This window comes from Paroedura picta, chromosome 18, assembly GCF_049243985.1.
Source record: "Paroedura picta isolate Pp20150507F chromosome 18, Ppicta_v3.0, whole genome shotgun sequence".
NCBI lineage: Eukaryota > Metazoa > Chordata > Lepidosauria > Squamata > Gekkonidae > Paroedura > Paroedura picta.
Genome location: NC_135386.1, coordinates 10,722,624 through 10,851,288, shown reverse-complemented (window position 1 = coordinate 10,851,288; position 128,665 = coordinate 10,722,624). Strand labels below are relative to the sequence as shown.

Here is a 128,665-nt window from a genome sequence, read left to right as displayed (position 1 = left end):
CATGGAGTACAGGATGAGTATATCAAAGTAGTCAGACAGTTATAGGTTGATGCCAACCCTGCAAAAATAGTACATGGATATCTGCTAATTAAAAAGAATTTGCAATTTTGAAATAATGCAGTTCAATCTACCACAAAATACAAAGGGCTGCAAAAGATGTCTCATTCCAATAGTATACATAAGTTATTAAATAATGATCTCATTTAAAATATAAATGAATGCTTAAGTCTCTTCCACATGCAGTATTATTCATTATTAAAGAAACATGTAAAAAGGCCATTGGTTTGCTTTGTTAACCACGGTAGAAAATGCCAAATTTCTGGTCACATACTCCACTACTAGTGTGTTCTGATATACACCAGGTCAATAGCAGGCATCCCCTTCTCTCCGGGGCAACTTAGGCGAGCACTTTGTGATGTCATTTCATAGGTCTCCAGTTTCTAGATGGGGGTTTTCTTACACTCTGACTACTAGTGTGTTGTGATATATCCCCCGCCAATAGGAGGTATGTGGTTCTCTCCAGGGCAATATAGATTAGCGCTTTCTGATGTCATTTCAGCAGGTTCCCAGTTTCTAGATGGAGGTTATCTTACTCTAAGACTACTAGTTTGTTCTGATATATCCCCAGCCCATAGCAGGAATCCCCTCCTCTCCTAGGCAACTTAGGCGAGCGCTTTGTGACGTCATTTCAGCAGGTCCCCAGTTTCTAGATGGAGGTTTTATTACACTCTGACTACTAGTGTGTTTTGATATCCCCCAGCCATTAGCAGGCATCCCCTTCTCTCCAGGGCAACTTAGGCAAGCGCTTTGTGATGTCATTTCATAGGTTTCCAGTTTCTACCTGGAGGTTAGCTTACTCTGTGACTACTAGTGTGTTATGATATACCCCCAGCACATAGCAGGCATCCCCTTCTCTCCAGGGCAACGTAGGCGAGCGCTTTGTGATGTCATTTCAGCAGGTCCCCTGTTTCTTGCTGCAGGTTAGCGTACTCTATGACTACTAGTGTGCTCTTTTTTTTTTTTTTAAGAGGTACTAAATGTGAATATTTAATGAAGATAGAGCAGCTTAAAGGAAGCAGCACATGGTAAAGTCACAGTAAGTAAGCTACCCCCAGCACATAGCAGGCATCCCCTTCTCTCCGGGGCAACTTAGGCGAGCGCTTTGTGATGTCATTTCAGCAGGTCCCCAGTTTTTAGCTGGAGGTTTTCTTACACTCTGACTACTAGTGTGTTCTGATATCCCCCAGCCCATAGCAGGCATCCCCTTCTCTCCAGGGCAATGTAGGAGAGCACTTTGTGATGTCATTTCAGCAGGTCCACAGTTGATGTGTGGAGGTTAGTTTACTCTATGACTACTAGTGTGTTCTGATATACACCCAGTAAATAGCAGGAATCCCCTTCTCTCCAGGGCAACTTAGGCGAGCGCTTTGTGATGGCATTTCAGCAGGTCCCCAGTTTCTAGCTGGAGGTTAGCTTACTCTGTGACTACTAGTGTGTTCTGATATACCTCCTGCCCATAGCAGGAATCGCCTTCTCTCCAAGGCAACGTAGGCAAGCGCTTTGTGATGTCATTCCAGCAGGTCCCCTGTTTCTTGCTGCAGGTTAGTTTACTCTATGACTACTTGTGTGTTTTGATATCCCCCTAGCCAATAGCAGGCATCCGCTTCTCTCCAGGGAAACGTAGACGAGCACTTTGTGATGTCATTTCAGCAGGTCCACAGTTGATAGCTGCAGGTCAGCTTACTCTATGACTACAAGTTTGTTCTGACATAGCCCCAGCCCATAGCAGGAATCCCCTTCTCTCCAGGGCAACGTAGGCGAGCGCTTTGTGATGTCATTTCAGCAGGTCCACAGTTGATGGCTGGAAGTTAGCTTACTCTATGACTACTAGTGTGTTCTGATATACCCCCAGCCCATAGCAGGAATCCCCTTCTCCTCGGTTCAACTTAGGCGAGTGCTTTGTGACGTCATTTCAGCAGGTCCCCTGTTTCTTGCTGCAGGTTAGCTTACTCTATGACTACTAGTGTGTTCTTTTTTTTTTCAAGAGGTACTAAATGTGAATATTTAATGAAGATAGAGCAGCTTAAAGGAAGCAGCACGTGGTAAAGTCACAGTAAGCAAGCTATTTAGACATATGTAGTTTTGACAGATCATCTTACAATTCCAAGCGGTAGGGTACAGATTACAATGTACATACTAAATTATCCAGATTATGGTCATGTGCAACAGATAGCTCCTTCCCCTGTACAGTCCCAGATCTTTATAATCCACCTTATTCAAGACAATTAAAGCATGCAGTATTTTCTAAAACTATTGCTCTTAAAGTTTGTGTCAGATGATTAGTGACATATTCCCACTATTTTGATGTTTGAACTGTGTTCATTCGTCTCTGGACCGGTGATAAGAAATTAAAATCTGCACATGTTAAGTTAGAATGTTGTACATGCTGACTTAGCTGAAAACTCTACTATTACTTGTTATTTCCCACATCATAAATATATCCATTTAACCAAAAAGGAATACATTTGTGATTAGCTTGACTGTTCTAATACTGACAATTCTCGGTTCAGTTTTCACATTTTCCCCCTTTGAAAAATATTATACACTTGGCGGCAGCTGTTGAAATGTTTCCTAATGAAAAATGCAAAGTGGATTTAAACAAGGCTTACACAAAAGACATGATTTTTTTTATCAATTTCAGTGGCCAACAAAATGAACTACGGCAAAGTTACTTTCACTTCATTCCAGCTTTGTACAGGATAAGGGTGAATACATTTTAGTGAAGCAAAATATAAGGACAGGTTTTGTTCAGTGATTATCAGATGGAGGAAGCCAAATTCATCAGACTGGATTTCTTTGCAGTGTAGAAAACTGGAGAAGTTGAAAAATTCAGGCACATCAAACTTCTGCTAATAGAAACAAGTGTAGCAGCAATTCACAGCATTCCAATTACCATTTTGGGGAGTGTGGGTTAGCCTAAGTGTTATATAGACCAATATTTGCCAGAAGAGTTTCAAAAAGGTATGCAGGCTTGAGAGCAAGCAGAGAATATGAACTTGGAATATAATGGGAGGGGGAGAAATGAGCTGGTAGACAAATTTGTATCTTTTCACCAGTGGTTATTCACTTCACAATCACCAACAAGAATAATGCACATATTTCTGCACCTGCACGTGTAAAAGCAGATAAAATATTTAATATGTAATTTACGATTTATTTTACCAGCATGGAGTACAGGATGAGTATATCAAAGTAGTCAGACAGTTATAGGTTGATGCCAACCCTGCAAAAATAGTACATGGATATCTGCTAATTAAAAAGAATTTGCAACTTTGAAATAATGCAGTTCAATCTACCACAAAATACAAAGGGCTGCAAAAGATGTCTCATTCCAATAGTATACATAAGTTATTAAATAACTAGTAATAAAGCCCGCTGTATGCCGAATACAGCGGGCGCTAGAAACTGACCTTGTCGGGCGGCGGCTCTCTGCCTAAGTAGGCAGCCCTGGCTAACAACTGAAATCATTGTGCACTCTGAAATCTGTGCACTCTGTAATGCAGTGGTCCCCAACCTTTCTGAGGCTGGGGACCGGCCCGGGCTGTGCCCGGGCCGCGCCCGCGCAGGAATATATTGCTGTAGCATGCCAAGTAGCCAAGGCAGGTGGGTAAAGACATGTGCAGATGTTCTCTAATTCAGCAACTTTATTTCCACAAGGCACAAACCCAGGGTATTACAAAAACAGCTCTAGGTGCACTAAGCAAAGTAAACCAAATCCATGGTCTTTGTTAGCTATATGATGTCCTCCCCTATACACACATCATTAGCATCATTCTCCTCTGTCATCCTTCATAGCAAAACACAGAGAAGAGACAAACTCCAAAACAATCCCCAGACAAAGGACAGTTCCCCTTTTCCAGTAATAAAGGTGGCAAGGGCGATCTGTGGGTAGGGAGTCAGAGGCAGTGGCCCTCACCAGAAGTTCTAGTCCTGGCCATTGCTTCACCAGTGTGGTGTGGTGGTTAAGGGTGGTGGGTTTGATTCTTACTCCTCCCCATGCAGCCAGCTGGGTCAGCCCCACCTCCCTCATAAGGTACCAGTTGTGGTGAGAAAGGAAGGGGATTGTAAGCTCCTCTGAGATTTGTTCAGGTAGAAAAAAGTGGGGAACAAAAACAAACTCTTCTTTTTCTTAGAGTATGCTGGCACCAGCCCTGCCACACATACATATTTGTATAAGGGTGTTTCTGAACTTGGTGTTCAAATGAAATTCTACAGTTGAGAGTTTCAGTGAAGTTCAGTTCAACAGAGTGAAGGACTGAGAAGAATCATGAATTAGGGAAATGGAACTAATAGTACTTTCTTTAGGGAAATAGATAGGGAAATAGAGGGATGACCTCTACCAAGGGTTTAAGAAGGAAAATTGGAATTTGTGTGTATGTCCCTGCCTTAAAAGCCTTACATAATTTTGAGACAATTAAGTTATGCCTGTTTATTTAAGCAGTGGCAGCCAAGAAATCTTTCTCAACAGTAGAACAAATAAGTCCTGTGACACACATGGCCTCACCGGTCACCACTGGCCAGTGGATTGCAGCCGTGGGGGGCAGAAGAAGAGCCGCGCCCGCGCCCGCGAGCCGCGCCCGGGCCGCGCCCGCGCCTTGCCGCGCCCGCGAGCCGCGCCCGGGCCGCGCCCGCGAGCCGCGCCCGCGGGCCGCGCCCGCGAACCGCGCCCGGGCCGCGCCCGCGAGCCGCGCCCGGGCCGCGCCCGCGAGCCACGCCTGCACATCGGGCCGCTGGCTGGCAGGGCCGCTGGTGGACTGTTTCTTCGGGGGCGCTGCAGAAGCCGGGGCAGGAAGCGAGCCGGGAGCGGCTGCGAGGACATGGCGGAGACCATTGTAAGTTGGGGGCGAGGGGGTGGTGCGCGGGGGCTGCGGCCTGCGTGGGAAGATCGGGGCCTCTTTCTCCGCTTTGCCGTGCGAGTTTGCGGTCCCTCCTGAGCTTCGCCGTGCCCCGAATCCTCCCCACTCCTTGGAGGTTTCTGGATTGTGAAGTCCGCAGCCCAGTTTTGTTTTTCTTTCTGCGACGGTTCGAGCGGGCTTTAGGCGGAGAGGCTGTTTGCCTTTCGCCCCCCTCTCCCCCCCCCCAATTTTAAAATGCTTTAATGCCTTACAGTCGGCAATGTGAGGAATGTTGCCGGAAAACACAGAGGACATCGCTTGCATCTCTTTTGGCTCTCTTTTGGCTCTTGCGATGGCTCTCTCGGGCAGGGAGCCCCGGGAAGCTGCAGTCTGCTGAGGTTCCCTCGGAGGTTCCCTCGGGCGTCAGGCCAGGAGCAACTGCGAGCCGCGCTGCGCGCGGCTCGCAGTTGCTGGGGCTGGGAATCAGAGGGACCAATCGGCAGGCGCTTCGCGCCTGCCGATTGTTCCCTCCGATTGTCTGTCATGAGGAAGGGTCCAATGCGGACCCTTCCTCATCCCGGACACATCCCGCCCCAGAACGCCTTACTCTTTTATTTAGTCCGTGGCGCCCTTGGCGCCACGGGCGGTGTTCAGATGATCTCATTTAAAATATAAATGAACTAGTAATAAAGCCCATTTATAAAAATGGGCAAAAACCGGGAAGCAGCGAGAGGGAGCAAGGAATCGGTAGGGAGGGGTGGGTGGAGGGCGCTGTGTGGGGGCAGGGCGGGCTTACGTGGCTCAGCGGGTGTCTCACCGGTGCAGGTGGCGTCTCGGAGGTCGGGCTGATGGGTCTGGCTGGTGTATCGGAGCGGGAGTGGGACGGGCGGTAGGGGTTGGGAGTAGCTTCAGGATGAGGCGGAGGGGAACGGCGGCGGGCCGGAAGTCCTGTTGTTATGGGTGGGGGTAGTGTCAGGGAGGGAAGGGACGCATGCGTGGAAGGCCGCGCATGTGTAGTTCAGTTTGTTAGCATCGCGGCAGCCGTGCGGGTCGGACAGGCTAGCCGCAGCGCTCAGCGTGCCGGGGGAGAACGGGGAGATGGCAGAGAGGGGGCGACGGCGATGAGCGAGACGGGTCAATGGCGATGGGCGAGACGGTCAGTAGAGGGGCGGCGGAGGGTGGCTGGGGGGGTGGCAAGGTAAAGTGCCGTGTTCGGGGGGAGTGTTTGTTGGGGGAAGCGCGGCACAGTCGTGGGAGCGTGTTGGGGGCCGTTTGCGCGATCGGCAAAGGAGGAGGGGTCGAGGGTCGGGATGGGCGGCTGTAGTTAGTTGGCGGCGGGTGCGGGGAAGCAGGCGGGAAGCGGAAGATGTATGGGGGGGGTGAAGAAGTGCAGGGGGGTATCGGCGTGTGGCGGCTGACCTGGGTCGGACGGCAGCGGCGTTGGGGTCGCGGAGTTGGGTGGCGGTGGCGTGCTGGTGGCGGGAAGGCTAAATGGGACTCACGGGATTCCTTCCCTGCTCCCCGGCGAAGTTGGGAGGGCGTGCAGCTGGAAAGGAGCAGGGCTGCCGCATCCTTGACGCGGCGTCCCTGCTCCTTTCCCCGCACTGAGGCGCAGTCCACGATGGGCAAGTAGGTAATGGTGAGGCGCGCTTTGCAAAATTTTAAAGGCAAGCCGATTTCTAAACATCCTCATATCATACGTTTTCTCAAAGGGGCTACCCAGATTCAGGGCCCAATTGCCCATAGATTCCATACTTGGAATCTGAATAAAGTTTTAACAGGAATGACGAGACACCCCTTTGAGCCAATAATGGACATTTCATTGAAACATCTGAGGATGAAGACATTCTTCCTTACAGCGGTGACTTCAGCCAGAAGGATATCAGAACTGGCAGCTCTATCGGTCAGAAAAGAACTCTGCATCCTTCACAAGGATAAAGTGGTACTAAGAACAGATCCAGCCTTCAAACCAAAGGTTCTGTCCAACTTCCATCTTAACCAAGATTTGGTCTTACCATCTTTCTGTCCAAAACCAGTCCACCCGAAAGAGATAACTTGGCACACTCTTGATGTACGGCGCTCTCTAAAAGCTTATATTATCAGAACAGAGAGCCTTAGAAGGTCTGATTCACTATTTGTATCTATTGCAGCCCCAAACAAGGGCTCGAAGCTGTCCAGCAGGGCTATAGGTAGTTGTCTCAGAGCAGCCATTGCTGAAGCATACTTGGCTCAGAAGTTGACACCGCCAACTGGCATTACGGCTCATTCAGTAAGGAGTAAAGCAACGTCAGCAGCCTTGTTTGGCAGAGCATCGATTCACGAAATTTGCAGAGCAGCAACGTGGTCCAGTGCCTCAACATTCATTCGCCATTACAAGATAGACGCATACAGCTCGGTGGAAGCAGCATTTGGGCTACAAAACATAATCAATACAGATGACGATGGCCCACCATAAATACAGACTGCTATGGGAGGTCCCAACAAGATGTCCTCGCCCCAGGAGGAGAATGACCATTGAATACATACCGAGAAGGGCCCTTCTCTCGTGGGGTATAAGAGGACATCTTGATCCCTCCCTTCCATTGTCAAGAAGGTCAAGAAAGATACTTAGCCGTAGAGCAACTGGAAGTTTAACCCAGAGCAGAGTTTATCTTCATGGCATCATATGTGTTCCTTTGTTGTTGAATGTTATGTTTCTCTAGTTCTTCTTCTGTTAGGAGGTTCCTAGGTGAAAGTTATGGTTATGAAACCTGATATAAGAACGGCTGTGGCAGTGGCCGAACTGAAGGGGCTGGGTGAGCGCCACCTAGGGACCGGAACAAGAACTGTTAAGTTCCTGCCTCCCTTGATCCGACGGTGGAATCTCACCCAACAAGATGTCCTCTTATACCCCAGGAGAGAAGGACCCCTCTCGGTATATATTCAATGGTCATTCTCTCCAGGGCAACTTAGGCGAGTACTTTGTGAAGCTATTTCAGCAGGTCTCCAGTTTCTAGCTGGAGGTTTTCTTACACTCTGACTACTATTGTGTTCTGATATACCCCCAGCCAATAGCAGGCATCCCCTTCTCTCCAGGGCAACCTAGGCAAGCACTTTGTGATGTCACTTAAGCAGGTCCACAGTTGATAGCTGGAGGTTAGCTTACTCTCTGACTACTAGTGTGTTCTGATATACCCCCAGCCCATAGCAGGCATCCCCTTCTCTCCGGGGCAACGTAGGCGAGCGCTTTGTGATGTCATTTCAGCAGGTCCGCTGTTTCTTGCTGCAGGTTAGCTTACTGTATGACTACTAGTGTGTTCTGATATACCCCAGCCCATAGCAAGCATCCCCTTCTATCCAGGGTAACTTAGGCGAGCGATTTGTGATGTCATTTCAGCAGGTTCCCTGTTTCTTCCTGCAGTTTAGCTTACTCCCTAACTACTAGTGTGTTCTGATATACACCCAGTCAATAGCAGGCATCCCTTTCTCCCCGGGGCAACTTAGGAAAGGGGTTTGTGATGTCTTTTCAGCAGGCCTACAGTTTCTAGCTGGAGGTAAGCTTAATCTATGACTACTAGTGTGTTCTGATATACCCCCAGCCCATAGCAGGCATCCCCTTCTCTCTGGGGCAACTTAGGAAAGGGGTTTGTGATGACATTTCAGCAGGCCTCCAGTTTCTAGCTGGAGGGTTTCTTACTCTCTGACTGCTAATGTGTTCTAATATACCCCCAGCCAATAGCAGGCGTCCCCTTCTATACAGGGCAACATAGACGAGCGCTTTATGATATCATTTCATAGGTTTCCAGTTTCTACCTGGAGGTTTTCTTATAATCTGCCTACTAGTGTGTTCTGATATCCCCCCAGCCCATAGCAGGAATCCCCTTCTCTCCAGGGCAACTTAGTGGAACACTTTGTGATGTCATTTCAGCAGGTTGCAAATTTCTAGCTGGAAGTTAGCTTACTCTGTGACAACTAGTGTGTTCTGATATACCCCCAGCCCATAGCAGGCATCCCTTTATCCCTGGGGCAACTTAGGAAAGGCGTTTGTGATGTCTTTTCAGCAGGCCTCCAGTTTCTAGCTGGAGGTAAGCTTACTTTATGACTACTAGTGTGTTCTGATATACCCCCAGCCCATAGCAGGCATCCCCTTCTCTCCGGGGCAAATTAGGAAAGCACTTTGTGATGTCATTTCATAGGTCTCCAGTGTCTAGCATTAGGTTTTTTTACAATCTGACTTTCCAGTTTCTACCTGCAGGTTTCCAGTTTCTACCTGCAGTTTAGCTTACTCTGTGACTTCTAGTGTGTTCTGATATACCCCAAGCCCATAGCAGGCATCCCCTTCTCTCCGGGGCAACTTAGGCGAGCGCTTTGTGATGTCATTTCATAGGTCTCCAGTTTCTAGCTGGAGGTTAGCTTACTCTGTGACTACTAGTGTGTTCTTTTTTATAGAAGTTTTTTTTATTTTCATAAAGATAGAAATATAGAATACAGTATGAGTTATTAATACAAAGAATAGTAAAATATAGTCATCATTTGAAAATGTATGACCCCACATTAACTACACAATGATATAAACTCTTGCCCAAAGCTTATAAACTTATTCACGTTTGAGTCTAAGAGCCATCCACATTTCCACAACATTTAAGAAAAGAGGCCTATTTAGTTATACAAAAGAAAAGTTGTTAATACAAGAAATGATAGTCTTCATTGGTTACATTTACATTTACACCTCCTCCGTTAGGTGCCTCCTTTTAGTTAAGCTTTAAATTTAAACTGGGAGTCACTACAGAGATATATTTGATATTCAGCTTGCGTAGGAAATCAAAGACCCCGCACTAACTACATAATAGTATAAACTTAGCATGAACAGTAAAATATTAGGCTAGAGGGCACTACAGAGATATATTTAATAATCAACTTACATAAGAGATCGTAGACCTCACGTTAACTGCTTAACACAATCTAAGAGCTGTCCTGACAGATATTTCTAGGTTTAAATTAAATGCTTAACATCAAACATTTCTTGTAGAACAGTATGAGCTTTGGCCCTGTATCAATACCCTAATGAAAAGAAAAGAAAGTAGGGCTTTGCCTTAAAGGTGGACAAAAAAAATTACAAGAGGATTTCATAGCTTCTCCTTACCCTTAATACAGATACATCTATAAAACAGTTTATACATGACCCATTCTAAGAGCCATCCTAACAGGTATATTTTCAGATTTAAGTTGAAAGCTTAACATTAACAATTATATTACCTAAATGCCTACAGAAGAAAAGAAAAAAGAGAGAAAGAAACACTGCTTCCCCCTTTTCATAAAAACAGAAATATAGAATACAGTATAAGTTATTAATACAGAGAATAGTAAAGTTTCCAAGTTTATATTAAATGCTTAACATTAAACATTTCTTGTAGAACAATATGAGCTTTGGCCCTGTATCAATACCCTAATGAGAAGAAAAGAAAGTAGGGCATTACGTTAAAAATGTACAAGAGAATTACAAGCGGATTTCATAGCTTCTCCTTACCCTTAATACAGATTTGGCTTACATAGAAAATCTGAGGCCCCATGTTAACTACACAATGGTATAGACTTTTGCCCCAAACTTATAAGCTTATTCACATTTCGGCCATATATAGGGGGGGGGGAAGCCTACTTTATTACCACTTTTATCATAGTTTTTAGTAATTTTTACAATCACTTTTAAGAGCCTCTTGTGGCGCAGAGTGGTAAGGCAGTCGTCTGAAAGCTTTGCCCATGAGGCTGGGAGTTCAATCCCAGCAGCCGGCTCAAGGTTGACTCAGCCTTCCATCCTTCCGAGGTTGGTAAAATGAGTACCCAGCTTGCTGGGGGGTAAACGGTCATGACTGGGGAAGGCACTGGCAAACCACCCCGTATTGAGTCTGCCATGAAAACGCTAGAGGGCGTCACCTCAAGGGTCAGACATGACTCGGTGCTTGCACAGGGAATACCTTACAATCACTTTTAGTGTCGCATACATCTATAAAACAATTTATACTTGACACATTCTAAGAGCCATCCTGACAGATATATTTTCAGATTTAAGTCGAGAGCTTAACATTAAACATTTTCTGCAGACCAGTATGAGCTTTAGCCCTATAGCAATACACTAGTAAAGAAAGAATAAAGGGGGGAAACCCCCGTTTTATATTTCTGATACTAACGATTATATTGCCTATATGCCTACAGAAGAAAAGAAAAAAGAGAGAAAGAACCACTGCTTCCCCTTTCCCTTCCCCGGTCTTCTTAAGGGGGTCTCATTTCGAGGCTTGCTACATCTTGTCGTTCCCGTAGACTTATATTCTGTCCCGTTGGCCTTTGGCGTAGAAAGTGCAGTTGTACTCTTTCCCGCAGAATATGCATCGATAAATCTTGAGGCAATTGCACCTCCTGGGCTCCAGTATCAATACAATTTTTCCCCCGAAGAGCTCCTTTAAATCGATTACTTTCACAGCAGATCCAAATATCTTTTGATTGATTCTTGTGCACTGTTGCTTTAAAATGGCTGTATGTCTTTTTAAGAAGGGTGTCCTTATCTAGGCTGCAGGACTCCGACATCCCCTTTTCCATCTCCAAAATTTCAGATTTCTCTTCTACTGTTGGTTTTCCACCTTGTTTAGAGCTATCATCAGCCACTGTTATTGATCCATCATTCCTGTTAGAGACTTCTTCCTTGCCGTCTTGGATCCCCTTGAAAATATTTTTGAGCAATCCTTCTGTAAATGCTTTCAAATCTTGGGTTTGTTTCTCTATTAAATGAGCCAATCTTTTTAGCATAGACATGTTTTTGGCTTGAGAATCAACAACCAGCCTCAGACGATTTTACAAGTGGCCAGTAGAGGTCCTCTGTTTTGTCCTCTGACGTTCCTGGCACTGGCATGTGACGTATTGAAGTCAGTAAAGCAGATATTCTCGTACTGGAACAGAATTCTCGTGAGATCTTCCCATTCACAGCTCTTATCTCTTATCTCCGAAAACCAAAACAATTGCAGTAAGAGCTTTTGCCAATAATTTGTTGATTTAAGTCATTCTTCTGCTTAGAAAGGAGAATTAGCCTGCCTCATAACGAGGTGGCTTCGGGTAGAGCAGAGCAAAAGGAGGGGGGAAACAGAGGGCTTTGATGCAGGAAGAGGGACGGAAAAAAAAGACCGAGAGATACTTGCAGTAAATGATGTTTTGGAACTCAGCAAATGTCCTCCCCTCAGTTCACAGCGTTCATTTGCAGTAAATCGTTGTATAGGGTCGAAGCAGATTCTTTAAGATTAAAGAGAGAAAAGAAAAGTCCGTGATAGAATATGGCGGTCGTCCTCTTGACCCGAAGCGCTGACAGCCTATAATCCAGGGAGATATACTCCCTAAAGTATTGGAGACGGCCCCAAGAACTTCCAGGGTAGAAAGGTGAGGTGGGGTTTGCGTACTCCTCTTCTTTTCTGCCAATTGCTTCCACAATTGACCCCTGTCAGGCTTCAGTGATTGCACTGCAAAATGCACTGCAATCCTCTCAGAACGACATCTTTAGCCACCTAGTGTGTTCTGATATCCCCCCAGCCCATAGCAGGCATCCCCTTCTCCCTTGACATTCAGGAGGACGCCTCGGTGGGTGTTTCCCGCCACTTTAACTGGGAGGCAGGACTAATTTTCAACTTCCTGTCCTCCGTGGTGGGAGGCACCCTGCTCCAGTCGTCTTCCTGCCTATCCTGGGAGTAGCAGGTCTGACTGGTCTCTCCCCAATTATTAATGTGTAGTGTTAAAATTGATTGTTAATTCAAATTAATAAGTCAGTAGTTGTTAGTACTAAAGTGTTTAGAGTGTTAGAATTGTTTTTTCTTAAGATTAAAACGGTTACAGTTTAAATTCTTTTACAGTTGGGCTCATGCCCTTAAGGCACCCCCCTTAACAGAGCCATAGCTCTTAAGGTTTAAAGCCTTTAAAAAGTTGTTTTTTCCTGTTGGAAGTTTTTAGTACGCACTTTTTAGGCAGTCGCCTAAAGAAGCCTCCGTTTTTTACATTGAAAACGTTTGGATCACAGCAATCCTATGGCTGCAAAGTGGGCTCATTCTGAGGGTTTCTCCTCAGACGACGATCCTCCGGCCCCCATGATGACATCCTCCGCGGTCCGTTTCGGGCTGCCGTTGCCGCCGGGGCTGTGAGTGACAATGAGCACTCGAAAGTGCTGCCCGCCAAAAAGCCGTGTGGTGCGAACCCGGCTATTACGGCAGCCCAGGAGCAGCCATCTTCCCCAACTGTTCCTGTCGGCAGCCATTTTGAGGGGCAGTCTCTTCATCGAAGCAGATAAGTAACCCCTCCCTATCCTCCCCAGATTATGCAGCAGGGAGTTCTCTATGTTCCTTTCCTCCAGAATTTTTTAACATGTTAAAGGCTGCTATGATTGAACAAATTGAGGAGTATGAAAGAGAGAGAAGTTCCAGAAGTCTCCTCAGGCACCATAGGGAAGGTAGCCAAAACTGGCCCACTAAGGCTGCTCAAAAGAGATTGAGGGTCAGCCCAAACTGATATGATTCTTCTTCTGATGAGGAGGATTTAGAATCTCTCAGATCCAAGGATGACAGCTTTTCTCTCAGATGAGAAAGAGATTGAACCTATTAATGTGTCAGCTCAATCAGAACGATTTGTCAAGAGTGAGGACACCCACTATATGCTGACAAAAGTCCTTGGGGCCTTGGCACTGAATGATGCCATACCCGAGGATGAGCAATTGGACACAAAAAAGAGGTAAAGGTAAAGGTAAAGGTATCCCCTGTGCAAGCAACGGGTCATGTCTGACCCTTGGGGTGACGCCCTCCAGCGTTTTCATGGCAGACTCAATACGGGGTGGTTTACCAGTGCCTTCCCCAGTCATTACCGTTTACCCCCCAGCAAGCTGGGTACTCATTTTACCGACCTCGGAAGGATGGAAGGCTGAGTCAACCCTGAGCCAGCTGCTGGGATTGAACTCCCAGCCTCATGGGCAGAGCTTTCAGCCTGCGTGTCTGCTGCCTTACCACTCTGCGCCACAAGAAGCTCTTAGAGGTATCGTGGGCCAAAGGACAAGGCAGAATATTAACCCAAATTGGGTCCCTCTCAACATAATTTTGCTCTTTCAGAGGTTTTTGAAAAAAAGATCAGAGCCGAAGGGCAAAGGCCCCTAGTAAACAAACAAGTACCTTCATTTATAAAGCAGCTCTATGCTATGCCTTACTATGGAGAATCCATCCTACAAATTCTCCTGATAGATGCTCCCATCACAGCTCTTCAATCTGGTGCCCTCATCTCTGGGGATGGAGAGGGTTTCCTTAGAGATGCTATGGACAAAAAGGCAGAAACTGCCCTGCGACGCACTCATGAGGCAGTGGCCATGGCAATCAAGGCTTCTTCAGCCGCATCTATCATGAACAGGGAAGGGATTGCCTGGTGTAGAAACCTATTGGAGCTAATTCCTGAAAAGGATAAGAGAGTAGTGGAAGGTGTGTGCAGAGTTCTAAAAGCAGTGTCTTTTTCTGCAGATGCTACCTTGGACACAATGGCGTTTTTTTGCAGTAAGGTCCTTAGCCTCCAACACAGTGGCCAGATGTTTGCCTTGGCTACAAGCATGGTCAGCAGACTACCAATCAAGGGCATGCGTAACAGCATACCCCTACGTAGGTGAAAAATTGTTTGGGGATCATCTTGACAAATATTCTTATTGAAACTAAGGATAAGAAAAAAGCTATGCCCAAAAGAGTACGTAAGGAAAATGCCTTCTTTAGATCCCAACACACCCTTCCCAGTTACTGATCAAATTATAGGAGGGGAAACTGGAGTAATAACAATAACAACAATTTTTGTCCCTCAGGGCGCAGAGGAGGCTTTAGATCAAACAAGCCTTCTAACAGGAGTGACAGGTCACAGAATGACCAAAAACCACCTAAAGCATGACTCAGAGTGCATTCCAGTAGGGGGCAGGTTGCAAGAATTTGCTCAGGCTTGGCAGCTTCATCACATAGACACATGGGCAAAAGGTACAGTCACAAACGAATACAAATTGGAACTGCATCATATTTCTCCAGAAAGATTTTTGCTTTCCCCCAGGTTAAAAGATCCAGCCAAGAGACGGAGGACTCTAACGGCAATAAAACACCTTTTAGCCATTCGAGCCATAGAACCGGTTTCACACTCAGAGCAGGGACACAGAATCTACTCAATATTTTGTACAGTTCCAAAACGCACAGGAGCCTGGAGGGGGCCATCTTGGACCTCAAGTTCTTAAACAAATTCATAAAACTGTGTCATTTCCGCATGGAGACCCTGAGATCCATAGCAGAAGCCTTGCAACAAGGAGAGTTCCTAACTTCGCTGGACCTCCAGGAGGCCTACATACACATACCAATATTTCCACCCCATGGAATATTCCTCAGATTCTGTGTGCAGGGAGTACACTATTAGTACAGGGTTCTCCCTATCCGACTCTCATCTGCACCCAGGGTCGTCACAAAAATCCTAGTAAATGTCCTAACAGGTCTAAGGATGGAGGGCATATTAATCCATCCTTATTTAGACAACCTCCTCCTTCGAGAGCCCTCTATGCATTTAGTGGAACTGCATATGAACAAAGTCATAACCAATCTTCAAAACTTTGGCTTTTTAGTAAATTTTGCCAAAAGTTTCTTAACTCCAGCACAAAGATTGGAACACTTAGGAGTCATCATAGATTCTCGACAAAACAAAATGTTTATGACCCCTCCAAAAATGACCAAGACAAAACAGATTACCAGCACAGTCATTCTGGCAAGCCACACCAACCTCCTTCAGTTGGCAAGTCTGATGGGTCTGCTCATTTCCAATATGGAAGCAGTGCAATGGGGGAGGTTCCATGCCAGGGCCCTACAGATGCTTCTCAGACCCTACCAGTTCAGGATGTCCAAAAAAGTGGATATGTCAGTGAAGGTTCCTCTAGACTCCAAAATGGCCTTACATTGGTGGACACTCCCCAAAAATCTGAGCCAGGGTCGAACATATTTAATCTTGAGGGAGGAACAAAAATTTTACAGATGCCAGTCTTCTAGGCTGGGGAGCAATTTGGAACAACCAAAATATACAGGGTCAGTGGTCCATAGAGGAGTCCAGACAGCCAATCAATTGGTTAGAACTGAGAGCAGTTCGATTGGCACTCGGACACTTTGCAGATCAGATCCATCAGTGCCACATACTGATAAGGACAGACAACGTGGCAACAAAGGCCTACCTAAATTATCAGGGAGGTTTCAAATCACCTAGACTTCAAAGGGAAGCTCAAAGAATAGTCATATGGGCAGAAAGTCACCTAGCCTCTCTCAGAGCAGAACACGTGAGAGGTGTATTAAACATACAGGCAGACTTCCTAAGCCATCAGATAGTGGCAGACACAGAATGAATGCTGAAAAGAGAGGTATTTCAACTACTAACCGAGAGACTAAGCAAGCCAATATTGGACTTATTTGCATCCAGCACCAATGCACAGACCATCAAGTTTTGCACCAAATTCCACCACCCAAGGGTGGAATTCTCAGATGCCCTAACATCCCAGTGGCCGGAGAGTCGGCTTTATGCCTTCCCTCCACTCCCACTTCTACCATGGCTCCTAAGAAAAATAGAATCCTCAAAAAAAATGAGATCATTCTAATAGCCCTTGATCGGCCAAGACGCCCATGGTTCTCAGAAATAGTGAAGATGGCAGTGTCTCCCCCCCTTTACTCTCCCAATTTCCAGAGATCATCTCCAGCAAGGTCCAATCTTCCATCCGAAACTGGAGTGGTGGTCTTTGACCACATAGAAGTTGAGAGGAAACAGCTCACCTACTTAGCTTATTCTTCAGGAGTCACAGAAACAATCCTGGACTCCAGGAGGAGTTCCACTAATAGAATTTACTCTTGTTCATGGAAGTCCTTCGTGAGGTGGGCCAAGAGGAAGAAAAGGAATTTTCTCAAGCCTTCTGTGGCCAGTATTCTAGATTTTCTACAGGAGAGCAAAATCCGAGGCCTTAGATCAACCACCCTCAGACGCCAGGTGGCAGAACTAAGCCTTGGTCATACCATCCATTGAAGGTACTATACTCTCAAAACACCCACACATTGTTAGATTCCTAAAAGGAACAAAGAACCCCAGTGGTTCATCGTTTTCCTTCATGGAGGCTAAATTTGTTTCTAACAGCCCTAACCAAGGTCCCATTTGAACCAGTTCAGTCACTTGACTTAAAATTCCTCAGAATGAATCTTTTATTCTTAGTTGCTGTCACGTCAGCAAGGAAAGTTTCTGAATTAGGAGCTCTCTCAGTTAAGAAAGAATTTTGTCACTTCCTTAAGGACAGTGTTATTTTGAAGACAGATCCAACATTTAAACCCAAGATTGACTCTCAATTCTATATTTCCCAAGAGATCATTCTACCAAATTTTTACCCTGATCCAGCCAATCAGAAAGAGCGCCTCCAGCACAATTTAGATGTTAGACACGCCCTGAAGGCTTATCTTATTTGCATTGAAAAGTTCAGGGTATCTGATTCTTTATTTATCAATATTGCACCACCTAGACTAGGTCTAAGGCATCAATCAGTAGAATGCTAAAACATGCATCATAAAGGTAAAGGTATCCCCTGTGCAAGCACCGGGTCATGTCTGACCCTTGGGGTGACGCCCTCCAGCGTTTTCATGGCAGACTCAATACGGGGTGGTTTGCCAGTGCCTTCCCCAGTCATTACCGTTTACCCCCCAGCAAGCTGGGTACTCATTTTACCGACCTCGGAAGGATGGAAGGCTGAGTCAACCTTGAGCCGGCTGCTGGGATCGAACTCCCAACCTCATGGGCAAAGCTTTCAGACGGCTGCCTTACCACTCTGCGCCACAAGAGGCTCATTACATGCATCATAGAGGCTTACAGAACCCAGGGATTTCCTATTCCTGAGGACACAACTGTGTACTCAGTTAGAAGCTCTGCTACAAATGCAGCAATATCCAAGGGAGTCTCATCTGGTCAAATTTGCAGGGACTGGTCAAATATATATCCACCTTTATAAGGCACTACAAGTTGCATACCTTAGATGCAGTGGAGACAGCTTTTGGCAAAAGTGTGCTCCAACATGTGGTTCCTTAGGTTCTCAGAAGCACCCACCCTGTTTACTGGGGACTGCTTGTTAAATCCCACCGAGGCGTCCTCCTGAATGTCAAGGGAGAGCAACCATTGAATCACTTACCATGAATGGTCCTTCTCCTTGAAATCAGTAGGGCGCCTCGTCACTCCGCTTGCTTCTACCTGAACCACATGATTCCCAAATTTATTAAAATAAATAAAAAAATAAAAATCTTTTTCTATCTATTCACATTAGTTTACTCATATTAGGCGAGAGACCAAAAGACGTCAGTATAGTTTTTAATAGTTTTGATATGTTTAAAGAATTGTTTATTTGGAGAGGCTTGTCATCCAGACTGGAGCAGGGTGCCTCCCACCACGCAGGACAGGAAGTTGAAAATTAGTCCTGCCTCCCAGTTAAAGTGGCGGGAAACACCCACCGAGGCATCCTCCTGACTTCAAGGAGAAGGACCATTCACAGAAAGTGATTCAATGGTCGCTCTCCAGGGCAACGTAGGCGAGCGCTTTGTGATGTCATTTCAGCAGGTTCCATATTTCTAGCTGGAAGTTAGCTTACTCTCTGAATACTACTGTGTTCTGATATACCCCCAGCCCATAGCAGGCATCCCCTTCTCTCCGGGGCAACTTAGGCGAGCACTTTGTGATGTCATTTCATAGGTCTCCAGGTTCTAGCTGGATGTTAGCTTACTCTCTGACTACTAATGTGTTCTGATATACCCCCCGCCCATAGCAGGAATCCCCTTCTCTCCAGTGCAACGTAGGCGAGAGCATTGTCATGTAATTTCATACTTCTCCAGGTTCTTGCTGGAGGTTATCTTTCAGGCACATCCTCGGCAGAAGACCACACTCCCCCGGGCTGCCGTAACCCAAAAGCCTTTCTGCAGAATCTTTCTGCACATCAGTTGACCTCTCCTGCTGCACCTCATGCCTTAAGGAGAGCAAACTCTTCTTTAAATCCAGTTCATGTTTTTGGCAACCCATAAAATCAGAGTCATTCTAAAGAGCCAGTGGCTGATTGTTTGCCATGTCCCAGCCCAGACACACGAACAGACAGATCTCCAGCAGGGAATTATGCCAGAAACCCCATCCTCCCAAAGAGCCGTTTTCTGGAGATCCTTTGTAATTTGGGGATTTGCTGGCATGGAGGAGCAGACAGTTGTGTCTTGATCTCTCTCTATCTGTGTGTGTGTGTATGCGGGTAATTGGCACTCTGGAAAATTAGCATGGTGATAAACGTTTGCAAGAACCAAACTTTGTGAACCATAAGCAGGAATGTTTATGAAAATGAAATTGTAAAGCTGAAGTATCCAGCCTCTTTCATGTCAGCCTTTCCTTGTTTTTGCTCTGACTGTTGAATCACTGCCTCACATGGGCTGCCTGGGCCTAATCCTAATCCGATCCAGTCAGAAGAGCTTGATCAGGAGCCTCAAAGAGGCCTTCCATTTCGCCTTCCGTTCCCCTCGCCACAACAGGGAGGGTCAGGCTGAGAGAGCCCTGAATGGGGAATCAAACCTGGTGGCCTCTGGTCTGGAGAGCCAGGGTTAATTCCTCACTCTTTCTCCCCCTCCCCATGTAGCCAGCTGTGCGACCTTGGTCAGTCACAGTTCTCTTAGAGCTCTCTCAGCCCCACCTAACTGAGCCATGCTGGCTCTCACTGCTCGGTGGGTCTGATCAGGGTTGAGACCTCTTGACATTTTTCAATTGCCTTTAGATGGTGGTGGTATTTCCATGGCAGCCCCCCCCCCACAGCAGCAGCCGTAGGGTTGGGGGCCCCCATCTCTCTTTCCCTGCCCTTCCTCTTGCTCTCCTTCTCTGGCAGCAGCGTGGCTGGCCCCCAAGCATTTTAGGCTGGATGGGGAAATGCCTCTCGTCGTGCCACAGAGAAGCAGGGGAAGCCCTGAGCGGGTGACGGGCCCCTGCTGCCAAGGGAGTGCGCAGAGGGTGGAGATCTGCACCCCATGAAGATCTGGATCCCAACCCTGTGCAGGGCCCTTCAAGAGTCAGGGCCCATCAGAGTCTCTCATGGCAGGCTGATGGGGCTGGGGAAGATGCCCCACTTGGCCTCCTGTGTGGAAAGGACAGGGGACAGCGGGGGGGGGAGGATATGTTAAGGAAATATGTCATTGATCTTCATTCTCAAATTATATTAACTAGTGAATACTTTTGGTATTTTCTTAAGGCAAGTTATTCTTATGCTGTGACAGGGCGACACCTTGTGGACAAGCAACTTTTTGTAGTTTATATTCTTGTGCCTAGTGTCTTTTTGTGTAATTTGATGAAACAAAGTTCTTCTGAAGGACGGAAAGGGAGGTTGAATTTTCGTGACAGACGAGAGGTCTGGAGCCTAAATACTCCCACGCGAGTATTAGGCGAGCGCTTTGTGATGTCATTTCAGCAAGTTCCATATTTCTAGCTGGAAGTTAGCTTACTCTATGACTACTATTGTGTTCTGATATACCCCCAGCCAATAGCAGGCATCCCCTTCTCTCCAGGGCAACTTAGGCAAGTGCTTTGTGATGTCATTTCATAGGTCTCCAGTTTCTAGCTGGAGATTAGCATATTCTCTACTATTGTGTTCTGATATACCCCCAGCCAATAGCAGGCATCCGCTTCTCTCCAGGGAAACGTAGACGAGCGCTTTGTGATGTCGTTTCAGCAGGTCCCCAGTTGATAGCTGCAGGTTAGCTTACTCTATGACTACTAGTTTGTTCTGACATACCCCCAGCCCATAGCAGGAATTCCCTTCTCTCCGGGGCAACTTAGGCGAGCGCTTTGTGATGTCATTTCATAGGTCCCCAGTTTATAGCTGGAGGTTACCTTACTCTCTGACTACTAGTGTGTTCTGATATCCCTCAAGCCCATTGCAGGAATCCGCCTCTCTCCGTGGCAACTTAGGCGAGCGCTTTGTAATGTCATTTCATAGGTCTCCAGTTTCTTGCTGGGGGTTTTCTTACACTCTGACTTCTAGTGTGTTTTCATATGAATGATGTTACCTGTACTATTTTGTTGTTTCATGTAAACCAACCTGAGCCCTCGGGGAGGGCGGTATATAAATTTAATATAAATATAAATAAAATAAAAAATATAAAAATATCCCCCCCATCCAATAGCAGGCATCTCTTTCTCTCTGGGGCAAATTAGGCGAGCGCTTTGTGATGTCATTTCATAGGTCTGCAGTTTCTAGCTGGAGGTTAGCATATTCTCTAACTACTAGTGTGTTCTGATATACCCCTAGCCAATAGCAGGCATCCCCTTCTCTCCGGGGCAACCTAGGCGAGCACTAGGCAACCCATAAAATCAGAGTTATTCTAAAGAGCCAGTGGCTGATTGTTTGCCATGTCCCAGCCCAGACACACGAACAGACAGATCTCCAGCAGGGAATTATGCCAGAAACCCCATCCTCCCAAAGAGCCGTTTTCTGGAGATCCTTTGTAATTTGGGGACTTGCTGGCATGGAGGAGCAGACAGTTGTGTCTTGATCTCTCTCTATCTGTGTGTGTGTGTATGCGGGTAATTGGCACTCTGGAAAATTAGCATGGTTATAAACGTTTGCAAGAACCAAACTTTGTGAACCATAAGCAGGAATGTTTATGAAAATGAAATTGTAAAGCTGAAGTATCCAGCCTCTTTCATGTCAGCCTTTCCTTGTTTTTGCTCTGACTGTTGAATCACTGCCTCACATGGGCAGTCTGGGCCTAATCCTAATCCGATCCAGTCAGAAGAGCTTGATCAGGAGCCTCAAAGAGGCCTTCCATTTCGCCTTCCGTTCCCCTCGCCACAACAGGGAGGGGAGGCTGAGAGAGCCCTGAATGGGGAATCAAACCTGGTGGCCTCTGGTCTGGAGAGCCAGGGTTAATTCCTCACTCTTTCTCCCGCTCCCCATGTAGCCAGCTGTGCGACCTTGGTCAGTCACAGTTCTCTTAGAGCTCTCTCAGCCCCACCTAACTGAGCCATGCTGGCTCTCACTGCTCGGTGGATCTGATCAGGGTTGAGACCTCTTGACATTTTTCAATTGCCTTTAGATGGTGGTGGTATTTCCATGGCAGCCCCCCCCCCCCACAGCAGCAGCCGTAGGGTTGGGGGCCCCCATCTCTCTTTCCCTGCCCTTCCTCTTGCTCTCCTTCTCTGGCAGCAGCGTGGCTGGCCCCCAAGCATTTTAGGCTGGATGGGGAAATGCCTCTCGTCGTGCCACAGAGAAGCAGGGGAAGCCCTGAGCGGGTGACGGGCCCCTGCTGCCAAGGGAGTGCGCAGAGGGTGGAGATCTGCACCCCATGAAGATCTGGATCCCAACCCTGTGCAGGGCCCTTCAAGAGTCAGGGCCCGTCAGAGTCTCTCATGGCAGGCTGATGGGGCTGGGGAAGATGCCCCACTTGGCCTCCTGTGTGGAAAGGACAGGGGACAGCGGGGGGGGGGGGGAGAGGATATGTTAAGGAAATATGTCATTGATCTTCATTCTCAAATTATATTAACTAGTGAATACTTTTGGTATTTTCTTAAGGCAAGTTATTCTTATGCTGTGACAGGGCGACACCTTGTGGACAAACAACTTTTTGTAGTTTATATTCTTGTGCCTAGTGTCTTTTTGTGTAATTTGATGAAACAAAGTTCTTCTGAAGGACGGAAAGGGAGGTTGAATTTTCGTGACAGACGGGAGGTCTGGAGCCTAAATACTCCCACGCGAGTATTAGGCGAGCGCTTTGTGATGTCATTTCAGCAAGTTCCATATTTCTAGCTGGAAGTTAGCTTACTCTATGACTACTATTGTGTTCTGATATACCCCCAGCCAATAGCAGGCATCCCCTCCTCTCCGGGGCAACTTAGGCAAGTGCTTTGTGATGTCATTTCATAGGTCTCCAGTTTCTAGCTGGAGATTAGCATATTCTATACTATTGTGTTCTGATATACCCCCAGCCAATAGCTGGCATCCCCTCCTCTCCGGGGCAACTTAGGCAAGTGCTTTGTGATGTCGTTTCATAGGTCTCCAGTTTCTAGCTGGAGATTAGCATATTCTCTACTATTGTGTTCTGATATACCCCCAGCCAATAGCAGGCATCCCCTCCTCTCCGGGGCAACTTAGGCAAGTGCTTTGTGATGTCATTTCATAGGTCTCCAGTTTCTAGCTGGAGATTAGCATATTCTCTACTATTGTGTTCTGATATACCCCCAGCCAATAGCAGGCATCCCCTCCTCTCCGGGGCAACTTAGGCAAGTGCTTTGTGATGTCATTTCATAGGTCTCCAGTTTCTAGCTGGAGATTAGCATATTCTCTACTATTGTGTTCTGATATACCCCCAGCCAATAGCAGGCATCCGCTTCTCTCCAGGGAAACGTAGACGAGCGCTTTGTGATGTCGTTTCAGCAGGTCCCCAGTTGATAGCTGCAGGTTAGCTTACTCTATGACTACTAGTTTGTTCTGACATACCCCCAGCCCATAGCAGGAATTCCCTTCTCTCCGGGGCAACTTAGGCGAGCGCTTTGTGATGTCATTTCATAGGTCCCCAGTTTATAGCTGGAGGTTACCTTACTCTCTGACTACTAGTGTGTTCTGATATCCCTCAAGCCCATTGCAGGAATCCGCTTCTCTCCGTGGCAACTTAGGCGAGCGCTTTGTAATGTCATTTCATAGGTCTCCAGTTTCTTGCTGGGGGTTTTCTTACAATCTGACTTCTAGTGTGTTTTCATATGAATGATGTTACCTGTACTATTTTGTTGTTTCATGTAAACCAACCTGAGCCCTCGGGGAGGGCGGTATATAAATTTAATATAAATATAAATAAAATAAAAAATATAAAAATATCCCCCCCATCCAATAGCAGGCATCTCTTTCTCTCTGGGGCAAATTAGGCGAGCGCTTTGTGATGTCATTTCATAGGTCTGCAGTTTCTAGCTGGAGGTTAGCATATTCTCTAACTACTAGTGTGTTCTGATATACCCCTAGCCAATAGCAGGCATCCCCTTCTCTCCGGGGCAACCTAGGCGAGCACTAGGCAACCCATAAAATCAGAGTTATTCTAAAGAGCCAGTGGCTGATTGTTTGCCATGTCCCAGCCCAGACACACGAACAGACAGATCTCCAGCAGGGAATTATGCCAGAAACCCCATCCTCCCAAAGAGCCGTTTTCTGGAGATCCTTTGTAATTTGGGGACTTGCTGGCATGGAGGAGCAGACAGTTGTGTCTTGATCTCTCTCTATCTGTGTGTGTGTGTATGCGGGTAATTGGCACTCTGGAAAATTAGCATGGTTATAAACGTTTGCAAGAACCAAACTTTGTGAACCATAAGCAGGAATGTTTATGAAAATGAAATTGTAAAACTGAAGTATCCAGCCTCTTTCATGTCAGCCTTTCCTTGTTTTTGCTCTGACTGTTGAATCACTGCCTCACATGGGCTGCCTGGGCCTAATCCTAATCCGATCCAGTCAGAAGAGCTTGATCAGGAGCCTCAAAGAGGCCTTCCATTTCGCCTTCCGTTCCCCTCGCCACAACAGGGAGGGTCAGGCTGAGAGAGCCCTGAATGGGGAATCAAACCTGGTGGCCTCTGGTCTGGAGAGCCAGGGTTAATTCCTCACTCTTTCTCCCGCTCCCCATGTAGCCAGCTGTGCGACCTTGGTCAGTCACAGTTCTCTTAGAGCTCTCTCAGCCCTACCTAACTGAGCCATGCTGGCTCTCACTGCTCGGTGGGTCTGATCAGGGTTGAGACCTCTTGACATTTTTCAATTGCCTTTAGATGGTGGTGGTATTTCCATGGCAGCCCCCCCCCCCAGCAGCAGCCGTAGGGTTGGGGGCCCCCATCTCTCTTTCCCTGCCCTTCCTCTTGCTCTCCTTCTCTGGCAGCAGCATGGCTGGCCCCCAAGCATTTTAGGCTGGATGGGGAAATGCCTCTCGTCGTGCCACAGAGAAGCAGGGGAAGCCCTGAGCGGGTGACGGGCCCCTGCTGCCAAGGGAGTGCGCAGAGGGTGGAGATCTGCACCCCATGAAGATCTGGATCCCAACCCTGTGCAGGGCCCTTCAAGAGTCAGGGCCCGTCAGAGTCTCTCATGGCAGGCTGATGGGGCTGGGGAAGATGCCCCACTTGGCCTCCTGTGTGGAAAGGACAGGGGACAGCGGGGGGGGGGGGAGGATATGTTAAGGAAATATGTCACTGATCTTCATTCTCAAATTATATTAACTAGTGAATACTTTTGGTATTTTCTTAAGGCAAGTTATTCTTATGCTATGACAGGGCGACACCTTGTGGACAAGCAACTTTTTGTAGTTTATATTCTTGTGCCTAGTGTCTTTTAGAGCCTCTTGTGGCGCAGAGTGGTAAGGCAGCTGTCTGAAAGCTTTGCCCATGAGGCTGGGAGTTCGATCCCAGCAGCCGGCTCAAGGTTGACTCAGCCTTCCATCCTTCCGAGGTCGGTAAAATGAGTACCCAGCTTGCTGGGGGGTAAACGGTAATGACTGGGGAAGGCACTGGCAAACCACCCCGTATTGAGTCTGCCATGAAAATGCTGGAGGGCGTCACCCCAAGGGTCAGACATGACCCGGTGCTTGCACAGGGGATACCTTTACCTTTCCCTAGTGTCTTTTTGTGTAATTTGATGAAACAAAGTTCTTCTGAAGGACGGAAAGGGAGGTTGAATTTTCGTGACAGACGGGAGGTCTGGAGCCTAAATACTCCCACGCGAGTATTAAGCGAGCGCTTTGTGATGTCATTTCAGCAAGTTCCATATTTCTAGCTGGATGTTAGCTTACTCTATGACTACTATTGTGTTCTGATATACCCCCAGCCAATAGCAGGCATCCCCTCCTCTCCGGGGCAACTTAGGCAAGTGCTTTGTGATGTCGTTTCATAGGTCTCCAGTTTCTAGCTGGAGATTAGCATATTCTCTACTATTGTGTTCTGATATACCCCCAGCCAATAGCAGGCATCCCCTCCTCTCCGGGGCAACTTAGGCAAGTGCTTTGTGATGTCGTTTCATAGGTCTCCAGTTTCTAGCTGGAGATTAGCATATTCTCTACTATTGTGTTCTGATATACCCCCAGCCAATAGCTGGCATCCCCTCCTCTCCGGGGCAACTTAGGCAAGTGCTTTGTGATGTCGTTTCATAGGTCTCCAGTTTCTAGCTGGAGATTAGCATATTCTCTACTATTGTGTTCTGATATACCCCCAGCCAATAGCAGGCATCCCCTCCTCTCCGGGGCAACTTAGGCAAGTGCTTTGTGATGTCGTTTCATAGGTCTCCAGTTTCTAGCTGGAGATTAGCATATTCTCTACTATTGTGTTCTGATATACCCCCAGCCAATAGCAGGCATCCCCTCCTCTCCGGGGCAACATAGGCAAGTGCTTTGTGATGTCATTTCATAGGTCTCCAGTTTCTAGCTGGAGATTAGCATATTCTCTACTATTGTGTTCTGATATACCCCCAGCCAATAGCAGGCATCCCCTCCTCTCCGGGGCAACTTAGGCAAGTGCTTTGTGATGTCGTTTCATAGGTCTCCAGTTTCTAGCTGGAGATTAGCATATTCTCTACTATTGTGTTCTGATATACCCCCAGCCAATAGCAGGCATCCCCTCCTCTCCGGGGCAACTTAGGCAAGTGCTTTGTGATGTCATTTCATAGGTCTCCAGTTTCTAGCTGGAGATTAGCATATTCTCTACTATTGTGTTCTGATATACCCCCAGCCAATAGCAGGCATCCCCTCCTCTCCGGGGCAACTTAGGCAAGTGCTTTGTGATGTCATTTCATAGGTCTCCAGTTTCTAGCTGGAGATTAGCATATTCTCTACTATTGTGTTCTGATATACCCCCAGCCAATAGCAGGCATCCCCTCCTCTCCGGGGCAACATAGGCAAGTGCTTTGTGATGTCATTTCATAGGTCTCCAGTTTCTAGCTGGAGATTAGCATATTCTCTACTATTGTGTTCTGATATACCCCCAGCCAATAGCAGGCATCCCCTCCTCTCCGGGGCAACTTAGGCAAGTGCTTTGTGATGTCGTTTCATAGGTCTCCAGTTTCTAGCTGGAGATTAGCATATTCTCTACTATTGTGTTCTGATATACCCCCAGCCAATAGCAGGCATCCCCTCCTCTCCGGGGCAACTTAGGCAAGTGCTTTGTGATGTCGTTTCATAGGTCTCCAGTTTCTAGCTGGAGATTAGCATATTCTCTACTATTGTGTTCTGATATACCCCCAGCCAATAGCAGGCATCCCTTCCTCTCCGGGGCAACTTAGGCAAGTGCTTTGTGATGTCGTTTCATAGGTCTCCAGTTTCTAGCTGGAGATTAGCATATTCTCTACTATTGTGTTCTGATATACCCCCAGCCAATAGCAGGCATCCCCTCCTCTCCGGGGCAACTTAGGCAAGTGCTTTGTGATGTCATTTCATAGGTCTCCAGTTTCTAGCTGGAGATTAGCATATTCTCTACTATTGTGTTCTGATATACCCCCAGCCAATAGCAGGCATCCCCTCCTCTCCGGGGCAACTTAGGCAAGTGCTTTGTGATGTCGTTTCATAGGTCTCCAGTTTCTAGCTGGAGATTAGCATATTCTCTACTATTGTGTTCTGATATACCCCCAGCCAATAGCAGGCATCCCTTCCTCTCCGGGGCAACTTAGGCAAGTGCTTTGTGATGTCGTTTCATAGGTCTCCAGTTTCTAGCTGGAGATTAGCATATTCTCTACTATTGTGTTCTGATATACCCCCAGCCAATAGCAGGCATCCCCTCCTCTCCGGGGCAACTTAGGCAAGTGCTTTGTGATGTCATTTCATAGGTCTCCAGTTTCTAGCTGGAGATTAGCATATTCTCTACTATTGTGTTCTGATATACCCCCAGCCAATAGCAGGCATCCCCTCCTCTCCGGGGCAACTTAGGCAAGTGCTTTGTGATGTCATTTCATAGGTCTCCAGTTTCTAGCTGGAGATTAGAATATTCTCTACTATTGTGTTCTGATATACCCCCAGCCAATAGCAGGCATCCGCTTCTCTCCAGGGAAACGTAGACGAGCGCTTTGTGATGTCGTTTCAGCAGGTCCCCAGTTGATAGCTGCAGGTTAGCTTACTCTATGACTACTAGTTTGTTCTGACATACCCCCAGCCCATAGCAGGAATTCCCTTCTCTCCGGGGCAACTTAGGCGAGCGCTTTGTGATGTCATTTCATAGGTCCCCAGTTTATAGCTGGAGGTTACCTTACTCTCTGACTACTAGTGTGTTCTGATATCCCTCAAGCCCATTGCAGGAATCCGCTTCTCTCCGTGGCAACTTAGGCGAGCGCTTTGTAATGTCATTTCATAGGTCTCCAGTTTCTTGCTGGGGGTTTTCTTACAATCTGACTTCTAGTGTGTTTTCATATGAATGATGTTACCTGTACTATTTTGTTGTTTCATTTAAACCAACCTGAGACCTCGGGGAGGGCGGTATATAAATTTAATATAAATATAAATAAAATAAAAAATATAAAAATATCCCCCCCATCCAATAGCAGGCATCTCTTTCTCTCTGGGGCAAATTAGGCGAGCGCTTTGTGATGTCATTTCATAGGTCTGCAGTTTCTAGCTGGAGGTTAGCATATTCTCTGACTACTAGTGTGTTCTGATATACCCCTAGCCAATAGCAGGCATCCCCTTCTCTCCGGGGCAACCTAGGCGAGCACTAGGCAACCCATAAAATCAGAGTTATTCTAAAGAGCCAGTGGCTGATTGTTTGCCATGTCCCAGCCCAGACACACGAACAGACAGATCTCCAGCAGGGAATTATGCCAGAAACCCCATCCTCCCAAAGAGCCGTTTTCTGGAGATCCTTTGTAATTTGGGGACTTGCTGGCATGGAGGAGCAGACAGTTGTGTCTTGATCTCTCTCTATCTGTGTGTGTGTGTATGCGGGTAATTGGCACTCTGGAAAATTAGCATGGTTATAAACGTTTGCAAGAACCAAACTTTGTGAACCATAAGCAGGAATGTTTATGAAAATGAAATTGTAAAGCTGAAGTATCCAGCCTCTTTCATGTCAGCCTTTCCTTGTTTTTGCTCTGACTTTTGAATCACTGCCTCACATGGGCTGCCTGGGTCTAATCCTGATCCAATCCAGTCAGAAGAGCTCGATCAGGAGCCTCAGAGAAGCTTCCCTTTCGCCTTCCCTTCCTCTCGCCACAACAGGGAGGGGAGGCTGAGAGAGCCCTGAGATGACTGAAGAAGAAGAGTTGGTTCTTATATGCTTCTTTCCTCTACCCAGAGGAGTCCCAAAGCAGCTTCCCATTGCACTCCCTTCCTGCCCCCACAACAGACACCCTGTGAGGGTAGTAGAAGTAATAGTATTTTATTTTTATACCCTTCCCTTCCCTGCTGGATCAGAAAGGATGGGCTGAGAGAGATCAGAGAGAACTGTGCCTGGCCAGGTTACCCAGCTGGCTGCATGTGAAGGAGGAATGGGGAATCAAACCTGGTGGCCTCTGGTCTGGAGAGCCAGGGTTAATTCCTCACTCTTTCTCCCCCTCCCCATGTAGCCAGCTGTGCGACCTTGGTCAGTCACAGTTCTCTTAGAGCTCTCTCAGCCCCACCTACCTGAGCCATGCTGGCTCTCACTGCTCTGTGGGTCTGATCAGGGTTGAGACCTCTTGACATTTTTCAATCGGTTTAAGATGGTGTCTCCATGGCAGCCCCCCCCCCCATCTCCTTCCCTGCCCTTCCTCTTGCACTCCTTCTCTGGCAGCAGCATGGCTGGCCCCCGAGCACTCCTGATGGGAATTTTAGGCTGGATGGGGAAATGCTTCTCGTCGTGCCACAGAGAAGCAGGGGAAGCCCTGCCTGGCAGCATTGCCCTGAGTGGGTGACGGGCCCCTGCTGCCAAGGGAGTGTGCAGAGGGTGGAGATCTGCACCCCATGAAGATCTGGATCCCAACCCTGTGCAGGGCCCTTCAAGAGTCAGGGCCTGTCAGAGTCTCTCATGGCAGGCTGATGGGGCTGGAGAAGATGCCCCACTTGGCCTCCTGTGTGGAAAGGACAGGGGCAGCGGGGGTGTGGAAGGATATGTTAAGGAAATATGTCATTGATCTTCATTCTCAAATTATATTAACTAGTGAATACCTTTGGTATATTAGAGCCTCTTGTGGCGCAGAGTGGTAAAGCAGCCGTCTGAAAGCTTTGCCCATGAGGCTGGGAGTTCTATCCCTGCAGCCGGCTCAAGGTCAACTCAGACTTCCATCCTTCCAGGGTCGGTAAAATGAGGACCCAGCTTGCTGGGGGGTAAACGGTAATGACTGGGGAAGGCACTGGCAAACCACCCTGTATTGAGTCTGCCATGAAAACACTAGAGGGCGTCACCCCAAGGGTCAGACATGACCCAGTGCTTGCACAGGGGATACCTTTACCTTTACCTTTACTTTTGGTATTTTCTTAAGGCAAGTTATTCTTATGCTGTGACAGGGTGACACCTTGTGGACAAGCAGATTTTTGTAGTTTATATTCTTGTGCCTAGTGTCTTTTTGATGAAACAAAGATTTTGAAAGTGAAAGTGAATATATTAACTAACTAGGTTTTTCGTGACAGGGTAGAGATTGTGAGCTCTCGGACTAATTGGTTCCTGAGACAGAACTAGGCGGGTTAGGGTTAGGTTAAATAGAGCTGTTTAGAGACAAAGACTTGGGAATCCGCTTGGATTGGACTATCATTCCCCGTGATCTGCAGATTATTACTTATAATAAAACGTTTTGTTGCCTTCACCAGTTATCTTTGTCCGACGTTCTTCCGAACGACGGAAAGGGAGGTTGAATTTTCGCGACAGACGGGAGGTCTGGCGCCTAAATACTCCCGGGAGGTCTGGCGCCTAAATACTCCCAGGCTTCTCCCCCGGAGAAGCCTGACTCCTCCATTCCCATTGGGGCAGGTGACCCTCTCCCTTCCCTGAGCCTCCTGGGAAGTGTAGGCAATCACAGCCTCTCTACCCCCTGGCAGCCATTTTAACATGCAGGCCCAGGGCAGCCATTTTAGGGCACCAACCCCCCTCCAGGCCTCATTTTGCCACAACTGTAGTTCATTTAGCCTGAGGAAGCGTGCCTGCACTCCAAAGCCCACTCCTTGAAGGAATCCTTGCTGGTCTTCAAGGGGCCTGACTGGACTCCATTTTTGCCCAGAATGGTGGTTGTTACGCAACAGACCCACGTTTGGGCCTTCTGTGTTAGACTGAAGGAAAGGAGTTTCTTCTTCTCCCTTCTTGGGAGCCAGACTGTCCATTTCTCTCCCTGGAGTCTTCTGCCAATGTTGGTATTGGAAATAGACAGCTGGTTCTCCTTTGGTCTGGCCGAGTGGGGCTGCTCCTCCGTTCTTCTCTGCCCTCTTCTTCCAGGTTCCCACCTGCCCTTGGCCTTTCGGTTCCTCCGGGCCGCCGGCTCTCCCCAACCCCCGGAGGGGGACCCCAACCTCCAAAAGGTTGGGGACCGCTGCTGTACTGGATGTCCCGAGATCAGCGGGTGCAAGGTGAAGAAGGGCCATGGTTGGCTCACGTCCTTCCCTGAGAGCAAGTGTCGTGGTTAAGAGCAGCGGACTCTAATCTGGAGAGCCACATTTGGTTTCCCGTTCCTCCACTTGCAGGTAGCCTAGTCACTGTTCTCTTATGGCCGCTCTTGCAGAGCAGTTTTCCCAGAGTCAGCCCCACCTACCTCACGGGGTGTCTGCTGTGGGAGAAGAAGGGAAGGAGACTCCTTTGGGTAGTGAAAACAAGGGTGCAAAATCCAGCCCTCCTTCCTTCTTTGGGGCGTGCTGTGCTCCATTTCTGTGCTCCTGAGTGGAGGCAGGCCAAGAGCAGGAACTCATGCTGAGACACAACTGGAGGCTGGTAATTCTGCAGTCTGCCCTGGAGAGACTCCTGGAGGAGTAGAGGAAAGGGGCATCTACCTGGGGCTAGGGATCCTGCCTTGCTGATTTATGGGTGCTGGATTATTGCACATTTGGGAGGGGGAGCTTGGCCTTCAGCATGATGCTGTTACGGAAGATGTCTTTGTTGCTTTGCTTCTCTTTCACTTCCAGATAACTGGGCATTTCTCTACGCCCAGCGTCTGGCCTTGAAGCAGGCTCTCCCGGCTGCACGGCTGCTTCTGCCTGGTGCCCAAGTTCCTGGACGCCACTAGCCGCCATTTCGGCTTCCTGCTCAGAGGCCTGAAGGAAGTAGCTGAGGTAGGGGTGCATGGGAGCACCTTTTGGGGGTCAGCAGGAAGGAAGGATAGGCTTCTTTGGGGGTGTGGAAAATCTGCAGGTTTCCAGTCCCGTTGAATTTGGGGATGGCTCCTGTGTGAGGCAGAAGCCTGGACTGGAGGGGCCCTCCCTGGTGTGACCCAGCAGGGCTCTTCTGAGGTCCTTCTCAGGGGAAGGCCTCTGTCCCTTCGTAACAAAATCATGTCTTCCTTTTCCTGCTTTCCAGGAGTGCCAGGATCTAAGCATCCCCTTCCACCTACACACCGGGGCCGCCAAAGATCTCCTGCCCTCCTTTGTGGCCAGGCACAGCATTGGTGGTGTAGTGACCGATTTTGCTCCTCTCCGTGTTCCCAGGCAGTAGCTGCAAGATGTCCACGAGAGGCTCCCAACAGATGTGCCCTTGGTTCAGGTAGGAGAAGGAGAAGACCTGGCTTTTTATACCCTGCTTTTCTCTACCCGAAGGAGTCTCAAAGCGGCTTGCAAGCCCCTTTCCCTGCCTCTCCCTGCAACAGACACCTTGTAAGGGAGGTGGGGCTGAGAGAGCCCTGGGAGAACAGTGACTAGCCCAGCTCGCTGCAGAACAGAACTGGCACAGTGAGATTGCCACTGTATGACCATTTTGTTAAATTGTTTGTCTTGCCACCCATTGTTCATAGCTGTGCATATATATCACCTGACGTGTCCACTCTGTGATTCATGCATCTAAAGAACCCTGTAAGACTCGCTACCACATTAAATATTCTAGCCTGGTATGTGTTTGGTAGCACCACGGACACAGCGGCATTAAAGAGGTAGCTGTGTGCACAAAGAGCCCAGATCTAGAGCCGTAAAACATCAAAGCATGGGAATGATTGCTGGAGACGATGAAAACTGCTTCCCTTGGGGCCTAAAATGCCAAGGAACAGGTGCCAAGTGAGCATGCAGCTGATGAGGGGCCACCCCAAAGGAAGCCCTGGCTTTTCCACCCACCCTTCTTGCCTTTGAAGAGAAGTTGGTTTGCACAGTTGGAATGGATCACGGAGGCAAAGTTGATTTTTGAGGTCTTGAGGAATCACATTTAGCCCTTCAGAAACACAGGTATCTGAGGAACTGAGCCATGACTCACGGAAGGTCTGCCTCTGCCACAGATTTGGTTAGCCTTCAGGGTGCTGCTGGACTCGTGTTTTCTGCTGACTCAGACTTAACACAGTGACATCTTGATGTATGGAGAGATTTTTTAAAAAGCTTGGGATGGGGAGGGTGGTGGGCAGTTCAGTAACCTGGTCCGTCCTTCCTTCCTTCCTTCCTTCCTTCCTTCCTTCCTTCCTTCCTTCCTTCCTTCCTTCCTTCCTTCCTTCCTTCCTTCCTTCCTTCCTTCCTTCCTTCCTTCCTTCCTTCCTTCCTTCCTTCCTTCCTTCCTTCCTTCCTTCCTTCCACTCCCAAAAAGACTCGTGGCAGATTACGATATACATAAAATCCCCAATAAAATTAACCCCTAAAGCTAGAAAATGCACCACAACCCAACACAAATCCAAAAATATACCGCAGTGAAAAAATCGACTGAAAGCCTACTGGCTATCACCTCCGGGGGTGGACAAAAGGGCGTTATTGATCTTACTCCGCCAACAGAGTGACTGAGGAGCTGTCTCAGAGCTGTGCCCTTGAAACCTTCCAGAGAAGGTCACAGGATCTGTCTCCCAATCACCTTCCCAGGTTGACGTGCACAACATTGCCCCTTGCTGGGTGGTGTCTGACAAGCAGGAGTACGGCACCCGGACTATTCGGTGGAGGTTCTGAGCAAATTCCTACCAGTCATGAAACACCCGCATCCCAGCACCGACTGAGCAGAGGTAACCGCCACCTCTGGGTCTGGGAAATGTGTGGGTTGTGTGTAATTACTGCTGTTCTTCGCTGCCCGGTCATGGCCAACTCACGCCGACCCTGCAGGGTTTTCAAGGCACAAAATGAACCAAGGGGGTTGGCCCTTGTCTGCCACTGGACTTCCTTGGTGGCCTCCCTCCCAAGTGGTGCTGATCCTGTGGACTTAGGCAGATGGGGAGGGGATGGGCAGAAGGGATTGTGTCTGAGCTTGACTCTCGTGGCCCTTTCTTGCATGCCCAGGGAAATGCTGATCGCCACTTTGGGGTCGAGAGGTGGATATCCTCTGGGCCATGGAATTCTGTTTTTTTGCTGGGGAGTGGGGGGGGGCGTATCATGTAACTGGGGTCATTGAGGGTGGACAGGTAGTTGTGAGTTCTGTGCAATCTGCAGGGGGTTGGACTAGATGACCCCAGAGGTCCCTTCCAACTCCATAATTCTACCAACCAGGGGCAATCCTAGTATGCAGAGGGCCACATGGCCTAATAGTAGCATGCTGCCAAGTTACGGCAAAGCCGGGAACGGCCGCTGGCCTCGCCGTGCTGGAAGAGTTCCTGGAGAAGCGGCTGAAGTTCTTTGGTACAGAAAGGAACGATCCAAACAAGCAATATCTCGCCCTGGTTCCACTTTGGTGAGTCAGGCAGAAAGAGGGCCGCAAATCTGGCACGTCCGCCCTTGGGGTCCTGGGACAGGCCACAAACCTTTTGAGCCTGTGGGCTACTTCTGAATCCTGACACAACGTGGTAGGGGTTGTTGGGTTGACAGCCTCCCGCCCAGCTCCAGGTTGGAAAACTCTAGGATTTTGGGGGTGGTACAATGCCATAGAGACCACCCTGCAAAGCAGCCATTTTCTCCAGGGGAAATGCTCTTTAGTCTGGAGATGCGCTGGAATTCCAGGGGATTTCCAGGCCCCACCTGGAGGCTGGCATCCCCAAACCACACCCTCCAAAGCAGCCATTTTCTCCAGGGGAACTGATCTTTGCAGTCTGGAGGAGCTTTCGTGAGTCACCGCTCTCTTCTTCCGATATGGTGGGAACGAGGACCCTCAGAATTTGCTTTTTTCACTTGCCCTTCGGTGGGGGAGAGGGCGATCCGGGCGCCGTGCAAATGTGCAGGATCGGCAGTTGCGTGCATGCACGCTTGCACGGACCTGCCACACATGCGTGTTTGCGGCTCCTGGTGGGGCCGCAAACGCGCACGTGCGGCACCTCCGTGCACGTGCGAATTACCACATGTGCGAGTTTGCGGCCCCACCGAGCGCAAATGTGCATGTGCAGAACTGCCGCGCATGTGCGTTTGCACCGCCGGCATGCCAGCGGCTGCACTTCCGTCTCCCCCCCCCCCTCCCGCAGAAAGAAGCTTGCCAGGCCGCAAGCTAATCGGCTGCTTTGGCGGCCGATTTGCTCGCCGCCTGGCAAGTTTCTCGGTGCGGGGGGGGGGGAGAGGGAGCTGCGGCCCGGTGCTGTGCTGGGCCGCAGCCTGGTGGTTGAAGAAGAAGAAGAAGAAGAAGAAGAAGAAGAAGAATAGTTGGTTCTTATATGCCGCTTTTCCCTACCCGAAGGAGGCTCAAAGCGGCTTACAGTCACCTTCCCATTCCTCTCCCCACAACAGACACCCTGTGGGGTAGGTGAGGCTGAGAGAGCTCTGATATCACTGCCCGGTCAGAACAGTTTTATCAGTGCCGTGGCGAGCCCAAGGTCACCCAGCTGGTTGCATGTGGGGGAGCGCAGATTCGAACCCGGCATGCCAGATTAGAAGTCTGCACTCCTAACCACTACACCAAGCTGGCTCTCTTGGGGACCACTGATGTAGAGGATGGAGCAGAGTTATTCTCCCTTGCGCTGGAGGGACGGGCCAGAACCAATGGGATGAAATTAATGCAAAATAAATTCCATCTAAACACCGTTTTCCTTCCATACAATCCCTATGTTGAACGTCTCCTTCCCCTTGTGGCTTCTGTTTAAAGCTCTCCTGATGAATCTCCCCAGGTTCCTGCCAAACACATTCTTCCCCAACTTCGATAAGTGCAGTCCATCAGGTGCTCAAGAAAGCCTATCCCATGGTCCCAGAAACCAAATCTCTCCTGCCGGCACCAACTATGCAGCCACTGATTCACCTCCATTATCTTCCTCTCCCGACGCATTCCTATTCCCTTGACAGGCAAGATTGAAGAGAATACCACTTGTGCCCCCATTTGCTTGAGCTTCCTCCCTAGATCTTGATAGTCTGATTTAATAGGAGCGATGGTATTCACGGACATGTCGTTCATTCCCACATGGACCATCACAAATGGATAAACGCTGGCAAGAGCTCATGGGAATTGTAGTCCATGGACATCTGGAGGGCTGCAGTTTGACTACCCCTGCCATAGGGGGAGGGGTTTCAAAGGGGACCTCTGGATTCCACCTTACTCTACAGCTGTTTTCTCCAGGGGAAATGTCCTCTGCCATCTAGGGCCCAGTTGTCCTTCCTGGAGATCTCCCAAAGTATCCCTTGCCTGGTTTAGGTCCCCCAGCTCCTCCCAGTATACCCAGGCAGACTGCTTCTAAACATGGAAGTGCCATTCCTGTCATGACGTATGGCCTTTGTTTGAATGGCTCGCATCCCACACATGACCTCCAGTGGGAGGAAGAGAGAAAACATTCACCAATCCCCATTTCCCCCTGCAGGTTTGAGAGGGCTTCAATGAAACCAGCATAGACAGCTGGAGCACAGTAAGATTTCCGTGGGTTGTATGTTGGGCAGATCCCCAGAGGCACAGTTGGGTTAATGGGTCAGAGGGACGGAGAGGACTCCAAGGTGGGCAGCCAGAACTTGCCGGGTTCTGGAAAGGGTTCACTGAGAATGGAGACAAAACAGAAGTGGCCTACAACAATGTGGAAGTACACCCAGGAGCATGTCAGAAAGACTCCTTTGGGGGCCTTTCTTTTCCCAGGAAGTGGAGGTCCTCAGAACAAATGTCACAGAGATTCCTTGCGGAAGAGCAAGGGGCATAATGTCCCAAGCGCAGGATGACCGAAATGGCAAACTGGCTTTCTGCAGGAGACCCCATAGACCTTTGCCCAGTGCACCGTCCAAGTGCACGATCCCATATTCTCCTTTCCTCTGACTGGCAGCAGCTCCCTGGGGTCTGGGTCAGAGGGTCTTTTTGGGGTGGTCACCTGAAAGGAACCTTCTGTGCCCCACCAGCGAATAAGGGGACCTTCTTGAAATGTATTATGCTTTCTAGAGTCACCTGCTTGGCCTGACTCAAGCTTTAGCTTAGATTCACGTTAGACACAGGAATAGGGATGTAAGATAACCTTAGTAGGGAAAAACTGCAGGAAGGGTCAACAATAAGGGCAGCAACTTCACCTACTCTCCTTGCCAAAGTGATAGAGAACAAGAAGGCTGTCCTCATGGTCAAAAAACCTAATGCAACCGAGCGTAAAGGTTCAAAGGGAGGGAGAATTAATGATGAGAAACCAGGGACACAGACCATTGAGGGGTCACCTTCGGAGAAGGGGGAAAACACGTTAATCAACCCCTTCAAAAAACGCTGAGAAAGTTTATGTGAAAAAAGGGAATAACCCTGAAACTGGTCATGAAAAGCTGAAAGGGCAGCCAAGTGAGTATGAATGGAAGAAGGCAAAGGGGTGAAGTCAAAGAGGTGGCAGGTTACAGGAGATGAGCAATTATTCTACTAGAATTTAAGCCCCCTGTGGCTGTCAGACAGCGGGCACTAGACGTTTTATGTGAGTTGGAAGCAAATTAAACCCCCCAAAGTTGTATTGCTGGGCGGGGAATTGTCGGGGAGGGGGACGGGCATGGGAGCATTCCCCTGGTCCGGGAAGCACGGCCGCTGCATCAGTGACGTGTCCGGTGTGCTCCCCGGGGCCACAGGAGGGCGGGGGATCGTCGAGGAGGGGGACGGACATGGGAGGGTTCCCCTGGCCCAGGAAGCACAGCCACCGCATCAGCGATGCGTCTGGTGTGCTCCCTGGGGCTGCAGGAGGGCGGGGGAACATCGGGGAGGGAGACAGGCACTGGAGGATTTCCCCGGGCCAGGAAGCACGGCTCCACATCAGTGATGTGGCAGGTGTGGTCCAAGGGCCGTGGGAAGGGTCCCGGGGCCGGCCCCCTCGCTGGCGCATCCGCACGCGCGTCGGAGGGCCGAGTGCCGATTAGAAGGCTCCCCTGGCCAGCCTGCGACCTACCTTGTAGGCGGGCAGCCGTGTAATGGTGGTAGGTGCCCGAAGGTGGCTGTCAGTTTGGGGGCAAGGGGCCAATGGGCCCCCTTGCGCATCACGGACACGGCTCACCCCTACCTCCCTTACCATTTTATTTATACCGCTCCTGTGGAGTGGTTACAGATGATTCTATGAAGAGACTGCCAGGCCCTGTTGGGCCAAAGACAACAAATACTCCAACACCTTGGGGAGTGAACAAGGGGCAGAGGTATCTCAGACCCATTCCTTGAACCAAGACCATTTTAGATTATATGAATATCTAGTGGAGGGGCACCTGGCTTGCAGGAGAACCTCCTTCACATCTTGAGAAAGCATGTCTGTACTCAGTGAAGCAGCCAAGCCGTCAGGTGCAGCCTCTTGATTGGGAAAAACGGAGGGGAGAGGAAGGAGAGCAAACTGGGGTTTGATGGAAAGGGAATTTGCCAGCCTCCTAAGAGCTGAAGGAGGATCGGGAACCGACATCGACAAGGCCAACGTGGAACCTAGCTGGCCCTCCAGGGGTTCCGTGATAAAGAGTGGACCATAGCCCGTATAGAATGGAAACAGTCAAGGGGTAGAAAGGCATGCACCTGACATGAATCCAGGCTGGAACCAATAAAATCAACCCATTGAGAAGGAGTCAAATGTGACTTTTAAAGTTAACCTTTAGACCCAGATATGAGTAGAGGTTTAGAACCACTGAAATCTGACAAGATAGGGGCTCCTCAGAGGAGGCTACTATCAGCCAGTCATGTAAATAAGGGGAAATTGTGATACCCTGGGTCCATAGGTAAGATATTACCACCGCTATACACTTAGTGAACACTCTTGGAGTCGTGTCTAAGCCAAAGGGGAGAACTTTATATTGGAAAATTTGGGAACTCCTGCAAAAAGTGCAAGAAGTGTCTATCCTTAGGATGAATTGAAATATAAAAATAGGCATCCTTGAGATCAAGGACTGCAAGCCAGTCTCCTCATGAGATAAATTCAAAAAAAGCATGCGGAAATGAGAAACGAATTAACATTTATTCAAACCGTGTAAGTCCAGAATAGAACGAAAACCTCCATCTCACTTCTTGACCAAGAAAAGGGAACAATTAAACCCCCCCTTTGGTGGAGACCATCAGGGACCCCTTCGACAGCGCCTGTCTCCAAGAGCTCGAGAATTTGAGTGCCCTATTCTAGAAAGGTATTAACATGAGTCTGAGAAACCAGGCAGCAAGGCGGTAAGGAGGAAAATTCTAAACAGTATACATTATAAACAATGGATAAAACCCAGGAGTCCTGGCTTACGGGGAACCAACTAGAGGAGAATTGAGCCAAATGATTACCAGACTGCAACCCGTAGGCAGCAGAACATGTTAAGTGTCACAATCTAGGTTGATTGTGCTGTTGATTTTGTTGAGGCTTATCCCTCTGGGGATATTGCTGTCACGAACTCAAGGCAAAGTGAAGCTGTGAAGCCCTTCCTCGATCACCCAACTCAGAGACTGCCAAGGTTCAGCATTTCACCAAAAATTAGTTTTATTGAAAACTAGAGGGCAAGCCAATTTTAGAAGATAAAACGGGCTCTAGCGTGACACACACGTGTGTGTGGGAGTTCGTAGGTGTGAGGATCTCTGACTGTGGCCATCTCCCCCCCCCCCATTCACTGCCTGGGCGTAGGCGCTTGGTGGCGGCAGGACGTAGAGGGCATCAGGAGACGTGGGGCAGTTGGAAGGCGGGCAGTGATGTGGCCACGGGCTGGATGTTCACCCAGGAGAGAAGCTGTGGGGGCAAAAGAGGCGCCACCGACCGGTGGTGAGGCTCCAGCCCCTCAGTCCAGGCAATGCGGCTCAGCAGCAGTTGCTGCTGTGGGAGGGCATGGAGAGCAGTCACTGCCTGTGTCGCCCCTGCGGCTTGTGTCCCAAGTGAACGTCCTGGGCGAGGCAGGGCAACACAGGTGGCAGTGCTCAGCACGCTGTCCTGTGGTGTGGGCCGGAGTGAGGGAATGGTGGGCTGCTACCGGCCGGTGGTGTGGTAGGGCGTGGCAATCCGCTGGTGCCTGTGCCGCTGCAGCAGCTTCTGTCCTCCGCTGTGGCCTCGCTGCTGGCCGCTCTCCGAGTGCCCCGTGTCTCCAGCTGCCATGGACGTCCTGCTGCGGCCAAGCAGCTACACCCAGGTGGTGAGGCAGGGGGAGAAGGGAGACAGCCATAGTCTCTTGCTTATGGCTGCCAGATCCTGCTGGCTACACCCCCCCCCCCAACACAGCACAATAGAGGCCTGCGGCGTAATCACGGAATGGCGCTCCAAGTGCACGGAGTATTCACGGACATGAGTGTCTCTCCTCAACCTACCCTCCAGGAAGATTCGAGCGGTCCTTGCCACGAACTATCCCTGTTGCCTGCCTCCACCAAGGGCGCAGGAATGGTGGGGCAGGCGACCAGCAAGGAAAGCATTTCAGCAGGGTGGAGGCTTGTACTATGGCAGACGCGCTGGCTCCGGTAGTCGGGCGCGTCTGCAAGCAAAGTTGCTAGCGGGCAAGGAGGGAGGGGGGGAGGGCCAATTCCAATTGGCCCTATTCCAACTCAGACAGCCAGGACACTCTCCACCCCCTGGGCTGTTTCACAAATATTAAGAGGAACTATGGATAAGGATAGGACATACAATCACTTAGTTGAGGCAATACATGGAACAGGAAAATGAACTGCGACACCATTCATAGATCGGACCTAGGCTTTATAGGCACGCAAGTAGAACTTTCCCCCCTCCTTCCCAGGAGCGCAAGAAAGAGTTTGAACCCAGCCGGGTGTGAAACACTGGAGATGAGCAGGTTGGAGCTACTGTCCAAAGTTTAACATTTTGAAAGCTGAGTGCCACCCAGAGAGAAGGGGAGGGGAGGGCAGGAAACAGTGATCAGGGCAATCCAGAGAGATCAGAGAGGGGACATGAAGGGGCACCTGATAACTTCTGGCCTTTAGGGCAAGATGCCTGTCACCTCCTTTGAAATTGCTGGGGTGCATGAGAAGGATACTCAGGAGGGGGAGGACAGAAATACGGATTGTAAAATCATTGATGTTGGTTGGTACGAGCCTGGAAGGATGGAATTGGAGGGAAGAAACTTAATGAGCAGGGTGACTGACAGCTTTTTTTGAGGGAGGAAAGGAAGTAATTGGTGGCAGTGGCAAGCAAAGAATCCTTCTCCAAAGGAACATTGTCATGGCCTCACCGACACCTCCTCGGCCCTCCGAGGCATTGCCAGAGCCAGCTGTTCCACATACCTCATCTGGGCAGCCAACTCAGATTCCTTCAAACCCAATGCAGATCAAGCAGGGAGCGAAAGGAAGGAGCTGGCCATGACCCACGTAAACTGGAGATGGGTTGTCAGATCTGTATTTAGAGAGGAGAAAACAAATGCATCACTATAAGATGGGTGAGATTTGTCTTTGAAAAGGATCTGGGAGTCTTAATAGACCATACACTGAATATGAGTCAGCAGTGTGACTCAGTGGCTAAAAAGGCAAATGAGATTTTGGGCTTTATTAAAAGAAGTATGGTGTCCAGATCACGGGAGGTGATGTTATTGTCTGCTCAGGTTAGAGTACTTTTGGGCACCACAACTGAAGAAAGATGCAGAGGCAATGGAACATGTCCAGAGGAGGGCTATGAAGATGGTGAGGGGTTTGGAGGCCAAGTCGTATGAGGAAAGGTTGAGGGAGCTTAGTCCGTTTAGCCTGGAGAGAATGCGACTAAGAATTGATATAATAATTTTCAAATACTTGACGGGCTGTCATATAGAAGATGGAGCAGAGTTGTTTTCTGTTGCTCCAGAGGTTCAGACCAGAGCCAATGGGTTGAAATTAATTCAAAATAATTTTTGGCTAAACATCCAGAACAAGTTCCTGACAAAGTGGTTTCTCAGTGGAACAGGCTTCCTTGGGAGGTGGTGGGTTCTCCTTCATTGGAAGTTTTTAAGCAGAGGCTAGATAATTATCTGACAGAAATGTTGATCTTATGAAATAAGGCAGATTGTGAGTGAGTGGGCAGGAAGGGATGTGCCAGAGTTTGTCACTTGTGGTCCTTCCTTGCATACCCAGGGAATTCCTAATTGCCGCTGTGGTATGGTAGGTGAATTTCCTCCAGGCCAGGCTGGATTCTGGAGATTTTTGGTAGAAGGATCACTTGGGCATGAAATTGGGGTCGTTGTGGGTGGGCAGGTAGCTGTGAGTTCCTGCACTGTGCAGGGGGTTGGACTAGATGACCCTGGAGGTACCTTCCAACTCTATAATTCTCTACATTTCTCTTTATTCAATTGCATCATGTTCTCATCTGGCCACTTTTCCAGAGTGTTCAGATCTCACTGAATATCTTCTGGGGTGTTTGCTACTCCTCCAAATTTGGTATCATCCACAAATTTAGTGACGAGTCCCTTATCCCCTCATCCACATAATTGATAAAAATGCTGAAAAGTACCAGACCCGGTAATGAGCCCTGTGGCACTCCTCTACTCACCTCCCTCCATTTTGATAAAGTATCACTGACCACCACTCTTTGGGTGTAGTAGTTTTCTAGCCAGTTCCCTATCCACCTAATAATATGAAAACCCAGCTTACCCATCAGAATATCATGTGGAACCTTGTCAAAAGTCTTCCAAATTGGTCTGGTTACTAGCTGGGGGAAGCGTGGGGAGAGAAATCTTTCTTTTTACACCTCCTCATAGCTAGTTTGTCAATATCTTTCCCTTTATAAATTCAAGTGGGTCGCCGTGTTGGTCTGAAGTAATACAACAAAAATTGAGTCCAATAGCACCTTTAAGATCAAGAAAGATTTATTCAAGGCATGAGCTTTCAAGTGCAGGCACTCTGAGGAACAGAGAATAAATCTTTGTTGGTCTTAAAGGTGCTATTGGACTACTTTTGTGTTTCCCTTTATAAAACTAGAAGTGGGTTGGACAGGAACTTTCCTTTCCTTCACGTTTTTGGGTTTCTGTTTCCCCTCAAAGGTCTTAGAGGGAAGGTTTAACCGTATCCCATACCATGCAAAACTCTGTCCGTGTGGTTCTGGCTGCCCTGACTCTATCACACACGTTTTTGTTAGATTGCCCCTTATATGAGCAATGCCGGGATGGCAGTTTTGTTGCTTTGCTGGGAAACAAGCCTTCTGTAAGTAAGTCTATGACCTTGCAATTTCTGCTCTCTGACAAAGACCCAGAGGTAACCATTATAGTCGCCAGAGTCTTAACTATGTTTATAATATGCTGCCTATTTTGTATTTTATCTTTTATAGTTTATCTAATCGTTTTAAGATCTGTTCCGTTACGTAACCCCATGGCCTATTTTATTATTTCGTTGGAATTTTAAGCCCTATTTCTATATGTTTTATACATGTTTTATGCCAATAAAAGGTTACTGACTGACTGGGTTTCTGTTTTGCACTCATGTCACCACTGACTTATGGCAGCCCTGTACGGTTTTCAAGGGAAGAGACCTTCAGAGGTGGTTCCCCACTGCCTATCTCTGCAGAGCCACCCCATACTTCCCTGGTTAGTCTCCCATCCAAGTACAAACAAGGGCTGATCTTGCTTAGCTTCCGAGATCTGATGAGCTTAGGCTAGCCTGATAGGCTGTTTGTCCCATTGTTGCCTCTGGTCAAAAAAGCCATGCAGGTTTTGAACAAATACTAAAACAAAAACCCTACAGTCCTTGTTGCAAAGGTGTCGGGGGAGGAGTCTACAGGACCTGTGCAGCAATTTACCTTTCTGATCTCCACCCATGACCACCTCCCTAACACCATTTTCTCCTCTAGTGACATACACAATCTGGAATAGGAGCAAGTTCAATACCGATTTACTCTCTCTGTTTGCATAGTTCAAAGAAGGTTTTGCTTAATCTTTTACAGGCCATAAATGATTTCTCCTTCACTCTGTCCCTGCTACTTGGGAACAAAGTCCTCATTCAAAAAGCCATGCAGAGAAGAACACAGTCAGATAACGTCCAATAATAAGTTCCATTGTTTTATATAGAAAGGGCCACACTGGAGATGAAATTTTTTAAAAAAACAAACTATGGGGGGGGGGGGGAACTCCTGAATCAGTGTTTCAGCTTCAGGTCTGGACTGGCAATTGTCAAGATCCCGACCACTGAGGAGATAATACCACAAAGCCCAATGACTCCTGGGTTGGTCTTGTAGATTCCCAGACGATCCAATGGGCTCGAGAGATCGCAAAGGTTCTTCAGCGTGTCGAGCAAGAGAGGGGGATGCCTCCTCAGGGTGAGGCAGAGGAGGAAAAGGAAAGGCTGCAGACCCCCTGTGAGATGGGAAATGAACCTCCGCACACGCAGACCACAAGACAGGTCCTTCTGGGCTTTTTCCGTCTGCACGGTCTGCTCCATGCAGCGGCAGAGCTGATACAAATCCTCGGCCAGGTTCATCACTAGCGAGTAGTAATAGCATCTGGTGGCCCGATTGCGCCATTTCTTTTTGTCAATGTTTGGGACGAGCCCCACGCTCTTCACCCACAGGAGCATGTCACAGACAAAGTATAGGGCCCGGTTCAGGTTGGAGACTGTCAGGCAGAAGCGGGGGACCAGCTCCGGCAACTGGTTGGACTGTCGGGCGATCACGAGGGCGTGCACCATGTTGCCGAGTCTGAACACTGCAAGAAAATTCAAGCGTTAGGGCCAGAAATTATTCTTTCCTCGAAGAATGGATGCTAGTAGAACAGGGATCCCCACCCTTTTTAAGGCTGTACGATTTCGAGAAGAGGAGATGAGTGTCACTGCAAAATGGCTTTGACAGGAAGTGGAGCCAAACTCAAAATGGCTGCCTCAGGAGGTAGAGCCAAACAGAACACCAACCTCCTCACCCCTCAAGGAAAGATGGAAATACTGAAGGGCCGATGGAACCATGCTTTAACAAACCAGTTGCTTAACGGTCATTCTCATCTTTTAGTGGATGATTCTTTCGACTGAATGAGGAAAACAACCAGTCCTTCCTGAAAAGCTTGGAAGGTGCCAAATGTACTGGCAGGCACCACATTGGAGAACCCTGTGCCAGACACTCATCAGCAATTGACAACAAAAGAGTTGTACTGCACTTTGGTAACATAAAGGTAACATAGGGATACCTATCAAGGTAGCCAAACCTCTAGACAGCAATACAAGGGTCCAAAACAATTTCATTATTAGCACTCTCCTAATTATTGAAAGGCAGCAGACATGCAGTCTGAAAGCTCTGCCCATGAGGCTGGGAGTTTGATCCCAGCAGCCGGCTCAAGGTCGACTCAGCCTTCCATCCTTCTGAGGTCGGTAAAATGAGTACCCAGCTTGCTGCTGGGGGGTAAACGGTAATGACTGGGGAAGGCACTGGCAAACCACCCCGTACTGAGTCTGCCATGAAAATGCTAGAGGGCGTCACCCCAAGGGTCAGACATGACTTGGTGCTTGCACAGGGGATTATTGGAAGCACCAACCCCAACATATATTAAAATCAACACAGACTTCAGACCTCCCAAGAGACATATGTTTTACATATTCCCCTCCCACCCCCACCCCCACCCCAAAAAAACATACCAACAAGAAGGGCAAGATCAGCTTTGAACCATCAGGGAGGCTGTACCCCAGCTGATAAAGGAAAAGATTTGTTTTTTATACCCCACTTTATACTGCCTGAAGGAGTCTCAAAGTGGCTTACAATCGCCTTCCCTTTCAATCCCCACAACAGACACCTTGTGAGGTAGGTGCGGCTGAGAAAGCTCTGAAGGAACTGCTCTGTGAGAAAAGCACTACCAGGGCTGTGAGGAGCCAAGGTCACTGGACATACTAAAATTAGGGACAGCACTTGCTGACAGATAATACATGATTGCCAATAGAAAATAATGGAAAGCATCATTGCCAATAGGAAAAAGGGAAAGCATGCTTGTCCATAGGGAATAATGGGAATCACACATGCCCATAGGAAACAATGAAAAGAATGCTTGTCCATAGGGAATAATGGGAAGGAAGGTTGCCCATAGGGAATAAAGGGAAGCAGGCTTGACCATAGGAAACAAAGAGAAGAATTCTTGACCATAGGGAATGAGGGGAAGTATGCTTGCCCATAGGGAATAATGGGAAGTATGCTTCCCATTAAGGCAAAGAATACTTGTCCATAGGAAATAATGAGAAGGATGCCCATCTGGAATAGCTTCGCTGTATTGTAAAAAGCTAAGGCCTAGTGGGTGGAGACTGGGCGGGGCCAGCCCAATCTTTGGACCAATGGGAAGGCAGACTGGTCCGAAGAGCGGACCGGCCCTGTCCCCCCGGACTTGGGGCCAATAGGGAGGTCACACAGCCTACCCACCAGCCTGGCCAGGGGCAATCTGGCAACACTGCCGCCAGGGAGAGGGGGTCGGTAGGGCTGCCAAGGTGGGTGAGAATGGAGGCTTGGACAGGCCGCGCCAGCCCTTTTTGCCCTAGGCTGTCCTAACATGTCCAACAACTTTGCCTCAGAACACCGACAGACCTGGCAGGTGGCTGGTGAATGCGCTCCCTCCCCCCTCCCCTTCAGGCCTGCTGTGAAGGAGCCTCACTGTCCCTGACTGAAGGGAGGGAGGCGTTTCAAAGAGCAACGCAGAGGAGTCTGTGGGCATGGGTGTGCTTTCTTTTTGAGGATGGAAATCTTTTCTCTCCTGCCTAACTGCTGGCTGACAGGCAGGCCACAAGAAAGCCCCTTCTCACTTAAAATACTGCTCTGGCTGGCATTACTGCTGGAGGGAAGATGCAGCCAAGCAACTCTCTGCAGATCTGAGGCCTATTGCACAGCGTTGTTGCGCGGACAATACTGGATGCTGTTGCGGCGATTGTTTTGTCTCCTGCTTCATCTGCACAACTGCCCTGTGTAGTAGGCCTCAAGTCTTTCAACTCAACAATAACCTGCATGGAAGGCCTTACATGTTTCTTCTCCACAACAACCCTAACCAAACTCCAAAGCAGCCCTTTCTGTCTGGGAAGCTGATCTTTATACTCTGCAGGTGAGCTGTAATTCCAGGAGCTCTCCAGGCCCCACCTGGCGGTTGGCTACCCCTGGGTTGGACATATTCCTGGAGGTTTGGAGGTGGGACTTCAAAATCATACAATGCCTCAGAGTCCACCCTCCAAAGCAGCCCTTTTTCCTGCAGAGCTGATCATTATAATCTAGAGATGAGAAGCGATCTAGAGACAATGGTAGAGGTTTGCAGACTGCAGTTTGAAGGGACTGCAGTTTGGTGCGGGTGTGTCCCTCCTGGGCTATGGCCAGCCCTTACCAGCAACTGTTTGTATTCTGGGACGCCGATAGACAGACCAGCATCAGTCCTGTGAGTCTGGAAAGTGCAGGAAGATCTAAATAAATAATATTTACAGCCTGAAACTGTAAATAATGAACAATGGCTGGAGAGACATGGGAACTGAAGTGACTTTTTTCGAGCTTGGCCTGGTAAATAAAAAACCAGTATAAAAAAGCTGACTAATGTCAAGACTGCTGTGCACAGAAAGACCTCCTGTTAGGGTTACCAGCTTCCAAGTGAGTCTCTCTACCCCACCTCCTCACAGGGAGTCTGCTATGAGGAGAGGAAGGGAAGGCGACTGGAAACTGCTTTGAGACACCTGAGGCCTGCTGGGTGACTCTCAGACCTCTCACAGCCCCACAACCCTCACAGGTTGTCTATTGTGGGGAGATGAAGGGAAAAGGTGTTGGTAAAACAGGGTACAAAAATCTTGTTTTTTCTTGTTTTTCTTTTTATATTTTTCTTTTTTCTGATTGTCTGTCTATTTTTTGTTTTTCTTGGAACTAAACTGTTTAAAGCTCTCTTTGTCTCAAGAATTGCTGTAGGTAATGTCTATTGATTAACTAATAGACATTAGTTAGAGCTAGCTGGTGGAAAACAATTTTTATAATAGTGTTGTAGGGCAGGGGTAGTCAACCTGTAATCCGCGGCTCACTAGTGGGCCACGAAGGCCTCGGTGACGGGCCACCACACCTGCCTCTCCCCCACCCCCCGCAGAGAGAAGCTCACCAGGCCGTGAGAGAAGCGGCCGCCAAAGCAGCTGCTTAACTCGCGGCCCAGCTAGTTTTCTGCTGTGAGAGCTGGGGGGGAAGACACAGGTGTGGTCATCGGCATGCCGGCGGTGGGCACAAACACGCATGTGCGGAGCTCCCGCGTGCGTTAGCGCCCCCTGGTGGTGAAAACGTGCATGCGTTGAGCTGCCGCACATACGCGTTTTCACCATCAGGGGGCGCTAACACGCATGCACGGCACACGGGGCGCCGGCTCTTCACCACCCCCAGAGGCGGCCCTCAACCTTTAAAAGGTTGGGGACCGTTATTGTAGGGTATTTGATGTCTGTCAAATTAAGACATTTCAAGAAATCACAAAAGAAGAGACCTCTGTCTGAAACACTAGTTGTGTTTAAACAGAAAAAGGGAACAGCCAAACGGAATCCTAAAAAAGATAGAAGAGATAACGAGGATGAAGAAGAAGAAACAATAGACTTCAACAAAATAACACGTCTGTTAGACAAGCATAATAAAGATACGTGGCAGTGGTTGAAGGTTTGCATAAAGAAATTGTGGATGTGAAAAAAGTTGTTGAGGTCAAAAAAGAGGCTACTGAATCTAAAAAAGAATTGTCTGACATGTTTGATGATCTTAAAAAATCTTTAAAAAATACTAAGCAGATTGAAGAAGACTGAATTAAGGTACAAAAGGTGGAAACAGAATTTTTGGAATTTAAGGATTAGAAGCTGGAAGCTGAAGGAAAATTTGAAGCTCTGGAAACCCAAAACAGGATAAGAAACATGAGGATCAGAGGGGCTTTGGAAGGTGTAGGCAAACAGGATTTGCGTAAAGAGATAGTAGAGGCATTTGAGGAATATCTCCCAGATGGAACTATTCGTATTGAGAAGGCTTATCAAGTTTTTTCAAGAGCTGCAGTCCGTAAAAAACAACCAAGAGATATTTTGGCCAGCTTCGATTGCAAGTTGGTGAAAGACGCAGTTTTGGAGAAAAATCGTGACACCCCTTTCAATTTAGGAGGTCAAGAAATTAAAATATTTCAAGATCTTCCTGGGGAGACACTCCACAAAAGAGCTCAGTTTCATTTCTTACGTCAAATACTGCTGAGGAAGGAGATTAGATATTTTTGGGGAATACCGTTTGCTCTGGAAGACAGGTTATAAAGACCCTCCAACAAGCTCAAGAGCTTGCAGACCAACTCTCTAAAGATTCTTCAGGACAAGCTTCAACATTATCTCAACTCCTGACTCAACAACTAGGAACATCTGTTCCAGATAAGCAACCTGGTCCAGATAAGCAACCTGGTCCATCGGCTCCACCTTCAAAAGATCAAAGGAAATAACAGAACATATACGATTTTAAACAAACATAGAGAGATTAAAGATTGTTTCACTTAATGTCAATGTCCTTAATGCTCCATTATATATATATATATATATATATATATATATATATATATATATATATATATATATATATATATATATATATATATATATATATATATATATATATATATATATATATATATATATATATATATATATATATATATATATATATATATATATATATATATATAGTAAATCCTAATATCACTGCAAATGAGCCTCTTGTGCTAAGGCAGCGACATGCTGTCAGCCCATGAGGTTGGGAGTTCAATCCCAGCAGCCGGCTCAAGGTTGACTCAGCCTTCCAAGGTCGGTCAAATGAGTACCCAGCTTTCTGGGGGGTAAACGGTAATGACCGGGGAAGGCACTGGCAAACTCCCCATATTGAGTCTGCCATGAAAACACTAGAGGGCATCACCCCAAGGGTCAGACATGACCCGGTGCTTGCACAGGGGATACCTTTACCTTTACCTTTAATATCACTGCAGAAACTCTACTTCTAGACTCAGAGGTTCGTTTCATCACTCAATCTATCGTTACCTGATGGAAAGAGATTAATTTTGACTAATATTTACGCCCCTAACAATGTGAAAGTTAAATTATATGACAATTTTTTTGGAACTCATATTGATTGTTTGAACACTGAATTTTTTTTTTGACTGGCAATTTTAATGCAGTACTGGGTGTGAGCTTGGATAAGCTGCATAAAAGGCATGGGGCTAAACTTCCTAAAAAAGCTTTTAGGTTTCTAAACCAACTGTCAATCGCTGATGTTTGGAGATTACAACATCCCGACAAGCGACAGTATACTTTTTACTCCCAGAGCCATGACTCTTATTTGATATTAGATCAGTGCTGGATTTCCAAGTGTTTGCTATCAAGGGTCGGAGATACAGACATTTCGCTGATTAACTTTGCTGATCATAATCCATTGGAAATAAATCTGAATTATCTGAGAATTGGAATGAGAAGATAGAGAATGTATAATCATTTTTGGAAGACAAATTAAGGATCCAAGAATGTGAATCTGAGATTTTTGATTTTTTCCAAACAAATCTAACACCCGAAGGTGTTAATCCAAAAAAACAACAAAATAAAAAGTAAAAGAACTAAAGAACTTAAGGAAATCCAGGAACAATTGCGATAATGAGAAGGTCACCATCAGCTAAACTGCTCCAAGCAAACATGGAGCCCTCAGAACTAAAACAGACTTGATTGAAACTAAAGAGATGAGGAGAAAATTGGATTTTGTAAAACAAAAACAATTTGAACGTGCAGATAAAGCCGGGAAGTGGCTTGCGCTCAGGATTCAAAAGCATTTGTAAAAGAGTTCCATCTCCAAAATACATCATAAAGGTAAAGATTTTTATTTGGAAAAGGGATATTCAAGCAAAACTAGTGACGTTTTTTCAAACTCTTTACCATTCGGAGAATGCAACTAATTGGGAAGAAGAACTGAAATATTTGAATGGGATACCTTTAAAGAGATTCTTGGAACAGCATTGAAGCATTTTAAACAATAAAATAACAACACAAGAAATAAATGACACAATTGGATCACTGAAATCTTCAAAGGCATTGGGCCCAGACGGCCTACCAGCGGAATATTACAAAGCTTTGAACCATGTGCTTACCCCTATTTTACTACAAGTGATGGATCAAATTACGGATTCTCCTGAAAAAGAGATCCCGAAATCTTGGGAGCAAGCTTCTATAACTCTTATTCCAAAAGAAGGTACTGATTTATCTTTACTGCAGTCTTATAGGCCGATTTCTCTTTTGAATGTGGATTACAAAATTTTTGTTAAAATTTTTGCAGAAAGGTTAAAGGCATGTATCTCAGATGTGGTTCATGAAGATCAAACAGGTTTTATGCCTAAAAGACGGATGAGAAATAATATACAATTGATTATGAATGCTATAGAATATGTTCACAATGAACGCAGAAACGAACTGCATTCATTTGACATTGCATTCAACTGCATTCATTTGAAAAAGCATTTGACAATGTGCAATGGAATTTTTTGTTTGCAACTTTACAAACACTGAATTGTGAAAAAAGATTTTTGAAAACAATTAAAAAGTTCTATTCAAAACAAGAAGCAAGATTATTGGTGAATGGCATGCTAACGTCAGAGAAGATTCAAATTTTTAAAAGGCACAAGACAAGGCTACCCATTATCACCCCTGTTATTTAATTTGGTTTTAGGGACTATTCTGACAAGAATATGTAATATGGAGTCCATTCCTGGGCTTCGGATTGAAGGTTGAGTTTTTAAGACAAGAAGTTATACAGATGAAGAAGAAGAAGAAGAGCTGGTTCTTATATGCCGCTTTTCCCTACCCAAAGGAGGCTCAAAGCGGCTTACAGTCGCCTTCCCATTCCTCTCCCCACAACAGACACCCTGTGGGGTGGGTGAGGCTGAGAGAGTGCTGATATCACTGCCCGGTCAGAACAGTTTTATCAGTGCCGTGGCGAGCCCAAGGTCACCCAGCTGGTTGCATGTGGGGGAGCGCAGAATCGAACCTGGCATGCCAGATTAGAAGTCCGCACTCCTAACCACTACACCAAACTGGCTGATGTGGCAATAATGCTTTCGAACCCAGATGTGTCAATTCCTTATCTGCTTACTCTTTTGACAGACTTTGGTTACTATGCTAGATTTAAAATCAATAGATCAAAAACTAAAATTTGGCTCTATGGAGTTTCAGAACAGGCCGTTAAGGATATAAAAGAGGAAAGCAGCTGTGAAGTGGACCCTTAAGTATCCTTAAGGACCCTTAAGGACCCTTAAGTGGACACTTAAGTATCTTGGAGTGGTATTGGATAAAGAGCTAAAAATTTGTTTGAAAATCATTATACTCTTACCTGGGGGAAAGATAATTTGTTAACGTGGACTAAGTTGCATCTTTCTTGGTCGGCCCGCATGGCTATAATTAAGATGAGTGTGTTGCCAAAGCTGAATTTTTTGTTTCATGTCATGCCATTGGCTTTGAAAGAGAAGACTTTACTTTGATGGCAATCTATCTTGAATAAATTTATTTGGAATAATAAAAGACCTAGAATACCTTTCAAAATACTTCAGGACGATAAAACAAGAGGAAGCCAGAACGTTCCAAATCTTAAGCTTTATTTACACGCAGCAGCATTGGTATGGATTTCTGATTGGATCATGCAACCAGGTTTACAAGATTGGATTTTAGAAAAGCAAGTACTGAAAGAAGGTCTCCATGGGTTACTCTGGCCGATGGGCAAATCACAACCAACAACTGAGTTAAATTTTGGGGTTAAAAATTTAATGCCTATATGGAAGAAATACAAATAAAGAATGACTTCAGAAACATCTTTGTTAAAATCATCAATAGAAGTGTACTCTGACAAATCCTGTCAAGCTGGTATAGGCTGCTTTAGATACAAAGACATCTTGACCACTTCAGGAAAAATAAAAAATTTGGATTCAGTTATTAAAGAATGGGTCAAGCTAAATTGGACAGAATTCCCGCAACTGGTATCTAGATATAAATTTGAATTTCAGAACCAGATTGATCTGACCTTATTGAAATTTGAGAAAATTTTCTTTTAAAATAAGCTGCACCTACAAGGTCAGATTTATAAGCTATTGTTGAAATATAATTCTGAATCAGAACAGGTTAAAAACTGTATGGTGAAATGGATGTTAAGTTTTGGTAGAAACCTATCAATGGAGGAATGGGAACTGATGTGGAATAATACGGCTAAGCGTACTAAATGTCAGCAATTAAAGGAGAACTGGTTTAAAATGTTTTACAGACAGTATGTTACTCCTAAGCTATTGAGCCATATTGCTAGAAGTCATGATCCTAAATGTTGGAAATGTAAAGATAAAGTAGGAACTTCTTTTCATATGTGGTGGCAATGTAAGAAAGCACAACAATTTTGGATCAAGGTTCATGATGTATTAGAAAAAATGTTAAAGGTTAAATTTCCGTCATGCTCTGAATATATGCTGCAGAGTGTTATCCCATCCTCTCTCCCGTGTAAAGCGGGTGAATTTTTTAATCATGCGATGACTGGGGCGAGGAGGGTGATGGCAAGAAGATGGAGACAAGGGAATGTGCCTAGTGTGAAGGGATTGAAAAATTGGGTGAACTGGCAAAGATGGCAAAGCTTACCAACTTAGTGAATGGCAGAACGGTTGAAGAATATGAAGAGCCAGGGATTTTTCAGCCTTGGCTCCTATCCAGTGAAAGGAAATAATCGGTGGATGAGTTCTGCTGGTACTACAAAGAGCAGTTCTTCCACCAGGCCTATGGTTGAGTACAATAAATCATCAAAACATCAACATTTAATTGGCCTCCCTCCAGTATCACACCCTCACACTGGGTTCAGGGTTCTTCATCCGTGGGTAGAGTTTTGAAAATTGACTTCAGAATTATTTAAACTGGGATTTATAGGTGCACTCAAGCAAAGAAGGCGGAGTATAAATTTAAATAAATAAATAATAACTTAAGGGACCATACCAAAACATCAGTACATTTCAATAAGGGCATAGAACCGAATTCATAACGGTACATAGCAAATTTACCACGATACAACTGCAAAAGACCCAGTAGCTTCTCAAGAAAAATCTGTCAGCTGGGAAAGGAATACTGAAGGATCACAGTACCGTAGAGAGAGATTATCAGAGGGTTACTTGTGTTAATATCTTCAACAGATGTCTCTGTGATCCACATAATGTCCTAAGGGTCTGAATTATTCTCTTTCAGCAAGTTTGGTTTCCAGTTCTCCCTGTGGCCAACTGTAGTTTGTATTATTTCCTATGGGCAAATATAGTTTGTACTAGCTTCAAAGCCCATTCCTAAGAATGGGCTTTGAAAGGGCCCCTACCGGCGTCACCAACTTCCAGGAATAAATTGTTAACATGTCCATGTTAAGAAGCATCTGATTAAGACAGGCATGAAAGTTAAGGAGTTGACAATCCTGTTTGTCTGTACCAGTCTCTGCTTTCTAATGCTGCACAAAGGGTTCAAGAGGGGCAAACTGCATCCTGGCGGTGGAAACCCAAAGGGGGTTGCGGCATTAAAAAGCAAAGGAAAGGGGGAAGGAAGGAAGGAAGGAAGGAAGGAAGGAAGGAAGGAAGGAAGGAAGGAAGGAAGGAAGGAAGGAAGGAAGGAAGGAAGGAAGGACCTTCCAGTGCACCCACCTGAGTGGGAGTCCTGAAGGTGGTGCAGATGAGACCTGGGCGTTCTCCCCACTCACTCGCAACAACCTGAAGCTTAAAGGTGGTGCGGGTGAGGCCTGGCTGTTCCTCTTATTTAATGAATTGATTTAGTTTCCATACTAGTGGTCCGCAATCTTCTTCAGGCTGCGGACCGGTGGCGGCGGGGAGGGTGATCGCCCGGCCGCACATGCCACACATGCGCGGCACTCCCATGCATGTGCACCGGGTTGCACATGCTCGCTTACGCCATACGTGGCCACAAATGTGCATGTGTGGCACTCTCGCGCATGCAAGCATGCACGGGAGTGCCGCGCATGTGCGTTTGCGGCCTCGCATGGCGCAAACGCGCATGCGCGGCCCGGCCCTCCAGAGGCAGGGAGCCGTGGCCCGATGCCAGGGCCTTCACGGCCTGGCATTAGTGACCACCATTCTATACCACCCTTCCATATGGCTCAGGGCAGTTTACATGCAACATTTGGGGATACATGGAACGAATTAATATATAACATAAAAAATACAAGAAGAACAATAATCTAAATAACACAATGTCAGTGATCTTAAACAACAATATAACAGGAACAGGAACTTAGCTAAGGCCCTTAGAGAGGACAGACTGGTTCAGGCCTTGGAGGGCATGTCGGAGGGGGGGGGGGGACCTGTTGTCGGTCTCAGGCAAATGCCTGGTGAAGGAGCTCCCTTTTGCAGGTCCTGTGGAATTTTGGGAGTTTGGACAGGACCATGATCTCTTCAGGGAGCTTGTTCCACCAGGTGGGGGCCATGAAAAAGCTCTGGCCCTCGTTGAGGACCGACATGCTTCTTTGGGGCTAGGGCACTAGCCAGTTGGTGGTGGCAGAGAGTAATGCTCTTTTGGGGGTACAGGCGGAGAGGTACACTGGGCCCAGACCGCGTATGGCTTTGAAGGTAAGAACTAAAACCTTAAGCCTGATCCGGAATTCAATTGGGAGCCAGTTGAGTTGTTGAAGTATAGGCCGGATGTGAAATCTCCACGGTGTATTGGTGAGAATCCTGGCTGCTGCGTTCTGCACCAATTGCAGTTTCCAGATCAAGGATAAGGGTAGGCCCGCATAGAGTGAGTTGCAGAAGTCCAGTCTAGAGGTGACCGTCGCATGGATCACTGTGGCTAGGTGTTCTGGGGCCAAGTAGGGCGCTAGTAGCTTGGCTTCCTGCGTGCATGCGCAGCCACCCAAGCACAAAGCTTGGCGGTGGATGCAGGCCACATGCAGGTGGGTACCCGGTGGCGAGGCCTCGCATTTTGGGTTCCCTTATTTCCCAGGCCCTCCTCCCTGCCTCCCCATAGAGGTGGTCCCCACCCAGGGTGCCTAGACCGGTGCTTGCCTCCCCTTTCCTCCCAGCTCCCATTCACTGGCAGTGGCAGCAGCGGCCTCGGCGACCCCTGGGAGAAGGGTCAATCAACCCCTCCTAGGGGCTGCGACTCCCACGTTGAGAACCGCTGCTCTAGAGGCAAGTGTGATTTACTTTCCTATGCACAAGCCTGCTTCCCATTATTCCCAAAGTTCACGTGTGATCTGCCTTGCTTCCTATGGGCAAGCCTGCTTATTTCCTAAGGGCAAGCGTGCTTTGCCTTGTTTCCTAAGGGCAAGCGTGCTTCCCATTATTCCTGATTTGCAATAGTGCTTGGCCTATGGCCAAGCATGATTTGCCTTTTTTCCTATGGACAAGTGTGCTTCCCAATATTCCCTATTAGCAGTTATTGTTTCCTAAGGGTCATTGTGCTTGCCATTATTCCCTTTCAGCAATCATGCTTCGTCTTGTTTCCCATTGGCAAGGGGCATTCATGCTTCCCATTATTCCCTATCGGCAATCGTGCTTTGTCTTGTTTCCTATGGATGTGTGCTTTGCCTTGTTTCCTCTAGACCAGTGGTCCCCAACCTTTTTATCACCGGGGACCAGTCAACACTTGACAATTTTACTGAGGCCCGGGGGGGGGTAGTGTTTTGCAGAGGGATGTTGCTGCCTGAGCCCCTGCTCCGCTTGCTTGACTTCCTGCCACCTGCTGGGGGGCGCTGCTAGCAGCAGCTGCGCAGTGCCATGCCGAGGGAGAGCCCCAACCATTTTGGCTGCTGGAGAGCAGCAAAGGTGAGCCAGCGGCAGAGTGGCAGGGCAGCCCCCAAGGCAGCAGACGGGGAAGAGAACGAGGAGAAGCCACGGCCCGGTACTGACTGATCCAAGGGCCGGGGGTTGTGGACCGCTGCAATAGAAAAGCGTGCTTCCCATTATTTCCTATGGCCAAGCGTGATTTGTCTTGTTTCCTATGGGCAATCATGCTTCCCATTATTCCCTATCAGCAATCCTGTTTTTTTCTTGTTTCCTTTGGGCGATCGTGCTTCCCATTATTCCCTATCAGCAATCCTGTTTTTTTTCTTGTTTCCTATGGGCAATCGTGCTTCCCATTATGCCCTATCAGCAATCCTGTTTTTTTCTTGTTTCTTATAGGCAATTGTGCTTCCCATTATTCCCTATCAGCAATCCTGTTTTTTTCTTGTTTCCTATAGACAATCGTGCTTCCCATTATGCCCTATCAGCAATCCTGTTTTTTTCTTGTTTCCTACAGGCAATTGTGCTTCCCATTATTCCCTATCAGCAATCCTGTTTTTTTCTTGTTTCCTATAGGCAATTGTGCTTCCCATTATGCCCTATCAGCAATCCTTTTTTTTTCTTGTTTCCTATGGGCAATCGTGCTTCCCATTATTCCCTATCAGCAATCCTGTTTTTTTCTTGTTTCTTATAGGCAACTGTGCTTCCCATTATTCCCTATCAGCAATCCTGTTTTTTCTTGTTTCCTATAGACAATCGTGCTTCCCATTATGCCCTATCAGCAATCCTGTTTTTTTCTTGTTTCCTACAGGCAATCGTGCTTCCCATTATTCCCTATCAGCAATCCTGTTTTTTTCTTGTTTCCTACAGGCAATCGTGTTTCCCATTATTCCCTAGCAGCAATCCTGTTTTTTTCTTGTTTCCTACAGGCAATCGTGCTTCCCATTATTCCCTAGCAGCAATCCTGTTTTTTTCTTGTTTCCTATGGGTAATCGCGCTTCCCATTATGCCCTATCAGCAATCCTGTTTTTTCTTGTTTCCTATGGGCAAACATGCTTTCCGTTATTCAATATGGGCAATCATATACTGTCTGTGGGCTATCACTGTCCCTAGTTTTAGTATGTCCCTAAGATCACCCAGTTGGCTGCATGTGGCGGAGCAGGGAATCAAACTATGCTTGTCAGATTAGAAGCCAGTGTTCTTAACCACTACACCCACAGGGCTTTGAAGACAAGTACATCATGACCCTGCTCTTTCTTGGTGGTTCCCTATCCAAATGCTAACCTTGATCTAACTCTGCTCAGTCTAGCCCGGGCTCTCCAGGTCAGGATACAGCTATTCCACCAGGTGGAAAATGGAGAGAAATTACAATACATTATATTTTATATCTAGGCAATCCAAATTCAGTATTAGGTGAAGCTGAAATCTGCAAGGTGCATCTATTATGAACAGTTTTGCATCTATTGTGAACAATTTTTGAACACCCTCTTATTTTACAAATATCAACACCAATAAAATTTATGCAAAGAAGAAAAAAGTCAGAGACTGAGCACTATGTATTTTTACAGCCTTAAGGACTAGAAACTTGGGGTGGGAGAGTTTTAAAGTCACGCCCACTGCCTTAACAGATACAAAAGAATTTGGTGGGAAGGAAAAGGAAAAACATGGAGAAAGAGAAAGGGAGAGAGCACACTTCTTAGATGGTAACATACTTACACTTGCGGCCAGAGCTCATGCTAGACTCCAGGTGTTTGAGCTTCATTACCATCTCTTCTCTGCCACTCTTATTCTCTAACACATAGCTAAGCAGCATGCACGTATACTGAGTTGCACTGGAATGGGGGAAAAATATTTATATCATAGGCATGCAATTTGCAGAGGAAAAGGAATGCTCCTTTGCAAAATTTTAGTGTGGAGGGCAAATTGAAAGACACAGAAACAAGATCAACCCGGCAGAAACAACTGTTCCCTCATATAGAATTGGAAGGGACCTCATGGGTCATCTTCTAGTCCAACCCCCTGCACTATGCAGGACACTCACAACCCTATCGCTCATCCACTGTCACCTGCCACTTCCTGAACCTTCACAGAATCAGCCTGTCCGTCAGATGGCTCTCCAGCCTCTGTTTGAAAATTTCCAAAGATGCAGAACCCACCACCTCCCGAGGAAGCCTGTTCCACTGAGAAACCGCTCTAACTGTCAGGAACTTCTTCCGGATGTTTAGACGGAATTTCTTTTGAATTAATTTGAAACCACCCTACAGAGTTGCCCAGGGAGAAAAAAGATATGTCATTACTCCTGGAATGCATCAGTTACGACTTGCAGACTCCTTCCTAATAATCGGTTTCTGTGCACTTTGAGGTTCACAGCTTTGCTGTTCCCCTAAGCAAAGATACTCCCCATGAGTCTTAGCCACACAAGCTTTATGCCAATAGCCACACAGTGGTGATTCGCCTGCTTCACTGTCCTGGCCGCAAAGAAAACGGAGTTGCATTTACCCATAACTGTTGTTCAATGATGTCTTCAGTGTAAACACGCATTGGGAGAGCACATGTGCAGGCCTGCCATGGACATTTCTGTCCATAGCTATAAAAGGCTCCAGCGGAGTGTGTATCACAGCCTGGTTACACATGCAACAATCTTCCCACTTTGGGCATCATGTACACCCCCTTCCCCACTGGCCCAGCTTCCTATTAATGTCCAAGCTGGAGCAAACAGCAAATGTGGGAGCAGCCTACATAAATTGTTAGCAAAACTTGCTTGAAGAACTGAAACCTTTCTTCAGTTCCGTCCAATATCAAAGTCAATCAAAAACAGTTGAATGTTTATGAAAACGTTGGTTGCCAATGAACTTACAGTGGGTTTCTAAGTTACTGCCTAAGTTACTGTCAGCTTTTCTCAACTTTTTTTTACCACTGAGAATCCCCTGAAACATTATTCAAGCTTCAAGAAACCCCAGAAGCTGGATCTCCAGGTCCCAGCTGGAGGCTGGCATCCCTGCCACTGTTCAGGGATGCCAGCCTCCAGCTGGGACCTGGAGATCCCCCCAGAATGAAATCTCCTCTCCAAACTGCAGAGATCAGTTCCCCTGGAGGAAAGGGTACAATAAAATCAGAGTCCAGTAGCACCTTTAAGACCAACAAAGATTTATTCAAGGCGTGTGCAAACTCACACCTTGAATAAATCTTGGTTAGTCTTAAAGGTGCCACTGGACTCTGATTTTGTTGTGATACTTCAGACCAACACAGCTACCCACTTGAAACTCCCCTTCTCCTTCAGTTACCCTAAACCACCACAAACTCTATTAAAACAACAAGTAAATCTCAGTAAGAATCTGCAACATGGCAAGAGGGAGGGAATGTGTGTCTGCACTGAAGACATCAATGAATAACAATTACAGGTAAGTGCAACTCTGTTTTCATCTTACATGTTCATGCGCAGCCCCACCTTAGGACATTATTGAGCTACTTACTTCAGTAAGTTGGATCTCTCACTGGAACAAATTGTGTAAAATTGGTTTCCCAACCTCTGCATGCCAGCTTGGTGTAGTGGTTAGGAGTGCGGACTTCTAATCTGGAGAGCCGGGTTTGAATCTGCACTCCCTCACATGCAACCAGCTGGGTGATCTTGGGCTCGTTACAGCCCTGATAAAAGCTGCTCTGACCGAGCAGGAATATCAGGGCTCTCTCAGCCTCACCCACCCCACAGGGTGTCTGTTGTAGGGAGATGAAAGGGAAGGCGATTGTAAGCTGCTTTGAGACTCCTTTGGGTAGAGAAAAGCAGCTTATAAGAACCAAATCCTCTTCTCTTCTTCATTCTGTATTGACAATCTATGGCATAATAGCTCATAAGCAGGCTTTCAGAAGCCCACATCACCACTTTGCAATTTTATTTATTTATGATTTGATGATTTATATACAGGAAGCAGCAATAGCTGACAAATATGTCTTAAGCAACAGGATTACCAAACCCTGCTTTGCCAATTCTAGTTGATACTATAGAACCAATGGAAAAGGGCATGTAAATGTGCATCCTCCATTGCACTAAATTTCTCCCATTTTCTCCCACAGGGTTAACAGCTAGACTGTTTGATTCGAGTGGGTAGCCAAGTGGGTCTGAAGCAGCAGAATACATTTAGAGTTAAATGACAAAGTATGGGAAACCAACTACTGAGTTTACGACTGTGCTATAAGAATGCAATCTGTCCTTTCTGACCTCATTTTCCTGCTCTGACCTCAATTCCAACCTGCTCAAAAGCTGAAATGGGGGAAATTTATACAACAGGGCCCTTGTTCACCAGGATATGAAAGGTTGGGGGGGGGGAGGGCCTTCACTGACTCTGTTGTGGCAAACAAATTAATCCGTGGGACTCCTCAATCCTCAAAGATCTGGTGCAGATAAAAAGCCTCATGGTGCATGCGCTCCTTGACAGCTAAGGCCCTTATCTCAAGCCTTGCCCTCTGTGCCTCCACCCATAAAAACACAGGCAGCAACTAGGGACAGGGCTTTCTCAGTAGTGGGACCACATATTCACAGAGCCTCCCCATAAGTTAGCAGGGTGCTTATTTTGTTTGCATTTAGGTATCAGGTTAAAATATATTTTTATTTATTTTTCCAAGTATTAACACTGAATTTTATTCTACCTTTTTACAGACTCTTTTGAATAGCATTGACTGATTGTATTGCTTTTTTGTTATGTATTTGTTTAGCTCGCTTGCAAATTGTTATGCATCCTATGGGCTCTCAAACTTTTGCACAAAAGGTTCGAGGTGCTTCCAATCAAAAATCTCAGGAAGTGGGGGATATGAAAGATCTCCTCCTGAGATTCTGGAGAGATGCTACCAGCCAGAGTAGACAACTCTATGACTCAACATAAACAAGCTTTAATTTCTTTTAACTGAACGTAAAATCTACTTACAGATTATGTGGTCAAACAGTGAACCAACTCTTCACTAACAAGCTTTCTGGTGCCTAAGTGAAGAATGTTGTTGAACGACAATTTCCAGGATTTGGGGTGGCAGGAATTGACACAAATACAGTAGAGCTGGTATAAATGTATAGCATTCTCCTTAATCCTTCCTTGTTCTCTCTCACACACATATTGTGATGCCCCAGATACAACCTGTCAGGTTGACAATGGGGAACACAGAGTCATGACTGGGACTGGAAAGCTTCATAATTACACTTTGCCAGCCAAGGATACTCTTAGAGCAGATCCTCTTCTAATTGTGCCCTGCAGGGAAAGAGCAGCATCTGGGGGTTTCCATGAAACACCTGCTATTTATTTGTTATTATTTAATTTCTTTAGAGCCCCCTTTCTCACTGAGAGCCAAAGCAGATTACATAGGGTAAACCAATGCAATTAACAGGGTGATAGGACTAGGATAGTATTACAGGAATCTGAAACTGAAATAAAGCATACAGTATGCTTAATGTTATGACCTTCTCACTAAGCAATCTCTGGGAAGCTATAGCAATTACCCGGCGAGCCCCTCAACAGACTGAAAACAGCAATCTTAGCTTTACTGAGCATGGATACGATGTGTACATATGCATGGATCTGTGGAAGAATGTCTGCCTTGTAGCCAGGCAGAAAATCCTGGGCATTTCTGTACATCAGCAAAAATAGAGTTATGCCAGCTGCCTCCCGGCCCCTCCTCACCCTCCACATCGCCTGCTGGAAATGGCAGAAGAGAGCTACACACTTTACACATGACTCTCTTCCGCCTGTCAGTCAAGCCAGACAGCCAATTCCCTTTCTCCTTTCTTTACAGGTCCCACGCTGCCCGCTATTTTTTAAAATTCATAGTTCTTCATTGAAACGCCTATGCATCTAATCATCTAATCTAATCATAGATGCATAGTGCTTTTTGAATGCCATCCCTTATGGAATCATGAGTCCTGATACTTTAAAAAATTAATCTCATTCCTGATTTTGGGGGAGAGGAAACTTTAGAGAAGCATGCTTTGTGTAAAAACTTTGGGGGAAAAATTATTTCTGGCATCACCTGCACCCTTGTCCACCTATTCGTTGCTCCAGGAAGTTAGACCTTTTAAAAGAGACATTCCCATCCCTGGGGAACAAGGGAGAGGGAGGCGGGTGCAAGAGTGGGACAAGGCATACGCCTTTAGCACGTTTGAGCCTCCATAATATCCCTCTGCTGGTTGTTGTCCCGTAGCTCAGGGGTAGTCAACCTGTGGTCCTCCAGATGTTCATGGACTACAATTCCCATGAGCCCCTGCCAGCATTTGCTGGCAGGGGCTCATGGGAATTGTAGTCCATGAACATCTGGAGGACCACAGGTTGACTACCCCTGCCGTAGCTCACTCTAATCCACTTTATGTGATTCCCCAACTAGTGCTTTAAAACGGAGGATGTAGCTGGCCGGTTACTGCCCAGACGCCGGATGTTGGCAATGTCATATTGAAGGGCCGGGATATAACAACTTCATTTCACTATAATTAACGGGCGTGGAAATGCCCCCTACATTCTACTTAATAAGTCTGCGGGTTCGGCAAGACACAGACTCCAAGTTCTTCTTTATTAACAGCTCCTACTCCAAACACTGAACAGGGAACAAACAGGCACATAAGCAACTTATATACATTTCAGACAGCCGCCCCTTAGTGGGAAAGCCCGACTGGCCTTTAAGTGGGCCCCTGGATTCATAGAATCATAGAGTTGGAAGGGGCCATAGAGGCCATCTAGTCCAACCCCCTGCTCAGCCTAAATTGGTAGGAGATCATTGTTCAGTTCTGTTGGAGTTCCTTCAGGCTCTCATTTGGACATTGCATGGACTGTCCACATACATAACGCTACTGATCAGAATCCTGTTAAAATCCTGTTATAATGGTGAGATCTTAGTCTGATGAAGAGTGCTTGCACTCGAAAGCTCACGCCTTGAATAAATCTTTGTTGGCCTTCAAGGTGCCGCTGGACTCTGGTTTCATTGTGCTACTTCAGACCAACACGGCTCTTTGAATCTCTTCTGTTGCATTTGCTTAATAATATTTTCGTTCTTAAAAGTGCAAGGATTCAACTCTCATCCCAATGTGTGATCAGACAGCCCTCCACAGGCCACTCAGTAGCAAGCAAATCTGGCTTGCCTCTGTTTTCTTGGGGAGCATTTAAGTGATTTGCTGAGCTTACACTAAGAAAACAGGGCTGGAAAGGAGGAGGCTGCCAAGCATTAATCTTTGTGCCAATCAACAGTCCAGGTTAGACTTCCTCCCTAGTCACCCATGCAATTGCACATCTGATAACACAGGTGGAAGGTTTGTGTAACAGTGGAATTCCAAGAGAGCCCAATCGCATGCAAAAATCCACATGTGTATGTGAAACAGCCCTCTAGGTCAGGGGTAGTCAAACTGCGGCCCTCCAGATGTCCATGGACTACAATTCCCAGGAGCCCCCTGCCAGCGAATGCTGGCAGGGGCTCCTGGGAATTGTAGTCCATGGACATCTGGAGGGCCGCAGTTTGACTACCCCTGCTCTAGGTGCAGGTCACTGAGCAGTGCACCCAAACTCCTGATTGCTGGGTTACATCACCCCCCAAAAAAAACTGACAACACAACTTTATATTTCCTAAAATATACAATGTGTGATAAATAGTCCTAGAAGGAAAAGAACCCACTGTTGGTATATCTATATGCCACTGACATGCTCTCAATTACTCTTTGTTAGAGAGCAGGCACTTCGGATCAGCAACTCATATTAAGTAGCTTTCTCCACAAGTGGCTCGCAGGTGTCAAGAATCAGTCACCTGTCATACTAGGGTGGGGGCAGAATTAACCACCCTCCACAGGCATTGCTTAAGAACTGGCAAGCCCTGAGGACCGACTCATGCAGAGTTGCATCAGGCTCGCTCTTAGGACACCCAATTTTATTTTCTGTATTATTGTACCCCTTAACCGCAGACCCACCTCCGGCCGGATTAATCCGTCCCCCCAGAGAAGCGAGTGCAAAGCTGCTCGCTCCGCCATGCTTTCATCCAGCCATCTCCTTATTTACTTAAATTTTACACGAGGATGATGCCCCAGCGCGGAGTTTGGGAGCTGCTGCCCTCATGAGCAGGATTTGCAAGCAAAGCGTGATAGTGCTAGACTTATGGGGGGGGGGGGAGAGCAGTAACCCCCGACTTTTCCCTCCCCCCCCCTCCGAAAAGTCCTCTGTTTGGAGAGAAGACCCCGAGTCACCTGTCGCCCCTCACCGAAAGAGCCGCTCCCGCCCCTGCGTCTGGTTGGAGAAATGCACAAACGCTTCCATCGCCAGCAAAGTCCCACCTCGGAGGCGACCCGGCGGGCGCGCGCGCGCTCCGCTGGGAAGCCCGGGCGAGGGGGCGGGGCCCGCGGAGGACACGCCTCCTCCCTTGGAAGCCTCGCCCACCGCGGAACGGGCTTGCTTCCGGCCGGGGTTGCCGAGGCAACCAACGGGCCCACGCGGGAGGACGAGGCGCGCCTGGACCTGTAAGAGCGTTTTTGCGGAGCGAAATAATTGACGGTGGAAGGGTTTTTTTTTTTTTTGGGGGGGGGGGTGATTGTTGCTAGTTGTAAGGTGCGACCTCGGCCTCCCGCGTTTTTTTAGTTGTGAGGAAGAAGAGAGGAGAGTCTCCCAAGCGGCTGCCCATCGCTTGAGATAGTGAGGCTGAGAGAGGAGGGATTCAAATGCTTGCACTCGAAAGCTCACGCCTTGAATAAATCTTTGTTGGTCTTAAAGGTGCTTGCACTCGAAAGCTCCCGCCTTGAATGAATCTTCGTTGGCCTTCAAGGTGCTTGCACTCGAAAGCTCCCGCCTTGAATGAATCTTTGTTGGCCTTCAAGGTGCTTGCACTCGAAAGCTCCCGCCTTGAATAAATCTTTGTTGGTCTTAAAGATGCTTGCACTCGAAAGCTCACGCCTTGAATAAATCTTTGTTGGCCTTAAAGGTACTTGCACTCGAAAGCTCACGCCTTGAATAAATCTTCGTTGGTCTTAAAGGTGCTTGCACTCGAAAGCTCACACCTTGAATGAATCTTTGTTGGTCTTAAAGGTGCTTGCACTCGAAAGCTCACGCCTTGAATAAATCTTCGTTGGTCTTAAAGGTGCTTGCACTCGAAAGCTCACGCCTTGAACAAATCTTTGTTGGCCTTAAAGGTGCTTGCACTCGAAAGCTCACGCCTTAAATAAATCTTTGTTGGTCTTAAAGTAAGGTGACCAGATTTTAACATTGGTAAAGCGGGACACCATTGACCAGGGGGCAGGTCTTGATTAAAGTTTGGTCTGTATGGAGCAACAAAAAGTTTCATAGAACGCAAAAATAGTATTGTAATATATGTTTTTAAAATGTCAACATAAGTACAATTTGCCATGTGCCCCCAGGTGTCCCTCCAGAAGTGGGACAATCTGGTCACCTTATCTTAAAGGTGCCACTGGACTCTGATTTTATTGAGAGATGAGTGGTTGGCGGGATTATTAGTAGTCAGGTCGGTTTGTGGTCTTCCCTGTAAAACGGCCCCTGTTTTAGTCTCGCGACAGTTATCATTTGAATGCACTTTAGAAGCAGGTTGTCTTCTGCATGGGAAAAATCCATCTGCAAAAGCACACTGAAAGTGCGTTCTCCAGCGTGAACATTTGCCCTGGTGGCATATTTATGTATTTATTCGATTTCTAAACAGCTGCTTGCCATAGCCTCACAGTGATTTACACACAAAATTCTAAAACAATAAATCCCCATTAAAATAACAATCAGGATTGCGACCATACTCTCTCATAATCCCTTCTTGTTCAGGGTGGGGCACTCAATCTAATCTAATGTAAGGAGAGCCGGGGCCGAGATGAATTTGGGAACCAGTTGGAAAACCCCTCCCCCGGGACTCTGCCCCGGCCTCAACTGGCGGAAGAGCTCCGTCTTGCAGGCCCTGCGGAAAGCTGGTCACTCCAGGAGGGCCCTTAGCTCTTCCGGGAGCTCATTCCACCTGGTTGGGGCCAGGACCGAAAAGGCAGGCAGAGAGACAAGTGAATAATAGGCCTGATGCATATTATCTATCCTCCTTTTTATCTGCACAACAAACCTGTAAGATAGACAGGCTGAGAGCTTAGTGACTGATTTGAGGGTATCAGTGAGGTCCATTTATAACATTGCTTTCCTGTAAAACAAACCTATTTCGTTCTTCCAACAACCCTGTCAAGCCGATATTATTTATTAGGGTTGCTGAGTATAATTCTCCCCACTGCTGCCCTGACCTATCTCATAAAACAGCATCATTTTTATGTTTTATGTCATTCTGCAGACTATGTGAAGCAGAAATATCCGGGAGGGAATTTTTAGAAAGGCATTACAATGAAATGGTGTAAGATGGGGCTTTTTACAAAGAATGAGTCTGTGAACTTGGCTACTGTGTTGTATGTATTAGCCAGCTCCTATGACATTCTTTTCTACTTACATAATAACATTTTCTGCATTATCTAGCATATCATGCCTAATTTTTGCTTTGTTTTAAAAGGTTGGGGACCACTGGTCTACACTACAGAGTAGAGTTCACACTGTCTGCTGTTGTAAGTAAAACCCTATTGTGTAACTTTTGCATCATTTAATACACCATGTCAATGCTTAAGATTTTCTTGAGTTCTGCATAAGTCTCCGTTTTCTGCTGTCCAGATTCTACCATACTGCTTTATTGGATGTCCTATCCTGTTTGATTGTACTGATCCATGTATTCTGCCTAGAGTTCAGTGAGAAAGGTTGACTGAAAATAACTTAAAGAAGGAAAAACACATATAATAAAATCACATATTAAAAACCATTAATGCCAGCAAAAAGGCACATTATGAAAACAAAGCTGCTGCAGTGAGTAGGATTATTTTAAAATGATTTTAAATGTTATTAAATTGTGTTTAGTAGTTATTGTTGTTTAATTGCTGTAAACAGCCCTGAGATGGCTATGCCAAGAGGGGCGGTGATAAAAATGAAATAAATAAAGCTCAAATACATGGATAAAAGCAACAATTAAAACATAGGACAGGAAGGAAGAGATGCAGTTGTTACAGATCTGGAAGCACCAGGTTTGAGTCCCCATTCTGCTATGGAAGTTTGGTGACCTTGGACCAGTCACATACTCTCAGGCTCATGTATGTCATAGGGCTTTTGTGAGGATAAATTTAGAGGAAAGGAGAATGATGGGGGTTTGGGGTCCTCATTGGGGGGGAAAAGGCAGCATACAAAAAGTAAAAGAGATTAGATTACAGTTTGCAGCAGCTCTCCTTCTAGACTGGAAATTGGATTTCTCAATGGATCTAGTTTCCTTGTTCTTTTTTCCTCCTGGAACAGAAGAAAAACAGATATAACCTGTTTTGAAACTATTCCCTTAAAACCAATATACTTTTGCCTATAGCTGTGCTTCAATTATGCATAGCACACCTGCACCTTGGGTGGTTAAAGAAGATGGGGAGCACAGAAATGTATTATCTTAATAGTTGTGAGGCTGGTAATCACCAGCATGATAACATGATTAGGCACTTCTTTTTAAAAGCATGACCCCATAATTCATTTGCATTTCCAGGACTTCTTTTTCATTCATCCTTTTTCATTCCGTTTACGAACAAGTTCATCTGCTCTGTCCTTGTTTGCAGAATAACACCAAAGATGCCTTTCTACCTCCGGAAACTGCCCCTGGAGATCCCTCCACCCACAGAAAAGGAGTGGATTAAAAAAGATGAAGAAGATGCCTTCTTTCTGAAAGATCCAGACCAAATAATTGATTATTTGCCTCAGCCGTTCCTGATGGTCAGCAAACTGGTGACTGTCCTGTTTGAACGGGCCTGGGAAATTATTGAGGGCAGGGAGCAGTGTCATGTGATGAAGAAACAGCATTCTCCACCGTCTCGATACTGTCCTTCAGCCGAATTCCAGGTAGTCACAGTTGAGAAACCAATAAGCAACAGTCTCTTGTAGTTCCGGTAGTAACAGGAGCTGGCACTTGGGAGTGGCAGATATTTATGGACGTATAGAGGAAATACATTGTGAACCGTGGGGTCAAAAAGGCAATAAGCTGCATGAGGGTACAGTTTGTGGCGTATCTAAAATGTGTGCAGGGCAAGCAGAGGGACCATTTACATTAGCAGGAATTTGTGATCATTAATAGACCTATCCTCAGCAGAGTTCTTCAAAGGCCATTGAATTCAGTGGACTTGGTGGGGCTGGAAAGTGTGATCAAATCGCAGCAGAGGTATGGTGATCCCCAGTGCTTTTTTGTTTTGTTTTTAAAGAGCTAGTGTTCATATTTAAGGTTTCTAGCAATTCCCCCTTCAGGACTTGGAGAACACTCCCAAAGTTCTGGTACTCGTTACCAATGAGCAGCACCGTAGGATTTTTAAGGGAAGAGAAAACCAATGCTTTGCCATTGCTTACCTTTGTGTAGTGACCTTGGACTTCCTTGGTGGAAGTGCTATGCAGAACTGACCCTACTTAGCTTCCAAAATCTTACAAGATTGGGCCGTCCATAGAAGGGTGAGCAGAGCTGGGTCCAAGTTGTTCCGTTCTTCAGTGGACTTAGAATAGTATAACTCTTCTTTATCACTAAGATTTTTATTGTTTTCCCACCAAACTTAGTAAATATAACAGCAAACTCCCTGTAACCCTGCCACAGCCCAGCCATGCCTGATCCCATCAGATCTTGGAAGCTAAGCAGACTCAGCCCTGGCTAGCACTTGGAAGAGCAACTTCCAAGGAATACCAGAGTTGTGTTGTGGGGACAAGCAATGGCAAACCATTTTTGAACGTTTCTAGCCTAACAGCCGGCAATCTAAGGATCTCCTGGCTATATTACACAGGTGCCATTTGATAAATAAATCCTATCAGGAAAAGAAAAAAAGGGAGAGTGAGAACGGGGTGTGGGGCAAAGTTACCAAGGAATGAGAAATTTATTTTATTTTATTTTTATTTTATTTATTTATATTTTTATACCGCCCTTCCCTACGGCTCTGGGCGGTTTACATAAAACGTTTTTGAACATTCACATAGAACACTATCAAAATCAATGTAACAGTATAACAGTATAACAACAACACATCAACTGGAACAATTAGAACGGCACTTCAACAATAACTTGACAATCCTTCAGTAGGTTCGGTCCCTCAGTCTCGGCAGGAGGGCACCTGTCAATGTTATGGCTCAGTCGGCCCCACCAAATGCCTGGTGAGGATTCACTCCTCAAAGAAATACAGGAAATCTTGCCTGACAAAAGTGACTGTCTTGGGAACTCCTCATGTGTTAGATGTGACTTTCTCCCTTGTACAGATCTTATAATTTGTTCAGTCAGTCATTGAGGGAAGAATATTGCAATGTTGCAAGATAATTTGCTTGGCTGCACTTTGAATCCATAGAACTTGATATTTGGGGAGTGCCCACAGAACTGGTATATAGCGTAGAATTAGATTATTAATTGTGAGATTAATCCAAGATATAACAGAAAGATGTAATTTTAGAGCACCCTCAGAACATGTTCACAAGATTAGCTCTAGTAAAACTCAACCAGCATCCCTCTCAGCAAGATTTAGGTGGCTAAATCTAGCAGGATACCAATAAACTTATAAAAAGAGTTTTTATGTGAATAAGCCTTAGAGTAGTAGATTTCAGTACATTTTGCCATTGGGGCAGGTGGGTTGTAGAATTCAGTGCCAAGTTCTACTGAGGACATGTGCAATCTAAATTACTCTTTGTTTGGCTTCTAAAAAGTTCTAAATAATGCCAGTGTCTAGGTTGTAATAGAGCAAGGGAAGGGGGTTCTGAAGCTGCAAAAGCCTCAGGACTAAAACCAAAATTTAGACAATGTTACAATTGAATATATTGTCAATTAGCTATACCTGAAAGATTGAATTATTTGCTCCGAGTGTTGAAGGGATTGAAATGATCATTTGGTCCCATCAACTGAGAGGAATGTTAGACCAGAGGTCCCCAACCTGCAGTCTGCTGCCCGGTGCCAGGCCACGAAGGCCAGGGCGCCGGGCCACGGTTCCCTCTCCCCGCCCCCGCCCCCTGCAGTAAAAAACTTCCCCGGGCTGCAAGCTTGCGGCCCAGGAAGCTTCTTACTGCGGGAGGGGGGGAGAGGGAATCAGGGCCGTGCCGCGCATCACACATGTGCAGCTGCGCATGCGCGCTGCGCGGACGGGGCAGTTGCCCCACCGGTCCCCAGCCGGAAAAAGGTTGGAGACCACTGTGTTAGACCATTAGACATAGGAGAGCCAGCTTGGTATTGTGGTTATAGTGTATGACTAGGATGTGGGAGAACTGGGTTTGAATCACCACTCTGACATGGAAGCTTGCTGGGTGACCTTGAGCCTATCTTATACTCTCATAGCATCACAGAGTTGGAAGGGACCTCCAGGGTCATCTAGTTCAACCCCCTGTATAGTGCAGGAAACTCAGAACTACCTGCCCACCCATAGTGACCCCAATCCATCTCTCAATGGTGTAAGGGTAAAACAGAAGAGGAGAAGGTGCAAGCTGCTTTCGGACCCCATTGAAAGAAATATAGGATATACAGTAAATAAAGTAAATTAAACAATATGTTCAGTGTTCCCCCAAAATACCCCTTTTAATATTTTAATTTTAGGGTTTTTCCAAAGAGTTAGATTCTTGTGTGTGAATGGGTCAAAGATAGACTGAGCACCAACCGTCTATCAGCCCAACCTAGCAGCTTCAATTACAGGAGAATAAACTTGGGGGATGATTTAAGTGGGTAGAAGCAAATGCTGCCCACTTACATAGGGGATAGAGCTGGACCATTTCTAGGTGAGGTCCCTCAGGTATGTCCTGCTGAAGAGTGACAGTGTCCTGCATTAGAGAGCAGGGAGCTTAGTTGATATTAGTGCAGACTGGGAGAGTAAAGCCAGCTTCTATTGGAATTTGAAGCTTGTTATATGTAATCCTAGCTTGCTCGAGGGACCTCAAACAGAGTTATCAAACAGGGAATTAATTTTGAAGGGGAATCTTTGAGGATTATGTACGGGAAACCCTTTCAAGACATCTTCATTGCCCTCCTCTGGAACACAGTCCAACTTGTCAATATCCATCTTAAACTTCAGTGCCCCAAACTGAACACAGTACTCAAAGTGAGGTCTGACCAGAGCAGAATAAAGTCTTTTAATATAACTTTGTGTGATCTGGATATTACTGTTGATGCAGTCCAAAAGCATATTTGCCTTTTTACCTACTGCCTCGCGTTGCTAACACATGTTATGGTCCACTATGACTCCTAGAAGTGTGGAATAGCATTCATTTTAACCTTGTTAATTGTACTGCAGAAACTCATAATTAGATCTATTGAGATCTCTCTTCAAAAATAAGGATTAGATGAAGGGTGAGCATTTGGGTTTAGCCAAACTGAAAATGTCAGTATACATCCCAAATGTATCTGAGATTTGGGGGGGGGGGGGAACCTGAAAGAAAAATCCCTGAAAAAAATCCTGGATGCCTAGTAGAGCCGCAGCAAAACCTGGGGGGAGAACTTTTCTCGTAAGATTAGTTCCTGGGTGGGCTCACTGAAGCAGTCTTTGTGAACTTAAATGGACTCTGGGGAATGGTAGAGCAGCGGTCCCCAACCTTTTTACGGTTGAGGACCACCTCTGGGGGTGGGGAAGAGCCAGCAGCCCGGGCACTGCGCATGCACTTTTCCGCCACCAGGGGGTGCTAACACGCACGCACAGAATTGTCGCGCATGCGTGTTTCTGCCACCTTCGTGGCCCAGTACCGGACTGCGCACCAGGGGTTGACGACCCCTGTGGTAGAGGACAGGAAGGCCTGGAGGACTATTGTCCACGGGGTCGCGATGGATCGGACACGACTTCGCACCTAACAACAACAACAATTTAAAAAATTGATGCATTAAGTCTTCTAACCTCCCTGCTCTGTTTCTTTCATTACTCCCTAGGTGCCATTCTATCTTACTGAGCTGCTAAATCCTGCTGTATTTAAAGAAGGTGATTGGGCTAATTTTAATTTACAGTATTTGCTGGCATATAAGTCTACTTTTCCCCCCTGAAAAACATGCCTCCAAGTGGGGGGGTTGTCCTATACGCCGGGTGCACTTCAGTTGGGATAGACATAGCTGCCCATAGTGGCCCATAGTACTGTAATGTAATGTAACAAACTCTATATTTTGAGTGGAAATGTTGGGGGGTCGTCTTAAATGCCCAGTCTTATACCCCGGCAAATACAGTAGATTGAGCTTGCTCATAATGTTATAAAGAGTTTGCTGAATTCATTAGCACTTATAAGACCAAAGAGGCTTTGCAAACATTTTTTTCAGAGCTCAAACAGATATTCTGGATCAATGTAAAAAATTGATGTCAGTTAAATTTTGCAAACTCCCCGAAGAAGAAGAGACTGACTGACTGACATTCTAGATGGAGGGGAAAAAAAGGGATATGGCTACATTCAAGAGAGCTACTAAGAAAAAAGGGGATGACAAAGATAGTGAAGAAGAAACCTTGGACACCGCCCAAGTGCTACATATCATTGAGAAGCAAAAAAAGATCTGAGAACAATAGAATGTCTGCATAAACAGCATGGACAAATCGCACAAAAAGGGTAGAACAAAACTCCTGAAATCAGCGCTGTTAAATCTTCAACATTTTTCTATGATTGATATTTGGAGGCAACTCAATCCCAAAGCTCGTAAATATACCTATCATTCTCACCGTTATGCCTCACATTCAAGAATTGATTGGTGCTGGAGGCCAAAGGCATGTCTACCGAAAGTAGCCAATATGGAAATATTATCCAATACTTTTGCAGACCTCAGTCATCTATTACTTGAGTTGAATTACAGAAGACTGGGCATGAGAAGATGGAGGATGAATTATTATTTATTAGAAGATAAAAATGTGTTCAGAAATGCAAGGAGGATCTTCAAGAATTTTTCCAAATTAATTTAATGGCTGATATTCAATTATCTACGGTATGGGATGAGAGCAAAGGCTTCATGAGAGGTAATTAAATATGGATAAATGCTATGATCAGAACAAAGAAAGAACAAGAGTTCAATCAAATTAGAGCATCCCTCTCCCAATTGGAACAATAATATCAACTTCACCAATCTAAACGAAACGAGAATCAAATTAAACTATTAAGAATGAAGAGAGATCATATTGAAACCCAAGAAATGAGGGGGGAAATTAATTATCTTAAACAAAAGAACTTTGAATATGCAGGCAAACCTGGTAGATGGCTGTCTCATAAAAAAAGAAAGAAAGAAACGTTCAAAAACAGGCTCGCGACTACAATATAATAGTGTTGAATATGCATCAGAGAAGTAGATCCAAAAGTGTCTCACTAAATTTTTCCAAAACCTCTACCATGCTAAACGCAAACTTCAGAGTACTGAAGATGAATTGAGATAATAGTCTTTAAATTTCAGATCATTGTTAGGTTCTTGGATCAAAAAGTTACAACTCAAGAAATCTGTGAAGCAATTGCAGCAATGAAGCTCTTGAAGGCTCCAGGACCTGATGGCCATTTTTTCTAAAAAATATATCACAAACTATTTGTCCGGTTGTGCTCCAGTTGATAAACAGTTCATTGGAAAACCCACTTAACAAACTACCAGAATCTTGGCAACAGGCACACCTATAACTTTAATACACAAAGACAGCTATGACCCACTTTCCTCTCAGTGCTATCGACCAGTATTAGGGTTGGGTGCTTCAGTGTCTGAAGTGGGGTTGGCGTCCGAAGGAGCCAGCACCATGGTATGGGGGGGAGGCATGGTGCACACCCGCCACGGCCCGTGCCTCATCTCCCCCATGCCACACCACTGGCTGCTTTGGGTGCGAATGGCCGCTTCGGCCGCCAAAGCGCCCAGCCCTAACCAGTATTTCTTCTTAATGTGGATTACAAAATATTTGCTAAGATTTTAGCAGAGAGGTTAAAGAAATGTATAGGCGAGGTGGTACATGTTAATCAGTTAGGTTGATGAAAAATAATATACGCTTTGTATTAAATGCTATGGTCTATGTACACAAGAGTAAGAGCCTCTTGTGGTGCAGAGTGGTAAGGCAGCCGTCTGAAAACTCTGCCCATGAGGCTGGGAGTTCAACCCCAGCAGCCGGCTCAAGGTTGACTCAGCCTCCCATCCTTCCGAGGTCGGTAAAATGAGTACCCAGCTTGCTGGGGGGTAAACGGTAATGACTGGGGAAGGCACTGGCAAACCACCCCGTATTGAGTCTGCCATGAAAATGCTAGAGGGCGTCACCCCAAGGGTCAGACATGACTCGGTGCTTGCACAGGGGATACCTTTACGTACACAGAAAACAGCAACATGCAGCGTTTGTGTTTCTGGATGTTGAAAAGACATTTGATAATGTTTCATGGAAGCAACTTTACAGACTTTGGGCTGTGATGACGGATTTCAATAATTAATTCAACAAATTTACACTGGCCAAAGTGCAAGAATTTTGGTTAATGGAATGCTTACTGTTGAGAATTTTCAAATCAACAAAGGCATGAGATAAGGTTGCCCCCTTTCTCGATTTCTGTTTAATTGGGTGTTAGAAATGTTGGTAATTAAGATTAGATCAGCAAAAAATCTTACAGGCTTAAATGTTGATGGAGAGGAATTTAAGCTGAGAAGTTATGCTCATATGTTGCATGATGTTGTATGTGTAATAACCAAACCTGAGATTTCTATTTATTTATTATTTGACATGTTGAAAGAGTTTGGTGTCTACTCTGGGTACAAAGTTAACCATAATAAAATTAAAATCTTTGTTTTAGGAGTTTCAGATCAAAAGATATTCAAACAACTCTGAATGTTAACACTGCTAAGGTCGAATATCTGGGTGTAGTAATTGACAAAGACATTAAAAAACTGTATGAAAATAACTACCTCGGTTTATAGAAAGAAATTCAATTGGAAACTTTAAGATGGCCAAAGCTGAAACTATCCTGGTCAGCACGTATAGCTATTGTTAAAATGAATATCTTGCCTAAGTTCAATTTCTTCTTTCTAGTATTACCCCTACAAATTAAGAAGGCTATTATACAAAAATGGCAAAATGAAGTAAATAAATTTATTTGGGATAACAAGAGACCCAGGATTGCTTTTAAAATTTTACATGATGAAAAACAAAAAGGCAGGCAAGGAGTCCCAAACCTCAAACTTTACTTACACGTTGCTGTACAAACGGCCTAATCGGAATGGATTCAAGATCCTTTCTCGAGAGATCTAACACTGGAAAAAGCGGGCGGGCAAGATGGTTTTCATCGTCTTCTCTGGCCTCTGCCTGGAATGAAGAGAGAACAAACATGAATTTTGGGGCAAAAAATATGGTTCATATATGGAATAAATATAAACAAAGTCTATCAGTTCTGTGTATTGTTCCTATGTTATTATGTAAACCGCCCTGAGTCCCCCGGGGGGGGCGGTATATAAATATAATAAATAAATAAATATCAGGCACTTCATCCTTGTTGAAACCCTTGATCGAGGCACATCAGAAAAGACTCGGCTGTTTAAAGTATAAGGATCTTCTAGATCTCACTGGGATGCTGAAAAGCCTAAAAGTTATGAAGAAAGACGGAATCGACATACAATGGTTGGAATATAATCAATAAGTATCAAGATTTAAGTTGGACGTCCCGAAACAGATAGACCTTATAGCAGGACTCCCAGAGTTTGAAAATATCGTATATCAAAATAAACCACACCTGCGAGGCCAATTATATAAGCTGCTGTTGAAATTTGAAACTGAAACCCAGCAGATTAAACAATGTATGACTAAATGGATATAAAATCTACAATGTAATATTTCAGTGGAAGTGTGGGAAAGATTATGATTTAAGACAGTGGTCCCCAACCTTTTTATCACCGGGGACCACTCAACGCTTGACAATTTTACTGAGGCCCGGTGTGTGTGGGGGGGTAGTTTACTCCTCTACTCTCAACCACTGCCCTAACGCTCTCTGATCGCTATGGTAATGCTTAAACATCCCTTCAAAATAAGATACAGACACGCCACAACAATGAACATAAGGAACATTTTATTTTCATGGAAATTTTAACTCATGACAATGACAAATCAATGGGAACCCTGAGCTTGTTTCTCTGCAACGAGATAGTCCCATTTGGGAGTGATGGGAGACAATGATACCTGAAGTGTGTTGTAAAGGGCCGGGGGGGCGGCCCACCTCCAATTAGTTGACGGACCATATGTGGTCCGCGGCCCACAGGTTGGGGATCGCTAATTTAAGATGCCTAAGCTTACAAAATATGAATCATTAAGAGAAAACTGGTATAAAATGTTTTACCATTGGTATATCACTCCCATAGTTATAAGCTAAATTGCAAATGACAGTAGTGATAAATATTGGAATTATGTTAAACCTTAAATTCCCTATGAAACCAGAGTTCATGTTGCTGAGCATCTGTCCAGAGAATCGACCACAGGGGTAGTCAAACTGTGGCCCTCCAGATGTCCATGGACTACAATTCCTATGAGCCCCTGCCAGCGAATGCGGGCTGCAGTTTGACTACCCCTGATCTACCACGTCGAGCGGAACCCTTTTTATTTTACCTAATGACATCAGCGAGAATGACTTTGGCAAAAGTAAGGAAAACTCCAACAGTACCATAATTATCAGTATGGTTTGATAAACTGGCAGAACTCTCCAATATGGCTGAACTTACCAGCCGAGTCAATGGGAGAACAACACGGAAATTTAAACAATGGTACTACTATACCGACTTTCTTGATAAATACAAGTAAATAATGGGGTCAGGGAAGTAAAACCATACATCCTTCGGGGTTTTTTCCTATGTTTATATCTATTTTCTATCTTTTCTGTAATATAAAACTTAATAAAAGAACAATGAAACTGATCCTCCCAAAGACAGAACATGAGATTTTCCCCTTCCCAATTAATCAAGTTCTGTGATGATTCTGGTAATGATTTTTCAGGATCAGATTGTAGTGGCAGAGAGCAACCTTAGCATTTCCCTCTCCCACAGGTGTCACAGGTTATAGGAAAACTCTGAATATAACCCATTAGTAACTACTATAGAACAGAGTTCTTTATAAAGGATCTTTAGCCTGTTAATACATTCTGGAGGGATGACAATGATTGAATCACATTATTATTATGTCTTTGATTTACTAATTGCTGCTTTCAGGCTAGCTGGCTCGTAGCGGTTTATAGAGAATAGAACCATAAAATACAATAAATTACAATAAAAGGTGGCAAAATCCTATAACATCCCACCAAGAATTCTTTACCCAACTCAACAAATCCCCTCCCACCTGATTCCATGCCTTGAGGTAGATGCTAAGGATGGCAAGAGGTGTCTGCAGGAGGGACCCAAGGATCTTCCTTGCCCTGGCCTGGGTCTTAAAGGCTTCACAGTTTTGACAGAATCCTCAGCTTTTCTGGGAGCTCATTCCACCAGATAAGGGCCAAGATCAAAAAGGCACTGGACTTGGTTGAGGCCAGGCATCACCAATTTGTTAGAACCCAGAAAGCAGAGAGCTCTGCGGGAAGCTTAAGGAGATAGACAGTCCCTCAGATTCGTTGGGCCTGGACAGCGAACGGCTTTGAAGATCAGTACCAAAATCTTGAGCTTGATCTGGAATGCCACCGGCAGCCAATGCAGCTGCTTCAGCACTGGTTGAATATGGGAATGGGGTTAAGATGCTTTTCCCATGCCAGCATGTCTTTGTCTCTGCAGGATGGGCAGGTTCCATGTCCTAATGCTGAATGCAGAAAGTGAGGTCTATAGACAGCAGACTATACAAGAACTGATTAGGCACAATGCCCTGCTGCTGATCATGGTGCAAAACTGTGCAAAAAGACATCAGCAAAAAGACAAAACGGTGCAAAAAGACATCAGCAAGAAGCATTGCAGGATGGGTCAGGCCTATTTACTGAAATTGCTGAGCTGGGTATTCTCTTGTTTATCTTTCCAGGTGGTGGGAAGAGCAAACTGCTTGGCAGCCTCCCGAGAATACATCTTCCTTGGACTCTGCACAGGACTTTCTGTCTTCAGCATAGCCACCTATGAGAAGCTCTGTGCCTGGGAGATAGCCAGGCTTGAAATTTGTACTCTCCATGCCTCAGATCTGGATAATAGTTCCCAAGTCCTTGGCACAGTGGATGAGATGGGTAGGTGTTAGTTTAATGTGCCTGTTGAAACTGTTGTGAATGGCCACTGTTTCTATATGCATAGTGGAAACAGTGTGTTGTGCCAGTTGGATGTAACCAGGGGTGGAATGGGGAACAGCCTACTTCAGTCACCCTTCTGCTCTTCTGTTCCAGGTTTTGCCCATCTCTTTTATTTTTCCAAGGAGAACCTCCTGCATGTAAAAGCTATAAATGAAGTGGTGAGTGCTTTCTTTACGTGAAGGAACCTAATCCTGCTCTGTCCCAGTGTCCAAACTTTAACCTAGTAATCCCAGGTTAAAAGAACTTCCATTTTTCTGGACATGTGATTATTGCATTTCTGTTAATTTCCCTGATCTCCTTTGACATGCAGCTGGAAAGCTAGAATAGTTTTAAGAGCAAAGGGACTGAGCAAATGACAGACTGTCCATTCAGCATCCTCAAAATGATCCTGAAGGACCACTGTCTGAAACATCCTGTAGCAGCCAGAAACAAGCAGAGTTAATAAGGCCAAACTTCTTTGTTAGTGCTTACTTAGTGAACGCTTTTCAATGGGAACAAAGTTTGGTGTTCGTGCCTCCTCCCGCATTTCCACCAGAGGTAGAGGATGAGCCAATATGCATCTATGCAGCCTCTTTGGTACTGCTTGGTAGTTTTACTGGGATGTACAGCTTAGCTTATGCCTACGCCATTTGTATTTGCCAATCTGCCTATTGTTTCTACTTTTTGTGAGGGAGGAAGGGCCTATCTGTAGCTACCTGGGAACTCCCAGGTACCCTCAGTTCCAAGTGCTTGAGAATCTGTAACAGTGGGAGCTGTTATTAATAAAACGCTAAGGGCTAAGTGGGTAGAGAATGGGCGTGGCCTGTCAGAGGCAGGGCCCAATCGGGGCGTGTCCTGCCTCAGGCAGGTCACGCCCACTCAGGATTTGGGCGCAATCATTGGGCCAAAGTTCTGACAGGGCCCACCCACCCAGGGGCAATCTGGAGATATCACTGCCAGTCTGCTCCTGACCACTGCAGGGAGAGGAGATCAGTAGGGCTACCAAGGGTGGTGAGAACAGAGGCTTGGATAGGCTGCGCCAGCCCGTTTCGCCCCAAGGCTGTCCTAACTGTCATGTCCAGCTGTAAATAGCCTCAGAGCCCTGACAGCTGACAGGAGGCTGGTGAGTGTGCGGTGGTGACCTTAAACACACCTGTTGCAAGGACAAGCCAGTGTTGTGGAAGAGAGAAAGGCCACCAAGGGGGATAGGAGAGAACCCCAAATAATCCCCAGCGATTCTGATAGCATTTCTAGTTCAGAACTCAGAGTCTTCAGGCAGTTCAACCACGAGTGTAATGGAGAATCTTGACTTCACTGCCCCACCACCTGTTGAATATTTGCAAGCTTTATTAAAGAGACAGAGTGATGCCAACCCTTTGTGGAAGTCTTCTTCTTGGAGTAAGGGTGGTATGCTGGGGCTGGCTACCCTGTGGTACCCCGAAAACCCTCACAATGGTTTTTCCTACCTAAATGCAGAACGTTACATTTGTCCCTTTTCAATCTCATTGTATTCAGTTTAGACCAGTTCTCAAGCCTATCAAGATCATCCTGTATTCTGATTCTGTCTTCTGTTGTGTTTGCTACCCCTCCCAGTTTAGTATTATCTGCAAACTTAATAAGTACCCCCTCTAATCCCTCATCCAGATCATTTATAAATATGTTGAAGGGTTTAAGGCAATGGTTCTCAGCCTGTGGGTCGGGACTCCATTTGGGGGGTCCCCAGGTTGGTTGCCACGGTGGGTGGTGGTGGCAGGTGGCGGCGGGTGGTGCCCGGCGACGGCGGAGAAGCCATGGCAATGGCCGCCTCCATGCCGCCCAACAGTTGTGCACCTGCCCATGCGCACGCTGCCCATGCGCACACCGACCCTGCTGCTGCCGCAGTTTGTTTCACCAACTCAGAGTGGTTGAGAACCTCTGGTTTAAGGGTTTGTGTTTGTGTGGGAGGCTGTTGCTGATTTTGGCCTTCCCAGAGGCCTCCATCTGTCTCCTTGTACTGGAGTACTGGAGTAGGTGTGATTTGGCCTGATCCAGCAGGGCTTATCTTACTGTGGTATCCTGTTTCCCTACTGAAAGCACCCCCCTCCCCTCCCACACACCAGAGCTTTCTTGCCAAAGCCCTACTTTTGCCATTTGGATTCATCTCAAATGAGGTGTGCAGCAACAACATGGGATGAGATCACCTGCCTCACTGTTCTTGTTCATCAAGCTCAGCCTGTTCTCATATTATCATGGATTTATATTTACTGGTTTATTGGCAGGAAGACATCAGCAAGCGAAACACGTGTCTTCGGCTGGAGCTGTCTTACAGGGGTGATTATGCAGGTTTCCTACTGCAAGGCAAGTTGCAGAAGAAACTGCCAGTTCTTGCTGGGCAACTGGCTCGACTTGTTCAGATCTGTACAAACCATTAGAGCAGTTTTGCTTAAAAACTACAAAACACCCTTGGGAGTTTGATTTAAGAACCTACATTCCTAGCACGAGACACTTCATCTGTTTTGTTCATGTTATTCTCTTGAACTCTTTTTTAGCCAGTGTTGTATAGTAGTTAGTGTGTCAGACTATGGTGTAGGACAGTGGTCCCCAACCCCCAGTCCGGGGACCAGTCCTGGTCCGTGGATAAGTTGGTACTGGGCCGCGTCTCCTCCTCGTCCTCCTCCCCAGCTGCTGCCTCGGGGCTGCCCTGCCACTCTGCCGCCGTTTCACCTTTGGTGCTCTCCGGCAGCCGCCATGGCTGGGGCTTCCCCTCGGCATGACACTGCACAGCTGCTGCTGGTAGCGCCCCCCAGTGGGCGGCGGGAAGTCAGGGGCGTCGATAGGAAAGCCAGTGGAGCAGGGGCTCAGGCGGCAGCAGCTACATCCCTTGGCAAAAGACTACCCCCCCCCCCCGGGCCTCAGTAAAATTGTCAAGCGTTGACCGTTCCCCGGTGATAAAAAGGTTGGGGACCACTGGTGTAGGAGACCCAAATCCCTACTTTGTAGTAGTTGAAGTTCACTAGGTTACCTTGTCAATCTCTCAGCCTACTTCAAATGATTATTGTGAGAATAAAAAAGAGAAGAGGAGAATGATATTGGAAGTTGCTTCGAGCCCTAACTGGAGAGAAATCCAGAGTATAAATATTTAAATAAGAATATAAAACCTGGACTTACAAACCTGCCTCTCCAGAGGCCTTGAATGGATGTAAACAGTCTTTTCTACTAGTGGGGCCTGTCTTTTAAGCTTCAGTTGAGCAGCTGCCTCTGTCAAGAGGTTGATCTCTTCTCCCCTTTGCTTGGAATATGTGTAGAATGTTTGAAGCACACACAAGTCGGAAGAGCTATGCAAAAGGCCCTTTATGATCAGATCAGAGTGATTTCTTAAATCTTACAGGTTTTGGGAGGCCCTAGGAATGAGCCTCTTGTGGCGCAGAGTGGTAAGGCAGCCGTCTGAAAGCTTTGCCCATGAGGCTGGGAGTTCAATCCCAGCAGCCGGCTCAGGGTTGACTCAGCCTTCCATCCGTCCGAGGTCGATAAAATGAGTACCCAGCTTGCTGGGGGGTAAAGGGTAATGACTGGGGAAGGCACTGGCAAACCACCCCGTATTGAGTCTGCCATGAAAACGCTAGAGGGCGTTACCCCAAGGGTCAGACATGACTCGGTGCTTGCACAGGGGATACCTTTACCTTTACCTTTAGGAAGAGAGTGCTCGGGGAACCCCTGTGCCCACTACTTGACCCTCCTTGTTTTGTTTTATTTTTATCTATCTTTACATTTCTATCCTGCCGTTCTCACAAGGGCTCGCGGCGGCTTACAATGTAAAGCCCCAATACATAAAAACCCCAATGCCTAAAACCCCAGTAAAAACTCATAAAACAAATAACAAAGATCCCCTTCCTACCAACACTAACCTCGGGATGGATGGGGGCTGATCCCCAGCTGCCTGTTGTGTACTCCCTGTGCGCACTCACAAGTCCTCACACCACCTGCAGTCACAGCTGCCCACACTGGCTGCATGCCGTTTCCCTGATGGCACTGTGTGCAGCTATGACACTTTATGTACCACCCATGCACCCTTCTCTAGCAGCATATGCAGCGCTGATGACAAAGCACTCACAAGCAGGCAGTGGAAGGGTGGAAGACTTGAATGACTAGTCAGTAGTGAGCTCCACCAGAAGCCAAAGGCCCTGGCACCTATTCCACCTTAGATAGAAGCAGGCCCTGAATGCTTGATGTAGCTTTCCCTAGAACTGGTAGAAACCTGCAGTTCCTGTCAAACTCACAATAAATCCTAAGATGGAGGGGGGTGGGGTTAAACCATCAAGTCACACCTAACTTATGGGGACCACAAACAGTTTTCAAGGCAAGTGACATTCAAAGGTGGCCTGCCGTTGCCTGCCTCTGCATAGTAACCCTTCTTTGGTTATCTCCCATCTTTTCTTGGATGCTTTAGGATGCTTAGGGCTGATCCTGCATAGAACAGGGGGTTGGACTAGATGGCCTGTATGGCCCCTTCCAACTCTATGGTTCTAGGATTCTAGGATTCTATGAGCAGGGGGTTGGACTAGATGGCCTGTGTGGCCCCTTCCAACTCTATGGTTCTGTGATTCCTAAGTACTGACCATTTCTGACTCTGCTTAGCTTTTGAGAGTAGGCAAGATTGGGCTACCTGGGTCAGGTAAAACCATTGAAATCAATGAACTAACATTGGTATGACCCAATCTCATCTGTTCTTAAACATTAAGCAGGGTCAGGCTTGGTTAGAGCTTAGATGGGAGAGAGTTGCTTTGCAGAGGTAAACCACTTCTTGCCTAGGAAACGCTACAGCACGGGTGGCCAAACTGTGGCTCTCCAGATGTCTATGAACTGCAATTCCCATGAGCCCCTGCCAGCACAACATTATAGAGAAGTCATAGCTAGGAGTGGCTGCTTTGGCGTTCCAGATGTCTGTAGACTACAATTCCCATGAACCTTTGTCAGCAGCAAGCTGGCAGGGGCTCATGGGAATTGTAGTCCATAGGCATCTGGAGTGCCACAGTTTGGCCAGCCCTGTGACAGGGTCAACATAAGTCGAGAGTGATTTGATGGCATAGAAAAAAGTTCATGTTTAACATTGCTCCATCATAGATGAGAATTGCAGGAGGAATCCCGATGTGAGTGGTGAAAAATTAGAATATTTCCAGAAAAAGTCTAGTTCAGCAGTAGTGTCTGATGCTTTTGTAACAAATTCAAACTGGTGTGAGATATTTTCTGAGTAAGACTGTTTCAAATTTGGAAAAATCTTGCACATCTGCAAGGTTGGGGTTGCACATTGGTAATCCATTTTCTCTTCTGAACCCGTATTTCTCATGCTTAGAAGCTTGAGGAAAACAAATTGGGGGTAATTATTATTATTAATAATAATAATAAAATAAAAGTGCCACACTCAATATGCCAGCAAATTTGGAAAACTCAACAGTGGCCACAGGATTGGAAAAGGTCAGTTTGGCAATGCCAAAGAATGTTCAAACTACCGCACCATTGCACTAATTTCTCATGCTAGCAAAGTTATGCTCAAAATCCTACAAGCTAGTCTCCAGCAATATGTGGACCGAGAACTTCCAGAAGAGGCAGAGGAACTAGAGATCAAATTGCCAACATATTGCCACAGGTTGACTACCCCTGAATTAGAACATTATTTAAGGCAACCTTGGGAAACATTTCTCAACCTTGGGAAACATTCAAAACTTGAATGCCAGCCCTATGCAGCAACATATGCGCGGCTCCCCATTGGCGGCTTGGCCCGGCCTTGCCTGGCCAGCTGGGGACTCTGCAAGTCCTCCGGCCCCGCCACTCCTCCATGTTCTTAGCGTGGCTCCCCATTGGCTGCTTGTCCCTGGATGGACACTCTGAGTTTTTATCCCGGACAGGGCTTGCCCTAACTCCTCCCCGACAGCCCTTACCCTTTTATTTAATCCGCCCCGCAGGAGCAGTTTAAAGATTCCCTGCTAGTAAGTATCCAGCAATTTTATTTTGGCCAGCAGCGACCAAGTGAGGCGAGATCTGGAATATGACACTACGTGAATCCACTTTTTTGCTGGCATGCAGTAAAGTAACAGCTAACTACAGAAAGGCCTTCACTTTTACAGAATGCAATGCCTTGCCTTCTGTCGTGCTAGAAGGATGGTACAGAAAAGTCCCTGTTGAAGAAAGATTCTTCCCCTGAGGATTAGGGGAGATTGAAAGTATAGATCATGTCCTCCTTTGCTGCTGTTTTTATTCTGAAGTTCACAATAAGCTAATTACCCCCCCTGTTGGATAATGGTCACTCAAACTTGGAAGATACCAGGCAGTTACTGGAAGACGGAAGCCCACAATTTGCAGTGGCAGTTTCTTGTAAAACCCGCTGACAGATAGTGAATCCACGCTTAATATAAAAATTATATAATCTTAAACTTACCTAATGATCTTATGGTTTTTATACTAAACAGAGTTGGTTATATTTCTTTAACTGTAATTATGACTTGCAAGTTTTTGACCTTATAATAAATATCTAAACAAAGGTAACAGCTAGTGGACTCTTGCATTTTAGAGCATAAAGCAAGATACTTCTCCAAGAGATCTTTTTTCTTCCCAGTTGCATAACATGTCTTCTTCTGATTTCTCAACCCAGGCAACTCAGAGACTTGGCTAGAGATCTACCGCTTGCCCAAGGATTCCTGGCAGAAGGAGGCAGAACATGTCCAAACATTTGCCCTCACAGCTGCACCTCCGATTTCAACTCCAGCATCTTTCAGGGACAGGAAATTCAGCACAGCAACTTTGGTACAAACAAATTCTTGTATTCCATGGAGATGCATTCTTCTCTTCTTCTTTCACAGACATTGTTGCTGCATAGGGCTGGCATTCAAGCTTTGCATGTTGGGAAACATTCCCAAGGTTGCCTTAAATAATGTTCTAATTCAGGGGTAGTCAACCTGTGGTCCTCCAGATGTCCATGGACCACAATTCCCATGAGAATTCTCATGGGAATTGTAGTCCACGGACATCTGGAGGACCACAGGTTGACTACCCCTGTTCTAATTGACGGTACCCAAAAAGACTCCCAGACAGTATCCTGCCCCAAGCAAGTCAGATTCTCAAGCCTGAGGTTTTCCTCACTGGTCCTCTGTCCTGCAAACTCAGCAACCCAATCTGCGATGTGCAGAGCTGGCTTTTTTTCTTGGCGGTTTATTGTCACGCTTTGTACCTTGGATTGTCTTGCAGCATTTTAAAGGCTTTAGGTGAGCCGGAGGCTTGATCACTGGCAGGCAGAAGAAAGTGTCTGAATTGTAGAACTCTGCACTTATTGCATCTTATTCAAATCTGCCCATTTTCCCAGTGTTTATTACTCCTCCCAGTTTGAAGTCATCTGTAAATATGTCTGCCAGTCTATAGGTCTCTCACATCCCCCCCCCCCCATTCTGCCTCAGGGGATCAGGATGATGCTCCAGAGCACCAGTCCCCAGCCTTTTTGGTATCATGACTAAGTCTAAATTTACTTGGTATGGTGGCCCACTGACAAAAAAACATGTGTGTGAATCCTACACATAGGAAAACTAACAAGGCTACTACATTGTTCTTCATGCCCTGAGACTGCAAGCTTGAACATCTCCCACACTCCACTCAATACTGATGAGCAAGACCTTTTTTAGGGAAGGTTGTTTACCCTGATGGGGTTCCCAGGAGGGAAAGCCACTAAGGCTAAATTGAGGAGCTCTGCAAAGCTTGCATTTTAATACCAGCATAGGAACAAAAAGGCCGTAGGGCTTATTCCTTTTCACATGCATATTACTTTTTTTTTTTGTGCAAGGAAGTTTAGTGAAGCAGGTGAGTTCTTCCTCCTTGTGAGGAGGCAATTGATGACACAGGATGCTTGCCTGTTTTGAGTGGCACGCTTAAAGGTGCAAGCAGGCAGCATTTTTCCCAAGCTGTCTTTCAATTTGCATTGCTCCTGAGAAGGTGGAGGGGCGGGATGAGCTGACATTCTGTAGTTGAGAAACAAGCAGACGAACATCAAACAAGTGTTATGGAGAAGGGGGTGGGACTGGCTGCCCAGGCCTCTGAAGTAAATGTGAACAAGATGACGCAATAACAATCCTCAGTATTGCTGTTCGGAGACAACACGTGCTGAGAGCCAGGTGAAAATTCGATGTCAACTTTCAGGGCCATTCCGCACAAGTTAAAAGTAGCAGGAGTGTGACAAATTGTAATCGCTACTAATTTGCAGTTATGCACAACGTCGCACACAATCTGCCACACTCCTGAAACCGATACACTAAAAGCGCTTCGTTGTAGCGCTTAAAGGGAAATCCCAAAAAGTGGATTCACCCTCCAAGAAGCGCTACACTCTTGCAAGCAATCTGCAACAGTTCTGAAAAAGACCTGTGCGTTTCCATTGTTGCGGTTTCAGCAAAGTCCCTCCCCCTGGCTCTCTCCTCTGAACTTCCGGAGAGCAACGAACCATCGAGCCTTCATTCACCCAGTGAGGCTTCTCCGGCTGCATTCCCTCCACAGAGCTGCTTTAAAGCTCGCCTCAAGTCACCAAGCACAACACAGCCCCGTTTGCTAGTTCCCTTTATTTTCACCGAAAACCGCGCCCATGCACGGGGCGGGGAGGATTTTTTTTTCACTCAGGGGAGCGTGGCAACGATGAATCGCCAGCTCATACACCACCTACCAGCTAGATTGGTCTCTCCGTTGCAACGAATCAACGCAGATTCGTTGCAACGTGTTTTTCTTTTTTAAAAAAACATGTTCTTAAAGGCAAAGGGGCTTTTTTGGAGCATGGTAACAACCGCCCATTGGGTGTTCGTTTGATTGATGGCCAGGGGTGGGACAAAGCATGGCAAATATCGCTTCCTTTCTAGCGATTTTTGCCGAGACCGGAAACCTGTGGGAAATGATTGAAATGCAACTGGATTCCACAACAAAGGCAGGTATGCGTTACGCTGAATTCCACTATTTAAAATTCCGCTTTCTCTTTCCGAAACCAATTTGCCACATTGATCCTGGTGCGGAATGGGCCTCAGAGACCAGTGCAAAAGAAACCCAGAGAATACAAACGTGGAAAAGGCCCTGGTTTTTCTGTTTTCTTCATCTTCTGTTGAAAGCAGGAATTAAAGTTATCTGACTTGAAATAGCTTCAGGGAAATACTGTCTTAAATCAAAACTGGGTATTCTGGATTCATTTTGTATATAGGCAAAGATGCCGTTTGCAGATAATAATTGTTGTCTTTCTTAATTTCTGTAGCAGAGGAGTGTGGATTTCCGAAATATCTCAAGACAAAGTACAGAAGAACAGGTTATTACAACCAAATTTTAATTTCTTACACTCAGGCTTTCTCAACCAGGGTTTCTGGAAGGGTTTACTGAATCGATGTTAGTTAATTTTTTAATATATTTCTTAAATCTGTTAAACATTTATTGGGCGGTATGAACATTAATTAATTAACTAATTAATTTATATACTGCCCTCCCCGGAGGTTCAGGGCAGTTTGTATGAAACAGGCACATGAACAATACAGATAAATCAATAACTATAAATAACAATATAATGATAATAAACAGTGAAAACGTGAAATTCATAACCGTAACATACAATGCACCTGCAGTTGGTCAGTCCAAGATATTAAAACTCATGGCTGTTGAGGTTCACAAGAGAGATGACTGCAGGCCCAGAGGAAGCCATTGGTTCTGGTCAACCTCAACCAAATGTCTGGCAGAGGACGTCTCTCTTGCAGGCCCTGTAAAATTGTTCTAGATCCGTTAGGGCCCTGATCTCCTTTGGGAGCTCATTCCACCAGGTGGGATCAGGACAGAGAAAGCTCTGACTTTAGTTGAGGTCAGGCAAGTTTCCTTGGAGCCAGGGATCACCAGCCAGTTGGAGATGGCAGAGAGCGTAAAGCTCTTTGAGGGGTGTAGGCAGAAAGGCGGTCTCTCAGGTACCCTGGGCCCAGACTGCTTACAGCCTTAAAGGTGATTACCAGAACCTTAAGTCTGATCCAGAATTCAAATGGAAATCAGCGCAGTTGTTGGAGAATGGGCCGAATGTGGGACCTCCATGGTGTTGCTGGGAGGATCCTGGCTACAGTATTCTGGCTGAGCTGTGGTTTCCAGATCAAGGTTAAGGGCAGGCCTGTATAGAGTGAATTGCAGAAGACTAGTCTAGAAGTGACAGTCATGTGGATCACTGTGACTAGGTGTCTTAAATCAAAACTGGGTATTCTGGATTCATTTTGTATATAGGCAAAGATGCCGTTTGCAGATACTAATTGTTGCCTTTCTTAATTTCTGTAGCAGAAGAGTCTGGATTTCCGAAATATCTCAAGACAAAATACAGAAGAACAGGTAATCACAACCAAATTTTAATTTCTTACACTCAGGCTTTCTCAACCAGGGTTTCTGGAAGGGTTTACTGAATGGATGTTAGTTAATTTTTTAATATATTTCTTAAATCTGTTAAACATTTATTGGGCGGTATGAACATTAATGAATTAATTTATATACTGCCCTCCCCGGAGGTTCAGGGCAGTTTGTATGAAACAGGCACATGAACAATACAGAAAAATCAGTAACCATAAATAACAATATAATGATAATAAACAGTGAAAACGTGAAATTCATAACCGTAACATACAATGCACCTGCAGTTGGTCAGACCAAGATATTAAAACTCATGGCTGTTGAGATTCACAAGAGAGATGCCTGCAGGCCCAGAGGAAGCTGTTGGTTCTAGTCAACCTCAACCAAATGTCTGACAGAGGATGTCTCTCTTGCAGGCCCTGCAAAATTGTTCTAGATCCGTTAGGGCCCTGATCTCCTCTGGGAGCTCATTCCACCAGGTGGGGTCAGGACAGAGAAAGCTCTGACCTTAGTTGAGGTCAGGCAAGTTTCCTTGGAACCAGGGATCACCAGCCAGTTGGAGATGGCAGAGCGTAAAGCTCTTTGAGGGGTATAGGCAGAAAGGTGGTCTCTCAAGTACCCTGGGCCCAGACTGTTTACGGCCTTAAAGGTGATTACCAGAACCTTAAGTCTGATCCAGAATTCAAATGGAAATCAGCGCAGTTGTTGGAGAATGGGCCGAATGTGGGACCTCCATGGTGTTGCTGGGAGGATCCTGGCTGCAGTATTCTGGATGAGCTGTGGTTTCCAGATCAAGGTTAAGGGCAGGCCTGTATAGAGTGAATTGCAGAAGACTAGTCTAGAAGTGACAGTCATGTGGATCACTGTGACTAGGTGTTCCAGGGCCAAGTAGGGCACTAGTAGCTTGACTTGTTGAAGGTGGCAGAATACCAGCTGTGCTACTCTCATGACCTGCGCCTCCATTGAGAGGGAGGCATGAAGGATCATACTCAAGTTCTTGACAGAGTGAGCCACTGATAGCTGCACTCCATCCAGGTTGGCTAGGCACACTTTCTCGCTTGGATCCTTCCTGCCCAGCCACAGGACCTCCGTCTTTGAAGGGTTGAGCTTCAGACGAGACTGCAAGAGCCAGCTCGTCACTGCTTCCAGGCAGCTGGCTAATACTGCTAGGGAAGAATCAAGGCAGCCATCCATCAGGAGGAAGAACTGGGTGTCATCAGCATATTGGTGACATCCCAGCCCAAAAACTTCCTCACCAATTGTGCAAGAAGGCGCATGAAGATGTTGAATAGGATTGGTGAGAGGACTGCTCCTTGAGGAACGCTGGTGGCAGCTTGATGACCTCTCACTGCTACCCTCTGTCTGCAATCCTGGCGGACAGCCATTGAAGGGCTGTCTCCCATAGCCCAGCATAGATCAGAGAGTGAGCTGGAAGGCCGTGATTGAACATGGCTGAGAGGTCTAGTAACACAAACAGTGCTGACTTGCCCCAATTCAAATGGCAGTGGAGGTTGTCTATCAGGGCGACTGAAACCTGACCAAGATGGGTCTAGAAGAAGAGTTGGTTCTTATATGCCGCTTTTCCCTACCCGAAGGAGGCTCAAAGCGGCTTACATTCGCCTTCCCTTCCTCTCCCCACAACAGACTCCCGGTGGGGTGGGTGAGGCTGAGAGAGCGCTGATATCACTGCCCGGTCAGAACAGTTTTATCAGTGCCGTGGTGAGCCCAAGGTCACCCAGCTGGCTGCATGTGGGGGAGTGCAGAATCGAACCTGGCATGCCAGATTAGAAGTCCGCGCTCCTAACCACTACACCAAACTGGCTCTCTAGGACTGAAGCTTCAATCCCTGGCTAGGAAGGGTTTCATGTAGCTGGTGTTTGGCAGGACCATTGTATTCCTGAGACTCTCATATGGCTAAAAACAAAACAAAAAACTTCTAACATAGGTGGAGCAATGACCTGACTTGAAATAAGGCGGCCGTATTTATGCTTTCTTGGCTCTGGAAAGCTTGGTGGGTCATACAGGGTAGATGAGATCTGACAAATGACCATGGAAATATCATTGCATAGAATTACTCTTTCCTCCATTGCAGGATTTGCAACAGCTTCTAAACCGGGAATGTAAACTGAGTGCCCCTGCTCTGTTGATGAAGGTCAGATCTCCCAAGCCCCTTGCAGGTTAGAACTCTCTTTTACTTTTCACGTTCCCTAATATTTCCATTTCAGTAATGACACCAGTGTTTTATTTGGTCAGGTATTATTCATCATGTTTGGTGTTAATCGGCTTTTATATGCAATTCTGACTGCTAAGGTGATTAGGTCCTTAAGCATCTTGTTCCTTTGCAGAGGACTATGTAGGATTTTCCCCTGTGTACATATTGTACCTCCCAAATGAGCAAATACCTCATGCATTTAATGGTGCTCAATCACAAAACTTTTTGCCTTAAAAAATCCACCTGTCGTTAGATGGCCACAGATTTCCTTTTTCTAGGAGGTGCTCCCCCCCACTCCCATCTCATAATGTAGTCAGCCAGCAGATGCTGTGGGTGATCAGAAGGAGATTGCAGGACATTTAGACAGGGTTTAAGTCTAGTATATGTCCTCAACCTTGCTGATTTGGGGAAATTTGAGAAAGGGTAGTGAGTACCAGCACAGAGTTCTTGCATGCTCTGAAAGCAAATGATTGTAGGCGTCAGGACATCCAGGGGATGTGGGGAGGCTGTGGGTGGTAGAAATGGGGCCAGGTGACTGCAGCACCCAAGACACAGAACCTCGATACCACAGTCACCACCCATTACTACAGGGAGTGTCACAAACCATATGGTGGCTTTCTCAGTTCTTCTTTTTTTTTAATTCAAAGTTTTTTATTTTATTTTCCAAGATTAAAGATAGTACAATGCAAGTAATCTACATTATTGATACAGAAAGAAAAAGATTATGCTCTTCGTTTGATACACTTGATACCCCATTTCAATCCCCTTTTAACTTATTTTCTTGGGTAAATAAGATAAGGGCCCCATTGTTCTTGAAAAGCCTCTTCTCTTCATTTAAGAATATAAGACTCCACATGGCTACAATATTATGGACTTTTATAAACTTTTTCACGTTTCCACCACATTTAAAAAGAGAAGCCTACTTTGTTACCATCGTTTCAACATTTGTTTGCATAGTTTTTAACAATTTTAGCAGTCATAAACAATTTATACTTAACGCAATCTTAGAGCCATCCACATTTCCACTAGGGAAAAGAAAAAAAAAAGCCTACTTAGTTGTACGGAAAGAAAAAATATATATATATAGGTTGTTAAGGTTGTTAAGTTATATAAGTGTAAGTTATTAATACAAAAAATGGTAAAATAGAGTCTTCATTATTTACTTAGTTGTACAGAGGAAAAATATATGAGTTGTTAGATAAGTATAAGTTATATAAATATAAGCTGTTAATACAAAAATAGTAAAATAAAGTCTTCGTTAGTTACATTTACACCTCCTCAATTAGGTGCCTCCTTTTAGTTGTGCTTTAAGTTTAAACTGAGAGTCACTGCAGAGATATGTTAGATAATTCAAATTCAGCTAACATAGGAAATCTAAGACTCCACATTTACATGATAGTATAGACTTACAATGAACAGTATAGTATAGTCTTCATCTGTTATTCTTAAACCCATTCCATTAGGTGTCTCCTTTTAATTAACCTTTAATTTTGGACTGGGAGACACTGCGAAGTTAGATTTAATAATACAGATTCAGAAGATCTTAGACCCCAGATTAACTTCTTAACTAGTTATATTGCCTATGTGGCTACAGAAAAAAGAAAAAGGAGGAAAAGAATTTCAACCACTGTTTCTCATTTCCGTTCCCCAGACTTCTTAAGGGGGTCTCATATCAAGGCTTGTTGCATCTTGTTGTTCCCATTGACTTATGTTCTGTCCAGTTGGCCTTTGGCTTAGAAAGTGCAGTTGTAGTCTTTCCCTCGGAGTATACATCGGTGAATCTTGAAGCAGTTGTACCTCCTGGGCTCCAATATCAGTACAGTTTTTTTCCAAGAAGCTCCTTTAAATCAATTACTTTCACAGCAGATCCATATATCTTTTGATTGGTTCTTGTGTACTGTTGCTTTGGAGTGGCTCCATGTCTTTTTAGGAAGGGTGTCCTTATCTAGGCTGCAAAGCTCCGACATCCCCTTTTCCATCTCCATAGTTTCAAATTTCTCTTCTGCTGGTAATTTTCCACCTTGTTTAGAGCTATCATCAGCCACTGTTATTGATTCATCATTCCTGTTAGAGACTTCTTCCTTGCCGCCTTTGATCTCCTTGAGCATATTTTTAAGCAAGCCATCTGTAAATGCTTTCAGATCTTGATTTTGTTTCTCTATTAGATGAGCAATTCTTTTTAGCATAGACATGTTTTAGGCTTGGAAATTTGTTAATCTTAGGCAATTTTGCAAATAACCAGTAGAGGTCCTACAGAGTCCTAACGAAAGCAACAGTCTGTTTTGATCTCCGACGTTCCTGGTGTTGACGCTGCCAAGTGACGTATTGAAGTCAGTAAAGCAATGTCTCGTACTAGAACAGAATTCTCGCGAGATCTTCCCACCCACGGCTCTTATCTCTTATCTCCGAAAACCAAAACAAATGCAGTAAGAGCTATTACTAATTAGTTTGAGTTGATTTAAGTCCTTCTTCTACTTAGAAAAGAGAATTAGCCTGCCTCATATCGAGGTGGCTTCAAGCAGAGCCAGAAACGGGGGGGGGGGGGGAGGAGAAACGGAGAAATACTTGCATCTCTGTGCGTTGATTGATGTCTTGATATCTTGGAATTTAGCAGATGTCCTCCCCTCAGTTCACAGCATTCGTTTGCAGTAAATCGTAGTAGAGGGTCAAAGTAGATTCTTGAAAGAAGAAAAGAAAGAAAGGAAAGAAAAGTCCAGAATATGGCTTGGCGTCCTCTTGGCCCAAAACACTGACAGCCTATAATCCAGGGAAATATACTCCCTAAAGGATTGGAGACAGCCCCAAAAATTCCCTAGAGCTTCCTGGGTAGAAAGGTGAGGTGGGGTTTGCGTACCCCTCCTCTTTTCTGCTAATTGCTTCTGCAATTGACCCCTGTCAGGCTTCAGAGAGATTGCTCTGCAATCCCCTCAGGACGCCATCTTAAGCCACACCGCTCTCTCAGTTCTTCTGATCCATCTGAAGAAGTGCCATCACTCTCGTGAGGGCTCATGCCCCAAATCCATGTTGGTTTACAATGTGCTGTTTCGTTCTATTTTTAACACTATCTTACGTGTCTTCAAATTCAGGCTGTGCATTTAAGAATCCTTACGAAGCTTTGATGAAGAACGATGACGGCTCTGTGGTTGGCTTGGGACAGAACCACATGATCAAGGACTGCCACTGGGAGCGGCTGGAGGAGCTTTTCAACAGTACTTTCCGACAGTACCTGGAGTTGGAGAGCAAGGAGGAAAAACTCAGGTGCTTCCTTCTAACTTCTGTCCACGTAGTGCTCAGGAGAGCTATGCAAGCAAGGTCCTTCTGCTGCTGAATTTAGACTGATGAAGTCTCTCCTCCCCTTGACCATGTCTGTGCCATTGCACTCACGTTTTGCACGCCGTTTCAGCACCAATGGGTTTGCCTTGCTTCCGCCAACCACGCACGCTTTTTCTTCATTTGTTTGAGCTGCTTTCTCTTTTTTAAAAAAAAGCACCTAGTGGGGATGGAGTGTGCTCACAACGATCTTTACAAACACATATGTAGAATATTCAAAGCACACACACATTAAAAAAACAAACAGATCAAAAAGCAGCACTTGGATAGCCAAGGCTAATCTGATCTCATCAGATCTAGGAAGCTAAATAGGATAAGAAAGCACCAGAGAAGCCCCACGTTGCTACAGAGAGGCAGGAAATGGTAAACTGCCTTAAAACTCCATGAGAGCTCACCATAAATTGGCGGTGAATAGAGAGCACGTTACATACACACAAAACTAGCATAAAAGAACAGTGAACAACAAGTAGAAAAATAAAATCAGAGTCCAGGAGCACCTTTAAGAACAACAAAGATTTATTCAAGACGTGAGCTTCCGAGTGCAAGCCCTCTTCCTCAGACTAGAAGAAGAGCTGGGATTTTATACCCCGCTTTGCACTGCCCAAAGGAGTCTCAAAGTGGCTTACAAACATGTTTCCCTTCCTCTCCCCACAGCAGACACCCTGTGAGGTAGGTGGGGCTGAAAGAGCTGTAAGAGAACTGCTGTGAGAGTGACTCAAGATCTGTAACTAGTCCAAGGTCACCCAGCTGGCTGTATGTGGAGGGCTGGGGAGTCAAACCCAGCTGTCCAGATTAGACCCTGCTGGCTATACAGTGCCTGAATATATTCTGTCTCTCAGTCTCACCCATCTCCCATTGTTGTTAGAATCAAAAGGATACACCACTCTGCGCTTTTTGGAGGAAGGGTGAGATTAAAAAATGTCATGAATAAATATAGGTTAGAGAAACATCGAAACAAGGCAGAGGATTAAAACATCATATAACCGAGGGGTAGTCAACCTGTGGTCCTCCAGATGTTCATGAACTACAAGCAAACGCTGGCAGGGGCTCATGGGAATTGTAGTCCATGAACATCTGGAGGACCACAGGTTGACTACCCCTGATATAACCAGCCCAAGGAATAATAAATAATATAACAGTAAAAAGCAGCAGATTATATAGTGGTAGTGATGAAGGAAACAGAATGACTAGGTAGCCAATAAGTTCTTAACTGGCACCTAAATTTGGACCCGGGGGAACCATTAACAGGGAGGGGATTCTGCACTGACGTTACTACCACAAAGGAGTCTATGTTTCCAGTCTCTGTCTTCATGTCTGAAAATTCGGTCATGCTGATGGACAGAACTTCTTATGTTCTATCTGTTCATATCTGTGTTCATTAATCATGATCTCCCCCTCTGTTAGCCATGCTATGTTTCATTTTCACGGACCTGGCCGCACCTTGCCCATTGGAACGGAAAACAAAATGGAGCCAGGTAATTTCAGACTGGGTGGGCAACTGCTATAGATCTTATGACGGCAGGCTTCTAATTTGGAATGTGAAAAACTTTCAGAGCAAAATAAAGGCAGGGCAGGCACTAAGAACTAAGCTATGTTCCTTTTCACATAAGGTGGGAGGGACATATTTGCCAATTCCCCTTGTTCATTGTTGCCCCTTCTCCATGTGACCCCCATCAGGAAGGGGACTGATTCATGGAGGAATGTTCTCAGGGGGCATAGATTACTGCAGTGGAGGAGGGAAGGAAAATTACTGCATTTTTGCTACATGTTATATCTAAGACCTTGTATCTGGGACCTTAATAATTTTTTCCTGTTTTCTCCTGGTTTTGCTTGCTTGCTTACTGTCTTGGTGGGAGGTTATGGTAGAACCCTCTTTTCCCCGCCTGGTCTTTTAATTTCTTCCTCTTTTTCCCCTTCCCAGACACTCCTGTGGCACTCAGCCTTCACTGGAGTGCAAGCCACAATCTCTGCTTCTACTTTCTTAATCGTCCTCCAAAGGAAAAAGCAGGTTAGTAAAACATTTGTTTGAACCACAGAATCATACAGTTGGAAGGGGCCATACAGGCCATGTAGTCCAACCCCCTGCTCATAGAATCATAGGATCATAGAATCATAGAGTTGGAAGGGGCCATACAGGCCATGTAGTCCAACCCCCTGCTCATAGAATCATAGAATCATAGAATCATAGAGTTGGAAGGGGCCATACAGGCCATGTAGTCCAACCCCCTGCTCAACGCAGGATCAGCCCAAATCTGGGATCATTCAGCAGTCTAGTTCTGGAAATACAACGTCCATTGTGGTAGCACCTCTTGGGACACCTTTGCTTGACATAATTAACCTATCTGAACAAGATGGGCATGTATCCTCCTGTTTCTCTCAATAAAATTGGATGGGCTCCACTCAACACGTCTACTCAGCAAAGCTGGACACCTTTCTCCAATTTAAATGGCTCTTCCTCTGGCAGAAAAGTCAGAGGAAGACTCCTTAGGCTAGAGAAAGCCTGTAGATTAGGGTGTCCAAACTGGGAGCAGAGTTTTCAGCCCTTGGTAGGAGCTATGATTTTCCAGGAATTGAGGCACAGCATTTTCGCATAGTGGAGGCTAGATAGTATATCAGTTACCTGCTTCCAAAGCCATTTACGACCTGTGGGCTGGATCCAATGGCAGAATGGAACTTTTCTGCTTCCCACTACAGTCCATGGTTCTCCATGAAATGTTGCTCCTGAGGCAGCATAGACATAGAGGTCTAATATGGAATAGAATCGTAGAATAGAATCATAGAATCATGGAGTTGGAAGGGATCTCCTGGGTCATCTAGTCCAACCTCCTGCACTATACAGGACACTCACAAACCTATCAGACCTTTCCCCCTGGAAAACCTCAGACTCTTCAGCTCTTCCTCAGGGAGAAGTTGTTTCAACCTTTAGACCACTGTCTTTTTCTTCTAGACTCTGATCCAAAACCTGACGTCGTTTGGCCATGCGCTGCTCCTATTGTCTTGTCATCTGTCACCCCAGGGTCTTCTCATCTGGCATTTGTTTGTGAAGATGGGGCTATTACGGTTTGGGACAAATCTCTAGGTGAGTTTACACATTATTAACCAACTTTAATGAGGCTGGCAAGGGGTCATGATCTCATAGGAACATGTTGGGGAAAATTATGAATTCTTCTCCAAAGCCACCTCTACTATAAAGCAGGGGTAGTCAACCTGTGGTCCTCCAGATGCTCATGAACTACAATTCCCATGAGCCCCTGCCAGCAAACGCTGGCAGGGTCTCATGGGAATTGTAGTCCATGGACATCTGGAGGACCACAGGTTGACTACCTCTGCTCTAAAGAATGAGGTGATAAAAATATGGCACTGCTTCAGAGTCCAGATGATGGAATCACATATTTGAAGATTTCTCTATGTTGGCAAAAGCTTCCCCACAAGTAGAAAACTAGCACATTACGGGGCAGGCTGGGATGGAATCTTTCTTACTGGAGTGTTTGGGGGTTGTTTTGTTTTAAATAACTTGGAGGCAGTAGGTCCTTGCTGTACAGTTTTGCTGCGATGTCCAACAGACTTATGGACTCGTAGTAACTTGGAGGCAACTTTTAATATGGGGATGACAAAAAGAAAATAGTGTTGTTTTAGTCACAGTAACGAATATGTAGGGTGTTACTCTATTGCAACAGAAGTTATGCAGGAGTCCAGTGGGAGTTTCAAGACTAACAAGATTCCTTCTCTATGCCATAATGTAAATGAGACCAGATAACAGATGTACAACTGGTGAAAATTGCAGAAACTGTTCTTTTTCTATGGCTGTCCCAATTCATTGGCTTTGACTGAAGCAGGCATTGATGCCATCTTTCAGCCCGAGTTGTGAGTATTGTCAGAAGTGGAGACATAGACAGTTCTAGATAGCTAAGAGTCAATGTTCCTAAACTAGCTCCGCTACACATAATGATGAGAGCAAGATTGTTGCTTTTTTTAGGTGTGAAGTTGTGTCGCAACCCCACCTCCCCCGCCCCCTCCCGCGTTGAAGGTTCCCCCTGCCCTCAAGTTCCCGTGCTCGGCGTAGACTAAGGAGAAGGCCCGCCACGTCTCCTTGGGCTGCGTTGAAGTCCCCCCCCCCCACCTCCCAACTTCCAACTGGCGGCTTGGCTGTCAGCCCTGGGCCAAGGGGCGAATCGGGATTGGTCCCTTGGCCCCAGACTGACAATTGAAGGGGCCAATTGGGAGGTGCTTCGCGGCACCCAATTGGCCCCTTCAAGTTTTTATCCCGGACTTGCCACGCCCCTTTCTCCTCCCACCTAGGCATTACTTTTTTATTTTACAGATTAAAGACCAAAGGCAAAGACTTTGAAAATTGTTATTAAGGGATAAGAATAATGGATATAAGCAAAGAACATAGCAATCAATAGTATAATGCAAGTTTTATGTGCTGTATTGGTTTTTTCCTTTTTCTTTTCTTCTAAATGAAATAAATTATGTTCAGTGAACTTTAAAAGTGTAACAGAATTGTTAAATCACTTCCCACCAGCCAAACTAGCAGGATCTGGCATGAGCACTCTGTTTAGGAGGGCTGTGCAATCATCGCCATCCTCACCTTGCCCTGCTGGGATTTTCCCCAGGGTTCCCCTTGTTTGTGACCATGCTTCCAGACAGATACATTGTCCGCAGCATCCAGTTCATGCCCAGGAATAAGACTGTTTCATCCAGCAAGTACCCTGTTTGTGCCAAAGTGCAGCTTCTGGTGTTGTGTGCAGATGGGTCCCTCCACCTGATGACCTCAGGCGCCAAGAAGTTCAGCACCAAGATACTGGTATACAAGTAAGACATCCCTGGAGAAGGTGGTTCTTTTTTTTTTTTGGGGGGGGGGGGGAGTGTGTCTCATACAAGGGAACTTTGAAATTCAGGCCATACAAGGGAAATAAACAACATATACCTTGTTACTTGTCAGATGGGGAATTACATATATTATGCATGCATGTATTCCTCCCCTGCTCTTCTGTACTGTAAAGCAGTGGTCCCCAACCTTTTTATCACCGGGGACCGGTCAACTGAGGCCTGGGGGGGGGTAGTCTTTTGCCGAGGAACATCGCCGCTGCCTGAGGCCCTGCTCTGCTTGCTTTCCTGCTGGCGCCCCTGACTTCCCGCCGCCCACTGGTGGGCGCTGCCAGCAGCAGCTGTGCAGTGCCACGCCGAGGGGGAGCCCCAGCCATGGCGGTCGCTAGAGAGCACCAAAGGTGAGCCGGGAGCAGAGTAGCAGGGCAGCCCCCGAGGCAGCAGCCGGGGAGGAGGACGAGGAGGAGCCGCGGCCTGGTACCGACTGATCCACAGACCGGGACTGGTCCCCGGGCCGGGGGTTGGGGACCACTGCTGTAAAGGATCTGCAGGTAGTATGCAAATATAATGAAAAGACAAAACAAAACAGTAAACTATTGATGAAGAAGAAGAAAAGTTGTTTTTTATACTCCGCTTTTCACTACTCGAAGCGGCTTACAATCGCTTTCCCTTCCTCCCCCCACAAGATAGGTGGGGCCGAGAGAACTCTGACAGGACTGCTGAATGAGAACAGAACTATCAAGGCTGTGACTAGCCCAAGATCACCCAGCTGGCTGCGTGTGGAGGAGCAGAGAATCAAACCTGGCTCACCAGATTAGAATCCGCTGCTCTTAACCGCAACACCAAGCTGGCTCTTACGTCCCCCACTTTCCTTGAACAGTGAGGAAGCTGTGGAACAGGGCTGTTTAGTTGAAAAAGCATTGCAGGTTTCTGGGTCTGGGGGGATTTTTATTTTTTGCGACATAGTCTTTTTTCACAAATAAAGCGCAGGTGGAGGTTAAGAGACACTTTTAAAGCACAGCAGAGCCAGTGCCCCATAAAAGCTATCCAGACAGAAAAATTTTGAACCACCATAAAATGGTTCACTTTTCAGCCAGCTTAGGGCCAAACTATATGTTAGGATTTTTAAGCAAGTTTTCCGTGTACATGTGTGTGTCATATGCCATCAAATGGTTTCTAATTTATGGCCACCCTATGCATTAATGACTTCCAAAATGTACTGTTGTTAACAGCCTTACTCAGGTTATGCAAGCTGAATGCTGTGGTTTCCTTGACCGTTTACGCACTGGAGGTTTGATGCTGGGCAGCAGGCTGGAGTTTTAGTCATGGCAGTTTACCCACCTCTTCCTGCACCCACATGGGGGGAGCATTAGGTCTGATGAATCTCATCTGCCCCCGATTTGTGCTCCTTCATGGGAGCTGGGGCACTGAAGTTCCCAGTGCGTAAACAGTCCTTGACTGAGTCAACCCATTTTGTATTGGATCTTCCTCTTTTCTTCCATTTGTCTTAGCATGATTGTCTTTTCCAAAGAGTCTTATCTTCTTCACGCATGTGCATGTCCAAATCAGGACAAATAATTCCGTCTCCTGTTGCTGTTCTGGCTTGGGAAGATGGTGCAAGGAGCAAGCAGAGGCCCATTCTCCCCCACATGGTGGTCTTGAGCTCAGTACATTTAAAACACAGTTCCCAGACACAAATACTTCAAAACCGTAATGTGTCGTTTGGCCCTCAGAGTACTGTCTCTCTGCTTAGTCTGTATTGACACTGCAGATCACCGTCCCCTTCACACATGCTCACCTCTGATCCCACACCTTAACTATAGGGAGGAGGTCACCATCATGGGTCCCTGGACAAGAAAAATAAGGCCACAAAAAAGGGTGGGAAATGAGATTTGAAATAGGAATGAAATTCCCTGTCTGTACTTGAGGATTTCCTTTTGCCACCATAAGGACTAGCAACATACTCCTTAAAAAATAAATAAATAAAGCATTCTTAGATTTTTTAGTTTCTGGGGGCTGGAATTTGATGCAGACTTTGGAATTTGGGGAGGATTAATTTTTCCTTAATTGTTAAGCAGCCTTCATAAGGCAGTGAAAAATCCAGTTGATATGCTTTTCTCAGATTCCTAATCCTCCCCCATTCTGTTTAGAATCATAGAATCATAGAGTTGGAAGGGGCCACGCAGGCCATCTAGTCCAATCCCCTGCTCATAGAATCATAGAATCATAGAGTTGGAAGAGGCCACACAGGCCATCTAGTCCAACCCCCTGCTCATAGAATCACAGAATCATAGAGTTGGAAGAGGCCACACAGGCCATCTAGTCCAACCCCCTGCTCATAGAATCACAGAATCATAGAGTTGGAAGAGGCCACACAGGCCATCTAGTCCAACCCCCTGCTCATAGAATCATGGAATCATAGAGTTGGAAGGGACCACACAGGCCATAGAGTCCAACCCCCTGCTCAACGCAGGATCAGCCCTAAGCATCCTAAAGCAACCAAGAAAAGTGTGTATCCAGCCTTTGCTTGGAGACTGCCAGTGAGGGGGAGCTCACCACCTCCTTAGCCAGCCTATTCTCCACGACAGTCTTGTTATTCCTGTTTGTCCTCCTGCATCAAATCAGTGATGCCCATCTGGGTTTCTTTTATAGGCCAGAGGATCCAAGCCAGGCCATCAGCGCCACAGCAACCATCCCCTCCTTAACCAACGCAGTGAGTGTTTCCGATCACTTCCTTGGAGGTCAGATTTTCCTCCTCAACCATGGGACTGTGAAAAAGGGCCTTGGGTTGCAAGAAGCTACAGATTGGATGCAATTAAAACGAAGCCAGTCAAGTTATTGCAGGCAGGACTCCCCAGATCTGAGGGTGCTCCTGAGAGGTCTAGCACCTTGGACGCATGTGGGGAAGTAAAGGTAAAGGTATCCCCTGTGCAAGCACCGGGTCATGTCTGACCCTTGGGGTGACGCCCTCCAGCGTTTTCACGGCAGACTCAATACGGGGTGGTTTGCCAGTGCCTTCCCCAGTCATTACCGTTTACCCCCCAGCAAGCAAGCTGGGTCCTCATTTTACCGACCTCGGAAGGATGGAAGGCTGAGTCGACCTTGAGCCGGCTGCTGGGATCGAACTCCCAGCCTCATGGGCAGAGCTTTCAGACGGCTGCCTTACCACTCTGCGCCACAAGAGGCTCTTATGTGGGGAAGTACAGACACGTTAAAAGTGAGAATGGAAACCAAAAGATATTGTGGGTCACAAGGCCTTGGTCGCCTGTTGAGCTGAAGCGGCTAGTTTCAGAGCCGTTACACTCTAGCTGGATAGATCCTTCACGCTCAGAGGCAGGGCTGGTGACGACATACCCTAAGGTGGGGCGGCTGCAGGGCCAGACTTTTTGGTGGAGCATACTGCTGCCGCCCCCCCCCCCCACACACACACAATTTCCCTGTCACCTCTCTGCACCCATACTCCCAGTTGCCTAGAGTCATCGAGGAAGGGTGTGTAGGTGGTACGCAGTGGTGGTACTCCCAGCTGCATACACTGGCCACTTATGTCAGGGAGAGGTTGTGCAGGTGCTTCAGGCATCTAGCCATGGGAGGGCTCGTAAGTGGGAGAAAGGGTGCACAGGCAGGTGTGGGGGTGGAAAGGAGGCCATGAGGGGACTCCTGAGCACTGTCCAAGGCTCTCTAAACCCTGGAGCTGGCTCTGTCCAGAGGCAGTATAGCTCTGAATACTAGAGACTGGAGGGAAGGGGTAATTGTAGGTGGGGAGGCTCTTTCCTTCATGTTCCACTTTTCCAGGGCATTCAGTTGGCCACTGCAAAGATCCTGGACTAGACGGACATTTGGTCTGATCTAGCAGGCCGCTCTTAAACCTCCTGTTTATTCAATTCGGTGCCACCAGACACAACACCGATCCTACCAGAGAGCTCATAAGACCTGTTTACATCAGTGCCTGAAGGCACTACGATCAGCAGTGGTGGTTGTTAATGCCTTTTTGCCGTTCCAGGTGCTGACTTGTTCCTGGGCTGGCACAGTCAGTCTGATGGACACCGAAACAGAAGAAACTCTGTGCCACTTCATCACCCCACATCCTTACAAAGTAACAACGCCTTGGCATCCCGTTTTCACTGTGGATAGTGGCGGCAAATATTTGATCCTCCAAGGTTGGACATAATTCATAGAGCAAAGGGGAACAAGCAGAGTGGGAAAGAAACATCTTGAAAATTATCCCACCTCTTCAAGCTGAGGGTTGCTGTTTATTCTTCCTCTCTCTTTCCACATTTAAAGATTTTGCCAGATCTACTGGCCTCCACTTTTTCTATCCTCCTCCTCCTGCTGAAACCCAGAATCTGTTCTGCTTATTTTTTGTCGAGACTCTTGTAAACTGCTCCATGAAATCCCTCTATAGTTTTGGTTCATGAGAAGCAGGAATAACCCTCTCTTGTTCCTTCCCTGTTTTGGCCCAAACGCTGGCAGGAGCTCATGGGAATTGTAGTCCATGGACATCTGGAGGACCACAGGTTGACTACCCCTGCTTTAATGCATGGTTCCTTCAATAAGTAAAACACTAATTGGTTAGCAGAGCCTTTCTAGGAACAACTCACTCAAAAACTGGCCTTACATGGAATCTCCCCAGAGGTGTCTCCAAATTGTCACGTTTGCTTCGGGATAGAGGAGAGTCCCATGTTTTGAGGACAATATTTTTCAAGGCAGTCTCCTCCAGTGTTGTCCATGGGGATGACCTTGTGCAGTTTTTCCATTACTGCTGCAGCTGCTATTGTGTGTGTGTGTGTGTGTGTAAGGGGAAATGGTGCTGATGTCTAGGAAGATCTTAAATTTTTCTGTCCTGGGCCTTGTGTTCCTGTGACATTAACAATTAAAAGGACCAGGTAGTTGGTGATGTTAAAAGACCTCTTTCTGAAATTCTGGAACACCAATCAGAGTAGACAAGACTAGGCTTGGTGGAGCCAAGGGTGAGGAAGCCTCATGCTTTTTTTTGGTCGGCTTTCAGGATATGAGCACTCTGGAAGCATGAAAGCAGAGACTGGAGGTAACCAAAGCACCATCTTTCTGTTCGACATCACAGAGACTTCCTTGCAGGATGATGAGAGCCCACCTTGCAGGGTGATGAGCGAGCACCTGCCTTGGGACAGAAGATGTGATGTTTTTCTAAACAACAGGTAAGCTTCTTGAATGGGAGAAGTTCCAGGGCTTGCAAAGCCCTTCTGATCAGGGAGATCTGGAGACATATTGGGAGAGTGACCACAGTGGGAAACTTTGGTTTCCGTGTCATGTGTATAATCCCAGAATATCTGGTTGGCTACTGTGTGTAATGGAGACCAGATGGACCAGTGGTCCAATCCAGCAGAGCTGCTTATGCTCACCGCTCTTTCCCTTAGTAGATTTGCAGCAGCAGTCATTCAGCATTAAAACAAATCCTTTCATTGGCACAGCACTAAGGACATAAGGAAAACATAGGGTCTGATTCACAAAAATGGATCATTATTACATCAGTGCTGGTACCTGCATTCTGCTATGCTAACAATAGAAATTAAAATACTCTAAAATGTACTACATGAATTGACATTGTGGAATTCAGTGTGGACACGGTGATAGCTGAGATGGCTTTGGAAGGGGGAGATTCATGGAGGTCTGCTCAATCGGGGGCTACTAACCATGAGGACTGAAGGGAACTTCCACAATCAGAAGCTGTAAACCTCTGGATCCCACTGTTAGGAGGAAACATCAGGACTTGGCCTCCGTGCCATTGGTGTTGGCTTTCCGTGGCCACTGGTTAGCCACTGTGTGAAACAGGATGCTGGAACAGATGGATTGCTGGTCTGATCCAGCAGCATACATCTTATATTCAGATTGCAGCAGACTACTAACTATGCTTTCCTTATGTCCGCAGTAGTGTTCCAGACAACAATGGTGCCATACTTCATTTAACAATACACCATTAAATGGACATGCTGTTTCTGACTTACTTAGTCTAAGTCAGGGGTAGTCAAACTGCCGCCCTCCAGATGTCCATGGACCACAATTCCCAGAAGCCCCTGCCAGTGAATGCTGGCAGGGGCTTCTGGGAATTGTGGTCCATGGACATCGGGAGGGCCGCAGTTTGACTACCGCTGGTCTAAGTGGTGATTTTGGTCTAAGTGGAGATAGTGGTGATTTTTCCATACGATATACATCCACTCCCCAATGACAGAGAAGATTCTCTTTATACGTAAAAAGCTTATGTCCTGCTGACAGTGTGCCGAGCTTCTGATTGGCCCTCAGTGGGCCAATAAGGTGACGGCAGTTCCTGGCTGAGAGCCCATCAGAGGTTTTTCCCCACCCCCCTGCTCTTCCTCCTCTGTGCCGCTTCTTGGCACTTGGCTTGAAGAGGAAGAGCAGCCATGAGGTAAGCTGTGAAGCTTTGGGTGGCCATCCATTGGCACACCGCACTGCTGTTGCTGGCCTGCCCTTCAGGGAATGACAAGGAAGGCTGGCCAGGCACGCTGTGCACTGGCTGCACCACTCTTGCCAGCATCTTGAGCACCGGGGAAGGGCATAGAAACCCTGCTGGTCACGTTGTGCACCAATTTGCTGCACATGGCCCCTGCCACTCTCAATCAGTGGCATGCTTCAAGTTATTTAAAAGTGATCGTCTTACTTAGCTAGGATCTCAAATAATAATTCAAGAGCAGCCCTTACAGCACTGTGCTCCGAAACAATATCTACCACTATCAAGTTAGGCCAGTATATGTGGCCTGCGAGTTATGGAGGACTTACTACATTACAGACTCCAATGCCCTCTATTCCTAGGGCTCTTTGTGGTTCAAAATTTGACTGCTATAGACCAGATAGCATTCTTGATGTCAGATATTGATTCTAACTTCTCATACAGAATGTCTCTTGTTTTCTATGGCGGCAACAACAAAAAAGGCCCAATATTATTTTCTCAATATGGCTAAGGTGGGGTTTAGATATTTTATATATATTAGGTAAAAGATTTTTAACTCTGATATACTATTCTGAGTATTTTCTATACCAGTGGTCCCCAACCCACGGGCCGCAGCCCGGTGACGGGCCACGAAGGCCTTGGCGCTAGGCCGCAGCTCCCTCTTCCCACCCCCCCACCCCCCGAAGCGAGAAGCTCGCCAGGCCGCGAGCAAATCGGCCGCTGAAGTGGCCGATTAGCTCACGGCCCGGCAAGCTTTTTGTTTTGGGGGTGGGGGGGAAGAGAAGCTTGCTGAGCCACAAGCTTTGCTGGCGGCCGGGAGAGGGAGCTGCGGCTGCTGGCATGGCAGCGGCGCAAACACGCATGCGCGGACTGCCGTGCACGCGCGTTTGCGCCCCTGCCCCGGGCCGCCCTCTCCCGCCACTCCGGAGTAGCAGTCCGCGGCAACCGGAAGGTTGCGGACCACAGTTCTATACTATTCATATGTATAGATAGGTAGGTAGGTAGGTAGGTAGGTAGGTAGGTACAGGCAGGCAGGCAGGCAGGGCAGACACACACACACACACACACCCCTAAAGTGTTTTACAGTGGTGTACTGTTTTGTGCTCTATTTAAATGTTCTTGTGTATTTTGGGCTTGCGTGTGCAATAACGTCTTACGACGACATAGGGTAGGTACAATTGCTCTGTATGGTCACTAGATGGCAATGTAACATAAGCTTTATTTCTTGCTTTCTATTACAAAATACTTTTATGTCTATGTAGTCAAAATGTACCATTAAACCTTCACCTCAAATAAATATTAGAAAGATGAAATGAATATAACGCGCCTTCCTCCTCTGATCGTAAGTAGATGGGAAGCAGAGGAAGCCGTTTTTCTTTTACTTCGAATTGCATGCCTGCCTTGCAGCTGTTTTTCTTCCCAAAGTTTTATATTTGCAAACAAGTATTAAGCATCCTCGAGGCAAAGGAGTGGCTTGGTGGTAACCTTGGAGCAGGTAGGGCAAGGATCCTTTGTGAAACATGATGCTATACTAGATGGGCCCCTGATTTGATTCAGCATGTAAAATATTCCTCTACCCACTTTTGGGATTCACATGACCTCCTGCTGCTCAGACCACTGGGAAAAATTCATATGCATTTGCATGTAATACCTATTTTAGTCTCAGTCCCTGGCCCAAGGGAGATTCGCCTAGCCTTAACCAGGGCTAGGCCCTTTTTGATCTTAGCTTAACTTTCCCAGTTCTGCAAGGCCTAGGTTGAGGCCAGGACAATTAGATTTGGGCTCCTTCCTGAGGCACTAGATTGAAGCTTGTGGAGCAGAGGGAAGGTGTATTCTCACTGCTGTGGGTGGTTTTATCTTGGTTTTATCTTCTAATTAATTTTAAGAGGTTTTATTTAGGGTATTCTTTACACTGCCACCCACCACGAACAACTGTGTGGGAGTGGCAGGCTAAAAATCAAATAAATAAATAGATTATATATTGGGTATTTTATTTATCTGATCCAGTATTGTCTGATTGACTGTCAGTGGCTATCCAGCATCTCCAGTCAAGGTCTCTGCCCCCACAGTACAAGCAGCGATGACCCACCTCGGTCCAGCTGGCGGTGGAGGTCATCCGTCAGGGCAACTAGCACTGTTTCCACCCCATGGCCATGTCGGAAACCTGACTGAAATGGGTCAAGGGCTTTGTTTGTTGCTGCTGTATTTTTATCCTTGGTTGGATTTTGCGCTCGTTGCCACTGTGATTGATCCTCCCTTAACCATCTGGAGAAGTTTGAGTGAGGCCTGGCAGGACAGATTTGGTCTACAAGCCCAGGGAGCAGGAGTCACCATCTTTCTTCTCTCTTTGCCAGCCTGCAGTGGCCATCGGCATTTAGCCAGCAGATCCCTGAGTGTTGGAGCCAGTTGCAGATCTATGTGGCCACCTTGCAAAGGGAGGCCCAGGAGAAATGACGGTGGTAGAAGCATTGGTGAGAATTTTTTTTTCCATAGAGGGGGGTGGGGATGTTCCAAACACAACCTAGCTGGTGCCTTAACCCAGGGGTAGTCAACCTGTGGTCCTCCAGATGTCCATGAACTACAATTCCCATGAGCCCCTGCCAGCAAATGCAGGACATCTGTAGTTCATGGATGTAGTTCATGGACATCTGGAGGACCACAGGTCGAATACCCCTGCCTTAACCTACATGGCCCAGGCTAGACTGATCTCATCAGATCTTGGAATCTAAGCCAAGTCAGATCTAGCTGGTACTTGGATAGGAGACCACCAAGGAATACCAGGGTTGCCATGAAGAGGCAGGCAATGCCAAGTCACCTCTGTTTGTTACTCTTGCATTGAAAATGCTGTAGCGTTGCCATAAGTTTGCTGTGACTTGAGTTCCTTTTCACCACTGTGTGTGTGTGTGTGGGGGGGGGGTGATTTTCCTAAGAAGGTCATCTGTAGGAATGATGAGTTTAAAGTTTTGTCCCCTCCAACCCAAAACTAAGAGGGATGAGCTCCTTCATTCCTTGCTGAGGTCCTGAACTAGTCCTGAACTAATTGAACAGTGCCTTGCCTCATTCTGTCTGTCTCTCTCACACACAGGCCAACCTAATCCTATAAGTTCTGCTGAATTCAATGGGGCTTGATGTAAGCCGAGCATGCCTAAGTTACTTTTATTATGATAATGGCTTGGATTAGCAAAAGTCCCATGAATTCTGGGGTTTGTGTCCAGGGCCGTCTTAACAGCATTATGGGCCCCTGGGAGAAACAGTGTGCTACAACACAGGAATACAAAGTAAATGGTCGCTATATTTATTTTATTGGCACTTTAATAAAACTGGTGTCAGAACATTAAAAGCATGTGTACAGCAGCAACTAATCAGCATGATAAACATTTTTGAACAATACACAAGGCTTGAAAAACACAGCATCATAGAGTTGGAAGGGGCCATACAGGCCCCCTGCTCAACGCAGGATCAGCGCAAAGCATCCTAAAGCATCCAATAATAGTAAGCCACACAGATTAGATGGTGCAGTATGAAATTACTACAAACTTCTTATTATAGCAAGCACTTATGGCATTTCTTTTTCAGAGAATTGCTTTATTATTGGCATAAAGTCAGTGGTCTTCACAGGATATCATTTGCCATGCACAGGAGTTAAAGCCAGTTCAAACGATGCTGTCCCCTTGTACTACAAAGCATTTTTTAATAAGTTTCAGTCTTGAAAAAGAACGTTCTGTACAGTTGGTCACCATCATGCACATGAACACTCTTGAGTGCAATTTCAACATTCGGGAATACAAATTGTCTGAAATTATTTTTCTGTATAGTGCAGGGAGAGCCTCACAATTATCATCAAGAGCCATGAAGCGCTTTGAGATGCTCATATCCAATTAAAAGATCATCTTAATTCAGGTCTTTGTGATACACATTAGCCAGGTGTTCACACTTTAGTGCATCAGAAGCAATTGTTTTCAATTCACTGAAGAAAGAAAACAGGTTTCCAATCCGTGAATAAGCCAGTTCGAAGATTAGAGTATCCAGAATAGGGAGGAAAGCTTCCACCTTGAACTTTTCAGTTTTACTGACAAGTACCTCTTCTACTGATATCTACTAAGTTGTACACTTTATTTTTGTTCCCATTTTTCCCATCACTGTAATCTGTAATCTGTAAACCGCTCTGCGGTTATTAATAAAAGGCTAAGGGCAGGTTGGGAGGAGTTAGGCCGGGCGCTGTCCGGGATAAAAACTCGGAGGGACGAATCAGGAGCTGCAAAGCGGCTCCTGATTCGCCCCTCCGACTGTCACTCCTGGACCAAGGAGGCAATGGGGAGGTGCGCTTTGCTCCCCAGGAGCAAGTGTCTTTTAATTTCTTTGCTGCAGTCCCCATCTGCAGTGATCTTGGAGCCCAGGAAAATAAAATCTGTCACTATCTCCATTTCTTCCCCATCTATTTGGCAGGAATTGAGAGGGCCAGATGCCATGATCTTCGTTTTTTTGATGTTCAGTTTCAAGCCAACTTTTGCTCCTCCTTCACCCGCATCAATAAGCTCTTTCGTTCCTCTTTGCTTTCTGCCATTAGAGTGGTATCATCTGCATATCTGAAGTTGTTGATATTTCTCCCTGCAATCTTGATCCCAATTTGTGACTCATCTAACCCCGCCTTTCTCATGATGCGCTCCGCAAACAAATTAAATAGGCAACTTTTGTTGGCAGGGTGATGTCTCTGCTTTTTAGGATGCTGTCTAGATTTGCCATATGATGATGAAATATGTACACTAAATAACGTTATACAGCATGAGATCCATACACATAGGCCTACATGCAACTGAGGTGGCACTGTGGCAGAGGTGACTGCAGTACTAACCCAGGGACACTAAATCAGAGACAAATCACAATGTCCATTTGTAATGCAATAATATTGCGACAAATATTATTTGGTAGTTGTATTTATTCATGGCATTTTACATATCCCTATACTCATAGGCCCCTAGGTTAAGACAGCCCTGTTTGTGTTTGCATATTGTATGCAGAAAAGCAGTTTGCTATGGGTTGAATTAAGGAATTCTTTCTGTAACCCTCCCCCAGTTCTCCTAAGCCAGTGGTCCCCAACCCCCAGTCCGGAGACCAGGACCGGTCTGTGGATCAGTTGGTACCGGGCCACGGCTCCTCCTCGTCCTCTGGCTGCTAACTTGGGGGCTGCCCTGGCCCTCTGCCCCCGGCTCACCTGTGGTGTTCTCCAGGGGCCGCCATGGCTGCTGCTGGCAGCACCCCGCAGTGGGCGCCGGGAAGTCAGGGATGCCAGCGGGAAAGCAAGTGGAGCAGGGGCGCAGGCGGCAGTGACGTCCCTCGGCAAAAGACTCCCCCCCCCCCAGGTCTCAGTAAAATTGTCAAGTGTTGACTGGTCCCCGGTGATAAAAAGGTTGGGGACCACTGTCCTAAGCTACAAGAATTCTGTTTCTTGGTTGCTCAAAAGTGTGACTCTAGCTAAGACCACATCTTGCTGTCCAGTCAGCCTGCTCATTTCTCCTCTTCTGTTTTCTGACCTAGGCAGGATTGAAGACGGGGACTACTAACTGGAGCAGCAGAGCCAGGGATTCACCATCAAGCGGAGATTCAGTACAGACAATAGCATTCATGATGTTGAAGGTGGTGCTTCGTAAGATCCATCTCTGAACATTAACTTGGCTTTTCTACCCTTTGGGTAGAACCTTTGGGAAAAGGGTAATGACTGAACTTGAAAGAAGACCATGTCCAAATTAGAAAGAGATGGTCAGTCCCCCAGTCAAGGAAAGTCAAGGGAGAAGCTGGCTGAAGAACAGCAGCATGCAGCAGGAAATTTCTTTCATAGAGGTCGTCTTCTACCTTACTTTCCCCTTTTCATACACTTTATTACACTTAACGTGATGGGAAAAAAATCTTTAAAATCATCAGCCTCTTTATTCAAGTGGTCTGCTCAGGAGAGTGAGACTGTGATATATATTGCTTCCAGTTTCACCAGTTTGAGGAGGGTGATAGATCAAGATGGCTTGCCATTTTAGTCCGTCTATAGCAGTAGAAGAGAGCAAGAGTCGAGTAGCGCTTTAAAGACTAATGAAATACGTGGAAGGCTAGGAGCTTTCATGAGTTTTCTTATCTGAAGAAGTGAGCGGCGACTCATGAAAGTTCATACCCGGCCACATATTTGATTAAGTCTTGAAAGTACTACTGGACTCTTGTTCCTTTCTACTTTTAAGGATGGCAACAGACCTCCAGTGGTGACTTTTAGTGTTTTCCAGATCAAAGTGGCCCACTCTTGGGGACCACAGTCACTGTCCTGGATTCTTAAAAAAGGTAAAGGTATCCCCTGTGCAAGCACCGGGTCATGTCTGACCCTTGGGGTGATGCCCTCTAGTGTTTTCTTGGCAGACTCAATACAGGGTGATTTACCAGTGCCTTCCCCAGTCATTACCATTTACCCCCCCCAGCAAGCAAGCTGGGTACTCATTTTACCGACCTCGGAAGGATGGAAGGCTGAGTCAACCTTGAGCCGGCTGCTGGAATCGAACTCCCAGCCTCATGGTCAGAGCTTCAGACTGCGTGTCTGCTGCCTTACCACTCTGCGCCACAAGAGGCTCTTAAACAGTAATGACTGGGGAAGGTACTAGCAAACCACCCCGTATTGAGTCTGCCATGAAAACGCTAGAGGGCGTCACCCCAAGGGTCAGACATGACCCGGTGCTTGCACAGGGGATACCTTTACCTGGATTCTTAGGCCTCTTTTAAAAGAACTTTTTTCTGTGTTTTTGCTTACCAGGTCTCCCCCTCAGCCAGAAGCATCACTCACTGGGGTCTTGAGTGTATTGTTTGTGAGGGCTGGCAACCTTGAAGAGGCCAGTGGCCTTTTTGCAGGCAAAACGCTATAGAACCCCCCGCAGTCCAGCAGAGAGCAGCCAAGTGCTACATCCCAATCTGGCCGTTCCCTCAGAAGCAGCCTGCAAGCCCTTCTCTGCAGTCCAAAGCACAATGAGCCACCAGCGGTTTTCTGTTGAACTGGGCATGCTCCTGTTAAGCACCAAGATTTCATCAGCCATAGGTTGCTGATCTCTGTCGTGTTTCCATAGGTTTCGCATGACAGTGTCATTTAATTAAAAGACGGAATCTACAACAAAATTCTGAGGCGGTCTACAGAATTAATTAAATCGATAAATATATAAAAGGAGAAACTACCTATAAAAAAATAAAGAGTGGTAATGTGATTGTTAATTGTTAACAGCAGCAGTGATTCAGTAGTCTTTTTAAAACCAGCAGTGTCCTGCCCTAGATCAGGGATAGTCAACCTGTGGTCCTCCAGATGTTCATGGACTACAATTCCCATGATCCCTTGCCAGCGTTTGTTGACAGGGGCTCATGGGAATTGTAGCCCATCTGGGGGACCACAGGTTGACTACCCGTGCCCTAGGTGACTTAGGCCAGCAGGGCAGTTAAGAATCACTATGCAGGGGCAGGTGGTGGCAAATAGCTCTATTAGTCTCTCACCTTGAAAACCCTGTAGGGGAGTGGTAGCCAAACTGTGGCTCTCTGGATGCCCATGGACTACAATTCCCAGGATCCCCTGCCAGCAGTAGTCCATGGAACTCTGGAGAGCCAGAGTTTGGTCACCCCTGCCCTATCGGGTCACCAAAGTGATGTGACTGCATTTCCCTCCACCACTACTGCTTTGCTTAATGAGAAATTATATTGTTGATTTCACCGCCCCTGTATGTATTACAGGAGAGGAACGGGAAGGCGACTGTAAGCCGCTTTGAGCCTCCTTCGGGTAGGGAAAACCAACTCTTCTTCTTCTATTAATGGCCATTCTTGTGGTACAGAGTGGTAAGGCAGCAGACATGCAGTCTGAAAGTTCTGCCCATGAGGCTGGGAGTTCAATCCCAGCAGCCAGCTCAAGGTTGACTCAGCCTTCCATCCTTCCGAGGTTGGTAAAATGAGTACCCAGCTTGCTGGGGGGTAAACGATAATGACTGGGGAAGGCACTGGCAAACCACCCCGTATTGAGTCTGCCATGAAAACGCTGGAGGGCGTCACCCCAAGGGTCAGACATGACCCGGTGCTTGCACAGGGGATACCTTTACCTTTTGTGTAGATAGCTTTAAAGTAAAGAAAAAGTCCATCAATGGCTTCTAGCCCTGATGATTGGAGGAGAGAACCCCCACATCTGTAGGAAGTCTACCTCGGAATGCCAGTGCTAGGAGGTAGCTTTATACTTTGTTTGTTGGCACTGCCGGTGTGAGATAGGATACTGGACTAGATGGACCACTGTTCTAAGCCAGTAGGATGCCCATGATGATGTAATTGCCTCAAAGAATAAATAGCAAAGAAGCAGAGAACAACTGAGAAATCCTTTTTTTTTCCCCTCTTTTTTTGCTTGGTGCTAAAAAGAGGAATGTATCTGGTATCATTGAGTGGAGGAAGTCATCCAAACTGGTTAGGCAAGGGTTTGCAATAGCTCTACCACTCCAGCAAGTCACTAGTGTCACTAACTCCATTCTGAAGACTGACTTTTGGCAAGGTCTTACCTTTATCCTTCAAAATAAAGTGACAGAAGTCCTAAACCTGAATGATGATCAGACCAACAATATCCAGGGCTCTGGATCTACAAAAAAGAAAAATCATGTTAAGGATATATCTTTCCTACCCAAGACTTTGAGTATGATTTCCTCACATGAGGTAAAGGTAAAGGTTTCCCCTGTGCATGGACCACATTGTTCCCATTGTATACCACATTGATCAGACCACACCTGGAGCATTGTGTGCAGTTCTGGAGGCTTCCCTTTTTGATGTGGACAAAATTGAGTGGATGCAGAGGAGAGCAACAAGGGTAATCTGGGCCTGGGGACCCAGCCCTCTGAGGAAAGGCTGAGGGATTTAGGAATGTTCAGCCAGGGGAAGAGGAGGTTGAGAGGGGGCGTGATCGATGTCTTTAAGTATCTGAAAGGTTGTCACTTGGGGGAGGGCAGGAAACAGGTCCTGTTGGCAGCATAGGACCTGCAGTAGTAGATTTAAACTGTGTGTACTGTCTGGATATCAGGAAAAAAATTGACAGAGTAGTTCAGCAGTGGAATCAGCTATCTAAGGATGTAGTGAGCCTCACTGGCTGCCTTTAAGCAATGGCTGGACAGACACTTATCCCTGATGCTTTAGGCTGATCCTGCATTGAGCAGGGTGTTGGACTAGATACCTTATACAGCCTTTTCCAACTCTATGATTCTTTGATTCCTATTATTTCTGTGAATCAACATTGGTTCTCTGCTTAGAGAAAGATATAAAAATGAGCTTTGATGGCTGTTAACAGGAACTATAAAGCCGAAAGTTTTAGCATGTACAAACTCACCCAAATACCACTCAGTCATTCTGGACTGGACACCTGATAGTCACGTTGAGCAAATGGGAATGATGGCATGTTGTATCAGTGTCATCCACTGACAGATAACGAGATGTCTTTGTTGGAGGTCATGATCAAAGAACATATCTTGGGATTTGTTCCACTAAAGGAGATTACAGGTGCCTTTCTCACATAAACTCTTCTTGGACAGCTTGAGCAAACGAGATTCTGCATGGTCAAAGTTATGATAATGGGAGCAACACAAAAGGCAAAGAAAACAGTATACAAAAGAGACTCCTGGAAATAAATCCACATGCCTTTTTGAGCCTTGAAATGCACAATCTTTCAGCTTGGTAGTCAGTGACCCTGCTAAGTGTGGTCTGGAAGCAACTAATTTCTTCAGTTTGGTTCAATTATTTCTCTGCATCAATTTAGCATTGGCAAATTCTAACTGGCCATGTATCGGTTGTAACTAGCCATGTATCAGATATTAGCCATTTAGTCAAGATGGGTGAGTCAGATCAAGACCTGGCTTTGATGGCACAAGCCTAAAAGGTTTAGCTGGAAATACTTCCAAGGTTGAAGCTAAGGTCCTTGCTCATACTATTTGTAAGTTCAAGTTTGTGGTATCCCTTGTTCCGTGGTACAAGGTTCCACAAAAGGGATGTCGCGGATCAATAATCGGCACTCCTGGAAGAAGCTTCAGTCCTAGACCCATCTCAGTCAGGTTTCCAGCCTGGCCATGGGGTGGAGACAATGCTAGTCACCCTGATGGATGACCTCCATCGCCAGTTGGATCAAGGCAGTTTGGCGCTGCTGATATTACTAGACCTCTCAGCAGCGTTGGGCATAGTCAACTACAAGTTCTTAGCTTGCTGCCTCATTGATGCAGGAATACAGGGATAGCCCTTCAATGGCTGATCTCCTTCCTCCAGGGTTGTGGACAGAAGGCTACAGTAGAAGGGAGGAAATCAAACCACCGATAGCTTACTTGTGGAGTCCCACAGGGAGCGGTCCTCCTATTTTATTCAATATGCAGATGACACCCAGCTCTTCGCCCTAATGGATGGCCGCCCTGATTCTCCCCCAGAAACATTAGCCAGCTGCCTGGGAGCAGTGACGAGATGGCTCAAGCAGAGTTACCTGAAGCTCAGTCCTTCAAAGATGGAGGTCCTGTGGCTGGGTAGGAGGGGTCCATGTGAGGAAGTGCGTCTGCCCACCCTGGATGGTGTGCAGCTCTCAGCAGCTCACTCCTCAAGGATCCTAGGCATGATCCTGGATGTTTCCTTCACAGTGGAAGCCCAAGTCACAAAGGTAGTGCTGCTGGCATTCTTCCATCTCCTCCAAGCCAAACTACTAGCACCCTACTTGACCCTGGAACATCTAGCCACAGTGATCCATGTGACAGTCACCTCTAGACTGGACTTCTGTAACTCGCTCTACACAGACCTGCCCTTAACCTTGATCTGGAAACTGCAGCTGGTCCAAAACACAGCGGCCAGGCGCCATGAACCCCGGTTCCTGACCCAAGTTTCACCCGTGTTCTCCTGGAGACTTCCAGACTGTTGTCATAAAGCCATAAATTGCCTGCTAGTTCCTGTCCTCCCTTTGCATACCAAAGTGTCTCCCCGCCAGAACACCATATCTCTTCCTGCTCCGATTGACCCTGCTAGAAGCTGTGAAGCCTCAACACTTGTAACATTTTAGATCAAAGCACAGGCCAGATGGCCCTCCTGAGAACTATTGTATTTTCCTTCCTTGCAGACCCCTCTCTCACCCCTCCCTTATGTATAAGTTACCCCTGGGGGCTGTTGATCCTTTGGCAAAGAGTTTGTTTATTGAATTTTTACTGTTGATACTGTATTAGTCTCTAGAATAAAGCTTCCTTTTGGATTTCACTACAAGAATGGTCTCGAGGAGTTGCTGGTTCGGGTGACTTTACTTGGGTGTCTTCTGCCTAGTTCCTGACACTAGGGTCGTCACAGCAACCCAATGGAGGACCCACATTCAGCCCATTCTCCATCAATTACAGTGGTTGCCAATTGAATTTCTGATCAGGCTAAAGGTTCTTACCTTTAAGGCTATACGTGGTCAGGGCCCAGTGTACCTGAGGAACTGCCTCCTTGCCTAAGCCCCTCAAAGAGCTTTGTGCTCCACCACCACCAACTGACTAATCCCTGGCCTAAAGAAGCCCATTTGGCCTCAACCAGGGCCAGAGCTTTCTCCGTCCTGGCTCCTACCAAGTGGAATGAGTTCCCGGAGAAGGTCTGGGCTCTCACAAAACTAAAACAGTTCCACGGGGCCTGTAAAAGGGAGCTGTTCTGAGAGGCAATTGGTTGAAGCTGATAGAAATCAGCAACATCTACAGGGCCCCTGGACCCTCCCTCCCAGGAATCCATACACCCGTTCTGAACCTTGGACCTGTTCAATTTGCTATAAACACCCTCTGTTGTAGTGGCTAATGTTAATGTCATTATTGTTGCAATTCATTCATATGGTATGTAGAAATTAGGTTTCATGTATTGTTTACGTTCCATGAGCCTCAGGGGAGGGTGATGAATGAATGAATGAATGAATGAATGAATGAATGAATGAATGAATGAATGAATGAATGTTGTCTTGGCTTCATTAATCCCCTTGCTGACAGTGGGGTGGGGTGGGGTGGGATGGGGTGAGGTGGGGAAATAATCTATTATTTGTACATCAGAATGGAAAAAGAAAGAACTGGCCAGGAGCGCGCGCTCGCTCGCTCGCTCGCTCGCTCGCTCGCTCGCTCGCTCGCTCTCTCTCTCTCTCTCTCTCTCTCTCTCTCTCTCTCTCTCTCTCTCTCTCTCTCTCTCTCTCTCTCTCTCTCTCTCTCTCTCTCCTCTCTCTCTCTCTCTCTCTCTCTCTCTCTCTCTCTCTCTCTCTCTCTCCTTTGCATAGCTCATCAGTTTTTCCACCCAGAAGAGACTCCTTCCTCACTGTCCCTGAAGTACATTGCTGGATATGAACTTGTCCCTGGTGGACTCTCACGTGAAATGCTTGCAATTGAAGAGTCCACCAGGAAAAGCCAGCCTGTTTTCCCCCTGCACCCTCAAAAATTTTTGTTTAGTTTTGTTGCACGTTTGCTGGTAACCTTATTCCCTGAGGTTGCTTGCCCCAGGTGACTCACTGCCAGTGTCCTAAATAAGCCAGTTTGCCACACTCAGCTTGTCATTTCGGGTTTTTTTTTTTAGTGGATGCAATAAATTACAGGAAGCAATCAGGAAAACAGGCTTACATGCACACACACACAATTGCCTCTCCATACTGAGAAAGGCTGCTTCTATTTGTTGTGCACATCTTTGAGACACAGAAGCTGTGACCATGGGGGTGGGGGAGCTGCACCGCCTGAAAAGTAGCGCAACATGACTTTTCATTATCCTGTGCGAGGTCGCACCATATTTTAGGGAAGGACTCTCTCTACTAGGTTGAACTTTGGAAGGTAAGATTGTCATAATCATAAATTATTTTAGAACGATGGAGTTTGCTCACATGACTCTCCTCTCTCCAAGGGACCAAGCCCTATGAAGATAGGTTGGGGGACTTGGGAATGTTCAGCCTGGAGAAAAGGAGGTTGAGAGGGGACATGATAGCCCTCTTTAAGCATTTGAAAGGTTGTCACTTGGAGGAGGGCAGGATGCTGTTCCCATTGGCTGCAGAGGAAAGGACACGCAGTAATGGGTTTAAACTACAAGCAAAACGATATAGGCTAGATATCAGGGAAAACAATTTTCACAGTCAGAGTAGTTCAGCAGTGGAATAGGCTGCCTAAGGAGGTGGTGAGCTCCCCCTCACTGGCAGTCTTCAAGCGAAGGTTGGATACACACTTTTCTTGGATGCTTTAGGATGCTTTGGGCTGATCCTGCGTTGAGCAGGGGGTTGGACTAGATGGCCTGTGTGGCCCCTTCCAACTCTATGGTTCTAGGATTCTTCTCTCTAGCCTCTCTTTCCAGAGTCAACATTTTAATTTGCACAACCCAGGCTTTCCTTTCTCAATTCTGCAAAGTTCCACCTAATACCAGTGATGTCACACAATATTGCTTTCCCTGCTCTATCATTGGCACTTGTTCTGAAAAATAATCTCACAGGTAATTTTCACGATAATTTAAAAACACCTGCACATATAAACCAGGACAGAACATTGAAATGCAGTGATGGAGACGCATGGGATAACTAAAAACACTATTGTCAGGATTCTGTATACCTGTTTTCATAATCTTGCCATGTAATGCTTTCTTGAGCTGTTCATGTGGAATGTTTTCTTGAACCATCCTATGAGTTATGACTTTTTACGTGTTTTTATGCTTTTGTCTAAGTCCTGTTCCCTCTGCTGGCAGGGGCTCATGGGAATTGTAGTCCATGGACATCTGGAGGACCACAGATTGACTACCCCTCATGTAATGGCTTCTTGACAGCTTGTCTACTGGCAGGTGCTTTATCACAAATTTTTTTTCACAGAGTAGTTCAACAGGAGGTGGTGAGCTCCCCCTCATTGGCAGTCTTTAAGCAACAGCTGGACATATACTTTTCATGGATGCTTTAGTCTGATCCTGCTTGGACTAGATGGCCTAAGTGGCCCCTTACAATTCTGTGATTCTATGATTATGACCATGCTAGCCTCCTTTCACCAATCTGTTCTATGCTGTTAGGAATGCCTGTAATGTCTGAAAGTTAGCACACACTTTTGATGGGAAATTTAGCCTGGGAAAGTGGGGGCATGATACATTGGGGTGCATGCCAAGATTTGAACTCGGGGAGAGATTGCACGGGATGTATAAAAGTATGCTTGTAGTTTCATTTGTCAGTTTCAGCAAGGAAAACCCTTCACTGTTTTCTTCAATAAAGAGATTTCTTGTTTACAATGGATCCGCATACTGGAAATTCAAAGGAGGCATGACGGATTGCTGAAAACTCACTATTATGGTTTGTGCAACCTAGCACTGTGCTAATGTCGTATTCTGGTCCACACCAGTGACAAGGAGATCCGGATGGAGCCCAATGGGGTGCCGACCAGGAGAAGGCCAGTGGGGCTGATGGTACATGTATGCAACAAACACCTCTTCAAGTGGTGGGCTGGGAGTAGCTGCCTGGAAGACAAAATAAAAATAAAGAGAATTAAGTTCAGCCAATTGGCAGGAGTTTTTTCTTATTCTCCGGACTAGCAATCTAACCAGCCTACTTTGCACCAGCTGGGTAACCTTGGGCTTGTCACAACACTGATAGAGCTGTTCTGACTGAGCAGTCCTCTAAAAGCTCTCTCACAGGGTATGGGGAGAAGGGAAGGTGACTTTGAGACTCCTGGTAGAGAAAAAAAGCATATAAAAACCAACTCACAGAGCACCTTCCCTTCCCTTTGCCCCCCTCCCCCCCAGCCAATCTTTGCTGGCTGTGCCCTGATTGGCCCACGGAGCATGTCTGGCCTGCTGGAAATTGAGGCCAGACACTCTCCGGGCCCCGGACATGCTCTACTCACCAGGGTTCTGAATTATTACAGGCCCACTAATGGTTAAGGTTTGTTGTCTGCCTTAAGTTCTCATCTCATAAACATTTGCAAACTACCTCTTTGTCACCACCTCTCACTATACAAATTGCCCACTGCTGAATATACACGTGTCACAGGACACGCGTGTAAGTGCATTTCAGGTAACATTTGGTCCTAGTAAGAAGAAGAAGAGTTGGTTCTTATATGCCGCTTTTCCCTACCCAAAGGAGGCTCAAAGCGGCTTACAGTCACCTTCCCATTCCTCTCCCCACAACAGACACCCTGTGGGGTGGGTGAGGCTGAGAGAGCCCTGATATTACTGCCCGGTCAGAATAGTTTTATCAGTGCCGTGGCCAGGCCAAGGTCACCCAGCTGGTTGCATGTGGGGGAGTGCAGAATCGAGCCTGGCATGCCAGATTAGAAGTCCGCACTCCTAACCACTACACCAAACTGGCTCTCTAGAGGCTAGAACATTAGGGAAAGTGTTATGGGAGACTGCAATATCAGTAAAATAGCAGCTTGTTGGACACCCTCTGCTTTGATTCAAAGTGATTAATGCCTCCGGATTTAATTAGTTCATCTTCCCTCCGTGAACACTTTCCCCTCCTCCTTTTGATGTTAAATAGCATGGGACATATTATTTCATTTGACAGTGGCAAAATTTCTATTTTGTAATTACTAAGTGGAGACAATCTATCAGGGCAGGATCGTTCTTTGTGAATCCAAGCAGTGCTTTTTGCAGAATTCTAAATCAAACTAGCCTAACAATTAGTGAAGCAACATCAGAAGCCACAGAGATTGAGCTGAGAATGAGACTCTGTTATACAATGCACTTGATCTTACAGAGGTTTGGTTTAAAATCACTGGGTGTTTTAAGCCTGTGAATCACCTGGTGCACTCTGAGAAGCATATCCATTAAATAAGTCCCATTTTAAAATGTATCATAATAAAAAGTAAGACATGAGAGATTTTATAGGGTATGTTTTGTCTCTTAGCAGAAAAGGCTGCTTCATTGTTGACTATAGCTGCATTACTTGAGGGACAGCAGGGACACAGCAAAAATGAAATCTGCATTCCTTGGGAAGATGATTATAGAATACAGAAAATTGTAGATGAGAATCTGTGGTGGGATATAGCATCATGTCAGCAATGAGTCTGTGTTGAAAGGAAGCAGATTGTATGGTGTGGGAGATTCTTGCTATGATTTCTATATATCACTTTCGCCCTCTACCACAGGGGTCCCCAACCCCCGGTCCGGGGCCTGGTACCAGTCCGTAGATCAGTTGGTACCGGTCCGTGACTCCTCCTCCCTGGCTGCTGCCTTGGGGGCTGCCCTGCCACTCTGCCGCCGGCTCACCTTTGGTGCTCTCCAGCGGCCACCATGGCTGGGGCTCCCCCTCGGCATGGCACTGGCTGTTTTAGTAAAGAATTATCATATGGCTGAATTTGGATGTTGTGACGCAGTTTACTAATTTACCATAATTAGCTTTTGCCTTATATTTCCACTGTTACGATGGTAGTTCATTTGTTTGAGTGCAGGCACTCAAAAGCTCTCACCTTGAATAAATCTTTGTTGGTCTTAAAGGTGCTATTGGACTCTACCCTTGAATCTCAGAACAGATGGCCATGTTGGAAGATAACAGCTCAGCTGGCACCAGTATTCACACCTCTGAATCAAACAATTTATCCTGAGAACCTGGTTTCCCGCCTGATGGTAGGGGCTGGAGCCTAAAACTATATATAGTCCTGTAGGTCAGGGGTAGTCAACCTGTGGTCCTCCAGATGTCCATGGACTACAATTCCCACGGGAATTGTAGTCCATGGACATCTGGAGGACCACAGGTTGACTACCCCTGCTGTAGGTCCTTTGTTCAAATTATCTTTGTCAATTTCCTTGCTATGATGGACTTCCATTGAAACTTGTTCCTGTATGTTCATTCCAATAAGCCAACTTTAAGTGCTTGATCTCCTGGGACTTTGCTTTGTTGAGTCAGAAGGTAATCTTCTGGCTGAGTTTCCCCATGGGTTGTGGCAAAAGAGACTAGGCTTGTAGAAAAACAGGGGAGGTGGTCTCCAGAAACTTTTCTAGCAGCCATCCAAATTTCTAGGAAAGGCCCTGTAGCCCTTGGGTTCCCTGTAACCCTGCTTGGGAATCCCTGCCTTGGAGGAAAGTTGAGATGAAAGTGAGATAAATTAAGAAAGAAATTCAGTGACAGGTAGATGGATTGTGTACTTGTTTTCTTAGAGCTGCCAAATTTGTGGCTCGCTCACAGAAGCCTCATTTAGGAGGAGGGTGGGATGAGTTTGCCATTCTAGCTTCCAGCTTCGAAAGTGCAAGTGACTGGGATTCCAATTCAAATTATTTCCTCTTTGAGATTCATGCTGTTCCCACAAGCTTAATTAGCAACAGCAAGGACCAGTCCTGACGACGAGGGTATTATTTATTATTTATTCCCATTTCGCGCAAATGTCAGACCAGCAGCTTCCAAGCGAGAGGGCATTCACTGACGCTGTAGACCTGCACCGCAATCCTCCGAGACTCTTCCCAAGAGAACTGGAAATAATTTAATCTGTAATTCCTGCATCATACTTTCAAAGTCACCAGTCAGATGTTGCTGCTGACTTGCTGGTCAGAATTGATTCTTTGTGCTCGGTGTAATTTATACTGACTGCTGCCCAATTGTCATAATTTCAGCCTTCCTGGCCCCCCTCTCCTTGGTGGCCTTCTAGAGCACAATGCTCTTCTGAATTACAAAATACTTGCCACACATTGCCAGACACTCAATTCTGGCCTGTTGCATGTTGATGCCGGCTGTGATAAATGGCAAGATCCTCAAATTGTTTTGTTCCATTAAGCCTGAGCGGTGTGAAAATCCACGGGATGACATGCTACATCAAAATAAATATAACATCTGACAGAAATGAACAGCCCAGCTTCTGCTCGCACGGTTGCACTGGCCAGATGACAAAGTGGTTTATTAATTATTGGCATGTTTCCTCAAGTCCCCTATCAAAAATGAGAACAAGCCCAAGATGATTTACAAACCCTTCTGCAATTTGAATATAAGAAGTTCATAATTCAGAAGAAGTATGCAAAATCTTTAAGAGCGATTTATCTAAAATGCTCTATTGCTTTAGCTGGGAATCACTCATTGTTAAGACATGATGTTGCATGGGTGCAAACATTCATACTTGTCCCTTCTTTCCGGAGAATGTGGAGAATGTCTAAGAGTCACTAGATTCAGGAGACTTCTTTTCTGTGCCACTGGGACCGTTTGTTCAAAGAGGAAGCTGCTGACACATTTTCTGCAGGGCCAAGTCCTCCTGGGATCAAAAGCCAAGAGGAGCTTGAATAAATCTCACCCCCTGCCCAGCCTGATCTTATCAGATCTTGGAAGTTAAGCATTGTTGGTCCTGGTTAGCAATTAGACCACCAAGGAAGTCCAGTACAGCCTGACTCTTGAAAAGTCAGGATTCTGGAGTATCCTGTATATGAAGCAGGCAAATATTTTTTTAGAAATAGAATCATAGTGTTGGAAGGGGCCTCCAGGGTCATTTAGTCCAAGCCCCTGCAGTATGCAGGAAATTCACTATTGCTTGCGCACCCAAAGGGATCCCAATTCAGTGTCCAGATGATGCCCCCCCAAAAACAGAATCCATGGCCACCCTAGTCTGGAGGAAATTCACCTTCTGGCCCCGAAGTGACGATCAGCATTTCCCTGGGCATGTAAGAAAGGGCCAGAAGAGCCAAGATCAGATACAATCCCTTCCACCCACCCACAATCTGCCTAAGTTCACAAAATCAGTGTTTCTGTCAGATGGCTATTTAGCCTCTGCTTAAAAACCTCCAAGGAAGGAGAACCCACCACCTCCCGAGGAAGCCTGTTCCACTGAGGAACCGCTCTAGCTGTCAGGAACTTCTTCCAGATGTTTAGCTGAAAATCCTTTTGAATTAATGTCATCCCATTGGTTCTGGTTGGAACCTCATTTGTTGGTGATCCATCTTGGATTATGACTTTGATCTCCCCACTAGAGTACCTAAGACTTTCCAGTCCTGAAAGCCAGATCAATGTTTATGGATTATGGACAGGTAGTTGTGAATTTCCTGGATTGTGCAGGGGGTTCAACTAGATGACCCTGGAGGTACCTTCCAACTCTATGATTCTACTAGAAGCAGACTGTTGCACCCAGGGAAGCAATGGGCGCTAGGTTGCACATCTGCACTATGGCCTTCCTGGGAGCTGGCTACATAGCAAAAGCGTAAATCAAGGGAGGGAGAAGGCAGGCAGAAGGACAGACAAAGACAGACAGAATGCAGAGGCCAAGCTGGGTCCCATGGGACTGGCAGGCAGCTTTTACTCCTTCTCCTGCCCTCCTAGTCCTGCCTCCAAACCTCAAGGAACATTCTTAACCCGGGGTCACCAACCTCAAGGTGTGGCCTGGAAATCTCCTAGAATTGGAGGTTATAGTGATTAGCTCCCAAGAGAAAATGACTGTTTTGGAGGGGGGACTCAGCAATGACAACTAATCTTCAGGCTCCTGAAGATGAAAGCACTGCTTGGGAGAGGGGAACTCTGTGGCACTGTGCCCCAAAGAGCTTGTGGGATGCAAATCCCCAGATGGGACCTGGGGATTTGCTGGAATAGCAGGTCATTTCCAGGCTGCAGAGATCAGGGACTCTCTGGCTTTCAATCCCATGGAGGTGCAGGGATGCCAGGCTCCAGGGGTAAAGAAAGATAAATGCTTTGTGGCAATAATTGCTAATAACAATAATAAACATCAAATATTTCATATATTTGTCTCAAAGTTCCTTCCTTCAATGAAAATATTTGATAGCAAAATTTGCTTGAAGAACTGAAAACCTTTCAGTGTTCCTGGACAGCCTTTGCATGTTGGTAGCATATAGAGCAGGGGTAGTCAAACTGCAGCCCTCCAGATGTCCATGGACTACAATTCCCATGAGCCCCTGCCAGCAAATGACTACCCCTGTGGTCGATTCTCTGGACAGATGCTCAGCAACATGAACTCGGGTTTCATAGGGAATTTAAGGTTTAACATAATCTCTAATACAGATATAATATAGTTTTATAATTGATCCGTTTATGCCTAAGGAATTGTCCATAAGGCAAATTGTTTTTTAAATGAAGAGGGTGGAAGCTATCATAATGTAAAAGTGTATTCCGATCTGTAGGTTTTTTATAAGTGGATGCTAGTAATCTGCCTTCCTCATTAATTATTATTAGAATATCCAAAAATGGGATTTGCCCTTTATGGTGGTCACCTGTAAACTTGATTGTTGGGTGCATGGAATTTGCCCAGACAAGGAAATCCTTGACTAATTCTTCCCTCAGAAAAACCATAAGAATATCATCCAAAAATTGTGCGGAAAAAAATATGCACTCAGCGAATGGATTTACTTCTTGATTGTATAACCATTGGTTTTCAATGTCTATCATAAACAAATTGGCGATGGTTGGGGCCACAGCTGATCCCATCGCCACACCATGGATCTGCAAATAAAGCTTATCTTGAAATTCAAAACAATTATTCTCAAAAACAATATCCAATAAGTCTAAAAGAAAATGAGAAGGTGGTGATTTAACCTTTGTACTCTCTAGCAAATTTTGAACTGACATCCTAGCTTCACCTAAAGGTATGTTGGTATAGAGGGCTGCAACATCCATTGTGAGTAAAATGGAATTCAACAACAACCTCTGTTGGAGGCCTTAAATGTTTCTTCTCTACCACAACCCTGTCCAAAGTAGCCCTTTCTGCCTGGGGGGCTGATCTTTATACTATGAAGATGACCTGTAAATCCAGGAGCTCTCCAGACCCCATGAGAGGTTGGCTACCCCTGGGTTGGAAATATTCCTGGAGTTTTGGAGGTGGGACTTCAAAATCATACAATGCCTTTGAGGAGGCTGCAGGTCTACCACTGCCCAAAAGCACACCTAGCGCCTGTTGTATTTACAAGTACAAAGGGCTTGGTCCCTAGTTTCTAATAAATCTGTAGGTTTGGGGAGACACAGACTCTAAATCTCCAACTCCAAATACCAAACGGGAAAAACGGTCAAACAGGCCACTTATACCCATTTCAGGCAGCACGCCGTCAGCCCTGATTGGCCAGAGGTGGCTGCAGATAGCCAGGCCAGCTCCCGGACTGGAGAAAACACAAAGGCTGGCATGGGCAAGACATGGCCTATGCTACACAATGCATGCTGTGATATCACACTGTGAGTATCCTCACTCAGCCCCTGAGCAGCAGCCAACAAAGGAGAACCAAAGCAGAGAACGTCACAGTGCACTAACAACATATAATTAATCTTTATTATAGTTATTACTTGGGAAGATAGGAGGAATGATGGTTCCTGTTTTCAATGGAAGCCAAGCATCACATCTAGAATCTAGGGATGGCTGATTTGGTTTGAATAAGCCAAAAAATAACTGAATCAATGCTAATTCTGGTCCTTTTCTGGTGTATCCAGGCCAAATTGCCCATCCATATATTTTAAACCAGCTGAATCAGAGGTATTCAAATCAAGATTTGGTCATTTAGACCAGGGGTAGTCAACTGGTGGTCCTCCAGATGTTCATGGACTACAATTCCCATAAGCCCCTGCTAGAGTTTGCTGGCTGGATTTAGACGCTGCATTGTAGCCTCTGGTGCCATCAAAGTCAATGGGAAATTTTGCCTTTTTGTCTATTCCATGGGGGGGGGGTTGTTGAGGCCGATGCACCACATTTGCGACACAGTGACCCATTATGCAGGGGGTGGAATGCCCGCGCTGGCGGGCATTGGGGGAAATCCCCGATTATACACGCAGCCGCCAGCATGGACGTGGAAGACCTGCGTTAGGTGAACGCGAGAACTTCTGCAGTCTCAGAGTTACTGCGGGCACCGGCAGGGGCTGGGGTGGGCCAGTGCCGTGTGTAATCAACATCGCCGGGCCCCGCCCCAACCTACGGTCCCCCGCAGAGCCGACCGGGCTGTCCCCCTGCCCCCGCATGCTGCTCTCCATCATTGTGCAGGGGGGCGGGGGGCTTGCTGGGAAGACCATAGCCTTGACTAGACGCACTTTTGTTAGCAGGGTGATGTCTCTGCTTTTTAGGATGCTGTTTAGATTTGCCATAGCTTTCCTCCCCAGGAGCAAGCGTCTTTTAATTTCTTTGCTGCAATCCCCATCTGCAGTGATCTTGGAGCCCAGGAAAATATAATCTGTCACTACCTCCATTTCTTCCCCATCTATTTGCCAGGAATTGAGAGGGCCGGATGCCATGATCTTCGTTTTTTTGATGTTCAGTTTCAAGCCAACTTTTGCTTCTCCTTCACCCGCATCAATAAGCTCTTTAGTTCCTCTTTGCTTTCTGCCATTAGAGTGGTATCATCTGTATAACTGAGGTTGTTGATATTTCTCCCTGCAATCCTGATCCCAATTTGTGACTCATCTAACTCCACCTTTCTCATGATGTGCTCCACGTACAAATTAAATAGGGAAGGTGACAGTATACAGCCTTGCCAAACTCTTTTCTCAGTTTTGAACCAATCAGTGATTCCATACCCGGTTCTCA

At 46.3% G+C, this 128,665-nt stretch overlaps 2 protein-coding genes across 7 annotated transcripts; one reads left to right on the top strand and one right to left on the bottom strand.

The window, feature by feature from the left end:
- Window positions 1-39,233: 39,233 nt before the first annotated feature.
- PEX11A (peroxisomal biogenesis factor 11 alpha) lies at window positions 39,234-65,273 on the bottom strand. Of its 2 annotated transcripts, none has more exons than XM_077317457.1 (3): window positions 65,117-65,273; window positions 58,622-58,737; window positions 39,234-44,860 (listed from the first exon to the last, which is right to left on the bottom strand). In XM_077317457.1, exons 1-3 carry the CDS (start codon window positions 65,170-65,172, stop codon window positions 44,295-44,297), a joined length of 738 nt encoding a protein of 245 aa, XP_077173572.1. In that variant the 5' UTR covers window positions 65,173-65,273; the 3' UTR covers window positions 39,234-44,294. The 2 variants fall into 2 exon arrangements, with proteins under 2 accessions (XP_077173572.1, XP_077173573.1); XM_077317458.1 differs by lacking the exon at window positions 65,117-65,273 and adding an exon at window positions 61,825-62,082.
- Window positions 65,248-117,453, top strand: WDR93 (WD repeat domain 93). 5 transcript variants are annotated; one of them, XR_013227384.1, is made up of 21 exons: window positions 65,249-65,372; window positions 67,388-67,439; window positions 68,514-68,793; window positions 78,840-79,035; window positions 79,189-79,253; window positions 81,333-81,411; window positions 85,700-85,851; window positions 88,319-88,369; window positions 89,365-89,415; window positions 91,523-91,607; window positions 94,729-94,900; window positions 96,377-96,447; window positions 96,894-96,980; window positions 97,920-98,051; window positions 99,589-99,787; window positions 102,455-102,515; window positions 103,803-103,959; window positions 104,808-104,976; window positions 108,599-108,715; window positions 111,780-111,878; window positions 113,026-117,453. XR_013227384.1 is itself a non-coding variant. In XM_077317456.1 (20 exons), exons 3-19 carry the CDS (start codon window positions 68,527-68,529, stop codon window positions 108,696-108,698), a joined length of 2,091 nt encoding a protein of 696 aa, XP_077173571.1. In that variant the 5' UTR covers window positions 65,248-65,372; window positions 67,388-67,439; window positions 68,514-68,526; the 3' UTR covers window positions 108,699-108,715; window positions 111,780-112,586. The 5 variants fall into 5 exon arrangements, 4 of the variants coding, with proteins under 4 accessions (XP_077173571.1, XP_077173570.1, XP_077173568.1 ...); XM_077317456.1 differs by lacking the exon at window positions 113,026-117,453 and having other exon boundaries at window positions 65,248-65,372; window positions 89,368-89,415; window positions 111,780-112,586; XM_077317455.1 differs by lacking the exon at window positions 113,026-117,453 and having other exon boundaries at window positions 111,784-112,587.
- Window positions 117,454-128,665: the final 11,212 nt, after the last annotated feature.

Excerpts from the sequence above, each read along its gene's own strand:
- PEX11A (XM_077317457.1), bottom strand. The coding sequence starts at position 65,172 with ATGGAAGCGTTTGTGCATTTCTCCAACCAGACGCAGGGGCGGGAGCGG. Across the intron at positions 58,738-65,116 it reads GGGCGGGAGCGGCTCTTTCG|TGCAACTCAGTATACGTGCA; the intron begins GTGAGGGGCGAC and ends CCCCCATTCCAG. Across the intron at positions 44,861-58,621 it reads CATGAGCTCTGGCCGCAAGT|TGTTCAGACTCGGCAACATG; the intron begins GTAAGTATGTTA and ends ATTTTCTTGCAG.
- WDR93 (XM_077317455.1), top strand. The coding sequence starts at position 68,527 with ATGCCTTTCTACCTCCGGAAACTGCCCCTGGAGATCCCTCCACCCACA. Across the intron at positions 94,901-96,376 it reads AGCAAGGAGGAAAAACTCAG|CCATGCTATGTTTCATTTTC; the intron begins GTGCTTCCTTCT and ends CCCCTCTGTTAG. Across the intron at positions 96,448-96,893 it reads GGAAAACAAAATGGAGCCAG|ACACTCCTGTGGCACTCAGC; the intron begins GTAATTTCAGAC and ends TCCCCTTCCCAG.